Source organism: the organism of the source record quoted next, unplaced genomic scaffold, assembly GCF_019419815.1.
Source record: "Pyrus x bretschneideri cultivar Hongxiangsu unplaced genomic scaffold, Pyrus_bretschneideri_v1 Contig6, whole genome shotgun sequence".
NCBI classification, from domain to species: Eukaryota; Viridiplantae; Streptophyta; class Magnoliopsida; order Rosales; family Rosaceae; genus Pyrus; species Pyrus x bretschneideri.
Window position 1 is genome coordinate 57748 of NW_025999798.1, and position 140931 is coordinate 198678.

Consider the following 140931-nt stretch of genomic DNA (forward strand, 5'->3'; position numbering starts at 1 on the left):
TGTTTGAGAGTAAAATTATGTTTAGCGGAGAAGAATTTACATGTTACGAATGCAATATTAATTTAGTGTTTTTCCATACGTTAATGTATCATCGGCACAATACCTCAAAAACCCATGCCATTGCTTTGTATGTCGTCCGTACATGGTCAGAATGGTGTCATATAATTTAGCATACTTAGGTGACTAATGGGGCCTCGTTTTGTGACACGGACTATCGGGATTTATTGGTGATGACCGTTCTTTAGATTTAATGCTTTTTGTAACATTGGCATTACTCAAACACGAATTCACGATTCTCAAGCCAAGAAAGTGAAAACCCAAAAGCAAAAGAAAAAGAAAATTCAAAAGCTTATTGTCACATCAAACGATCAAAATCCAAATACAAAGAATATATGACAGAAATGCGGCGGCAGGGATATCTGACCCACCTCATCCTAGGATTCACATTATTAGTGGTTAGCTACATCAGTTAAAATGTGTACATCGACTGCTTATAACGATCGCCAACAATGCATCAATAACTAAAAGCTTGCGTTATGTACGTGATTACTAAAAAGTAATTGTGCTATGTACGTTGCAAGTGTTGCATTTTCTTTATCGCCTTCGAGGATAATATTGTGAAGAGATTCTATTTGGTAACGAAAACCCAATCTTGGTTCTCACATCAATCCAATGAGCACGTCTAGTAGGAAACTGAAAATTGTATAGAAAGAATATCATATATACGCGACATATTTCAATGCTGTTGTGAGGTTGGTGTTTGCCTCGCCCAGGACAGTTGCAAAGCCAAGCCAATAAGAGCAACTTCAGCGTTGCAAAGGCCCCCTAGGGCTATTCACTATTGAATCCATCCAGTGAATAGTAACTGTCTTTAATGAACAGTAATTGACTTTTGCATATCCACCCCTACACTGAATAGCCCTAGCAATAGGCAATAAAATATTTGTATTTTTTATTATAAAATAATACAAAATAATTTTATTTGTAATTTCAGATAAGGTAAATCATCGTTGGTAAGAATACACTGATTCCGCACCCATTCACAACCACCTACTCGGAGTCTGCACTGATTCTGGCCAATATTCCGTTGCCGGCGCCATTTTTAATTCCAATCTCCGTTTGTCCTCCATTCTCTCTCCTCGTCCTCCTTTTTTGTCTCTCCTGTTTGTTTCTCCATCTCTCACCAGATCCACCGCACGGGTGGTCGAAATCTTACAGGCCTTTGAATCAGAGTTGGTGTCGTCGATTTCAGTTGGAGAGAGAGCGATTGTTTGAGACAAAATAGAGGAGGATGGAGAAGCAAATGGAGACAAAGAAAGAGGAGATGGAGAGACGCCAACGTCGGTGAGAAGATCGAAAGTGGTGGCGCCAAGGCCAGTGGGTGCCTTAATAGCATGGCTGACGTCACCCTGACGTCAACCTTGCATCATCTCCACCTCGGGCTCTCAGGCCAGCGATTCCTACCGAGCCTCTCCCTCGGGCCCCTTTTCATCCACACGCCTTGCATGGGCTGGAGCTTGTAGCTCTGGCTATTGGGTTGGTGGAATGGCCGGTCCATCGGACTAAAGAGCACGGTAGAGTTGCTCTAAGAAGCAGGTCGATCGGCGACGACGATGATGAACGACAAGACAGTTATATGACTCGTGCTGTGGAAAACTGTGAAAGGTGGTTAGAAATTCTTTGAAATCGTGCCTAAAGTTTTCTAAGATTTAGAACTTGAAATTAAGATATGACTGAGAGAGTCGGTGTTGAAAAGGTGGGATTAAAGCTCAAATAATCAACATCATCATCATTGCCAGTACACTGAAAGCTCTTCCCATTACCCACCATGGTATGAATATTTCCAACTAATTCAACTGCAATTCCTGGACCCCTGAAACCATGACATTGACTGGTTGCTGTTGAAGAATACAACAATTCTGCAAAGTTAAATATAATTTATATTGAGTGTTTTTACTCTTTAAATGATTTATATTTTTTATTTCACTTACGATGACATCGAAAATTTTTGTAATAAATTAAATCATCGTGTGTATGTTATGCAGTTAATGAACGATATCGATATAATTAATAGCGAGCTACTTACCATCTTTCTAATAATTGACACAACGTCGATGCTAAAATGTGGGTAGATATGAACGATTGTGACAGCAAGGAATTGACCCCAGCAACTTTAATCTAAAAAGGCAGAGAATTTAAGCTTGAAGAGATCCTGAAAATAACGACTTTGGCATTTCGACCGGCCTCAGTCTTTATCTTTGATTTGCAATACGTACTATTTTAATATCCTTTTGACTACAAGTTCAAATTAATCATCTGGAATTGGATTATGGCCCCTTTAAGATTCGATGCATTGGGGCTTAATCAATAATCAATCGTAATAGTAGGATTAATTTGAATATTAAGTAGGGTTTCAGTTCATTTTCTTTCGTGCGTGCAGTTTATCAAGCAGCCAATGGGCCGCATGTTACGCGTGGTTCAAGGAATACACGCACGCTTGCGGATGATTCTTAGGTATTGGCCAAATTTTCTGATTTATTATAAAAGTTCATAAATAATCGATTAAATTGAAATTCATAAGAAAATTTCAGCTTTTTAAAAAAAAATTCTTAAATTTTAATTTTAGTTAATTGCTCATGAACTTTTATAATTGGTCCATTTCTCCTTAAACTTTAACTTCCTCCCTAAACCCTAAACCCTAAACGTTAAAATTCAAACAAAAAATTGCACGGAGTTAATAGCAGAAGGGAAGAAGAAAAAAAAACACAATATGTTGTCCATATTAAGAATAAAATTACTTTTTTGCAATTATAAAATTAACAGGGAGAAAATTAATCAATTACAAAAGTTCAAAATAATTGACTAAAATTAGAGTTAAATGCAAATAAAACGAAAATCATGCCACCGATTTAGAACTGTTGACCGTTGAATGCTTTTTCTAGTTGAAAAACTAATTCACCAAATGGATTCATATACTTGTCTTCTTCACGCAAAGTAAAAAGTCTGACACTTAAACTGGAGTTCGTTATCTTTTAAGGACATGGGTCCTCTTCGGATCCATGTATCTTAATTCATCAAATTCATGTATCTGAATCATTAAAATTTGATCTAACAACTAAAGTTATTATAACCTTTAAAATAGACCCCTACTTGTAGCCGTTGAATCAAATTTCAATAGTTCGGATATATGGATTTGGTGAATTATGATACATTGATCCGGAGAGGACCCATGTCCATCTTTTAAACAATTTTCATTGCTTGGATTAACTTTGTAAACTTTCGAGATAATCAATGTTTTGTGTTCACATTCAAGAAAATGATATGCACTAATGTGTCATACTTTCATGTCATAAGTAAAATAGTAAACACTAGTGTGCTTATATTTCTCATCATCTGACACATGAGATATATTTATATACAACGAGTAACTCATAAGAGATTGTACACAGAAAGTAAAGATCAATAGATAGCAGCAAAGGAAGGTAGGTTCAATGGGTGACTATGACCCCAACGAGGTGATTTTCTTCCCACTGAATTTCGGTGCTGACACGAAAGATATGTTCATGCAAAGAAAGGCAAAAAACCTATTCGGATTGTATCTCTTTTGTAAATAATCATTAGATACATTACTAGGACCAACACATATTTGAATTATAGTGCATTTGATATGTAAACATATGTGTTTCGAAGTGTTTTTCAAATGATCATCAAAAGTGCTTTTGATGAAATTAGTCTTAGAATTAATTACTGATAAAAATGCAAGTGAATCCTGAAAGAGCATTTGAAGTACTTCTTGCAAGAAATACATATGCACTTCCGGTGCATGTTCAACTCAAAACACTTTCACCAAAAACGTTTTCAGTCATTTTAAAGTCCCTTTCAAACATGCCTAACAAATATATGTCTCAACTGCCGTTTTTTAATGTGTCAAATGCAGTTTTGGGAGCAGTAAAATATTTAATTATGATTAATATACTTTAATTTTTATTGAGAGAAATGACTTTTAGAGAGAAATGACTTTTAGATATAATGCATATCTTCCAAACGAATCATATGACTTACACCATAACAGATTTTATAGAAAAAAATTACAAATGAAAAGTAACATATTTTTTGGAGCTATTTTGTGCGCTCTCATTGCGATAAATTTCTAGCTCCGTCTTTTTTAGAGATTACTCTTGGGCGGCACAAGTTACAACTTAAAAATGCCAAAGGGTCATTAACTACTAATCACATCCCTTAAATAAGTATACTAAAAAATCCACAAGCAAGATGAAAGAGACATACTAGAAGCTAACGATAAAAACAAAAACTAAAAAACGACACGATTATACTGTTTCTGGTGAACGACACGTTTTTTAATTACACAAACTTGGTTAGAGTATTTTATTTTTCTCCACTTGGCTTAATACGGATTAACACTGCATTTGTTGGTCATCTAGACATGTACAGTGAATGGTCGCCGCACTTATCATGATGAAGTGTTGTGTTTAGTTCTTCTTTTACGAGAAGATTAGATTATTAAATCATTATTTAAACACAAACATAATACAAACAAAGAATTATTGTTAGTTTATGGAGTTTGGAAGATGGGTTTGATTTACTGTTCATATTTAAATATTTGGGGACAACCCAGGTTTCCAGTTGGAGAGCTGTTGAAATGGAAGTCAAATGGAATATGGCTTCTCAATTGTTAAAGAGTGCCACTATTTCTAATCACTAATTAAGATTTATTTGTAATCACATATTACATAATATCATAACAAGAAGAGAGTTCTTCACGACATTTCAAAAAAGTCATTATGTATTTCAAATTTATCCTAAGGCAATTGAAAGTTCATATAAGAAGTCCATGATAATATTTTAGGCTGTTTTGGGAAGTGCCTTTAAATGATTGAAAACGGTTTTATAGAAAGTAATTTTGAAAAATAGTGATTTTTCAAGGTTAACTTACATTTTTATTAAGAATTAGTTTTCAAAATATTTTCTCTAAATGTCCTTTCAACATTTTATAACACTTCTCAAACAAGTCATTTGTGAGTAGCAATAACAATACATTAAAAAGAACTATAGAAAAGAAATACGAGTTTGAAAGGGACAATTGGGCTTTAGTCTTTAAGCCCAATAAGCTGCCTAATGCCCATTCGGTTGGAGTTGAATCCCACGGTGACCCAATTGGGCAGAAAGCCCAAACAACTGTCATATGGACCCAAGGTGAGATGATCTACACAATAGCAATGATGATTTAGGGCTTATTTAGTATCATATTTGAATTTTTTTTATCATTTCTTAAGAATTATTTTTAAAACAATTTTATTTAAAATTCAAAAACTTGTTTAGTATGTGATTTAAAAATTTTAAATCTTATAACTTAGAGAGAGAAAGAGGAGAGAGGCGGAAAGAAAGTAAGAGATGATTGGAGGAAAGAGAAAAAAGTGAGAGGATCGGAGGAGATAGAGAGGAAGAGGAGTGAGAGAAAGAACCGAGAGAATGAAGAGAGAGGATTGGAGGAGACGAAAAAGGGTCAAAAAAAAAAAAAAGGGGGAGAGAGAAAGAAGAAATGAGAGAGATAGATTTGGAGTGAGAGGGGGGGGGGGGAGGAAGAGAAAAGAAAGGAGTGAGTTTAAGTTTAAAAACTCTAAAAACTCACCTTTGGTTGAGTTAGTCTTAAATTCAGTTTTTAAAAATAGTCATACCAAACAAATTTTTTAAGCCTAAAACTTGAAAATTGTTTTTGAGTTTAAAAAGTTGGATTCAAGTAGAATATCAAACATGCTCTTAAATTCTTGTAATCTAGCAACACCCGTAGATTAACAAAGTCAACACCCATAAACTATTGGAGGTAGAGCTCCAATTTCATCTTCTTTTTTCCCTCGTTAAAAGGAAAAATGAATTTATGAGCTAATGAAAATAGATTAATGTTTTCTGTATTTTAATTCAAAGATAAAAGCTTGTATTGAGTTTATCAGATTATGTCTTTTTTAGGGCACCTCTCACAAAAATATGAAACCTCTATATATTTTATATCTCATCCAACTCTATGTAATCCCACTCGATATGAAAATTCCATAGTCAGATAGTCCTATATAATATTTTTTCGATTTTCACCTTGGTCCCTACCCAAGCTCTAGAAAGTCTAGTACAAATTTAGATAATCATGGCATTTTCTCATCAACTCCTTGAAAACGTCATATATTTCTTAGTTTCATGGTGCCTCTCTTCCAAAGAATAAAGTAAAAGTCAACAGCATAGAGTAAAGTGAGTTACGAAGTGCAAAGTTGAAGTAAATTATTTTTTGATAACAGTATTGAGTGAGAAGAATCAATGAACACCATTGATGAACACAGAGAAAGGATTGAAAAGAAATAGAGAAAATGCTAGAGAGAAGTTTAGAGAGAGAACAACAAAACTGAGGGGTTTTTCATTAAAATGCACATAGTGCTAAACCAACAGTACATATAGAACAATCCTAACTAACTTGCCTATGTGGCTTATCCAATACAACCATATCTACTGTTGTTGACACCTGTTATTATTTTTTAAGTTTCAATTGGCAAATTAGAGCAAATATTGAATTTTAGAGCATAAATCGATAATTAAGGCAAGATTATGATCTTCTCGTTTTCTTCGGTACAAGCAAATCAAAGAGCAACGCACTGCCCGTGGTCAACGAGATGGTTCGTGCAAACAAATGCACGAACTTTTGAACATCAAACGTTGAATCCACTCGACTTTCCAAAAGCCAGTTCATCCATAGCCATGATCCTTTCTCCAACTCCGAATTTTCGACCGTGCGGCCCTCCTTCGTTTCGCCGGAAATCTATCTCTCAGATGAAACATCCACAAAAGCAGAAAAGGACTCCGTAGGTCGTTTACAATGTGATTTCTTACAACAACAACATGCGATCAAGAACAGCTGTGGAACTTCTGAAGGCCACGAGTGATATCGAAACGCAGTTGGATAAGGTCAGTTTGCCATTTCTGCAAAGTGCTTTTGCTTTTGTGACATTGCAACACTTTGAAGCTCTATCCAGATGGTTTTCACTGCATTCTTCAAGGGGAGCCCGATGACAGAACTGTCCTTGATGACATTGTAACACGGTTTGATTCCCGGTGCTTAATTTTATTCGTCAGACATGAAGCGTTTATTAATTTTTGATCTCATTGATTGAATTACCATTCAGAAGCTGGATATGCCATGGACTATATATATATATATATATCCGGGTTTTGGTCTTTTAGAAGGATTGCATGTGGTTACATCCCAAGCTTTGATCAATTAGCTGATGATGTTATTGAACAGTATACACCAAGATTAAAGGTGTTACACTGATTAGCATCTTGATCATTAGATACTACAATCCTACATTATTATCTTTTAGCGTAATTAATTGAAAAAGGTCTTGCCTTGCATATTTCGACAGGAAATAAGTATTATCAGGGATCTTAGACTGATTAATTCTTCCTAAAATTATGAATGACATTAAGACCGGAGTTGAAAGGGTTTCCCCGCTTTATACTGGGGCAGTCCTTGCGTGGCGTGGTTACTCTCAAGGTGCACTTAAAGGAATCATATGCATGGGATGGAGTAGTTCTTGTGGCATCAATGTGTAAAGTAAGCCAGTTGTTGCTCCAGTATACACATTAGCCGCACTACAAACTAAGATTCATTCATTTCGATTTCAACTTTCTTTTATCATGAAGTTCTGTCGTACCTTGTAGCTCAATTGAATTTAAAGGCTTCCATGTAGAGAGCAAAAGGTTGAGTCTCGTTGTTAAGAATCATTGTTTTCCTTGTGATGACCTCATTAGGCTTTTATGCGAGACCTCGTTAGGAATTTACATGAATCCTCTGCTGATTTGCAGACATCGCACTGTCTTGACAAATCAAGAAAGCATCCATTCGATTATAGTTTGTGCAGAATTTTCTATAAGTTGATTCCCGAAGTTGCAAAACCAAATTTTACTTTGTCTAGAACATTGTTTTTCATTATGGAAAATTTTCTTACCTTGAGTTGCTGAAAGATTGCAGAGGACGTAACACCTCCAGCGGCCGTGCCGAAGATATTAACTCTCATGTCAAAAGTTATGCCGAAAGCAAAGCTTGTCCCACAGAATGAATTAGCGGAGCTGGCCTTCAGAGACCTTCGAAAAAGGGAAATGGTTCGTCCTTCATTTCGCCTATCCACCGTCCACGTGAATTCACTTGTATGAAAAATGTGATGGATACGGATTGGTGTAATATCAAAACATCCTTACCTGCATGCTTTCAGAGGATTCGAATTTTGGTATCCAATGGAAATAACCGAGTCAATGTTTGCTCATCCCTTATCAGGCAGTCTACAATGTGATATGTTACAACGACAACGTGTGGTTAAAAACTGCTGTGGAACCGCTACAGGCTACTTACGTTATCGAGATGCAACTGGAGAAGGTCAGGTTCAGTTGTATTTTGTGTCGGATGTGCATCCATTCTTACGTTTGCTGCTTCATGAGTTTGTTGTTATGTCACGGACTAACAAAATTGGAGATATCTCAGGTTTCAGCGCCGCTCCTAGTTCTTCATGGAGCTGCAGAATAGGTGACTGATCCCCTGGTGAGCCAGTTTCTCTATGAGAAGACCTCTAGCATGGATAAAACCCTAAAACTCTACCCGGAAGTTTATCATTCCATTCTCGAAGGAGAACCAGACGACAGAATTTTACCGTCCTTAACGATATTATCACTTGACTCGATTCCCGGTGTTTGCCTACCTAGCTGTTCCCGTTGATTCTGTGTAATCTACCATTTGATCCATTGGTTTTGTTTTTCTTTTTACCATCTCTGGTCAAAAACTGCATATATGTTAGTTTATCTATATTTTAAACAATATGGGATTGTAAGTTCATTCGTTGTCTGCAACATGGTGATCACAGATTCGTCATACATGCAAGTTGTCTCAAATCGTTTGAAATAGAACAATGAGCGCTGTTGAATCTTACCATACCAACCTCTCATTATACCCGTCTAACGAACTGTGATCACTAGCCTCATCGCACGACATGCGAGGGGTATTTTTTTTATCACGCGTGCTCAGGTGTGTTCTTGATTTTCCTTTTGAAATTGGTTATTCACTTCATATCCCTTCAGAAATGTAGCTGTTGTTGCTGTAGTACTAAGTGACTTAAATCCATTACTTAGAGGTGTATATAAAAATAATAATGGTCAATGTATTTATTTCAGGGCCACACGCCTATTTTTTACATCTTTATTTTACGGGGGTTATACTAGATTAGTGATAAAAAATTAACAAGAATATATAGAAAATATAAGAGTTTGTGAATAACACCATCTTTATTTTGTTATCTTGATGACATTTTCCTAATCTTATCTTATTATAAACTAGCATTTGTCTACACAATTTTGTGTGTATGAACATATTTTTTTTAGAAAATTAGAAGGAGAGGGGGGGGGAGAGAACGTGGGGGAGTGTGAGGTTTTTATTTTTGTCTTTTTTATTTTTTTTTAAATATTGGAGGTATTTTAACATCACATATAGGTGAGACTTCAATAAAAAACAGTAAAATTTGGACATGTGAAATTGCATTATTACCAATCATTTTTTTTTTGTGTGATAGAAGACTAAGTAGTATTTTCACCCTCTTTTGATTGACAAAGAGGGTTTTATCAATTAATAAAGATTAGATTACGGGTAAAATTTAGAGATGATTGCTACAATTAAGTTTTTTTTTTAAAAGAAAATTAGTTTTCAATAAATAAAATAATTAAATAAAAATCAGCAAAAGAAACTGTACCATATTTTATGTTTTAGTTCGGTAGGGAACCACTGATCCAGAGCTCTGACCCAGAAGTTGAAGACATTGATTCTCTGCGATTATCCCTCAGAGACTCCAAAAATCGCAGTCTTACAGAGTTTATTAAGCGATCGGCATTCCACAAGGGGGCTCGTCGTCTTCGTTAGGCATCCATGTCTCTGTTAAACCAGCTCTTCAACCGAGGCGTTTTCGGCACAAAATGGTTGGTGAATCCCATCCTTTTATGTGTTTGTTTAAATTAGTCATATTAATCATCTGGTTCTCCTTGTTCTTTGCTTATCACGATTTAATTTCGTAACTAATTATCCAGAATTTTTTAGTTCTTTTGGTCAAATTTTAGTTTAATAATTGATCAATATGTCGTCGAAATTCTTGATTTTGTGAGGCACCCAATATTCAACAAAGCATATTACCATCTGGGTTTCTTTGATTATTTCATCAGTATACCTGTGGAAATACTTCGATCGGTTTTTTTTTTTTTTTTTTTTTTTTTTTTTTTTGCATTTCTTGGCTTTTGGCAATAAATGTTCATTGTTTTTAGTAAATTGGTTGTTTGTTAACTCTGCCGGGTGTAAAAATTTGGAGACTTGGAGTCAAATTTATAAACTTTTGCAATGCTGTTGTAATAAGGGGTCTAAATCCTTAACCTTGCCGGGTTTTTTTGTAGCAAAACATGTTTGAATTTGGGTATTTCACGCATCAAATTACTGCAAAACAAGAGAGATGTGCAGCTCAAAAATATGCGCAAGGAGATTGCACAGTTTTTGCAGGCTGGCCAAGAAGCAATAGCTCGAATTCGGGTACAACTTTCAAAATTGTACCGAAAAAATTTCGATGCCTATTTGATTGGAGTTTGTTGCATGTTTGAATTGTTACGGATAATTGTGGTGAACATTTGATAATGGTCAGGTGGAGCATGTTATACGAGAGCAAAACATTTGGGCTGCTTATGAGATATTGGAGCTGTTCTGTGAATTCGTCCTTGCACGGGTTCCCATTATTGAAAGTCAGAGGTAAATTCGTTAATTGCTGATAATAGTTTCGGCTTTAGATAACTTCTGATACTTAGCCTCTCTTGTTATATATGAACATGTAAAGACTTGGTGCATTACTTTAAATGTCTTTGGAGTCTGTCATTGTTGTTGGTTTTAAACAGTAGGACACGAAGACACGAAATACTAATGCAAGTTGGAATACTATGAGCATTGCGGTTTCCTTTAACCAGCAGGCATATTGGATCTGTGTTATTTTTGCGCATATTTATATCAATATATTTATTATCTAATTACAGGGAGTGCCCAACGGAATTACGAGAAGCTATATCGAGCATAATTTTTGCTGCTCCAAGATGCTCAGATGTTCCAGATTTAATGCAGATCACAAATTTGTTTACAGCAAAATATGGGAAGGAATTTGTATCAGCTGTGTCTGAGCTTCGTCCTGATTCCGGTGTCAACAGAACAGTTACGTGGTTTTATTGCATATGTAACTGTGAGTCTTTGAAGAACAGCATCATATTTGTAAAAAGAAACTGATACCACATTTTCAATTCGTTTTATATGATTTTGGCAGATAATTGAAAAGCTTTCAGTTAGTGGTCCCTCCGGAGAGGCAAGGCTTAAGGTATTGAAGGAAATTGCCAAAGAGTACAAGCTGAATTGGGATTCTTCTGACACTGAAGCGGAGTTCAGTAAAAAGCATGAAGATCTGCTGGTACTATTCCAACTTAAGTTCTTTTTCCTTATCCAAAGTGATCGGTTATAGCTTAATCTTCTGATGTTATTTGTGTCATTGAAACCATGATTAGGCACCTTGACATATATAGTTTAGCTTTGTAATCGTCAATGGATACAACTTCTCATGATACGTGAATTCCTTGTTGTGCTGCTTATGCTTTCAGTCACAAACATATTCATGATACAGGAATTTCTTGGTCTTAATTTGTGATCTTAGTTAACAATTACCCTTTTTATTATTCTATATGGGATTTAGTAGTTTGATAGGGAATTGGATTTTCAATTGGATACATTTCAAATAACATTTGAAATTGGACTCATATCATGAAACCATATATTATTAGGAGATATTTATTTTATTTACACTGATTACAAAAATTTTGGCCTTTTTCTCATTATTTGTAGGGTGGACCGAAGCACATAAGTGGTGCTGCTGCACCTTCTCAAGCTCCCGCAAAACAAATCACATTTAGTTCCCCGCCTGCTAATGGGGCACATTCTATTGTGCCTGCAGATATTAAACAAGAACCTCAATACCTTCATGCTCCAAGATCTTTAAGCAAGACACCATCGTTCACTAATGAGATTCAACCATCAGCGAATGATGATAAAGCAAGACCAGTTAGTGAAACCAAAGGGGAGACAAGACCACAATCGTCTGATATCCTCGAGAGAGCTCGAGCTGCCATTGCCTCTGCTGAGCATGCGTCTGCTGCTGCCCGTCAGGCTGCAGAGCTGGTTAAGTCCTTATAATGCTCAAGTGAATCATTTGGATACGTTACTAATTGCAAAGAAAGTGTCGAGGTTTTAACCGTACTCATGAATACGATTTGTATATTTGTATCTTGTGACCTGAAGAACTCAAATGTTTTTCTACATCATTCACCAATTGTTATTGTTGCAATCGCTTTTTCTACAATATATTTTCTATATCATTCCCAAGATTCTTAAGCCCTCAATGAGCCGTGAGCCATTAGTTGTGCTTGTGATTTGCATATTTTCATTCGTCAGATGGGAGTGCAAAGCCATCTGATTACATACCAGAATTAAGTCAGTTGTGTGGATTTTTCTTCTTTTTTTTTCGGAATGTTTGATTATATAGACTAATCACATTCAGATATTGTCCTTGATAATTATAATATAGACCTGGAATGCTGCAATGCACGCATCAAAATTTGGATCGAAAACGGGTGTTTGTAGCCCTCACTGAATGAGTAAACACAGAATTAATGTCTTCCAACAACACCGGATGCTATGTATTCGCTTGTTGTGCCAATAAGGTTCCTCTTTTCTTCTATTCATGTAGCTTTTTTAATAATACATATGCTCGGGCCTTTGCTTAGTTTAGGGTTTTAATAACGGAAAAAGAGATTGATGTGTGGTTGGACCGATGTTCGAAATATTTGTTTCACATGTAAAATATGAGAAATTCTAATCTAGTCAGGACTCAAAACATTATTTATTTTATCATGTAACATTTATATAATCTCTTTAAAGTAAACGTAGATGACTTATTACACTAGTAACTCGCCTGGTAGTTTACTTTATTTTTTCCGAAACTAGAACCGTATATATGTATGAGGAGAACGACGGTAACATGAAATTTGGAAACATTGATTGGTTGCAAAACAACCAGAAAAAAAAAAAAAAAGAAGATGAAAGCCAAACCCTAAACCGTACAAAAGGAAAAAAGGTTTGACATGGATGATCAGAACAAACCAAAACATTCTTGTTTGCTTTCCCAAAGAGTCCGATCCGATCTACAACGACACTGCTATTTATCTATAACAGCTGCTGCCACAGCCTGATGAACCTCGATCTGAGAACCCTAGTGCCCTAGCCTAGAGGCTAGACCTAATTATACAAGGCTGCACTATTGCATATATAATATAAATGTTATATATTTAACCTAGCTAGCAGCTAGGCTAATGATAAAGGTCACAGTACAGTGGTAAGGAGAGACAAAGTTTACATGACCTGATGGTGGGTATAGTTGTACAGGATAGAGATCCAGCCAGATCTTCCCCCACCAAGTCCTAAGAATCCGGACAATTGAATATTTGATCTAACGATTATAAATAGGAAGCCATTTGTAGCCGTTGGATCAAATTTCAAGGATCCGGATCTCCAGATCCTTAAGATTTGGTGGGTAAGATCCGGTTGGGATCTCTGTTTATATATCATACATATATATATATATATATCATAGATAGAGAGTCAAGCTTCTCTCATGCAAGGACTAGAATTCTCTCCCTTCCTCTTTCTATCTCCTTCCCTCTTCTCACATTCTCTATTTTGTCTTTGTCTTTCTATATAAAATTAATATAAGATGTTAATATGGTTTAACCGTGACCGTTCAAATAGAATGAGAGGAAAAAAGAGGAGAAAAAAAAAGGGAGAGAATTCTACTCATGCAAACACAAAACCCACGTCGATTTCTCAAAAGACAACAGTACTCTTTAATTAAGTACTCATGCATGAAACTTCAGCAAACACTTCTGAAGGGCACACATACAACAATTAGCCGTACGTTTATATTCACTGTGTCTCTGTCTGCGTCGTGACAAAGATGTAACATTGTTGGGTTAGCATTTAGCAGCATGCATGAGAGAGAGAGAGAGAGAGACAGAGAGAGAGAGAGAGAGTTATAATTAGACAGCTATATATATGAGGTAATATATATCGGACCAAAAAAAGAACACCTGGTTTGAATCATAACATGCCATAAGAGGTGGTGGTGGTGCTCAACCAAGTGATCTTCAGCAACAACCCACATTGATATTGCGGAACTGAACAGTCGTTTTCGTCTTGAATTTCGTTTTAAAACCCTAATTCTCCATTGGTTGCTTGCTTTAGACCTCCCAGCTGTACCTTCCACTATGAATAATCATTGCATCCCCATGTGGGGATACACATATCCCCTTTAATGTATCTTGATCATATAAAATTAATAATCAAAGCCATTTAATTTATTAATCTTCATTTAAGATCATATGTACAAAAAAATAATTTAAATTGGAGATTTTTCAATCACCTAAATGTATCAAATAAATAAACGGTTCTATATGTTACTTAGTACTTCATTTGAAGGATATGGAAGTTAATAATTGATTTATTACTTAAACGTTGATAGACATGCTCATTTCTATGGATAACACATTATTTAGTTTACAAATTTAGTCCCTCTAGCATTACTCGGAAACTATCCATCTGAAACCTAAAAATCTCTCTTGGATGAGGCTGATTCATTTTCAAATAATTTTCTGCAATTTTAATATTTTTTCAGAAAAAAAATATGTTGGTTTGGCTGATTTATTTTTTTATGTTGATGGGCTGATTCATTATTCATTATATATTCATCTGAAAATGTTGGTGGAGATACAGATTAGAGAGAGAATAGAGACGAACGTGAAGAAAGAGAGCGTGGGGTTGAACAAAAATACATATTTATTTCTGCATTTAACAGATATTGAATAGAAACTTCATTTTTAAGATTTATTAACCGTCTTCATTACGAGAGTTTAAATCATAATTTTTCTACCGTACAGAGTATATTCTGAATACTCTATTACCAGAACCATTAACCAATTTGGCCAACTAAAAACTAAAGATGGTTCTAACTATAGTCCAAAGTGAGCTATAGCTACAACCAAACCAGAACTGCTTTGTTTGGTTACTTCTCAATCATCAAACACCTAGCCCTCGTTAGTCCACACGTACATATAGGCTAGGGGCCAGGATAGTTGTAAGTCGTACTTTTGCATGTGTAGTGTTTATCCATATATTTTAAATTTAGTTAGTTATAATATGAAGATATTTATGTGTATATATTTGTAGAGAAATACTGTATAACAAGATAATTTCATTAATGAAAAAAATTATTGAAATGAATCTACGTTTGTTGAAGATGAAATTTGTAAATAAAGCAAAGATGAGAAACTTTACTATTTGACTATATCCGCATTATATATGGATACTAATATTTCTTCTACATTGACTCGATTTAAGATAGTATCGGATTTAACCATTAATTGGCTTTTTCAATATAAAGTGAAGCGTTTAGATTTGGAAGATGGACATTGCGTTTGGTTCAAAAGACATGGTTTTCAGTATGTCTGGGGGGATGACGAAGGCAAGGCTAGTAACTGGAGTGAAGGGTGGTTAAATTAGGATCCATTCAGTTAATCGGGACTTTATTAACTGAGTAGGGAACTCCCCACTGATCGGTTTGAATTTCTTTTTTTAGGGATGAGCTCATTTTCCCTTGCAAATAACGTATATTAATCGTACAAATTTCAAAATTAGAATCATTTAATTTCTTAATTCTCATTTGAAGATCACCCATTCAAAATCATTTCAATCGGAGATCATTTAATTATTTAAATGTATAGAATAAACATGTTGGTTTAGTTTCCAAATTTAATCTCTCTAGCATTAGTTTGTTTTGATCGGTTGTTCGGAGGGTTCCTTGAGTCAGCTACAACATTTTTCTCACCGCGCTGCTTCTTCATCTTTTCCTACGAAAGATGGGAGTTTGCCATCCATTTTTAGAAAAGAAAAGGAACAATAGTTAGAAGACTATGAAGCTTCCTGCTAAGACTATGAAAGTAGGAGTTAAAAGAAGTAAAATGTTGCATTTTTTTTTTATGACTTCAGGAACTGTAATTCTTCATCCAGATCAGTAAAACAACAATTAAGCAAATAAATAAGAGAACCAATAGAATCCTCTATGCATATATCGAATGTTAATAATCTCCAACTATTTTTTATTTTTTACTGTTAAGATTTCAGAAACGTTCATTGACATTACACATATGAGAGCATGTTTATGTCCATTGCGGCTGACCTATATACAAAAACAATGATGAAATAACTTTTACGTACCCGAGCTTTTTCTACAGCAAATTGTACAAATGGGTCGGGCAGTGGCACCTCCTCTGTGGGTATACTGTTGCAATCCACGATTTATGGAATTGTACTCACAAATTTCCTGCCATACATGAGTACAATTGGATTAACAAAGAATGAACAGGGTCCTCATGAGAAATTAAAAACAAAGAAAATTTAAATTACAGCAGTACCTCTAGTACTATCATCATTTGAAAAGCTTGCATACGCATGTCCTATAGTTTCCTGTAGCTCCCAATTGAACGGGAAGATGTTCACATGTCACTATTTCATGTGATTATCTTAATTTGTAGATAGCTCTAACAAGTCAAATCAATTGCAGCTGTGTTGCCTTTTCTCCAACAAATAATGGAGCAAATGCCAAAAAGTATAAAAAGAGAAGAAAAAAAAAAAACAAGTAGCTAAATTTATCGTGAATAATCCAAGCAAGGCAATCCACCAAGTATTCTAAAATGTTTTTTGTACCGTTAATTAGGGATTTTTAAATGGATGTATATATAAATAAATAGGGAAAACTTGATATAAGTTCAATTTTTTTAACCAGTAGTAGGAACAGTCCAATATATTAAAATAAGTCCAATTCCTTAAATTTAATTATTTAATTATCAATAATTATCTATTCAATGATAAGATTTATTATAAAAATCAAAATTTTTCCTAATTATCTCTTTGATTATTTCTTTTTATTTTTATTTTTTGTTATTTTTGTTCTTCCTCCTGCTTTAAACCCCATTTATAGATTTTATTTTTAATTTTTATAATCAACCTATATCACATGTTAATTTATTTTTATGTATCTATATGACAAATTCTTTTTTATAATCAACGTGTCACAAATTCATATGTCTTGCTTATAGGTATATTATGTTTTTTCCTACCTTTTAGTTAGGTTTCATATCTTGCTTACAGGTATAATATATATTCATATATTTGTTACTTGAGTTAAGGTACAATGTTTTGTAGATAATTTATGTTAGTATATTAGTTTTTTTTTTGTTGTAAGATATTAATTAGATTTTTTGGAGTTGAAAAATGCATAATATTAGAAGATTTTAATTGATTTTTAATATTTAAAAAAAATATGAAATGAGTATAAAAGAAATAAAAACATGTAATTAAATAATTGGACTCACTCCTAAAAATCATCTATGGTTTTGGACCTAGATCTAAAAGCCCCATATAAATATTGATTGGAAATTCGGGTTACATTGATACTAAGTGAGAAAAAAAATCCATATTCTAACCAAATTACTGAATACGAGTTCAACCCAGCTAATCTGACCTATGAAAGGGAAAAAACGGGAAGAATTACATTAATCAACCTTGAAGATTAAACAGATGTTTTTATAATTTGGATGCAAAATTATACTTCTTTTTTCTTAATGTACACAAGACGACCGAATTGATTGAAGATCGAAACAAAAAGCGTAATAAATCAGCATCATGGAGAATGCAATTTGAGGAATGGATCACAGATCAAATGGAAAGGTGTAGATCAAACGGGTCACAGACTCACAAGCCTAACTCACGGCTACCGTAAAATGTGCATTTTTAGATGAATTCTATTGTTTACTATGTTTTATCATCATTCTAAGATTTTAGGACGTTTTCGGTATTTTTGCTATTTGTTTAATTCGTTTACTATTTGAACTCCTAGAAAGTGTAGAGCTTATAGTAAGAGGCATTATATATACCACCTATTAGGTTCTTTTACTTGTGCTTTCTGGATGTCATTCAATTAATACTTGCTTTCTGTCACAGCTGGTAGTATAAGAAAAACTATTTATTGTCCTGGAGATGGAGATTATGTATTGCTAGCTGTTGCTAGGTTTAGAATTGCCAAAAAAGAAAAAACAAGAGAAATTTCCAATGGTCCAATTGGTTTGCCTAGCTAGCTGCTACAGTCGCTTTCTTCTTTGTAAACAGTGATGGAAACCATTAATTCACGCACGTTGAATGGGCCGGGGCAGTGTCGAGTTAAAGTATTTTGGTACTTGAAAGAAAGAGAAAAAACCTTACTAGCTACTTTCTTTCCCTCACAGAGTACCAGAGTACACACAATACTCGCACGCACACACAGAGACGGAGATATCTCAGACCATATCAGATCATATGATCAGGAACTATTAGCAAACCAAATAAGTGAAAGAGATAATAAAGATACAGAAACTGATAGAGTCATGATGGATCAGTTAACTTATTAGCTATACCTATAGTCACAGAGATCAAATAATTCACTGTAAAAGCTGATAAAATTTTCAAAACAGCTTTAAACATTCTCTCAAAATTGTATGTATGTATGTATGTATATATGTATATTGCGTGCATAAGCAAAGCTGGTCTACTCTATCTCCGATTAGCCCGTCTACTATTACTGAGGCTATTTAGTAGTTTATGCATGCACGCACCACCTCTCTCTCATATTTTCAGTTCCAGCCTCTGATCTCTCTCTCGAGTATTAAGTTATACAATATTATTATTAGATTTATCAACTTATAGGAGTGTAGTTTCTTGTTGGAATGACTTTTAGGAGTGTAGTTTCTTGTTGGATACTTTGTCACTTTAGCTTCCGTATAAATTTTACAAAAACATGTGTAAGTTTTTGTTAACATGACGTTGTATATATCATTAACACAATACACCAAGTTAATGATACACCCGAGCCATGTAAAGTGCTTTCCTAATTATTGGCCTTCTCTGGTTATAAAATATCGTGGTAGTCCATGTGAAACATCCAATTATCGGTGATCCATCTCTCTCTCTCTGTGCCCGGATCTTTGTCAACCTATACAGTCTCGTACCTTTCTTCATTAGAGATATTCATCTCTTGGGGTCGCACCAATTTTGAGGAATAGACTCGCTGCATGCATACCACTAGGGGAACCCTAAACTCTGTTCATAGACTGCATTTATATATAGTACAGTTGATTGATCCTTTTTTTTTTTTGTGGGATCATTTGTCGTTTTTTGTTGATATCACTGCTGCTGCATATATAGCAGTTAGTTGTCAGTAAATTATTTAAAACAAATACCATATCCAATGAAAGATACCTACAAATTAGATAATCAAATGTTACTTAACTTTATATCTTTATTGTAACATTTAGGGTAGGGCGCCAGCCTCTACTTATGATCAGTAATTGAATGTGCTAGAACATCCAGTCTGACCTAGCTATAGCTCTGCTCTGGTTTGTGATTTGTTCTGCAAGTGAAGATTTTGAGGTGGTGAAATGTCTTTGAGAGGTTTCAAAAGTAAAGGAGAATACGTGGGGTCTCGTCGGGACAAAGTTCTAGCTTCGTCATGGCACTATCGGTAGTTATTCACTAATTAGCAAGTTAAGTTTCACCATGTTAACGAAGAAGCATATGAGTGTAGTCAAGTTTATTAAAACAATGTGTTCTCCCACCCAAGTTCGAATTAATCTCTATCATTTGTAAACTTTGAAAGAGAAATCCATGCTAAGGAAGATTGATAAATTACAATCAAACTAATTAATTAGGATCCAGAACCTTGCAATAGAAATAATATAACAAAAAGTAAATAACTAGAAGGATCTTCAGTTGTATAAATATGTGCTTGTGGGTCCACCTAGGTTTTAGCTGCTAACCAAATCAGGTTGAACACTAGCTTGCTAGCAGTACCCAGTATGGGCCTCAGATGTAGTTCCGATAGTTAACAATGTGATTTCTTATCTGCAAAAACAACTAGCGGTAGTGTAGATGGTTGCAGTCCAGCTTAACCTTTTACATAAACATAATATATTATATACATCTATTTATGTATATATGTATATAGATACGTCTGTGTGTGTGTGTGTGTGTGCAGGTTTAGTCTGCAACAAACTAGGGTTAGCTATATATATAGCTAGGGCTAGGGCTGCTCTTTTTGGTGTCTTCTATCTTCGACTATCTGTCTCTTATGTAGCTCCTGGTGCCCCACCCTCCTCCCTACCAAATTACCAATCTTCATCAGTCACTTCAAGTTGCACTTTTAAGCACCTGAACCCCTAATCGCCTTCAATCTTCAGCCTCAGCAGTTGGCCGAAAAATAGGTTGCTCTATCCACATATTTAAGCCAGCTGATTCTTCCTCCATACTCACACCATAGCTAGGGTTAGCGCTGCAGTAAAGTGTTCTGTGTTCTTCATGGCCCTGTGGCTTTCATTTAACGAGATTCTCAATCAATCCGGAATTTAAGAGACAATATGCACCCACCATGATTATTTAATTGGTTTCAGGTTCAAATTTTTTCTGAAGTCATCAGTCCATGTCTCAGATTGCACAAGTCTTATTTGTTTTTCTCTTAAAATCAATGTGATAACATTCTATATATTAGGTCAAAATTAAAGAATCCGCATTTTTATTTTATTTCAAAGTCGCTTATCCTACAAACATATAAATTATTGCGGACAAATATATATCTATCTATATATATAATTAGTAAATATTTCAACACAATGGTAGGGTAATGTTTTCACATGGGAAAAGTTATAATTTTCGAGAGAGAGCAGAGTGACTGTGGAAGAAATTTAAGTTTGAGTAGAAAGGTACTGTACTTGCGTTAGGATGCTTTGTATTATTGAATTTGAAAATGTGTGATATTTTCATACAGTAATTTATCCATGTAATGTGGAAAATAAGGTTAGATGGACTTTTATACTTGACAAGAAATGTTACAGTGGAATTTAATTGATCACCGTAAACAAATATAGAGGTGTCAATACATAGCTCCAGTGACCAAAAAATTATTGTGGAGTGGATTTGCACAGACAAACAAGAAGAGTAAATCCCTAAACAGCTTTCACATGAACAAAACTACAAACAACACCAATATAAATCTACTCCACAACACGATAGATGCAACGAATCCAAATTGGTGACAACACCGGTCATCGCTCTAAATAGCGAAGCCACATAAAATTATATCAAAAAGATTGTAATTGGTTATTTGTTTCATGAGAAAATTAAATATCTAGGAATTATACTGAAGTAAAAATATTCCGCCACAAAAGGACTTGGATCAAATCTAACGACTGTCAAAGAAAATTGGGAAGTCTTTGGATTGTGTATCTAAGGACGTAAGTGGTATAGTGTTCAATACTTGCCACGCCCATATTCTTCGCACTTTTTAGGGATTCTTTAGCTGATTCCTTTGTTCCCTTGCCCATAACCTTCCTGGTAGTGATGTTGTTCATTTTATGCATAGTAAGTATTTTCAACTATGACCATTTTTCTTAAGATATGTGTTAACACATGACTAATGTACCCAATATCGGGGAAATACCAATAAACAAGACTAATGTTCTCCGAGTTACATGCAATCAACGGATCATACATGGATATATGCTAACAGTGGGGATCTGGATTATGCTTTGGAGTTTGGAGGGGTATCGTTTAAGAGACAAGAAATGTGATTGTTTCTGGTGAGGGAAGTTGCAGCCAAAAACAAGGTGGAATTGCGAGTTTCTCAACAGGTCATATTGCCCCCTAGATTGCAAGCATGGTGTGACACTGTGACCACATATGACCCAGAAACCAGAAGACCCTAATTTTTGGGGTGGATCAGAGATTACACACTACACCAAGAAATCTAGAGAGAGAAACAGCCACCCTAATTTCCTTTGGTCAAATCGCTGAAACCATATAAATTAAATGCTCTAGGAAAAGGAAATGGAAGGAAGCAAAAGAAAAAGAAAGCTAAAGGAAAAGAAATTGATTGGCATGCAAAACGAACACGAAACGTTAAAAGGGGGTTGGCAACTTTCAGTTCAAATCTAACTTGTTGTCCCACAATCCATTTTTCTAGTTCCCCTTTTCAGACTTTTGGTGTGGAGTATACACACTCAGATTTTCAATGTTGAAATCCTTCAACAAGTTACAACAACATTTTCTTAATTTCCACTCGAAGCCAAAGTTGCTGAGGGTGTCGATGAGCTCAAAAGCTGTCCCAGTCCCCCCCCTGTAGAAAAATACCAAAAAACCTCTCACTCATCTCCTTCCTCTGTCTCATGACCCCATTTGTCAGCTTGTAAAGTCTCTCTCTTTCTCTCTGTCCGTTCTGGGTGGCGTGTCAAGGCAGAGACCCTAATAATAATGCTTCAGACTATCGCTCACTCAACAAAAAAACAAAAACCCAAAAAAAGAAGAGAAAAAAAGAAGTATTTTAATTAATATTAGAAGCCATGTTGAAATCGATTGATCGAAGGAGTCCCTGCGTAGCTCCTGCTCCAATTCAATCCTTCTTCCTGATTCACGTGCAGCGATCCGTCTCTACGACCACCACCACCACCACTACCTCCACCGCCTCCTGGTCCCACAGGCGCCCCAATGCAAGTGTAGTTGGTGGACTCCGCCGGTGCCACTCCGTAGTTTACATTTGGGTTGCCGTATGAAGGAGTGCCAGTAGTGTTGTTGCTAAGAACATGTCCAACGTAATAGTCATTGACTTGATGATGAGGGTAATGGGAAGAAGCAGGGAAGGACATGGGCCGCGACGGAGACGGATATAAGTAGGGTTGAGGAGGTTGTACTTGTACGCCTCCCTGCGGTGCCGGTACCGGTGGTGGCGGTATAAGGGTGTTTGATGAAGAACCAGAAAAAATTCTTGGTGGGAATCTGAGAGGTAAAGTTGGATCAACACCACCATTGTTGTTGCCTGCAGCAGCCGGATGATGATACCCTCCTTGGGGAATCGGATGGCAGCATCTATAATAATATCAAACCCAGCACACAAATCAAATCACACTGAATAAATTTGTATATAACCAACTATTTTATTTACTTTTATACAAAAACATATTTTATACCAAAATAATCTGACGAAGATTCGATCTTTAAGTGCGGAGGGAGAGGACACTGCCTTGCATTACCAACTAATTTGTTAAAAGAAAAAGGAAGAGAAATTAAAGCATAAAATTACATACCCTAGGTGAGGAGGAGGGGTGGCCAGGTTATCGTTATTGAAAACCAACTGACGAGCCCGGTTTAGTTGTTCTGTCTCCCTTTCTGATGACCATTCCAACACACAAATCAAATCACAAATTAATAAATATTATATATATAGCTACGAATCCAGAACCAAAAATAAATAAATAAATAATAAGCAGATGAACCTTAAATGACCAAGCAAGCATATCAGCAAAAGAAAACAAACGATCAAATCAAATCACAAACTTTCTTTTCCTCAAAGATAATGAAATGACCGAAGACACTTCATGGCTGGAATCTTTGATGTCAATATAAAATTTCAAGAAAATTAATGAAAAATACATAAAAATTTTAAGTTTTAACGATAAGGACAAAATAAAAGATAAAATGAATAGTACCAATATTGACTTTTTAATATAAAAATATAATTTTTCTTTAAAATAAATACTACCATAATCTTTGCGTTAAAATTCTCTAAAATTTATGCTTCGCTGAAAAGCTGCTTGTGAATTTCTAGTAAAAATTGAATTTATTAAGAGAAACGAGGAGAGGGTACCTTGACGGTGGCGGTTCATGTGTCCCCCGAGGGCCTGAGATTTGCAGAACTTGAGGGAGCAAAACCTACACTCGTAGACCTTCCCGCTCTCGTCTTTTCCATCTTTTGTACTGCTTTTCTTTTTTCTGTAGGTGCCTGCAACTATGTGAAACCCCCAATCAACAAACAAAACAAAAGCAACTTCGATAAGACACAACCTAATCAGCTCAAACCCTACCTAATTTATTAATTAACCAACAATCACCATGAATAAATTTTAAGCTCATCAATTAATTCAAGCCCATAATCTAGTTTTTTATTGGGGGGGGGGGGGTGCGGGACTTGAAGAGAGAAACAAAACAAGAAAAATGCACCCTTAGACAATAATACAAATTTAAGGGTTATTTGGTTTTGCCTTGGTTTAGTTTGGGGAATGGAAGTAGGATATCAGAAAATTGAATAGTACCGGAGGAGCTGTCGTCGGCAACTTGTTTGCCATCCCTGCCGAAATGATCCTCAGGCAAGTTGTTGAGGTCTAGTGGGTTTCCTTCGTCAGGTCGCCTGCAAATCCATAAATATATAAAAGATTCTTATAAAAAAAACCAATAATAGTACTGCTGTTTAACTTTAAAAATGATATATATACACACACAAAGTAGTAGTATAGAAAAAAGGGCAGGAGGAAAATTAAAGGGAAGGGGAAGAGAAGCAAGCAGCAGGTGAGAAAAGTGTGGGGGAAGACCTACATGGTACCGACAGAGAAAGACAGAAATGAAAATGTGAATGTGAGGCGAAGAAGTATATATATATATATATATCTCTCTCTCGCAGATGGGAAGACGGATAACTAAAGCTTTTAGAAAATTATAAGACTTTCAGTTTGAGACAGCAATATAGAGGCTAGTTGAGTGATGGTGGAAGAAAAAGAGCTTTGAAAGTTCTCTATCAGTTTCTCTGCCAAACCCCTTTGGACTCATCTATATCTTCTCTCTCTCTCTCTCTCTCGTAATAAAATTATAAAAAAAATGAAAGCACAAAGCTAGCTGAGACAGTAGTACTGGGTCTCGTGACTTAAAAAAGGAGGAGGTACTGTGGCGGAATGGAGATAGGAGAGAGGGCATTAGGCTTTAGGGTATCGTCTAAGTATCATTTGGTTAGGTTGAGACTTGAGAAGTGTTAAAGTCCCACGTCGGTGGTGGGAAAAGAAATCAAGGGGTTTAAATATGATTACCCCATTCTAACTAATACTGAGGTTTTTTGTGATAAAATCTCACACCTGATGGATTGGGCAAGTGGTAAAGTTAGGAACAGTATCGGTGTCGTTAGAGTGGGGTGGGCCTGGCAATCCAAAAATGCCAACATGGTATCAAAGCCCACGGTTGCGGGCCCGTGCAAGCCAACGAGCTTGTGAGCAAGCCAATGAGCTTGTCACCACCGGGAAGGAAACAAGTCTGAGCTCTTAATATAGAGACTACCGCTGAGTTACCTCTGAGTTTCAATTACCAATGTGGATCTCCACGTATGAACCACTAAATGAGGTTACAAGTCCGAACTCTTAATATAGAGACTACCGATGAGTTACCACCGTGAAGGAAATAAGTCTAAGCTCTTAATATAGAGACGACCGCTGAGTTTTAATTACCAATGTGGATCTCCACGTGTGAACCACTAAATGAGGTTACACATAAGGGGGAGTGTTAAAGTCCCACATCGATGGTGGGGGCCAAGCTTGTGTGCAAGCCAATGAGCTTGTCACCACCGGGAAGGAAACAAGTCGGAGCTCTTAATATAGAGACGACTGCTGAGTTCCAATTGAAAACAAGTGGGCCCAACGTGAGCCGACCTCTGAGTTTCAATTACCGATGTGGATCTCCACGTGTGAACCACTAAATGAGGTTACACGTAATGGGGAGTGTTAAAGTCCCACATCGGTGGTGGGAAAGGAAACCAAGGGGTTTAAATATGATTACCTCCACTCTAACTAATACTGAGGTCTTTTGTGGTAAAATCCCACACGAGCTTGTGTGCAAGCCAATGAGCTTGTCATCACCGGGAAGGAAACAAGTGGGAACTCTTAATATAGAGACAACAGCTGAGTTACCTCTGAGTTTTAATTACCAATGTGGATCTCCACGTGTGAACCACTAAATGAGGTTACACGTAAGGGGGAGTGTTAAAGTCCCACATCGATGGTGAGGGGCGAGCTTATGTGCAAGCTAATGAGCTTGTCACCACTGGGAAGGAAACAAGTCGGAGCTCTTAATATAGAGACGACCGCTGAGTTCCAATTGAAAACAAGTGGGCCCAACGTGAACCGACCTCTGAATTTCAATTATCGATGTGGATCTCCACGTGTGAACCACTAAATGAGGTTACACGTAATGGGGAGTGTTAAAGTCTCACATCGGTGGTGGGAAAGGAAACCAAGGGGTTTAAATATGATTACCCCCACTCTAACTAATACTGAGGTCTTTTGTGGTAAAACCCCACACGAGCTTGTGTGCAAGCCAATGAGCTTGTCACCACCAGGAAGGAAACAAGTGGGAGCTTTTAACATAGAGACGACCACTGAGTTACCTCTGAGTTTCAATTACAATGTGGATCTCCACGTGTGAACCACTAAATGAGGTTACACAGAAGGGGGAGTGTTAAAGTTCCACATCGATGGTGGGGGCCGAGCTTATGTGCAAGCCGATGAGCTTGTCACCACCGGGAAGGAAATAAGTCGGAGCTCTTAATATAGAGACGATCGCTGAGTTCTAATAACCGATGTGGATCTCCATGTGTGAACCACTAAATGAGGTTACATGTAAGGGAGAGTGTTAAAGTCCCACATCGGTGGTGGGAAAGGAAACCAAGGGGTTTAAACTGAGGTATTTTGTGGTAAAACCCCACACGAGCCTGTGTGCAAGCCAATGAGCTTGTCACCACCGTGAAGGAAACAAGTGGGAGCTCTTAATATAGAGACGACTGCTGAGTTCCAATTAAAAACAAGTGGGCCCAATGTGAGTTGACCTCTGAGTTTCAATTACCGATGTGGATCTCCACATGTGAACCACTAAATGAGGTTATACGTGAGGTGGAGTGTTAAAGTCCCACATCGATGGTGGGAAAGGAAACCAAGGGGTTTAAATATGATTACCCCACTCTAACTAATACCGAGGCATTTTGTGGTAAAATTCCACACCTGACAGATTGGGCAGGTGGTAAAGTTGGGAACAGTATTGGTGTTGTTAGAGTGAGGCCGAGGCATTTTGTGGTAAAATTCCACACCTGACAGATTGGGCAAGTGGTAAAGTTGGGAACAGTATTGGTGTCGTTAGAGTGAGGCTGGCCTGGCAATCCAAAAATTCCAACAAGAAGGACGAGGCTCTTAAGTTTTTCCTTCACTCTTAAATGTGCCCTTCTGCTATTTGTCTCTCCACATATTCCTTTGGTTTGTGTTTACAAACATACCTTAAACCTAATAAAAACATACCTAAACTTTAACACAAACATACTTGGTACTACAGTCTAGTGGTATTTCTTCACTTGTAAATGAAAGGTTATAGGTTTAATTCTCGCCGAAGGCGAATTTGAACCACATTATTGCTAGCTCATTGTGACGCTAAGCCTACCCTCTCCCCATTAGTGTAGATAATATCATGTGTTCAAAAAATAAAAAGAAAATAAATAAACCAACTCAATTGTATAATAGAATTTTATTAAATTAATTAAAAAATTACACCTAGCCTAGCCAAGAGGGTTATAAATCTAAAATATTCACTAATCTATGCTATAATAGGCTTTCTATAGTACACATTTAGGAGAGTCTTTTTGTGTGCTCGGAACATGAAGTAGTTGCCACATATTATCATGATTGGTGGAATTTTTTTTTTCAAGTGTCTTCCCAATTGTATAATTACATGTGGTGTCTCACCCTATGTTCCGTGTACATTGAAAAATCTCTCTTTATTTAGATACAATGGTAGTCGAATTTTTCTACAAATGGTAGACTTCGAGGCCCGTTCAGTTTTCATTTTTAAAACTTGAAAACAATTATCAATACATGTTTTTTTTTTTTTTTTTTTTTTTTTTTTTTTTTGGAAAGCTAAAAAACAGTTATAAAACAAGTTTTCAATTAATAAAAATGTATAATATATACATAAACTAAAAATTAAAAATGAAATCTTTATCAAATGTTCGCTTAATTTATGAGTGTTATGCATATGTCATTTATTTTTCAAAGTTTAAAACTTTTTAATTTCTATTATCTTGTCCTTATATAACGAATGATATTCCTCTAGATCTACAAGACCAAGATCATTTTACTTTATTTACCAACAAAAACATAGAAGACCATTTAACCTAATATAATCATAAATTTGCAATTATTGTTATTTTACCATATACTCACTGCAGATCAAATAGTTAAGCAAGCTAGCCTACAAGTGCACATCTTCTACTTACATAAGTACCTGATCAGCAGAATGTTCGTCATATGTATCAGTTAATTAATTAACATGAAGAGCATCATAGAGATTATATGGTCCACTTGTAGCTAATTAAATCCCTTTCCTGGGGGCATATATATGTATATATCTTTGTACTGCGATGGATCATGGAAGTGTTACTTTCAGTGTCTGATTAATGTCAGTATTTTTATGATCCAAGTAGGGATGGGCACAACTCCACCCAATGTCTTGTTTTATTCTTTAAAAGTATCTAGTTTGGTTGATCATCTTCTTTTTCGAGCAACGTGGAAACACAAAAGAAACTAAAGCTGGTAATGTTCATACAATTTAGACAAATGATCTACTTAAAGCCTAACTAAAACTGAACGAGATCCACTTAGACTTAATTACGTGCATGCAGTCTAACAAACTAAACGATGATCACAAGAAGATGAGCTTAATGACAATGTATAATCTAATTAATCAAGTTTTAACCTTTTTAACGAAAGTAGGATAGTGATTTTAGTACTGATTTTTCGAAACTTCCTCCAGCCCCCGTGCAAGCGAATGCATATAAAAGTAAAAATAATTTGAACTGCCGATAGCTAAAAGAGAAGTATGAAGATCGTTGCCCTTAACCAGTTTATTATCATCTAACGATGAAAGTTTTAGAGAAATGAAATTAAATTGGATCCACTTGCATGCATGCAGTGTAATTATTGAAACGATTACAAAATAATCCGTGATATTCCAAGTGTAGAAAAAATTATAAATTATATGACGGAGAGTGTAGATAGCTAAAGAGAAGTATGAAAACGGCCACCATAATATACCGATTTTAGTGTGTGTGTGTGTGTGTGTGTGTAATGAATTATATGTATGTATATTATGGGTTACATATATACATACATATATACTCAGGTGGGTTCATGGAGCACACTAGGCCGTGTAGGTCTTGACTTGAGGGGGATCGATCATTTGGACTGGTAATACAAATTTGTAAAGTCCGGCCATGCAAGCATGCATCGGCCGTGCATCCAAATACTGCAAAATTATATCCATAATTACATAAGGTGGTCCTGCATGCACTCGCCGCTCTGCCAAACATCAAACATCCTCTTTCATTTTCTAAAAACCTAGGAAAATGGATATTCATCGTGATTTCCAGTCAAACATAGCCAAAGAATAGCAAATGCATCAACAAATTTCAGAAGGGGATATCTGCAACTCCTGCTTATTTGTCATGGCCATTTATTATAATTTTTTATATTCATTTTTGGGGCTGGTGGCCTGAATATAATGAATATTGACCATCAAAAACCAAATTATTAAATTGAAAAAACAAAATTTGGCACAAAAATAAAGGAAAGCAGTTTCTTTTAAAAAGTTAGGGAAACTGTGAAAGTCAACATTGAAAAGTGCTTTTGGGTTTAATTTTTGGGAGTGATATTCACATACTCCATTTTACTGCTCTCACATCATTCTAATTTTCGATCTTCAAATCAAATGAATTAATGAATATCAAATGATAGGAATTAACAAGAGATGTGAAAGAAGTAAAAAGGGATGTATAGATAACACATCTTTAATTTATTCGCTCTGATTTCTGGATGGTATCTCATCACACGGAGGCCCATACTGGCCCGTTGGATACTTCAAGCCCAATAAGTTAACTTTTGGTTATTCATATTAGGCCCAAATGGCCCATGAAACTTGATCTGTAAACAACATTCACACTTTAAACGGTGTTACAATTTGATACCTATATCCATTTGCATCTCCATTTTTTCAATCAAATAGTAACATGTGACGAGAACATTGTTCCCTTTAAAAGGTCATTCTCGTCATTTACTCGATTATAATCTCGATACAATAACTTATCGAGAAAATGAGAAAATTTGAGAGGTATGATATCCACACATCCCTTTTTACTTCTCTCATATCCTTTTGGTTTTCAGTTGTCGGATCGGATGAATTGAAGAAGATCAACGGACAAAAATTAACAACTAATTTTGATCTCTATTAAGGGAAAATTTAACTCAAGGACTGAGCTCCTTGGTTTCATGTTTGTATTAGTTGCGATAAATGATCGGTATTGAGTATTTCTATGGCACGTCTTGAGTTCAATTCTCAACACTGAAGAATTACACAATAGTAGATAGAAAATGCTAAAATACTTTCGTAATTCTTCTTAGCCCGGGAGCGCTCATTGCTAACCCAAATTGCTCCACCATTATTTGTTTAATGGCTGTCACCCCTCTCCATCGCCATTCTAAGGTTGGCAATTATTTTTCCTTTTATCTTTTGTGATTTTGGAAGTTTTGAAACTTTTTGAAATGGGTTTTTGGTTGTGGAGCTATAAAGTTGATTGCTTTGCTTTTGTTATGAGATTTTTGTGCATTTTTTTCGGGTTTGTTTTGAAATCGGGTTTTCTTGAGTTTGTTTCTTTGAGCTACAAAGTTGTTTGCTTTGGAGTTATATTTGGATTTTATATGTGAATTTTTAATTGGGGTTTTGTGAAATTAATCGAGTTACATTGGGTTATGCTTTATGAATCGTTTTCAGGTAAAACGAATGGTGGTTAGCACGTATCAGGCTGCTAGTGGAGCTGGTGCTGCTGCCATGAGAGAGCTTGAGCTGCAAACTAAGGAGGTTTCTTATTTACTTCATCACTCTCATGATTTTGGTTGTCTTTTTTTTTCTTTGTTTTTTTTCGGTTTCCGTTTTAAGTAATGTAATTTAATTTCTATACAAAGGTCCTGGAAGGGAAGCCGCCGACCACTAAGATATTCTCGCGGCAGGTCGGTCTATTTGTTGTGAATTATTCAAGTTTGTTGTGGAAATTAAATTTTTTTTTCCATGATGCATCATTGAACCGTACGCTTGCCTTTGCGTGTTGCAGTATGCGTTTAATTTGTTTTCGCACAACTCGGCAGTTCTTTCAAATGGATACAATGAAGAGAAAATGAAACTAGTCAAGGAGACAAGAAAAATATGGGTTAATTTCTTTACGATTTTCATCAGTCAGAGTAATTTAATTGGAAAGCAGCTTGTAAGTTTGGAGATTCTAATAACATAGGTGTATGTATCATTTATTCGTTGTCCATTTCCTCAGAGTGACAATGATGTCAAGGTAACTGCCACATGTATACGAGTTCCCGTCACGCGGGCACATGCTGAGAGTATAAATCTTCAGTTTGAGAACCAACTTGATGAATTTCTGCTGAATTTTCTGACGGTCTTATGAATTTCTATTTATTTACTTTTTTTTTTTTCACGTTCTCCTTAGAGTTCTAAATCTGTTCACTGTCCAGGACACAGCAAGGGAAATTCTGAAGAGATCGCCTGGACTGGTGGTTATTGATGACCGGACAGCGAATAACTTCCCTACACCATTGGAGGTGTCAAACAAAGACGATGTTGCAGCAAGCAGAATCCGCCGTCTTGTGTCCCAAGAGGGGAACTATGGGTAAGGGTAACGGTACAAAATGCTATCTTTCTAACTGTATATATTTCGACAAGCCACTACTGGCATTTTTCTACGCAGGTTGGATATCTTTGTCTGCGGTGATCAAATACGCGAGGGAGCTGCACTTAATGTTGTTCAGATTGCCGAGATGTTGATATAGTTAAATTTCAAGGGCGACATGTTTCTATATAAATCTATTTGAGAGGTGAGATGAAGTGATTTGAGTTGATTCTGTTTTAGTCTTCAGATGTAGGCAGAAGTTGAAATCGAGCAAATTAAGGCAGTTTCATTGTTTATTTTTGTAGAATAAGATATTAGCAGCCGATCTTACTTAGTGGGATACGACTTTGTTATCGTAGAATAAGATATTAGGCTTATCAATAATTCATTTTCAAGGGGGAATTTTGTTATAATGATCTTGTACTTTTAAGAGAATATTTCACTCTCTTGCTTTTTTTTGGACAAAATTATTTTCTAAACCTCTATAATGTAGAGAAAGAGAGATTTGAACACGGATGCAAGAATCAAGCACACTGCTCAAGCCGACAGGTCCAACCGATGTCCGCGTTCTCTTGCTTTCTTCAGGCACATAGAATTGGTGATGCTCCAAAGTAGGCAATTGACTCCTTTCGGAGCAAGTACCAACTTTCCAAAAAGTACCCTAAAAAAATTCTAATGCTTTTAGAAATCCTCACTCAATCAAGCATACGCTCTCAACCTTGCCCGCCAAGGGTACCCTTCATGGGAGGTATTTGTCCATCTCACATTTGAGATTCTTGAAAGTTATTGGCCAAAACTTCTCCTTGGGGCTGACCTTAGGATTGGTCCAAAACTTCCAGAAGGTTCTTGGCCGTATTGTTCAATTCATCATTAGGAGCTCAATTAAGAGTTAATCACCCTATAACACCAATTTGATTTATGAACTTTTAAGTACAAAACTATAAAATTCAAACTTATAAAAATACGAATTATGTTACATGCAATGGTAATACACTTGAAATTTATTGCATATGATCCAATATCCTAGTAGATACGGTGTTGAATTTCCACCTATATGCTCTAGGTTCGAAACTAATACAGTTAACATTTACTTATGCTGAGTTGTGAATAAAAGAAATAAAATGACAGAAATCAATTATGCCTATACTTTTTGGTGTGAGTGCGATCCCCATCAATTTCTTTAATTCTAATAATTAACTATCTCACTCACTCGCTAATATTGCAATACTATACAAATGACAATAATAAAACCATCCATCATGATCTTGCTACGTGTCACCATGTGTAAGCTTCACAATATGAGGATTTGCTGTCGCTGCGAAGCAGGAGATCATGACACTTGTTATTCTACATATTTGGCGCCTAACAGGAAGACAGAGGGGAAAGCGTACCTAGGATAACTGGGGTAACAAGGTTTCTTCGTTTATTCTGCTACAACTGCAACTACAAGTTAGTTACAGTGCATATGATTGACCTATATATATACACAGGTGAGCTTCATTGGCTTTGCTCCTCACAATACAGCAGCGTTAATTTTGTGGGTAATAATCTCAGTGCTCATACATATTTCAAATTCAAGGTAACACCCTTTTTTTCGTCGATAATTCTATTTAGACATACAAAAACCGAAACTTTTTAGTAGGTTGTGTTAGCAAGTTAGTCATTTTGTGCGTGTAAATATCGTTACTCTTTTCTCCTTTGCAGCATTAGCAATCATTTTATTGTATTTCCAAGTATTTTATGCATAGGGATATTGCAAAGAGTTCACAGTTTTTAATTTCAATTTGTATTTGTGAAACAGCAGTTGCCATCAATAGCATCAACATGGTTAAGACTACAATTCAGTTGTATGGATTTTCCTCTGTCGAATCACCGGAAGCAGTGAAGGCGTTTCTGGAGGAATACACTGGAGAAGGAACTGTCTCTGACGTGAAGGTTCGTCCCCCAAATGATGGAAAATCAAGATCATCCGCCATAGTTGAGTTCACACATGCAGAATCTGCTGAAATAATAATCCCATTAGCTGATGATCGTCGCTTGTGGTACGGGGACTCTTACCTGAAAGCTAGGAAATGGAAGGTTGATAACTTTGAACACAGCATGGGACGTGTAAAGCTGCACTTCGGATGCCTGGTTTCCGAGGAGCAGTTTTCTGTTCTTTGGACAGCACCGGATGTTCAAGTCAAGTTTGGGACAGAATTTAAGAATATCTACTTCTCGTTCTCTTATGATTCTGCTGTATACAAGTTTGAGGTCTTCACGGAAAGTATTAGCCAGATTGAGCTCCATATCGCGCGTGATCAGCTTAGGAAGTATCTTCTAATCCAGGTTTGTCAGTCACATTTTCTCAATTTTCCCTCTCTTTAGTACAATGATATAGCTGAAATTTGTGAACCATTACTTTACAATTTGCTATGAAATGTACGATTGTAACTTCTAATTTTAGTTAGTGATCAAAGTTTATAAGTTGTTTAATACAAAAGTTTAATTCACCCTGCATAAAAGATTCATATTAACTTCTGATCCCACGTTGAATATCATGATACAATCTGTCATCTTTATTATAAATAGCATAATTTACTGTGTAATGTGTGACTCTCAGAGGAAATGACTAACATTTTTTCTCTACCTTTCTTCTTTCTCTTGCTAGTTACTTGGCACCCCTCGGATATTTAAGCAAACATCTGACAATGACTGGGTTCGAGAAGTTGACTTCACTCCATCGTGCTGCATTGGCCAATCTTCTGCTGTATGTTTGGAACTTCCATATGGTTCTGTGCTTCCAAATCTACGTGATAATTTTCTTCATTACCAAGAAACTGAAGGACACTTCGCTTTGGAGATAGGCACCCCTTTCTCCTGTAATTCAGATCTTGTTCCTATTGTCGGTCCACCTGAAGGCATTAACTTGCCGTATAAAATCCTGTTCAAGATCAATTCCTTGGTTCAGCACGGACGTGTTCCAGGGCAAGCACTTGATGTCACTTTTTATAAGCTAGTTGATCCTAGCACAATAAGAATTGACTACATAGAGTGTGCCCTGGACAAATTATTTCGCTTGAAAGCCTGCTGCTATGATCCTGTGAGTTGGCTTTGTGAGCAGTACAGAGATTACAAGTCGTGCACGCGAATTCCTGAAACACCTGCTATCTCTTTAGATGATGGAATGGTGTATGTGCACAGGGTTCAAGTCACACCATCTAAAGTTTATTTTTGTGGTCCGGAGGTAAATCTTTCCAACCGTGTTCTACGAAAATATCCTCAAGATATTGATAATTTTCTTCGTGTTTCTTTCGTGGATGAGGACTTGGGTAAGATACATTCGAAAGATTTATGTTCGCGTCCACGCACAAGTAACACTTCTGCAGAAGAGGAAAGGAGGACGAGAGTTTATGAAAGGATATTTTCTACTCTAAGAAATGGCATTGTCATTGGTGACAAGAAATTTGAGTTTCTTGCCTTTTCATCAAGTCAGTTACGCGAGCATTCAGTGTGGATGTTTGCGTCAAGAAGTGAGCTCAGCGCACAAGACATTAGAAATTGGATGGGGGACTTTAGAGACATCAGAAATGTGGCCAAGTATGGTGCTAGGTTGGGCCAGGCTTTCAGCTCTTCCAGGGAGACTTTTAATGTCGATAGGGATGAAATCGAACTCATTCCTGATGTTAAAATCGAAAGGAGTGGAGTCAAATATTGTTTCTCTGATGGAATTGGGAAGATATCTGCTGAATTTGCTGAAAGGGTGGCAAGAAAGTGCGGGAGAAGTTCTACGCCATCAGCATTTCAAATTCGTAGAGGTGGCTATAAAGGTGTCGTGGCAGTAGATCCGTCATTGGCAAAGAACTTGGCACTGAGGGAGAGCATGTGCAAGTACCAATCCAACAACACAGCACTTGATGTTCTCAAATGGAGCACGTACCAGCCTTGTTTCCTCAATCGTCAACTGATCACCCTTCTGTCCACCCTTGGAGTCCCGGATCATGTCTTTCAGAGGAAGCAAAGGCAGGCTTTGAATCAACTGGAAGGCGTTTTAACTGACCCATCAAGAGCAAAAGAAGCACTCGAAACGATATTTCAAGGGGAGGTCACAGACGTTTTGAAGGAAATGCTTTCGTGTGGTTACAAGCCGGATACAGAACCATTTCTGTCATTGATGCTACAAGCATTCTGCGCATCCAAGCTCATGGAACTGCGGACAAAAACAAGGATATTTGTTTCGAGTGGAAGATCAATGATGGGATGTCTGGATGAAACTGGAACGTTGGAATATGGTCAGGTATTTGTGCAATGCTCTCACCGCGTGATTTCCACTGGCAGTGCTCACAGCAACACTACTTCGAGCGAAGAGAAGTTTGTTGTGGACGGGAATGTTGTAGTTGCTAGAAACCCATGTTTACACCCGGGAGATGTTCGTGTTCTCACAGCTGTGGACGTGCCGGCATTGCACCACATGGTGGATTGTGTAGTTTTCCCGCAAAAAGGAAAGAGGTATGTCAACTTTCTCAAATCTTGTAGCTGATGAAATTTCAAATTCGTTTTGGATTGCATCTGCATATTAGCGTTACTCTGTTTTACAATAATTTGTTGCCTTCAATTGTGTACGTACTCACATTATTTTATTCTCTCTGAATTAGACCGCATCCTGATGAATGCTCAGGAGGAGATTTAGATGGAGATTTTTACTTTGTTAGTTGGGACTCAGATCTAATTCCACCTTGGAAAGTTCGACCGATGAATTATACCCCAGCACCAACTATTGAATTGGATCATGACGTTACAATGGAGGTATTACTTAATTTATTAAGTACAATGTAGCCGCTTATCGTTACCTTTAAACATATTCTACGGTCGTGTTTCTGCCTTATTCATTCAACATTTGGTGTTCTATGCTGTTTGTTGCAGGAAGTTGCAGAGTCGTTTACAAACTACATAGTGAACGACATGTTGGGGATCATTTCAAATGCACATGCTGTCTTTGCAGACACAGAACCACAGAAGGCCATGAGTGCTCAATGTATCGAGCTCGCCAAGCTCTGTTCCTATGCTGTCGACTCTCCAAAAACTGGCGTGGTAGTGGAAGTGCCGCGTGGTCTGCGTGCCAAGGAATATCCGGATTTCATGGAAAAGGTTGAGAAACCTACGTATGAGTCCGGCCGTGTGATTGGGAAGCTTTTCCGACAGGTGAAAAATGTTGAGCTTGGATCGCATTCACATTCAAGCTCAATTAAATCCTTCACCGTGGAAGTGGCTAGGAAGTTCTATGATCCTGACATGGAGGTAGACGGATTCGAGGCTTACATCGATGATGCCATCAACTGCAAAAGGGAGTATGACTACAAGCTGGGAAACTTGATGGATTACTACGGCATCAAAACTGAAGCAGATATACTAGCTGGGAACATCACCAGTGTGTCGAAATTTTTCAATAAGAGAAGGGACTTGGAGACCATTATTTACGCTGTAAGGTCACTTAAAAAGGAAGCTAGGACCTGGTTTCATGCGAATCAGTCAGATTCCAGCACCGATGTCGATGATGTATCCGCAACAAAAGCGTCAGCTTGGTACTACGTTACATATCATCCTCGTTACTGGGGTCGCTGCAACAAGGGAATGGAAAGGGATCATTTCCTCAGCTTTCCGTGGTGTGTTTTTGACAAGCTCATCCAGATCAAGAGGGAGAAAACAAGTCTGAGGAATTCTTTTCATATGTCCGATCAAAGCGGCGTCATGCTTGACAAATTCCGAAGCATGTGTTTTCCGCTGTGATTATGATTTGTAATTTGTTATGTTTGTTTAAGCTGTTAAAGTTCATGTAAGTACGGCTATCAAGGGTGCTACTTCCCTTGTCATTTGCCTCGGTTTATTTTAGTTACTTTCTGACTGATTGTAAAATTACATTGTCATTAGCATTTCTAAATTTTCATCTACATTTGTTATTCACAATCGTGTAAACGTTGCAAGCTTCCTTTTTGCTGAGTCGAATTCATTCAACTCTCGAAATTTTTCAAGCGCTCAACTCCTGCAGATCTTTTTTCGGTTTCCGGTTGATGTAAGTTTGCAGATGTTAATATGGATCATTTAATCGCTGTCCATTTCCTCAGAGTAACAATGATGTCAAGTTAACTGACACATGTATACGAGTTCCTATCATGCGGACACATGTTGAGAGTATAAATCTTCAGTTAAGTGTTGCATGCTCTTGCGATTTTAGTCTATTCGTATTTCCGTAGATTGGAGCTAAATTTTGACGTCAAATACATGTGAAGATTCAGCCGAGGATTGGCCCATTTGGTTCAAAATGGAATTTGGCTCGTTTGTGTTGTGACAGAGATTCTGTTTTTAAACCCAAGTCTGATCACCATCTCTATTGATTAAGCTAGTTTAGAATACCACTTTACTTACAAAATATACATGTCTTGCGCTTATATACTTCAACAATGCATCTATAGTTTCAGCTAGCACTATTGTATAACAGTATTTTTCGCCATGTGTAACACAGCCATGATACCTAATTATTATTATTGTATTAGAACGCATCAATAATGCTCGTCTAGTGGGGAGCTGCACACAGAATTGCTCCTTGGAAGTCCTTGCCGGGGAAGTTCAGCATGTCGTCTGTTTTTTGAGGTCACCTCACAGAGTCAATCTATCACTTCAACGTAGGCCAAAAAGAAAAAGTATCCACCGCCCCCTACTCCCTGTGGTTCCCCAAGACCAAATGTTAGTCAAAAATACATAATTTAAAGGGTAAAAGAAAAGTAGAGTTGATTCTACGTGATATCCACATACCTCATTTTACTTTTCACAAATCATTTTAATTTTCGACCATCGGATCGAATGAATTGAGGAAGATCAACGAATATAAATTATCAAGGGGTGTGTGAAAAGTAAAATGAGGTGTGTGGATAGCACACCCCAAATTTTTATTTACCATTAAGAGCAGTTCCACCTTGGGTTATTGCCCAGTGGACTGGCGTTGGAACAGGGCTAGATAGCCCGAGGGACTTGGCCCAACGTGTGCTGGCGATGGAGCTCGAGCGAGCCCAAGGCAAAGGCCTGGCATGAGTTGCCAACCCAAGAGCTCGAAGGCAACGTGACATGGGCTGACGTCACGACGACGTAAACCAACATATAAAATTAATAAAAATATAAAATATTAATAAAAAAAAGTAAAATTAAAAAAATTAAAAAAATTGTAAAACCAAGCAGGTTTCGAACTCAACGGTTCTCGTCGGAATTCGTCGCCGAGGCTGATGAACACCCACAGGCAAATGGCAGAGATCCAATCCCTCCTCCGTCGCAGCTGCCGCCGCACCCCACACCGCCTTCGCCCCCACGCATTCGCGAACCCCCTCCTTCCACTGGCACGCCCAGATCGCACGATTTGAGATTTGTTTTTGGGGGGGAGAAAGAGAGAGTTTGGTTAGGGAGCGAGGAAGATCGGGACCATTGATGGAGGCTGAGGTGGGTGGGATGGTGAAGATGGAGGAAGAGAGGCGAGGAGGGTTTGGGTGCGTTGGGGGGGGGGAGACACGGGTTGAAAATCTGGGTGTGGGTGTTTATTTTGGTTTTTTGTTTTTTTTAATATTTAATTAATTAATTTTTTAATAGAAAGTGATACAACGAGACCGATTAAAAATCTTATCCGAAATTATAAATAAAATTAGTTTGTATTATTTAAAAAAATTAATATTTTATTGTTTATTGTTAGGGCTATGTAATGCAAGGATGGAGATGTAAAAGGCAGATAGTTACTGTTCACTAGGTGGATAGCATAGTGGATAGCCCTATGGGGCCTTAGACACTGTGGAATTGCTCTAAAGAGGAAAAATTCAGGTTCTGCATTTAAATAAGTAATTTGGAGGAGCGAGTGAGCGATAGAGCTTTTTACAATAAATTAATTCAGGCAAGGAGGGTGGTAGACATGCACATTCCTTGGGACAAAGAAACTGAACGACCTAAAGGTTACGCATTTGCTGAATACGAGTCAAAGGAGATTGCTGAGTACGTTTTTAGGCTCTTCGTTGATCTTGTCACTCTTTAAAATCGAACACTCAAGTTTTCCCATCTCAGGCCAACACAAGCAGCCCTCGCATAACAATATCAATAATACTACTTCTATGGTGACGACACCCACATCCAGTTTTCCTCACAAACACAACGGAGGTTCTCTCCCCCTGGTAATCGCTCTAGGTCACGCAGTTGCAATACGAGCACCCTAATTAATACTTAGGAGTTATTCTTGTTAATTTTTTACCATTAATATTTTTCAATTCATTCAATTCGACGATCAAAAATTAGAAAAATTTGTGAGAAAATAAAAACGAGTGTGCGGCTAGCACTACCCAATAGGATACGATTGTGTTATAGTTCATGCTTGCTGAGGAAGTTCATTTTCTGTCATCTTCATGGAGTCAATCCACCACTCCAAAACATAGAAAAAGGTATGCACAAGACGACAAGAATCATCACGTTGAGATCGGTCCCTTGTGAACTACATTATTCACCGAAAAAGCAAAATTAAACACTAAAAAGTGAAATTGATTCTTATTTGATAAGCGTTTTCACGCCACCATTAGATAAAATCGACGGATATTAACCTTTGGATTTTTCTGAACGGTGGATATTAAGACGCTTGCATGGTATTACACCTATAAAAAATGCAGAGGATCCTGGTCCTGCAGGTTCCTTCGTGGCAATGGCCAATGGCATAGGTAACTCCAACGTTAGTTGCCCACGTTATCATCATAATATTTTTTAAAGATATTAAAAATTGTTATTAACACTCCAAAAATCTTCCAAATTTATATTAGATGGGAAGTCTCCCTCTCTTCTGCTTTCGCTTCCGCTTGGATATACTTGTTATGTTGTTACATGTTTTGCTTTTGGGTGGCTTTTGTAAGGATGATAAGGGTCAAGATACTGCCATGTGTCAATAGATTAGGCAGTATAGATTAGGCGGTATAGATTAGGCAGTATAAAAGAAGATAATATGATTGTATTAAAGTTGTTAAGAAATATATCAGAAATTCTCTCACTCTATATCCCTTTCTCTCTCTGTCTCTTCGTCTTCCTTAAATACTTAGTCACCATTGATGACCTTGAAGCTCTGTTCTTGATATTTCTACAGCTTTGGGTTATGAGGTTCATATTTGTTCTTAGCTTAACTTTTCTTGGATTCATCCAGATTTTCTGGTTTTTATGGCTCGTTTGGACCTACTTTTAAGATAGCTGGAAGCGTTTTTTGCGAAAAAATGTTTCTAGGACCAATCTTTAGTAAAAATGCAAGTAAATCACGGAAGTACACTTAAACTTATTGTAAGAAGCAGTTTAAGTGCTTTTGAAAGTCAAAAATATTTTTTTCAAATACGCTTTTAGTCATTTTAAAAACAATTCTAAATGAGCCCATAATTTCAGTAGTGAATATAACCTTACTGGTACATTTTACTAATATGGGATTGTTTGGCAGCATAATGCAGTGAATAAATTCACATGACAAGAGATGAGTAGGACGATAAGGTTGTATGGATTCCCTTCCGGTGTGACTGCAGAAGCAGTTGTGCGATTGCTGGAGAACGAAACAGGAGGCGGATCTGTCTATGCTGTGAGGTTAAGAAAAGCCAAAGATGGGAGAAGATATTATGCTATTGTTCAATTTGACACAACCACAAATGCTGAACTTATTCACTACATGGCCAAAGCTGAAAACTTGTACTATGGCGCTTCCTATCTGAAATCTTGGGAGGTGGCTCATGATATTGTGCCAAACCCAAGAGTCTCTTTGCATACCTTTGAAATCATAAAGCTGGATTTTGGCTGCAAGATCGCAACAAATAAGCTATTTAGTTTCTGGAATATGAACAGTGTTTCAGTGGATTTTGGGATTGGATTGCAGAAACTAGTTTGTCGTCTGAAATATGAAGCTCTGGAGTATATGCTCGAACTTTCCTATGAAAACATCTGGCAGATTGAGTTGCACCGTCCACGCGGTCGTGCTGCTAAGCATCTTCTGATTCAGGTTCCTCACCTATTTTTAATCAGCAGTTAAAATTCAAATGATTTTCTTCTCCTAATCCTTGTTCTGTTTACGATTGAATAATTTTATATCATCTACATGGTGCATTTGCTTCTAAATATATGTGACCTTTTTCGGTTTTCCTATTTCTAGCAAATTGGTAAGCGTCAAATCACCAGTCTAGAGAATTGAGGTTTGTTCACTGTAAGGGTTAACATGGTAATCCTTGTCTGGACTTGAGCGAAAATCAATTTTCTTCGTTTGATGGAATTTAAAAATTTGTAGTTTCTACAATTTGAGGTGTTGAGGGAAGTGGACAAAATTCGGCATATTTGAGAATATATATATGAATGAAATATTTTTATTAACATCGTACAAGGTTGTTGTGATATAAATTGAAAATAACCCCTTTATCACTTAAAGGATGACATTACAGATTCGTTTCACTGTTGTCAAAGCATGTTTTGGTCCTCATTGCCATGTATTTGAATCATTTCATGCTCGCTACTGCGGTTGGCGAAAAATTATACGTTCTCTTTTATGAATTAGTAATCTTGAAAAGTTTGATGAATTTGTCTCCAATGATCAGATGTACGGAGCACCTCGGATTTCTAAGAAGGTCATACGCTCTTCAGGACAAGCATATGAAGATCGTAGTCTGAACTATTTCATGGACTCTGATGACCAGTGGGTCCGGACAACTGATTTCACTCCATCACGTGCTATTGGGCAGTCTTTTGCATTAAGCTTGGAGCTTCCTCGTGGTCTCAAACTTCCAGATTTTCGAGAGAACTTTCCTGGGTATGAAGAGATTGAAGGTAACCTTGTCTTGGAGATTGGTCCCCCTTATTCTTGCAACCCGAGTCTGGGTCCCATGGTTGTTCCTCCTCGAGGTGTCAATGTGCCATATGATATCTTGTTTAAAGTACATTCTCTGCTTCAGCTTGGGTGTCTTCCAGGGCCAAGACTTGATGTTAAATTTTATAAGATGGTTGATCCGCGCAGAATTGATCGTGCATGTATAGAGTATGCCCTAGATAAATTATATAATTTGAAAGAGACCTGCTATAAACCTTCAGAGTGGCTTAATGAGCAGTACATGAAGTACCTCACGTCAAAGAGACGTCCACAGCCATCTGTCATATCCTTAGATTCTGGGTTGGTATATGTACGCAGGGTCCAAATTACACCATGTCGTGTATTTTCTTTTGGTCCTGAGGTCAATGTCTCAAATCGTGTACTACGCAATTATCCAGATGATATTGATAACTTCATTCGTGTTTCCTTTGTTGATGAGGAGATGGATCGAGTTTATTCTGCGGATTTGCTTCCACGTACTTCTGCTGCCTATGAGGATGGGAAAACTGACATCTACAAGCGGATTCTTTTTATTCTCAGAAACGGCATGGTAATTGGTGCAAAGAAATTCGAGTTTCTCGCATTCTCATCAAGTCAATTGCGAGAGAATTCTATGTGGATGTTTGCTTCGAGACAGGGACTTACTGCAGCTGATATAAGAGAGTGGATGGGGGATTTTCGTTGTATAAAAAATGTGGCAAAATATGCTGCCAGATTGGGTCAATCCTTTGGTTCGTCCACTGAAACTTTAAATGTTAGAAAACATGAAATGGAAGTTATTCCCGATGTAAAAAACAATAAATACGTCTTCTCCGATGGGATTGGGAAAATATCTGCCAGTTTTGCTAAGAAGGTGGCCTCAAAATGTGGCTTTAATGGGACTCCATCTGCCTTTCAGATTCGATATGGTGGGTACAAAGGTGTCGTGGCCGTTGATCCAACTTCATCAATGAAATTATCATTGAGGAGGAGCATGTCCAAGTATAAATCAGAAAACACAAAGTTAGATGTTTTAGCATGTAGCAAGATTCAACCTTGTTTTCTGAACCGCCAGTTGATAACTCTTTTCTCTACCCTTGGGGTTCCAGATCATGTTTTCATGAAAAAACAAAGGGCAGCTGTAAAACAATTGAATGCTATATTGACTGACCCACTAAAAGCACAAGAGGCTCTGGATTTGATGTCTCCAGGGGAGACTACCAACTGCTTGAAGGAATTGCTTAAATGTGGTTATAAACCTGATGTTGAACCATTCATTTCAATGATGCTGCAAACATTTCGGGCATCAAAGTTGCTAGAGTTGCGGACGAAAACAAGGATCTTTATTCCAGATGGACGAGCAATGATGGGATGTCTAGATGAAACCAGAACATTGGAATATGGTGAGATGTTTGTGCAATTCTCTGGTAACAGGCATACTGTAAGTGCATCAAACCAGCGATTCTTTATTGAGGGGGAGGTAGTTGTTGCGAAGAACCCTTGTTTGCACCCTGGCGATGTACGTGTTTTAAAGGCTGTGGATGTGCCAGAGTTGTACCATATGGTTGATTGTGTTGTTTTTCCACAAAAAAGGACCAAGGTAAGAATGTGTAATGCATCATGAGGTCGTGAATTTAGTCCAAAATGTCCATTCTGTGTCTATGTGTTTGCAGTAGATTATATAATGTAAAAATCAAGAACACTGATTTCGATTGAAAAAATAAATATCATCACATCTTCCAGTTAACATGCATATAACCGTTAAGTACTTGAGTCCATGGAATGCAATTTCTGCGGATAGCTTTTCTGCTGGAGATAAACCAGTACGGCTTTGCATTTTATTTGTACGAACATTTTTTTCAAAATTTGGACTTGGTTTCCTCTGTAGATGCTATTTCTTAGAAATTCTTAAGTTACTTACAAAGTTCTACTTTTCCTTGGTTTTTCTGCATAATCGAGTACAGAAACTTTCTGATAAACATTACTTAATGATTGAAATATTGTTTATATTGTTAGGCCTCATCCAAATGAATGTTCAGGAAGTGATCTTGATGGAGATATCTACTATGTTTGTTGGGACAAAGAACTAATTCCTCGGAAGCAAATCAAACCCATGGATTATACCCCAGCACCAACTATAGAATTGGATCATGATGTCACAATTGAGGTATTACTCTTCAATAAGCAACCTACTAAGCAGCATCGCCGGGGGGGGGGCTACCTGCCTTTGCTAACTTGTAGTGGTGTTTTTCGAGTATTGAATTTGATCGTTTCTCTTGACCCACAAAAGGAAAAAATGTTTTGATGATAGCTTTGATGTTCTTTTGTTTTGTTTGACTTTGATGTTTGCTTGAAAGGGAAACTTAATTTTAATTTATTTTGATGTATTTGCACTTGAGTGATTCTAACGCTTCGATTCACTTTCCTTTTCTTTTGTCTCATGCCATACAAGGCAGTTTTCGTAAGAAACAAAACCCAGCATACTTGATCTTCATTTTCTTTTGGTGCAGGAAGTTGAAGAATATTTTGTGAACTACATGGTCAATGATAGCATGGGCATAATTGCCAATGCCCACACTGTGTTTGCAGACAAAGATCCCTTAAAAGCAATGAGCGAAGAATGTATAGAGCTTGCAAAGCTATTTTCAATTGCCGTTGACTTTCCAAAAACTGGTGTGCCGGCTGTAATACCTCCACAGTTATATGCCAAGGAATATCCAGATTTCATGGAAAAGCTTGACAAACCCACCTATCAGTCGTCCAATGTAATTGGAGCTCTTTTTCGTGAGGTGAAGGACATTGCGCCTCATGAAGGCTCTATCACATCCTTCACTCGTCGAGTGGCGAAGCGGTCATGTGACCCTGACATGGAAGTTGATGGCTTCGAGGATTACATTGAAGATGCTATCTATTACAAGGGCAATTATGATTACAAGTTGGGAAATCTGATGGAGTATTATGGGATCAAGACAGAGGCTGAAATACTTAGTGGGAGTGTTATGAGCATGTCAAAATCTTTCACTAAGAGGCGGGATGCAGATTCTGTAAGGGCGGCTGTGAGATCGTTGAGGAAGGAAGCTAGGGCGTGGTTCAATGAGAAGGGAACTGGTTTAGATTCCGGAGCTGATGATGTGTATGCCAATGCTTCAGCCTGGTACCATGTCACATATCATCCTGATTATTTTGGTACATACAACGAGGGGCTGAATCGTGACCATTTCATCAGCTTTCCATGGTGCGTTTATGACAAGCTCGTCCTCATCAAAAAGGATAAAGCAAGTATACACATGTCATCTCTAGGACGCCAATTCTGGGATGGGTTGCATTTGAGTTGAGAAAGTTGGAAGTTTTTTATGTTTGTTTCTTGGTGATGGGGTAAGCTCGTAAATTGCTTGTGCTGAAGGTAAAAATTGAGTGCATTTTGCTTATTGTATAATATAATAGTGGATTGATCTTTGGTTTCTTGTTTCTGACACTCGAAAGTTGGTTTGAAAGCTCGCTGTACTTTTCTGGATAGAATGTTTATTGAGATGCAAGTATGCGATAGCATAAGATATCATCTGTAAGGATAAATGCTTGTAATTATTTGAGTTTCAAGTTTCTTGCAATGTATGAATTGCTTTGTAAATTGATATTTTATGGAAAGTCTCCTGCAATTTCTGAAATGCTTTGTAAATTGATGCTTTATGAAGTAATTTATAAAATATCCCGTCCCAAAGCATTTCAACGGCAAAATCATAAATTTTCCTCTATGGCTTTTCCAATTCTTCAACCCCCGTGGGTATCCCTTTTCATGGCCCTTAGTTGCTTCATTTTTCAGCCATGTTTTCTGTTGAGTTCTGGTGTTGTATGCGGCTCGGGTGTCTCCCACACCACCACGTTCTCCTTGTTGTCTGCCGTTTCTGGTGGTGTTGCTCAGGAATATCCCAGCGCTTCTTTTCGATGGTTGGCTTCTCTCTCACCGACCGTCTCTTGTTAATGGTTGTGTGCAGGTGGCGACCGTGGAAGGGATGATCTGCAATGGATGGAGGATCGGGTGGCTGGCTGATTCCCGGATCGGCGGTGGTGACCACAGTGGATGGTTCTCGGTTGTTCATCTTTGTTTGGGCTTCATGGTTGTTGGGCTCATTTTATGTGTCTTCTTTGTTTGTTTATAAAAATAAATTGGGCATTTGTTTGGTTTGTAAGTGTTTTTGTTTTAATAAAAGTTCCTCGTTGGCGATCCTTTTGGATCCTACTTTTCAAAAAAAAAAAAAAAAAAAAGAATGTTTAGGAAGTGATCTTGATGGAGATATCGACTCTGTCTGTTGAACCAAGAATTGATTCCTCAGAGACAAATCCAACATATGGATTACACCCCCAGCACCAACTACAGAATTAGATCAGGATGTCACAATGGAGCTATTACTCTTGATCATGTGGCTATGCTCAATTTAAAAAAAAAATTCCCTAAAGAGTTGATTTGAATTTTAGTGACGATTAAAAAATAGAAAATTCTATAATGACAGTTAGTTTGAAATTCTTGGATCATGTTGTTGTACAGAATTTAATGGAATAAGGATTTGTTGTTGTAATGATGGTTTCTGTAGACCGGCAAAAAGAAAATAAATAAACAAAAGTATCTTGATGATAATTGAGACAATGCTTTATCAAGTACACACTAGCACTTACGTTTGGTGATGAATTCCAATCTCTCTCCTTTTGCTCCCTTTTATTTTCTTGAATAAGATGATGACTTTTCTCGTCGCGTCGTGAGTTTACGAGGTCGGAAATGTCTAGAAGTTTATCGGTCACTCTTCCGAACATTTCATCGATGACCTCACTTCAAAAGTGTCTGGCAAACATCCCCTCCACAGCAGCCCTTACATGTGTCATCAAAGTTGGTATGTCAACTGGACGACCTTTCAGCCATGCTGCTGGGTTTGACGACTCCATTCTCTCTAACGAGGCTGCATAATATGGCAAGTTGAAGGAATCCACTTCACCTTATGCAATTGTTCTTTTCTGGTCATCTCTGTTTTAACTGTATATAATTATGTTATTCTTTTTAATTATTATGTTTGTGGGTCAACAATTATTTTATTTTCTAAAACACCTCTTTGAGAAAAAAATTAGAGAAGGAAAATCTATGGTTCGGCTTCAAATATTAAAAATAAAAACTTTTTTTTTATTAGAGAACACTAAATAAACAATAAACGGACATTTCAATTAGTGAATTTTTTCTTTACTTAAAGATTTGTAAAAAGTTATATCAACGTATATTTTCCAGTAAAAACACTTACTGGCCTCTCCACTTTTTAGAGGCCCAGCATGTGAAATTCTACTTTCATTGTTTTTGTCTATTTGTGATATCCTCTAGCACACAACAAAGTTATTTTAATATTTTCAATGTAAATTATAGGAGCTTATAAATAAGAGAATTTTAATGAAAAACTCTCGGTATTGTTTATTTTAACGAAAAATCATATTTTTATATTAAAAAGTGGTACTATTCATTTTACTCTTTATTTTGTCTTTATCGTTAAAACTAAAAAATTTTAAATATTTTCATTAGTTTTCCTTATAAATAATAAGCTATCCCTTGGGGGACTAGGATTCTCTCTCCTCTTTTTTTCCTTCCCCTTTCCTCCCCTTCTATTTGAACAGTTAAGATACGTCAACATTTTATATTAATTTTTTATAACAAAAGAAGAGAATGTAAGAGTAGAAGATAAAAGAGGATAGAAAAATAAGGGAAGAGAATCCTAATCCTCCCTTTGGGGATTGCAGACAAGATCATTACCATCATTCCTCCAGGCACAAGCTCTTTGGCCCTAACATTCAAAAAGTTCGTCATGTCCTCGGCAAACTACGACGCATAAGCAACAAAGAGCTTGTGACATGATGGGTATTGAGTATTTCTTGCGATACGTCTTGAGTTTAATTTTTAATTCAGAAGAATTACACAATGATAGATAGAAAATGCTAAAATACTTTTGTGAGTCTTCTGGACCCTAAGAGAGTGAAATACGTATTTAAAAATGGCCTTTATGAAATTTGAGTATAGAAACGCATCATGAAGTTTGAGGATTAATTGCAGATAAAATTAGTTCACGCCGTAATTGCACAAAACTTTAAAACTCCAGTGGCATTTGTGCAATTTTACCAATAAAAAGAAGGAAGAAGATGCAGAAGAAACTTATCCTATCCGTTACTGCCACACGCTGCTAGTCTGCTGGCTCCCGCTCTGTGTCATCCATGGCAACCTCCCTGCTCTTTCTTCCTCCGGCTCCACCTCTCAGCTTTCCTTCTTCCTCTTTCAAGGCACTCTCTTTCTCTCGAGCTTTCTCTGTCTAATATTTGATATGATTTGCTAAATAGCTGCTAATAGTTTCACTCTTTACAGGGAAATGCGAGAAACTTGGGGCAAAAACTGTGTAGCGTTCCCTCCGTCAAGGTGACCGGAGCAACGGAAAGAGGACCACTGGTGATTTTGAATAAGGCGGCGGCGTCCACAGTCGGGGCTCCGGTCGGCAATGTGCGGTTCAGGCTGGACAATTTGGGCCCGCAGCCCGGGTCCAGAAAGAAGGGCAAGAGAAAGGGAAGAGGTATAGCAGCCGGGCAAGGGAACAGCTGCGGGTTCGGTATGCGGGGACAGAAGTCTCGGTCCGGACCCGGCGTCCGCCCTGGATTTGAAGGCGGTCAGATGCCGCTTTACCGTCGACTTCCCAAACTTAAGGGAATTGCTGGAGGTAGTTACATTATCTCATCTTTTATTTATTGCGAATGCACGCCATGTGTTCGTGAAAATGTTTCAGTGACATTTGTTCGTGCATTGCTCAAAGCTTGTTTTGTTTTCTTGACAAGGTATGAGTGCGGGGCTACCGAAGTATGTCCCTGTTAACTTGAAAGACATAGAAGCCGCAGGGTTTCAAGAAGGCGAAGAAGTGTCATTGCAAACTTTGAAGAACAAGGGTTTGATCAACCCATCCGGAAGAGAACGGAAACTCCCTTTGAAGGTATATACTTTAAATTGTCTGCTCTACACAATGTAAAATGTTCGAATGCTCAAATATGATATGCTGCTTTAAACTTTAAAGTATGGATGGATAAATCAAACCTTGAGTCTTACACCTAGTGTTAGTATTTAGTCATCTTTTCCGTTTGTTAACGTACTAATGTTGCCTGTTTATCATGCCTAAACCCTGTAAATCTGGCCTCTATACCTCTGTTGGGCCGCTGCACCTTGCTAAATGAGACAACGAGCGTTGGGAAATTCAAAACAGTGATACTCTTAACTGAAAATTCCTTCTTCAGATTGTTGTTTCTTTTGTTTTTAATGATAGTGTAACTGGCAGAGAATCATAGTATAGAACTTGCAGCCTGGATGAATTTCTTTTGTTTTTATTTAATGAGTCCCCTACTGCGATGATATTTTGAATCAGTTTTTTATTAGTCGGTTTCTAATTACTAGAATTCGTGTTTTGGTTAAAGCATCCCAACTGCGATGCATTCTGGGCAAAGCTTGGCAAATCCACATGTATGATCCAGCACTTATGCAATTGATAGTATATTAGGTTTTCTTTGTAATTTTGTAAAAATGGAGTATAAGTAGGCTTATTTACCTTATTCAGCAGCTGTAATACGTCCCTTACGATTAAGGTATCTGGATGATACATTGAGATTTTAATGGAAAAACTATAGAATAATAGAAATGTGGTACAAGCATTAGGGCCACTGCAAGCTTCATGTGGCACGATAATTCCTAAGCTTGACAGGAACGTTACAAAACCTAGGTATTTATCACTGTGCACTGCTCGTTAAGCATCTTTACATAGCAAAAGAATAAAGTTGCCTGCTCTCTTTTCTTCTAGATTCTTGGTGATGGGGAGCTAAGTGTGAAGCTGGATATAAAGGCACGTGCCTTCTCAGCAGCGGCGAAGGAGAAACTAGAGGCTGCTGGCTGCAACCTCACTGTATTGCCGGGTAGGAAGAAGTGGGTAAAGCCATCGGTTGCCAAGAACCTTGCACGTGCTGATGAATACTTTGCCAAGAAACGAGCTGCTGCTGCTGCTGCAACCGATTCTGTGTCTGCATAGACGACTTCATAATCAGCCTGTACGAGACTCTAGGTGAAGTAGTACACGGTAACATTTTTTTAGGCATGTTAATCTTCTTTCCTGTTACCATCATTGTACCTGTTGTGGGATTACAGATTAACTTTGGCAATTGTTTCATATAACGTGAGAAGTAATATTTATCAACCCTTGAATTGGCCGTAACGTAGTGATCTATAGGTCTTTTGCACCTCAATTTAGAAAAGTTCAAATCGTTGGCATCCCTAACTAGGAAATTACCTATGTGAGTCGTCGATAAAATTGATCAGTGTCACCCTTGATTTGCCTGTTTTTGGTGAATGATATACGTCATGCCCGGTTTTGGTGAATGATAAGAAATGGGCATGACGCAAGTAATTTTCCGTTAATTTGTCAAAAGATTTTGATTTTTTATCTCCAAAAGGCAAGGGCAGGGAGGGACCTAAGGGAAAATGATGGTGATTACTTTTCGGAGTGATCAAGCCGGCTTTTAGGCTGTTGCCCGGTGATTAAGTAACCACTCTGTCGCAGCCATATCTGGAAATGGAAGATAAGAAATGGACCGCCAAACCCTAAACCCAAAATGTTGTCTCAAAAAGGGTTGTACTAAACTATTTTATTGCATTAACTTGTAAATAATGTAAACCCAATTCTTTAAGACATACCAAAATTTATGAAAAGTCAAGTTTGGTGAACCTCGTATCTAAAATCGTACAATTCTCTGCCTATATTTTTTTCATTAGTGAGTTTGTTTGAAGTAATTTTATAAAAACACATTAAAATTTCTGTTACAAAACAAGTGTTATTTTTGAGAGATCTAGCAAGTGTTTTTCAATTAAGTGCTTTCTCGTGAAACAATTTTAATTTTTTTCCAAATGGCACGAGGACAATAAAGTGGTGGAGAATTCTCTCTCTAATTTATGGAGCTGAAAGATTTTTCAGTGTGATCGGCACATAGATGGTACATCACGTGTCATTATACAAATGTTGAGATGTGTGTATTAAAAAGTTAATAACTTAAAAAATAAAATTTCCCACCACTTACATAAAAACACGTGATGCATCATCCGTGTTTCCGTCATAATGAAAAATTTTGACATCGAAATCCAAGGAAATTGATAGCGGGTCCAAATGCTATTACATAATATGATTAGGTAGCTGTCAAATTGCTCCACCTCCCAGACTCTCACAATTCCAACTTTCTCAGAAAGTAACGTTAAGGCAATGCCCCTAACTACTAAATTATCGATCTGCGTTCATGTTTCGCGTTAGAAACGTGCCCAAATGCGTCATTTCAGTCACAAAAACTGCATATGGCTGCAAATATTTATGAGTTTTGGTTTAATTTGGTTAAAAGTTGGTGATGACCTAACCCAACATCTTATGCAACTACTTATGTGGACTGGTAAAGTGGAAATGTAAAAGCCCAATCAAGCTACAACTGCCTCCAACCTAAAATAAATGAAAGCCATGAATAAGCTTGACAATTTCTTATACAACCGATTAACGAGTCAAGTCGTTACTGGATAACCTGGAAGAAATCAATAAGATATCATTTATCATATCTAGACATTGGACGTGACAATTTTTTGCATGACTCATTAACTCGACACGATCCATAATGAATCAAGTCACTTGTTAAAAACTCATTAAGATAACGAGTTTGACACAACATTACTCGTTAAAATAATGAATATGACACAAAAACGACACAAACACGATGAACACGACTCGTTTGCCAGGTCTAGCCACGAGTCGAACAAATTTTTGGGTGCATATGAAAAAAATGACGTAGTTGTTGGATTATCAGCATAAAACGCTCCATCTTCTTGTATTTTAGTCTCTTCCATCTTTTAGTCGGACCTCATTTGCCTGGGTGCTCTACACAAACATACGAACACAAGAATCTCTTCATTTGTAGCGTAAAGACATAAGCTTCACTTCATATCCACCATTACTTGGTTTCTCCTACTAAATACTTTTCATGTCCATTCATTATCTACGTTGGGCACGTACTAATCAAATTTAGTTGCGCAATTGTCGACATAGTGTTCGTGCCTTGTAGCATCGAAAGGAAACACATCACATGCTTACCACGAATCATACCTACTAGTACAGGACGACACTTCCTACTTGCCAGGTTTTAGTCCCACCAGCAAGTCCAACCATGCAAAAACCAATTTCTACACGCACATCGCGGATCATGATCCGTGACAACATCAGAATATGCCACGATTCAAGCTGCAACAGTTTCCTTGGTATTTCGTCAACGCACTCAAAATATTGTTATGTTTGTTCGAGTGGCATCTGTCTCGCTTTAGGCCGTTTTATTTTGTTTCAACGCCGGTGACGATACCAACTGTGTAGGGGATGCTAGATATGCGGCTATTTTGCCGCCCATTTTCAAAGTCAAAGAGAAAAGGTGGCCAAATCGTGGCCGTCACCACTTTTGTCTTAAACAAGAATTTTTTGGTCCATAGTCTTTAAAACAAGATTGGAAGTGAGAAATGTCACCTTATCATGTTCGTTAGAAAAAAGGACTTTTGTTTTTATTGGTAAGCACTTCAAAATTCTCGTTATGTATTTTGCGTACTTTGTTTTCTAAATATTAAAAGGTAGGGAACAAAAGAATGTAAAATCGTATCGGTTTATGTTTTGGTATATTTAATCGTATGATTCTTAATTTATGACGTGATAGATGTAGGCATGTTTGTAACAATGTAAAAGTCACACACTTTAATTATTAAATCCCAATCGGGCGATTTGTTGCCATTTTCACATACGAAACATAAATTAAAGAAAAGTCGAAGCCATATAACTAATTTTAGTCTATGAGATGCAAGTGTGGCTTTCAAGTCAAGCAAAAAGTGAGTCCCCTACTTACCTTATCATCAATTTAATTATGCATTAAGTAGTCAAACAACTAAACAACAAATGTTTAAAATTGAAATTTCATGAACCGTACTTGTATTCCATCAATGGACTTAATTTGGCTCTTCAATGAATAAGGAAAAGTTCCTCCTCCAGAAACATTGTTATTATTTCACAAAATTTTGTATTTATGATCAGAATTATTCATATTATAAAATAATTTATATATAAAGTAATAAAATACGAGATAATTTAATTATAAAACTGTATAAAAATAAATAATTAAATACATTAAACGTACTTGGACCTATCTATCTATTAGGTATGATTGATTGTGTAACCGATACTTTGAGGAGAAATTTCTCTTTTAGCTTTCCACTTTGTCGAGGGGTGAAAGAGAATATAATTTTGCGATTGAAGCATCGATATATACAAAAATAAACTTAGATGCTGGATGCACGTGACACGTGGGGGTTGCAGGTACAGTAAAGTTAAAAAACCGGCAACGGTTAGGTCTTCCAATGGGTTGGGTGCCGAAATCGATGTGAGTTCTTGCGGGAGGCACCGCCTGCGTGAAACAAATAAAATATTATGCCACCATTTCCTAACAACTTGACATCCCAAAGAAATATATTTTAATTTTTATTAAAATATTAAATTAACAAAATATCAGTATTTAATCAGAGAGGAAAGATAAGGAAGAGCCTCCGGCGGTCTTCTCTCTCCTCCTCTTTCTTTCTCTCTCTAGCTTTGTCATCTGTTGCCCAATCCCTACCGGGAGGAACTTTCCGAATCTTTTTTGTGAGGATCTTCATATCATTTCCGTTTACTGTATATTATATGGTTAGTTTTTTTCAGGTACTATTTATATTTAATTTAAAATAAAAATATTTAAACTGATTTCTGATCACACGATATACCATGAACGAACACGATTTAAGAATTTTCAGAATCCTCGCAAAAGCGTTCAGAGAGGATTCTCATTCTATTAAACCTAATTTCCATCCGTCTCCGATTTAATTCGAATTTAATATTTCTATTTAATATTATTTTTTTTTCTTTATAATCTGATGGACGGCCCCTTCTGTTAACCTAGTTTCCTTCCCCGTCCGTCTTCTACCTCTCGCCTAATTTTTGCTTCCTTTTTCCCTCTCTGTTGTGATGTCTCTTTAGCAATTAGGGTTTCCTTACACAGGCAAGCCAAGCAGCTCAACTCTTCACCCCAACTTCAGGTATTTACATCTATTTTTTGCTGATTTTTTTTTTTTTTTTGTTTTGTTTCAATTTTGTTCGTCGATCTGGTGCTTCTGATCGTAGAGAAATGATTTGATACCAGGTTATGAATTTTGATCTTTGTCTGCTCAATTGACTGGAAAATTTCAGATTAGATCAGATCTGTTCAGTTCGCATCTAATTAAGCTTGTTTTAGATCGATTAATTTTGATTAACGATTTGTTTGATTAGGTTGTACGACGTCGTTTGTAAGCGAGGAAGAAATGAATCACTGTGCGATTCAGCAAGGAAACGCCCTCTCAGCTTGCGACGACATGAGGACTTGTTCCAGAGACTCGGTCGTTTGTCCCAAACCTCGCCGTTTTGGCCTCCTTAACGTTAACCAGAACGATCCCGTCAGATCTCTCCGATGGCATCTCGGGTAATTTCCCAATTTTTCATTTTTTATTATATATTTGTCTGTTTTTTTTTTCCTCCAAAAGATACCATTCGTCTAGGGTTTCAAATTATGCAATTTTTTTATTGTTTTAAATATCGGTTTTAATTCTTTGTTTGAATGAATTTCAGCCACCAAGCGGAGCTCTATGATTCGAAAGCAGGGTCAGAAATTTTGGACAACATTCTCTCAAGGGTATATAAAAAATTTCCGGATCTGCAGTTTTTATTACAAAAAAATTAAGAATTAAGCTCTTAGATGGGTTAATAATTAGCATCTGGTTGGTAATTATTTTGTTCATGTTGGATTTTCTGCAGGGATCTTTCGGTGTTGAACAATTATTGTGTACAGAAATAGCCTCGCCGCACCCATTTTTCAGCGGGTCACCGCCGAGCAGAGTAGCTAACCCATTAATTCAGGATGCTAGATTTGGGGATGAGAAACTCACCCCATTGTCACCACTGTCGCCAACCGCTCCCCCAATGGGCCTTTCATCGTCTCCTTCATCATCTGCTAGGAAAGGAGGCTATGCTCGGGCTAGTTTCGGGAGCAAACCAGCAGTGAGGATCGAGGGGTTCGATTGCCTGGACAGGGATCGACGTAATTGCAGTATCCCTACCCTGGCATGAGATCACAATTCAATTGATGAAGGTACATAGGAAAAGACTGAGCTTAAAGTTTGATATAGCCAACCACATTACTTTGATAGCACTGTGAGGAAATTTTGAAATTTTCATCAGGAGAAGAGAACTACGACGATCCTTCTACCTTATGTATATACGTACGAGGGGTTTGTGTAAATGAAATGTGTCTCTGTCATGTAAGTAATTGAGATGTTAACCAAATAATAAACGGGTTCATAGATCGTGTCTAGGAGTGGTTACGAGGGGGCGGTGTAACACACCGCCCCCCCTTGTATTGTAAAAAGTAAAAGATTATTGTGGGAAAATTTTCGTTGTGTTTCCATTTAGGTGTTTCGGAGTTTCATAGAGCGGCTTGTGAAGCGAATCTGTATAAATTGAAGCTGCTGTTGAGTCGATCTAAACATTCGTTTAGTGTGTAAATAAAGCATTTGTGTTTTAGTTCGTCTTCTGCTGTGTACGACATACATTTAATTGCTTTGCACTTCCCTTTCTTGATCTGGTTATAGTTTTGTGTTCTGTAACCCGCGTCGCTTGAGCATGACGCCGAATTCCGGGATGCCGGATTTGTAGTCCGTCTGATGAGTTTCGTTTTCGTTAGTGAAATATTCGGTTCGTATCACTGGAACCCACGGACATGCTTTTTGAAAGCCGAGGATGTATGGTCTCTGATCTTCATTCCTTGGGAACTTTTATTCGAAATGGCAAGCATCTATGATCTATGTACTTTTGGTTTCTCCTTTATGCGGGCGATCTACGTTGTTCAAAACTTGAAAAATAAATCCTAGGAGGATAACAAACAGCCGCGAAATATTTTGAATACACATTGTTTCATCATCTCCCGCCGTATTTGTTTTATGGTAATGTAATCTTTTCGTCAATTCACCTTAGATTTATCTAATTGTTATAAAAACCAAGATTAAGTTTTTAAAGAGACTTATGGTATGTTCCTACTTTAGAATAGATAATCTTCATGCTAATAGTGTTATAAAAATGGGATTTGGATTTCATCCGGATCCAAATTGTGGGATCTTAGGGATTCACACATCTTAGCTATTCATTATGTATCGTGCGATCATAAATCATTTAATTTTTTAAAATTAAACACAAATACGATGAACGGTTAAAATGTGAAAATCTTTAGGATCCCCAAAAAGTGGATCCGGAGATATCCTCTTCCATACTGTTGAACTTTGTTCTATGCACGTCTAGCAACCACTGACAAAGGCGATGAAGGACCAATGAAGACATGAATCCGGATCTTCTATGTGAGGATCTCAAGGATCCGTCACATCTCAAGGATCCGTAAATCATGTTTATTTATCATACATCATGCGGTCAGTTTTCATCATATAATGTTTGTGTTCAATTTTAAATAATAAAATTTAAAATAATTTCTGACTGCACAATATACGATAAACAGACACGATACATGAATCTCCTAAATCCTCACAATTCCTAAGAGGATCCTTGTTATGAAGGCACATGACACTTCTTTTAAACAATGAAAATGCTATTCGTAACAATATATATTTAAAGGAAGTCTTTAAGAAAGAGATTTTCATTTCTTTATAAAAATGAGGATTAGTTCGGGTCCATAACATAACTTTAACGATCCGAACTGTTCAATTTTCAAGTTGCACTTTATAGATTATCTTTGCAAAATATTAATCAAATCGAAAATATTTGACGCATTTAATTGGGTTTAAAGAAATTAACGAACATTTTGTTATTTAAAAAACATTAAAATTTTATTGTGATAATTAAATGGGCAAATAATTTCATTTTGAATTTAATGTTTGTAAGGATGATTTATGAATCAAGACTTATAAAACAGACAATTCAGATCGTTGAAGTTCAATATGAACTGAGTCCTACAACTAATCTCATTTTTAATAAAAATTGGAGATCCTTTCTCTTGAAGGGCCAACATCATTTGCAACTAATGTATTTTTACGACAAAAATTTCATAATCGAATGTGTAGATTTTCAACATAAAATACCACGTCAATTATATCATATCTGTATCATGTAAGTTACGTACTCCAGTTCCCAAGTTCCCACACATCTCACGTTCCTCACTTGACTTCTCTCTCTATCTCCCCGTTGCCCTCGCCCATTCCCAAAGTCTCTTCTCTCTCCTCAAATTTTTTATTAATTAATCGCACAATTCTATGTTCGCTCTCGTTTTCTGTTAAGCCATTGGCTCTATAAATTCGATGGAGACTCTCCTTTGTCAACCTTCTTTCCTTTCCCATTTCCTTCCTCTCCAACCAAACACCTTCCCTTTCCCCCCTAATTTTCCATTCCATTTTTCCCACCTGCAACTAAGCAGCTGCTGACTTCTTCACTCAAACTTAAAAGGTAAACTCACATGGTCTTTTTTTCTTTTCAAATTATGATTTTTCTTGTTTCCATCAAAATCTTCGGTAATTCCAATCTCTGTCTTCGGATCTGGCGTTTTTGAAAACAATCCGACTTCTCCAGATCTCCTTCCTCAATTTTTACGCTCAAGTTAAAATCCATTTTCTGTTACAATTTATCCAGATCAGATCTGTTAACTTGTCGTTTAATTGATTTGCTTGACCAGGTTTTACGTCGTCGTTTTAAACCGAGCGGAAAATGAATCACTGTGGGATACAGCAAGGCAATGCGCTCTCTGCTTGCGAAGACATGAGGTCTTGCTCCAGGGACTCCGTCGTCTGCCCCAAACCTCGCCGCCTCGGCCTCCTCAACGATCCCGTCAGATCTTTCCGATGGCATTTCGGGTAATTCGAATTTTTGAATTTCTTTCTGTTTTGGAATTTTTATTTGTGCTTTCCTTAGGGTTTCAAAATTCAAATTGTGAAATTTTGTTAGTTTGGTTTTGATTTTTAACTATTTGAATTTCAGCCACCAGGCGGAGTTCTGTGATTCAAATGCCGGGTCTGATATTTTAGACAACATTCTCACTAAGGTACTTCTCGATCTGCAATTAACTGAATGCTAATTAGGCAATTATGGTGGTAATCGAGTCAGTAATTCAATGTGTGTGATGTTTAATTTAATTTTTGATGTTTGATTTGTGTAGGGATCCTTTGGTGTTGAACAATTTTCGTGTACAGAAATGGCCTCGCAGCACCCATTTTATTGCGGGTCGCCACCGAGCAGAGTAGCTAACCCATTAATTCAGGACGCTCGATTTGGGGATGAGGAGCTCATCTCGTCCTCATCACTGTCGCCAATACCTGCCCTGTCCGGTCAATCATCATCTCCTTCCTCGTCCACGAGGAAAGGAGGCTGTGTAAGGACCAATTTTGGGAGCAAACCGGCAGTGAGGGTCGAGGGGTTTGATTGCCTGGACACGGATCGAAGGAACTGCAGCATCTCTACCCTGGCATAAAGAGCCCGATTTTTATCAACGAAGGTACATAGGAGAACATTAAGCTAAAGTTTTCTACACTTGATAGCATTGAGAGGAAATTTTGAAATTCTCGGAGAGTGAAGGAAGTCGATCTTTCTGTCTAATGTAAATATGTTCAGGGGATTTGTGTTAATAAAATGTGTCGTGTAAGTAAAGTGAGATGTTAACCAAATAATGAGCGAAGTTCGTTCTTCTTGTTTAGGAGAAGTCCCTGAGGGGTTGTGGCATTTAGTAGAGAACAGATTGATTGTGTTTTCTACCACACCGCCCTTTCATTGTGTTTGAGTTCGGCTTATGAAGCAAATCTGTACAAATTGAAGCTGTTGTTGAGTCGATCAAAATAGTCATTTACAGTGTATATATACCATTCGTGTTTTCGTTATCTTCTGCTGTCCACGGCTTGGTTCGTGTTTTTACTTTTCGATTGAGTTTTATGTGATTCTCTCCGAATTGTGCTTTTGCCGAATCCTTGTGCTTTTTATCCCTGATCATATAATTCAACAGCTATGTGATGGTTTTTTGTGTTCATTCGTACAACTCTGTTTGAATCATCGGAAATCGATCATCGATGCTATTTTTAAAGAAAGAAGAAAAACAGCTTCGAAGAATCGTTCAGCTTATGATCCACACAACTTTATTCGAAGGGATGAGCATCTATATCTTGATGCGAACCTTTTTGTGTGGTTGAAGCTTGCAGAGTGGACATGTTTTGTGTGGCTGAAGCTTGCAGAGTGGACGTGTTTTGCGTGGTTGAAGCCAGTTGGGGGTTTTGATTGAAGAGATTCTCTCGTTACAATTAAGACGTAGTCTTGGTATCTTCCTTTCCTTCGTCCAATAGATGATTATCGTGTATTCAAACGAATTCTCCTTTCTTGTTGCATAAGAAACTTTGGGGGCGTTTGTTGCGCCGGACTATCTCGGACTAGATTAGCTTTAAGGACTAAGCTGGACTGGCTTAGACTAGACTAAACTGGACTAACTTAGTGAAGCGTTTGGTGCAGTATTGGACTAAGAAGCTGGATAATAACAAATTCTAATATTATATTATTTAATATATAAATTATTAATATTTTATTATGATCTTATCTTTTTCTTCATCTTTTCCTACCATTTCCGTCCCACTCTTTTCCTCTTCTCTCATCGTCCCACCCCCTCCCTCTTTTTTTCCTCTTAGACCTCTCAATTCATGTCTCTTTCTTATTCCTGGTCAAACTCCTTATTGATTTCAGTCTCTATTTCTCTATCCTCCCTCCCTCTCTAGCTATGCGTTGTTCGAATGGAACCTCACGGCTCCAATTTTCCCGACGAGTTGCAGGTTTCCCGATGTGTTTTCCGACCAACCCTTGTTAAATTGGATGAAGTTAGCACCGCTAAAAAATTCATCACCATCCCTAGACCGAGATCTTAGCTTTGAATGCTCGAATCTGTCATGGATTTGAAGAAGCCCAAACATGCCGGACTTCCAGGCCATTTTCCGGACACATTCGACCACATTTTGGCCTCGATTCAGGTAAAATCGTAATCTTGTCACTCCCAGCTTCAATTTGGTATATTTTATATGAAAGTTGGTTGTGAAATGGATCTGAAAGAGAGTCGGAAAGTTAATGATTGATCTAGGTGACCGAAGATGACAAGGAGTTTGTCGGGAGTGGTCGTTGAGCATGACGAGGATGAGAAAGAGAGGATAGTCTTAGCTAGTCCCATGGTTATTGGGGGGTCTCGCTAAGACCTCTTAGTGAAGGGTTTTGTCCATGCTAGTCCCCTTTAGTCTCATTAATGTTAGTCCCAGCATGGAACAAACACAGTATTGGACTAATAGCTAGTCCAGTCCAGTCCAACCTAATGAGGACAAACAAACGCCCCCTTTGAGTTTAAAATCATTTAGCGGTGAGATAATGATATCCATTTTATTAATTTCACCCTGTTTAAATCCTCCATTAAGACATTGATCATGATAATTTAACACAAAAATTGAACTAGTCTCATCAAAACACAATCAACAAAAAGATCTTATTAAACGAGTAGAAAGACTTGGCGTCTGCTTGAATTCGTCACAAGAAGGGGACCCACTTCCAGAGACAGGATTTTATTCCAAATATTATATTAAAAATTAAAATACTCCCATCTGTAAATCGAAAGGGTAGGTTAGTTGGAATCCGGATTGCCGACGAAATTTTTTTGTGAGGATCCTAGATTCGTGAATTATATATGTTAATTGTGTATTGTGCAATTAGAAATTATTTTAAATATTTTTGTTTAAAATTAAATACAAATAGTATCTAACAAAAACTGATCGCACGATGTACGATAAACGAACACAACTTACGGATTCTCACCAAAAGGATTCAGAGAGGATCCTATTGGGGTTAGTTGCATGGGACCTGACACTGGGAGTGGTCCACACTGGGTCCCAACGAGTTTCGGGATGTCAAGTTATTATTAAGCAAATTATCGGTTACACTATTTATTCTTAAATCTGTTACCATGTTAAATTATCAAATAGACAGGTCAAAAGCAACTTATGACAAAATCGGTACTATTTTCAATTTATTACTTACCACTTGCACAAATTGGAAACGATATCAGTTTTGTTGTAAGTAACCTTTGGCCTGTCTCATTGAGCACTTAACATTGTCATTGTAAGATATTTTAACACTGAACTCTTGATGCAAGTGTTTAGGTAAAAAGACCTAACTGGCTGGTTCATAGTTATTCATCTTTAATTTTTAATATTAGAAAGGCAGAAGGAATGTTTGGTGTCTCAAGACGTCACCAAAAAATTTTGAACAAAAAAGCCCCCCAAACAAAAAAAAAAAAATCAAACCTGACCGAAAATAATAAAAACAAATTCGCAAGGGTAATTTTGTCATAAAATTATAAAAAACTGAAATTATAAAAAAAAAAAAAGGATTAAAGCCATGTGGGTTAAGCTGTAAAGAGAAGAAGTTTTGCAGAAAAGAGATACAACTGCTAAACGTGGGATTCAAAATCAAAAAATTAACCCTCCACGTTCTACAAATTTTTCCGTCGATTGGGGTTCTTTTCCAACTCAATTTATTAGGAGCGAATGATACCCCATAACTGCCTCTCCCAATCATGGTCCACACTATAAGATCCTACATCGTCGGAGGAGGGGAGGTGATATGCCTTATACTTATATGTCCACCTCTTTATAGTAAGACGCGTTTTGGGTGGAAGCCCAAGAATAAATCTGTGAGAATGTGGCTCAAAACAGACAATACTGTGGCTCAAAACAGACAATACTATGCCGCGATGTGACACACACAACAATCCAAGAACAGGATAGAGGAATAAAGAACACATGCATGGAGTACTGGCATTGTTTAATTTGATTTTGGGGTTTTTTTTTTTTTTTTTAATTTTTATATTTTTTATATTTTTGTTCGCTGCAGAAACGTAGAGCAAGTAAAGGCAGAAAGAGTAGATTTGTTTACAGGATTTTTCTGGGCTTTTGAAACTGTAATTAGCAGTTGCAATTGGTTATATTCCTTTTCCGCAAAAACTAAATCGTCTTCACTCTCAGGTATGTTACTTTGATAGTTTGATGTTTGATTTATTTTTAATTTTCCTTTTTATGATTAACTCCATATTTGATCAAATATATAGGCTGATTGGTCAATCCCCAGTGATCGATGTGTTTTCAACATATGAGTTGGTGGTCTCATTCTTTCGGGGAACTTCGTTTAATTATTTTTTTCCTCCTGTCCATGAATTTATTTTAATTAATTTAGTACAAATGTTCATTTTTGGTTTCTGGGAAATTAAAAGTTTGAACTTTTTTTATTTGGAAACTTTAACGAAAAGTTCCTAACACTATTCACTTTAACAAAAAATCACATTTTTACATTAAAAAATCAATCATGATACTATTCATCTTACCCTTTATTTTGTCCTTATCGTTAAAACTCAAAGTTTTTAAACCTTTTTTTATTAGTTTTTCTTTTTTATCTGTGTAATCAGTTTTGAAGATTGTTTCACACGGAAAATATGGAAGAAGGAACAGAAATAATTAACCATACAATGCAAGCCACTCAAACTAAAATCTAAAGACAAGAGTCAATCGATAGACTATTTTGTATTGTTAAAAGAGATTAGCCATCTACAGAGCTAGGGAAAATCCCCATATCCGATTTGATTTTTCACTCTTCAATTTCTTTGTTCCTTGCAGATTTCTAAAATTCGAGATGTTTCGCCAGTGATTCAAGTGTGTATTGACGTCTTCATTTTCCATTTTACCCATCACCAATTCAATTCAAAACCAATGCCATGCTTAACTAATAATTGAAAAATTGCAGGAGATTATAAAGCTAGAATTGAACCAGTGTGTTGTGAAGCAAAACGTTTCCTACAAATAGCTGCTGTCAGCATCCCTTCCGCAAGTGCATGAGTCAGCTCACTTCCACCTCCTGCATCATCAAATAGCTGCTGTCCTCTACGTGTACCGGCAAAGCCATACTCTGAAAAGATACCATACCATGGAAAAAGATCATTTTTGGATCTCTTCCTTCTAATTCACTAAGTTCGGAGATTTGAATTATTGAAATTTGATTCAACGGCTACAACTAGGGACCAACTTTAAAAATTATATTAACTTTAGCCGTTGAATCAAATTCAACAGTTTGAATCTTCGAATTTGATAGATTAAGAGGAAGGGATCCGTAGAGGATCCTTTCCCCATACCATAACATATAATATGAATAATATTTGAGTATTCAAAGAATAGATAAAATTTTACACTCAAAACGATATGTTGTCAATTTATAGAACTCTTTTATGATTAGAACCGTTCACTTATGTAAAAAATTAATTAAAAATAAGGTCCTTTATTCCTTGGTCTTTATGAAAACAGATAAACAAAATTGGTACAAGTATTACAAAGAGTTTATGTATTTATTAAAATAGATTGACTAAACGATTATAATTTTTAATTTATTTTTTGCGTAGATGATCTTACAAAGTAATACATAATATGAACGATTCTAATCATAAAAACAAAATTATGTAATTCAAACACTAGTAATTTTGAATAAAAATTTCTACTCATTTTTAAATAACAATATCTCCCGTATACATATATATAACATGGATGTGACCCTTCTTCCTCTTTCTGTCTTTCCTTAGATATTTTTTCCCTCCAAACTAAGCAACCAACTTTCAAATATCAGCTGCACTCTCCAACAAAAAGTAGGTTGTTCGATAAAATACCTACCAATCTTAGATTACGTGCAACGGTGTCAAATAAAGCTAAAAAAATCAATTGGCTAAAAGAAGAAAGATGGATCCAATTGTCCAAGTTCAAACCGTTCTCAAGTCTCAACGACTCAACCCCTCCATCCTCTCCAACTTGGTAAGCATTAAGTCGACGCCAGTGGCATCGGGGATGTGATATGTAATGCAAGCCACTACGACGACGAGATGTTTTCACTGTCACGAACAGAAAGACAGAGACCATTTTAACCCAAAGTGTGCGTGTTATTTCAGTCGTTTGACACCCAACTTGCAGTTTTAGGTTAGGCCAAGGGACTAGTCGGTCAGCCAGACAGCAACCACTCTCCGACAAAGGCCCTTCCAAAGCTGTCAATTCAGAAGACCACGTGGAACACTTTGTTCCTTCCCTCCTTTTTTTTTTTTTGCCAACAACTAACACTATCACAAGCCACACTTTTTATTCCAGTGACATCATATGCATCTTAACCTAATTCTTTGAACCGTCAAATATGACAGCGCATCGTGCCTTTGCCCTAACTTAAAAGATATTTTGAAATCCGTCTTATTTTCCACAAGCGAAATACATCCGTAGATTATTTGATCACGTCATTTGCCGTATATTTTTCTTAAGTGTGGGCAAACAGGTTGACACTAGTCAATCACAAACCAATTAGTCTTACTCACTTTACGATAATTTTGTTCGATACGAAAACCGTTTTAATTAGACAATCGAAAACAAGAATCTCCTCCCCAAACTTTTAGTCGGCAGCTCGTGTTTCACCAAAATATATACTAGTTTTTTAATTGGATTTGCATTCTTGTCAATCAACTTGTCCAGTTGCCCTTTGGGGGAGTCCAGAAGTAGAAAAATAAAAAAAGTACAATCACAACTTGCCCTTTTGGGTGCTCGGAAGAGGGCAACTCATCGACAAAGACAAGGTAAAGTCACGTGAACACATAAATTCACAGCTGCAGGGCCTGCAGTGCGGCCACTGACAGATGCACTGACCCCTCTAATATTACTTCTTGGATCCGTCACTGTCTACAGCCACGAAACTATTACGAGCACTCCAACTTCCAAACCTACTATCTCTGCCTATATAAACACAACCCACCATCAATATCTTTTTCAAGTCTCATTCACCAGTTCCTAATTTGCTTTTCCTTTTTATTGGGGTTTAGATCGCTGCTTTGCTTATATATAACAAACCCAGTGTTCTGTTTTTTTTTTTTGGAGAGATCAAATTCACCGGGAGAAATGAAGAGGCGGAGACGTAGTGGCGGAGGCGGCGCCGGCGTTGATCAAGCTCCGAGTTTTGAAGTTACAACAACAAAAACAGCGGCGGCTGCGAGCAAGAAGGGTAAGAAAACTATCGACAAGAGCGTGAAAGAAGAGGCGAGGATCGACGGCGGCGATGATCAGCAATTGGGTTTGGTGGCGGCTGATCAGAATCTTATGGCTGGGGATGAGAATTACTGGGGGAATTTGGGTGGTGGTGTTGCGGTGGATGAGCAAATGTCCTGGGGGTCCGTTTGGTTGCCACTTTGGGATGTTGAGTTTATGGAAGAGTCGCATTACCGATTGTTTTGTGATGTGATTTGGGACGATGACATTTGGGGATTAAGAACCACAAAAGAGATCCCAAATCCGTGAAAAAAGACGGAGAGAAGATTTGTGTTTACATTGTTCAGTTTATGTATAAGATTCTGTAGCAACAACAAAATAGTCATTTTCTGCAATTATTTTTTCCGCTATCATTGCCGTTGTCAGGATGCGCGAAAATCACTTCCCGTATGGAATTTCAGAAGTTAACTAACATGCTTATGCAAAGTTGACTAACACAAACTCTGTTTAGATATAGAATTCAAATATCACAGAATAAACGGAGAATTACGAGGAGAGAAATTACAGAAAGAAAATAAAATTTGGAGCCACAAAACGAATGGTACAAACAGAAACTACCAACATGTCAATTTGAAATTAAAATTGTTGAAGGGAAGTAACATAGCCTGTTGGCCGCCGTTTGCCGCGGCGTAGCTTTTTTTAAGAACTTCGAAGCCTGGGGGCTTGTAAGCGATGAAACTGACGCACTGTGTTTGGCGGATGTTGTCGAATCCGATGATCCGGATGAAGGATTCGGGGTAGGTGGTCTTGGCCTCCTCGAGCTCCTTGAGAACTTGGGAAGAATCAGTGCATCCGAAGAGGGGAAGCTTCCACATTGTCCAGTAGCGTCCGTCATAGTACCCTGGGGAGTTGCCGTTCTCACTGTAGACGAATGGTTTCTGCATTTATTCATCCAAATGTATTAAACACATGTCAGCTCAACATTGAGACAATAAGTATCACTCGAAGAAGAAATAATATATTACAAATTAATCGAGTTTAGCGGTGAAATGATACATGTTTACTTACCCCTAAATCTTTTTATGGCTTGCTTAATACGAAATTCCCATTTTATCAAAAATTAAATAAGATTAGATTTTAATTATGGGTTTTTGGGATCACTAACGGTAGGTCGAGAAAAACTATGTTTTAAGTAAAAAGAATAACGATTTTCACACCTTCCATTTTTATCGTATGAATTTTAAATTGAACATTTTATAATTTTTTTGTCGCATTTACACGAACTAAAGAGTGATTTGTGAATGTTAATTACCTCCAACTCGAATTCCAAGGTGGGAACCCAGTTGTTGCGGAGAAGGTAGTCTACTTCCCTTGCCAATGACTCGGCAGACAAGGGAGGAAGGTAAGAGAGTCTCAAACTTCTTCAGTCCAATTGGTGGCCACACCTGCATTTTTTACATCAAAGCCATATGCAGATTAATTTACTTTCTTTCTATGGTAACTTTAATTTAAATTTAGTAATGAAAATAACCCTAAAGTAAGATGGACAAGTAAATCAATTCGCTAGGGTTACCGGTTACCTGCATGCACTGGACTCTTCCACGGTTCCACCGTTGCTGGCAATGGAGGTAATATCGTTGGCCTTGCGGGTCACGGGGAAGGCTGAGGAGGACTTAAGCCCGTTGAAGGGTGCCAGCATGCTCGCCTGAGCTGGGGAGCTGGTGCGGTGGACGGAGGTAACAGCGGCTGACGAAACCATAGAGGAAGCCATAGTTCCTCTCTTTCTTCGTTAAAGTATCACAACTAAGTAGATGTGATCAGCTTAAGGGGACTTGACAGTGTCGCTTCATCCTTCATGTATGTATATATAGAAAATAACTTCGCTGCTAAATTTAGCCTGTGTTACCATAACCTAAAAATCTAGCGGTGTAAACCTGATATTTCTGAAAAAAACTTGGCCTTATCGTTATGCACTCCATAGGTCACAGGTGGCAAACACCCATATCTTATCGGAATCACTACTTGAATTATTTGTATGATGATGTGTAACTTTATTTCTCAGCCCTTGATTTTTTCCTCCTCTCGTCTGTGAGTCTTTAGATTTTTTACTCCTAATCTTCGCGTCTTTCAAAACCTGGACTGTGACAGAAATGACCGTAACTCCTTCCTACAGTTTAATTTTGGAGAGTTTTAACGAAAATATCACGGTATTGTTTACTTTAACAAAAAATCATATTTTTACATTAAAAAGGTAATCCTTGTACTATTTACTTTACCCTTTATTGTGTACTTATCATTAAAACTCAAAGTTTTCAAGCAATTTTTATTAGTTTTTCTTTAATTTTATGCCATATTTATAACCTAATTCATTTGTCTGTTAGATCATGTTGGACCACCTGAGACCTTCAACTATTGGGCTGCTTTGGGTCATTTGGATTGGTAATGGGCTAATATTATGTGGGATTCAATGCAAACAGTCAACAATCTATAGGGAAAGATGTCCATATGTTACACAACTCTACCCGTTTGGGCTACTTGCCATGGAAAAAGCAGGACTGATGTGTGACGAACAATGTATAAAATATCGATACTGACGGAAATATCGATACGTAAATTTATGAAAATATCGACATACAAATGTATAGAAATATTAATGGATATAATGATATCAATTGTCTTCGACGGAAATTATGATTTTTCACAATGAAGTGAATATATCAACTTATTTAGATTTTAGTCGAAATTAGAAAAAGATTTAGGGCGTAGATAAAATTGTAGCATTTGTAGAATTTTCTAGAGAAACAGATTCCCGATTAATAGAAGTGGGAACGGTCCCTCCTCTCCCCAAAAAGCATCTCGAAGCTCTTTAAACAGGAACCCGCCTCCTCGTATTCCATGATAATCGCATGACCTGCGACTCTCTCCCACCGTGAAATACACTTCCCTAGAGGCCATACAGCCAATGATAGTTTGACTCTTTGCCCGGGACGTGTCGCTGACGCTTTTAGATAATCGCGTGGGTCTAAGAGGGGTTTCTTTTGGTAAAAACAGCTTCCACTGCTTTACAACACGCACTGCGTCCAAAGAAAGTTGTCACTTTTTGTTCAGTCTCACTCTTTTTTGTACTCAACTTTCCTACACAGACAGAGAGAGAGGGAGAGGGGAGACCGGAGAGGAAGGAAGCCATGGGAGAAGGAAAGGGTTCGACTTTGGTGCACCTGCTGGTGGTGGTTCTGAGCTTAGTGGCCTTCGGGTTTGCCATTGCTGCCGAGAGACAAAGAAGTGTGGTGAGCCGTCTTTACTTTTCCTTTCCCGTTTGTCTTCTTTCTAATTTAACAGTTCGAGATGTAGTTAAATTTGGTTTTTGAATGTGTTATTTTCCACATGTCTTTGTTTTGTATCTTGATCTGTTTTTTGTGTTTAATTTTCATGATTCTGTGTTCTGTACTTTGGTGGTTTGTTCTGTACTGTTTGTGCTCTGTAGAAGACAAGGGTTTTTAAGGATGTCGTGGAATTGGTAATCGGCGCATTGGAAAAGTGGGTTTGTTCACATTTTTTGGGTTAGATTTATTGATGGTGAGACTGTTTTTTCGGTTTCGGGTTTTTCTTTCACTCAATTACCAAAACAGTGCCAAAAAGAGTACGAAATTCTGATGGTTATTTATCTTAATTACCCCCTTTTTGAAATTCTCTAAGATTCTGAGGGTGGCATTTCCATATGCGATTGAGTTCATTTACTTTATGATTTAATTTTCATAATTTTTCGCGGAATCGTTACCACAAGCCTATGGTTGGAGTCGATTCCTCTCCATTTCGTGGTTAAGTTGTTGCCATTGCCAATCTATGATCTTGGCGAAAAGAGATTATCTTATGAAACCTTTACAATAAGAATGAGCATTTCCGAGCTCATTAGTAACGTGGGTCTATATTTGAAGTTGTGTAAAAGTTGCTGGAAGTAAATGGGTATTTAGTTGCATGATCCTTACAGTAGTAAAATTACAAATGAATAGGTGATCTATCATCCTGAATCGCACAATAACGAGGTTCAGGGTTGCCCGCAAGAATTTTGATTTTCTCACTGTTTTAGAATAGTAATTATCCTTTGAACATTCTCTTTTGTGAAGTTAATGTACCATGCCTTCTTGGTCTTTGGATTTTGTTTCTCCTATTGTACCAATCACTGCGTTCTTTATTTTAAGGGGATGAAATTGTTTATGAAGAATTATGCATTATCATGTGGGCGTATAAGAAGAGGCAATTCATGCGTCAGTTGGATTAGAGTTTATTAGTCTGTATATTCGTGTGTCATGATGAATTTTCAAACATTTAAAAAGTGCTAAATAGAGAAAATTTAAAAGTTTGTAACCCTTGGCATTGCAAGGGTGGATTTTTGTTTTAAGTAGGGATGTACACCAATTGCATAAGGCTTCATTCGTGAAGTGTAATATATCTTCATCTTATAGCAATGTTAGAAGCCTTGCAAATTTAAAAGCACGTGTGGATCCAGGCTACTGTTTCCTTGGTCCACTTGGTTAGTCAGTTCTCTTCTCTGATTGGTGATGTTTCATAGTTCGGTTGATCAAACCATTCTGATTACTTCCATTTCTATCATTTGAATGCCTGCTTACTTTTGGAGTAACCGATTGGCTTGTTGGAATCTTGGGTTAATTTTTGTGCAGATGGTCCATATTTTGTAACAGCAATTTATAAAGAAACTTCATTTCCTGGCAGGGCGAAATACGTACAGATGTTCAAACGAATGAAACATACTGTGTGTATAATTCAGATGTTGCAACTGGTTATGGAGTAGGCGGTTTCTTGTTTCTTCTCTCAGGCGAATCACTCCTCATGGGTGTCACGAAATGCATGTGTTTTGGCAGACCCTTGGCCCCTGGTGGAAATCGAGCTTGGTCCATTATATATTTTATTTCATCATGGTGAGCAGTCCTATGTTTCTTAAGGAACCCCATCTTGAACAAGGCAACATTATAAAATCGACCCCCCGATTGCTTTAACCTGCCCATCATATTTTGCTCCCTTTTCTTTTGTTTTCTTTAAAAAGTTTGCCAAACACTTCTGTATTGCCAACCTGTTGCAAATCGTAGTATGCCTGCACCTGGTATAAACGATTTATCATATGAAATCATAGCGTGTGATAGGGTATCCGCTTAGTCTCTTTCAATTTGGCCTTAGGACGAGTTGATTGAATATATTATTCTTCAGTCAACTCATGTAATTCAGATTCCACCTTTATAATTTGCTGCATTTTTTGTATCCACAGGACAACTTTCCTGGTTGCGGAAGCTTGTCTCATTGCCGGTGCTACAAAAAATGCGTATCACACCAAGTACCGGGAAATGATATATGCTCAGAACTTCTCCTGTGAAGCATTGCGAAAAGGCGTTTTCATTTCTGGAGCAGTATTTGTGGTTGCGACTATGATTCTCAACGTGTATTACTACATGTACTTCACCAAGGCAACTGCTGCTCAGGCAGCTCACAAAGCAAATCGTTCGAGCTCAACTGTCGGGATGACTGGGTATGCATAGAATCAATTCGTAGTGCTAGTTAGCTTTCAAGTTTGCATATTGATGTTATGGTATGGGATGCCTCTGTGATAGCATACTTTTCAGTGTATTTATTACATTGGTTTTATCTAGTGAATATATAAGTGCCTGTATGAATGCTTGCAAATGCAAGTTGCAGAATTATTAAGTTTTGGTGGCTGACAGACTCAGTACTGGTTTGGTGCTGAGGTGCTTTTATAAAAAGTGGGTATAAAAAAAGCTGAGCTCAAAAATGTGTTTGATAAATACTTAAAAATAGCTTATTTTCACAGTTTTGGGTGAAAAAAAGCTGAAAATGTGAAGCAGCAAAATTGAGCTTATTCTCACAGCACAGTAGAAATAGTTTTTTTTCAAAACACAGCAATATCAAACCAGCTTTTCACTTTCCAAATTAATTTTAAATCTGCTGTACTTTTAATTTTAGAACAGACTATTTTAGGGGAAATTCCCTTTTACAATTTCCCCCCCAAAAAAAAAAGATTTGAACTAGTGAACTAGATCGAAATGAACCGGTTGCAAATTGTTCAGCTCTTGGCTTTGCCACTTATATCCATTCTTTTTCTCTTCGCTCTCCATCCGCAACTCTCTTTTCTTCTTTCCCCTTTTCCTCTCTCGCTATATTTTTTAAACAAAACCAACCGCGCCGAACTTGAATCATTGTAGGGTGGTGCTATCGACACATTTTTTACTTTCTACACACTATTACTTCATCTTATTTGATTCAACGGTTAAAATTTGAAAAAAGTATGTGAAAGTAAAAAAAAATTTATAGATAGCACGCTCTTTGTATTGTTTGGTTTGGTTTATGTTTTCGAGGGTGAAGCGAACCGAACAGAATCTGCCCACCCCTATTGAGAAGCAAAGAAAATCGGGTGGAATTTGAATGTTTGTCTTAGAGAGAGAGAGGAAATAGGGGAAATAAATAGTAGTAGGTGGTTGCGGGTTGATGCCAAGAAGAAAATGGCAAATGCAATAAAAGAGGGGATAAGAAAACAGCAAAAATGAATAGCAGAGGATTGACAAAAGTCCAAACCACAAGCTCAAACTTGTCAACTTTATTGCATGCAGATGAAGGGGTGGCGGGGTGGGGCCACGGTGGCCCGGTGGGGGACGGGGAGAGGGACGAGGAGATCAGATCAGATAGGCTTTTCCTAAGACTATGAGTTACCTCATTGTCTCTCCTTTCAGCCACAAAACAAAACCTACTTTTCTTAACCTCCTCTCTTTCTAGGACCAACCCAAAATAACACAACCACCTCCAGTAATTTTGGGCTTGTTCGAAATTATTTTTAAAATGATCGAAAGTGCTTTTGGTGTAATTTATTTTGGGTTTCAAAAGCATTTCAAGTGTTTTTCGGTGCTTATTGCAAGAATCACTTAAAGTGTTTTTTTAGAATCCACTTGAATTTTTACAAAAAATTAGTTTCAAAAACATTTTCATCAAAAACATTTTTGATCATTTTAAAAACACTTCCAAACGAACTCTGAACTTTCCATGTTAAAAGCGTGTTTCTCACGCGCTCTACAACTTTGGACTACAGTACAGAATTTTTTTATCATGTTTAAGTGTTGGTCCTGCATTGAAAAATAGAGGGTCAAACGTTCGGTTTTAACCGTACTGTGTGATTGAATTCACCTAAAGTAAAGTAAAAATAATTCAGTTTTAAGTTTTAACCGTACCAAGTCCCATTGAAACGTTTAAATGCCATCGCTATCTCCTCAAGAGTCAAAGTAACATGCATGGAAGTGACCATTCCTGAATGCCAGGCGTAACTTTCCCATCGATACACCAAGAATATTGATTTCCATATTTTATCCATCGGTACACCAAGAACATTGATTTCCATATTTTATCTTTCTTTTCTCCGCTTTTTCATTAGAAACTCTTATTAGCTTTTTAAAAATTTCATTCTGCATTCCTTATAAATGTATTTTTTCCTTCTAATTATATAAAGTTTGGAGCGCCAAATAAGATTTTTGGAGTGTTAATAACAATTCTCTTTTTATTTCTAAGAAAAAAGAACACGATGGATTTGTATTACCAAGAACTGGAATTTTCTTATGAGAAAATCCGATATGATAATCGCAAATTCTTTTAATTTTGTTCCTTGTTTTCATTTTTCTTGAATGCCAAATTTCGTGCTTGCTTCATCATCACCAATTGATGAGTTAATAATGTCATGATCTAATACGGGTTTCATTCTCCTAGATCTTATTCTCAAATAAAATTGTGTTCCCTCATCGTTCGATCTTAATGCAACGATTGATGAGAAAGTATAACAACAAAAATTAAATGATCACGTACTATTGAATTAAGACCAAATTGTGTATGACCATAATTTTCTTAAAATCATAGAATCTAAGATGATTGATCTAATATTGTGATCGGCATGCATCATAAAATTGCTATTGTTTAGAATGATTAATAACATGCAAGCTGGCCATTTATTTGAGTAGGTTCGAGGTCCACTTCTTTACTTGATTAACATGATTAAGACAACTCTTACACAAATAAAACAAAAAAAATCACATACATGTATGAGAATGTGTTAATCAACAACGTGGTTCGAAGTAGGGCTGGTCAAACAAGTCTTGGACCCGTGGGGCGGGGTGGGTATGAACTGTTTTCGCTGTCCAAATTATTTGATATTCAATTTATTATATCCTTGATTTTATCTCAGCGTGTCTATCTCTCTCTCACTCAATCTCTCCCTTTTGACTTGTCTCTCTCTCATTCAATCTCTTCCACTCGACCAAATTGTATAGACATTATTGTTCTCCGTCGCTGCAGTAAAGCGTCATCTGCCAGCTAATGACAACTTTGAATCGTGACAAAATAAATATAAAACATCGTACCCAAAAATCTGACCAAATACAGCAAGGAAAAACTTACATTATTAATCACATGTCCCAAGTGATTTATGAGGACAATTGTGTCTTCAAGGAGCTCACTAGATTGCATCAAAGTTGACACCTAATTCTAGTAATTTAGAATAGTAATTAACAATTAATTAGGTCGAACGTACGAGAGAGAACTATTACTTCTGCATACACGTTTCCATGTTTACGTACGACTCTTGACTCTTAAGACTTTTAACCTACTACACCCAAATATTGGTCACCAACACCGCCGCGGGATTCCCGGCCGTTCTCCTCCTCCTCCGCAATCCCATGCATTTCTTTCTTTTTTAAATCGAAACTCCATCTCTTTACTATTTACCATTTACAGTACGCGTAATTGGAGAGTGGAATTCACCGTTCACCTCCCCGCGTGGTTAAATAACTTGAATTCTCAAAATTTGCCTATCGCTCTCATGCTCCAGTGTGGCTCTCATGCATTCTAACGTAATGCATCGGTAATCGTAGTTGCACCGATATTTGCAGCAACTGCAGCAGCAGTGTAACAGTGATTCACCACAACGATTGCCAAATTAGTGATGAAAAAAAAAACCATCTTTCCATAACTTTATTAGCTTAGGGGGGGAGTAATAGTCTATTAATTAAAAATTTATGATTATTGATCCCTTAGCTTATCAAAACATACAATTATGATAACTTAGGGGAAAAAATTGTAACAATTGTCTCTCAACTTTAATCCAATTATAGCAATGGTTATTCTAACATGACTCATGTTGACAAAGTTGACGAAAATGACCATAGTTGCACATTTTGATGAGTTAAGAGACCAATGGTCATGAATTTTTAGTTGAGAAACCATTACTCCAATTGGGTTAGAATTGAAGGACCAGTGCTGCAATTTTGTTGTCGAATAATATCGTATTGTGAGTATTTTTCATCAAAAATTGGTAAAATAAAATACAATATATATCTAGTAATTTTACTACTAATAGAATCAAATGTTTAATTGAATCTCACATCTATTGGACTTAAGCCCCATGTCACTAAATTGAGAACTATATGTGTGCTGATTAGTAGTTAATCATTCAAACGGAGAACCCGACAAACTAAAATACTACATTCATATAACATTTTGTAACGAAAGTGTATACATGTTAACGGTGTAAGTAATTAAGTTAAAGACATATGGTACTGACATTGATTAATAGTGAAGTAACTGTTGAAATTTATTTTATTTTAAAAGAAGAAAATAAAAACCGGAGTTAAAAAATAAAATACAGAGAGCAGAGACATAGACTGCTGTTATTTTCTCTTCACGTGGACCAGTGTGGGGGAATACTAGGCTCCATTATAATTTATACATATAATAGCCGTCAATCCGTTGCTCATAAGTCATAGCCTCGAGAGAGAGAGAGAGAGAGAGAGAGAGAGAGAGAGAGAGAGACGAAGAGAAAGGGGAGAGGGAGAGAGGGCTTTGGTGATTTATGTAGCTGGATATATATATTCCGGCAATGTCGTTCGCCGGCGGCTGGAGGCTTCTGCATTCTTCCCTGGTGGTGATTCTGGTCGTTTCGGCGTTACAGATTTGGGTCTGCTGCGACTGCAAGGCAGGGGCAATACGGGTATTCCCGGGAAATACAGGTAATGTAATATCAAAGGTACAGGTGGAAGCAGAGAGGAACATGATGCAGAAGAAGAGCAAGACAAGCACAGAAGCCCTATTCCGTAAGTACATCGGCGGAAGCACTTCCAGTTCCAACTTCAACAAAACAGAAAAAGGCTATGAAGAATCCAAAAGAAGAGTGCCCAGTTGCCCAGATCAACTCCACAACTAGTAAAACTGTTCAAATTTCTTCCTTTTTTCTTGGGAAATAATTTCTGGAATTAAAACCAAAACACCCACGTTTTTCTCATATCGTTTGGCAAGTTTTAATGGTTTCTTTTTGTAATTCATCAAGTGAGAAAACCGGGGGTATTTTGGTTGATTAATCTGTTTTAATTAATTTCTTAAGATTAATGGATCACAAATCATGATGTATAAAGAGAAAAGTTTAGGAATTTGTACTCGTATTTCTTTCCTAGCTACCAGCGGAATCTCCGTACGTATGTACTAGTTTTCCAAGATCCTATACATCTTTTGATCTTTTAGCTTTGCTTTTTGAGATATTCAGAATATCGAATATATATCATAATCAGAGAAAGAGTGTTGGCAGCAGAAAAATATTTTTGCAAAATTACAAACACAGAGATTCTTTGCTTTCCAACAGCAACAATACAAACACGCATTTTCTACTTCTTTTTTTTTTTAATTAGATCTTGGTTATACTAATTTTGATCAACAATCTAACGGCTTCCTATCAAGTCCCTGAAATAAAGTGAATGGTCCATTCTGGTGAAAGCTTTTAGCTCTTCTGATCTCGATCGATCGATCAAATACTATTATTCTGGGATTATTAAATGAGTCTGTGATTTTGTTTGCCTTTTCCGATGAAAAATCATAAATATATGTTATAGTCTCTCGGATTGGCGTATCCGGTAGGGTTTTCCTCTGCTTACCTGTATAGGGTTTCGTTCCTGTCTTATTTCTTCAATTGGTAAAGAAAAAAGTTTGAATCTTCAATCTTTCAGAAAGCTTAAAGCTGCTTAAACAGCAATAAATTTTAAATTTTACAACACCACCCCATATTATAATATGGACAATTGTTGTGTTCATCGCGTAGTTGCACCTACTTGTCCATATGTTTTTATTATGGTATTTAATTGTTGATACTATAATTGGAATCATTTTATTTTTTTTAATCGTTAAATATCTATCTCTGCAAATATAGTGATTAAACTGAAATCATCGATTTGCATAACACACGGACCTATACAACTATATAATCAATGGTGGAGCTAGAAAATTTTTTATGGATGGACTAGCTAAAAAAGTTACCCTAAAATCAAATAATTTTTTTTGCTACATACATATCGTATGCAAAAATTTAAGTTTAACTTCTGTATTTGTATACATAAAAAATTTACTTGGCATAAACTCAACAAGCTTCGCATTTGCAAATTGCAAAAATTACAGCATCAAATTTACATATATCTAGATGTAAACACAGGAAGAAGATAAAAAACATGACATCTCAATTACAATCACACTACTAGCACAAATCAAAACAATGAAAGTAGATGTAAAAGCAATCTTAAAAAAATTGATTGAAACTAATATAAAGCCTGCTAAATCAAAGCAGAATAATCTTGAACGAAACGGCATCACAATTTTCATGATAAGTTTTATATTTCTAGTTGTGCTAAATACTCGCCGGGCTAGTTTCATTAAAAAATAATTCTTCTTGCAATTTTTTTTTTTTTTTTGTCTATTATATTAGAGTATGCACTAAAATATACATACATATGCCACAAACTCTCCTTAAGCTACAGCCCACCGTAGCCCTTGGTGTGGCTACGCCATTGTATATAATCTTTAATTTGATTGAATTCTTACAAATAATTTTTAAATAATGAATAAAAAAATGAACAGTTATGATTATTATATGATGATACTATGTTAACTTCGATTCTTTGTATCTGTAAAATAAACGCAAGAATTGTCCTTTCAAACTGGATATAATATATGATTTGAAGCCCTTTCAAGTCATCTCGTGTAAGTTGTAACATTGGTCGCAATTTCTAATCTTGGAGTCTGAATAGATGCTGTACCTGGCTACATATTTTAAGGCCATGAGGGCCTGAGCCGTTGACTCTCTTGTAGTAGTCTTTTAACAATTAAACAGTTCAAACTTCAGGATTAATTTAGACTACAAACCCCAACAAGCCTGGCTTTTCTACATCACATTTCGCCATCGCTTTTTAGCTTTTTCAGAAAGCGGTTTTCCGGAGTTGAAAACCATGCATGGAAAAGTGCTTTTGATCAAAGGAAAAAAAGTATAATATTAAGATTAATTAATTAGGGTTTGAGTGGGATTTGCAAACGTGGAAAAAGCGTAGTAATGTTGGATGGACTTTAGCGTTTGTAAAGTAGCGTAACACAGAAAGTTTGTGATATTCAACTTTGTGATTTTCTTGAAAAGCACTTTTGTCTGGTTGCAAAAGAAGTGCATGGAGACAGATTTCGCTGACTAATAATTTTTATGATATTGATTCTTCGATTTTATAGTGCATGTTGTTTGGTTATGGATATGGTCAAGTTAACAAGCAAAACAAAAGGGTTCTCGTTTTCTGGTATTTTGGGTGTTTTAGGGGAGGAGGAGGGTGGAGGAGGAGAAGACTGAAACTCAGAGAGAGAGAGAGAGAGAGAGAGAGAGAGAGAGAGAGAGAGAGAGGAAGGGCAGCAGAGAAGCCGATGTGAGAAACGCCACGTCTTCTGCGGCGAAGGATGGTAAAACTTCAGACTCGTTTGTCTGCTAGCTTTTGGATGTGGAATACAACTAATTTATAATACATTTTGACCCTCCAATCCACCATCCTATGCAATATTCACTGCCACTCCTATTTATATTTTACTCTTCCTTTGTCCTTTGCCTAGTTTTTGTTTGAGTAATGTCAAGGATACTAAATTTAAAAAATTCAAGGACATAAAAGTTAATGATTGGTTAATTACTTAAACATTGATAAATATGCATAATTCTATAGTTAACGTATCATTTAGTTTGCAAATTTTGCCTTCAAATTTGATGTCCCTACCATTACCCTTTTTATTTAATTGGGACCAAAATCAATATCATAAATGGGTCAAACTCAACTATCATGCGGTTTGAAGGACAATTTATATGAAACGTGTTTCATCGCTGCGTGGTGTTTAATTTAGTAATGCAATATATTATGGAAAAGAACAAGAATTGGGTCGATCTATTCTACAGCGAAGCATCCGAAGCATATGGAGAAAAATAGTTAATTGTTAAGGGGAAGGGAATCGAACCTGCACCAATGTGCATAGAGATAATTGTTTTCTACCATTGCAATAAAATGTCATATGCACCTCATAGTTAAATCACAAACACTATGCATCAAGAAATTATTGATTTATGAGAAATGCTAAGGAGATTCTCTCTAAGTGGGATTCTCTGTCATCTCATGCTTTTGGCACAATTTCTATGCTAATATTATAAAATATTGTACAAAAAACAAGAGGTGACGTGGTCTCCATAACATTTAGTCCAGAAACTTAATGTAGCAATCCAACCAAAGATGGAAAGTAATCAGTGACACATTAATGTAATTAATGAAATTAGTTAAAATGGGGTGGGTCATCAGGATTTGCAAAACCACTGGCCCAAAATAATGGGCCACTCACAATGTCCAGTCCAGGAATTAAGCCCAGGCAATCCGTACATCAAACTTGGTTTCGGGCCCTGCCAATCCGGAGTGTACAACCGTGAGACCGTCCAGAGCTCGTGCGTGTCACGTGCCAGGTAATCATTTTGCCCTTCTTCCTTGTCCTAATTTCATTGGTTGTCTTCTTCTTTGCTTTCACACATTCTGCCCCTGTATTGCATCTAAAATTACATTTCTGCGTATAAATGGGAATACAATTTTATGGATTTTCCTTTAGAAAGTAAAATGATGCTCAATAGTAAAGCAAAATTAGAAAGGGACCAAAATTTGCTAATAAAGTTTAACAATATATTCAAAATGAACACAAGATACAAATCTTAATATAACTGCAGAAGTATTAAATAAATACAGTTAAAACTAAAGCGGACAAAATCTGCACAAATAACAAAAGAAACAACCAAAATCACACTTTTTAATATAATGGCAAAATAATTAATGAAAATATAGCTAAACTAAAACGGACATAATCCACACAAATAACAAAAAAGAAATCCATCGAAATCTAGCATAATCCATGTGCAGCCTAAAACAACCAAAATGCTAAAAAGGTAGTACACAAGACTACGGGCTGGTTTGGTATTGTTGTGCTTTGAAAAAAAATTGCTTTTACTGTGTTGTGAGAATAAGCAGCTGTGAAATAAAGCAGTAGAGTGTTTGGTAAACTTTTTTGTAAAAGTGTTTTTGAAAAAAAAAAACAGTATTATAGTGTTTGATAAACTTTTATGCAAAACAGATGTGAAAAAAAGCTGATTTTTCAAAGCTGGGTTTTGCAGCTTTGTGTTTTTGGCTTTTTTTCATCCAAAACTGTGAAAAAAAAATGAAGTTGAATGTTTACCAAACATAAAAAAGCTCCCAGCTTTTTTTTATAGCCACTTTTTTCAGAATCACCTCAGTACCAAACTAGGGCTACATTATCTACAAATTCACAAGGTAGTATACCATATGTCATAATAGAAGTGGAGAGACATTGAAAACTATATTCAAAAGTGGAACATATCAACACTCTTATCTGCATATGTTGTACCACGTGGTGTACCAGCTTTTATTATAAGTACACAAAACACAGCCTAGGTCTTTGTAATTATAGTTTATCCTTTTTTTTAGAACTAGTTATTAAGTCTAATATTTTGACTTAATTTGTTATCAAAAGTGTTAGTTACCTAAAAATATGGGCTATGCATCTAGCACATCATCACGTAACGGTCAATTTAAAATTAGACAAAAATCTGAAGGTATAAAATGTAATTTACCCCACATATAAAATTAGGGATAACTTGATATTGATCCAATTTTGTGAGTCATTAGTAGAATTAGTCCACTTCATTGAAATAGGTCCAATAATTGAGACTCCACGTATGCTTATTTGTGGGTTGTACCATATTTACCCCTCAGGCTTGCGAATTGTTGTAAATACACAAAATTTCTTAATTATGGGATTATTTGTCGTTTAACTAATCCCTTAATTGTAGGATTAGTTGTAGCCATATAATCACCTTAACCCCCAGTCCGTTTCATCCCTCATTTTTTCCTTCTTCCAAACAATTCCCTCTATCAATCCTCCTCTTTTTTGTCTTTTCTTTTCATGGGTGATATTTTTGTGTTCTTCCCTCCAAATTCGTTCCTTTAATGGAGGTATATTATATCATATTTATATTTCTATGTTCCGCCATGTAGGTTCCCAGCATTTTTCTTCCAATACAATAGGTAGTTTATTTTGTTTTGTAGGTAGATTATATCTGCTTTGTAGGTATAAACATTTTTCTTACTATACAATAGGTAGGTAGTTACTAAATTATATCGGTTTTGTTTTCTTCATAAATAGTAGGTAGTTATTAGATAATATTTTAGTTTGAGTATTTAAATATTCAAAATTTAAAAACTGAATAAATGATAAAAAAAAATTAAAGAATTTAAATATTTTTATCTGAAGGGGCAAAATTGATATAAAAATATGTAATTGGATAACTGGACTCAGTCCGAAAAAACTACCTATGTTTTTGGACCTAGATCCAAAAGCCCCATAAAATTATATTAGTTTTATATTCTATTACCACGGTCGGTTGGTAATATAAGATTGCACGCATGGTTAGAGTAAAAGGGGAAAGCACAAAAACAGTGGGCTAATTTTCCACTTTTCCCTGCATGCCTTTTAAACTAACCCGGAAAGTGGCAACACAAAACTGCTGATTTTCGCCTCTGACTTAACTCACATTATTGCTTGTTAAAAAAAAAAAAAATTACTATGTACATGTGAGTTAAGTTAGTTGGCTAGAAACATCACAACCATGAATCAATATTTGTGGATTAGATCTCCCTTCCAAAAATGATTTGAAGTGGTTTTTCACACATTTTTCTCGCGTCAAGCCATCCTGTTTATTTCTAAATTTGAGTTGAATAAATTGAAAGACAAAATTAAATAGAAATGTGTTGAGTGTGCAACATGAAAAGAAAAAAAAAATGTTGGAAAATCATTTCTAGAAAAATAAATATCGCCCATTCAATTAATTTGTACTATTTTTCTTCTAGAAATACAACTTCGAATTTTCTAAAACTCGAGTTTGATTTTTTATAGCTATTTTCAAGTCGTTATTATACGTGGCTTGTAGATGAATCGTGAACCCAACGTACGGCCCGGTGGGCTTGATGTGGTCTGGGAGCTCGGACCAATGCCAGACAGCCGTTGATGCAGTTCTTGAAGGATCGCCCATCACAGGAATTGATGCGGATGCGCTGCAGCAGAACACGAATCCGAACCTAGATCCTCCTCACAAATACGGGGACATACGCCACGTGTCTACGGACACAAAACTCGGGCGGTTCGTCTCATAACAAGGCAAGAACCCGGAACAAGTTGAAAAGGTCCATGAACCGGCCCAAAATCCAACCAGATTTTGCAATCGGGTCAAACATCAATAATTTGGCACCAATCTGCAATGTTCCCGACCCGGATGACTTGTACCCGAGTCCGCAAGGAAACGGGTCTAGCGGAAATCAGCAAGCTGCTGATGATCGAGATGGAGCGGTAGGGTTGGAGCTGGAGTAACTCTTGGTCTTGGGTTACCTCTTCCAACCAATGTTAATTAATTAATTTATTATCAAGATGTGGATGGTTGTGGGAATGACAACTGGATTAGCAAATGTTTTTTTCTTTTTATTTTGATTAAAATCGATATAACATTACAATCTTGAAAACGATTAGGAAATGTTTGAAGAACGAGAGAATAATGGTAGAATTTGAGTATGATGGGAGTTAGAATCGGTCAGTGTGTTTTAAATTGATATGGAAATGTTAGAATTGGTTAGTGTATTTTAAATTGGTATGGAAATGTCTTATTAAAGAGTTTAGGGTGAATTATCAATTTAGCTCCTGAATTATCATCTGAGTAAAAATTAGTACCTAAATTATTTTTCAGAAAAATCAGTCATTGAATTATAAAAAATCTGCCAATTACATCCCCAATATTAGATTCAAAACTACTATATTCAATTTTTCGTCAATTTAAGTCACGTTACTTGCATGTGATACACATTAGAGGGTAGATTGATAATTTTTTCATAAAGAAATAGTGTACGGAGTTAACTTTGGAGGGTGAATTGGACGTTAGATTCGCAACCTATATGAAATGTTAAGGGCTTATAGGTGAGGAAATGATAGTATTACACTCTAAAGTATGTGAAGTGACTTAAGTTAAAAAAAAATTAGATAAAATAGCTTTGAATATAATAGTAGAGAAGAAATTAGCAATTTTTAATGAATTTAGGGACTTATTTTACCAAAATAAAATAAAATCCGAGACCTAATTTTCACTGAGATGATAGTTCAAGGATTAAATTGGCACTTCACCCAAGAGTTTAAAATTGTCCTAATCAGTTTGGGATTAAAACTTTAAATGAATCCTGATACTTTGCACTCATAGTTGAATTGGAATTGTGTGTCAATTTTCTACATGGATTTATATAGAAGAATTAGAATGATTGTTTCAATATAAATAGTGATCAGTGCTCTTACAAAAAAAAAAAAAAAAAAAGAGCTCATTATTGGATTTAGACCTTGTAAGTCAGCATATTATTTCTGTTAAAGAAGAGAAACTTACTATTGAAGTTGAGTATGAGTTCATATTTTTCGTTTGTTAAAAGTCAGATTATTTCTTACAGATTAGGCAAGCTGAAGTGCTGAACTTATACATGCAAAACTTATGCAGAACCAAAGTTCTATCAAAGCCTAGCTACCTTTCCCTCGATTTCAAGAATTGGAGAGAGCCAACCCCCGATATAACACCCCCTCTCCTTCGTAGACCCAACTTAATTAGCCAAAATAGAAGAAACATGCATTGCAATCATCAAATATATAAACCCCTATAGGCTATAAGAGCAGTTCCAGCGTTGGAACCCTCCCCCCAGGCAATACACTATACTATCCACCCAGTGAACAGTAACTGCCCTTAATGAACAGTAACCGTCTTTTGCATCTCCACAGTTGCACTTCAATAGCCCTGACAATAGACAATAAAATATTAATATTTTTTTTATATTTATAATTAATATTATATTATTTAATTTATATAAATTAATATTACATTATTAATTTATCTTTTCTAAGCTCTTCGCGAAACTTCTACCATTTTTGTTTTCTTCTTCCTTCCCACTCTCTCACTCCCCTCTTCCTCATTGTTTTCCCTTTCCGAGAGCTCTCACCCACTTTCCTCTTTGAAAATTAAACAAATCAAACTCCTAAACCATGAAACCTTAATCTCTGGGACTAAAGGATCCTAGCTATACCGTTGCATGCATCATCGGACCATCATGGTGTAAACCACCATTGAAGCCGAGTTGGAAGCAAGTGAGTCGCCGGGAAGGAGTGAAGGAAGCGAAGGAAAAGCCCAGGCGAGAAGCTCAGGCGAACCTCAGCGTGGATAGCGAGGGTCTGATTGAAGACGCCATGAAAATTATCCGCACCATCTCTCTCTCTCTCCCCTATGTGAACTTGAAGACATTGTATTGTTTTGGGAAGAAAAGGAGACAGAATAAAGAAATGGGAAGGCCTGGGGGTATGGTGGAGTCATTGGCGTCGGCGAGAAGCTCGCCCTCCGTCTCCGGGATATCGACATCAAGATTGACCTCCACGAAGAGCTGTCCAGGCCCGTCCACCACGTGGCTGATGTCGCCTAGACGTCAGCTTTGTGTCACATGCCCTTCGGGCTCTCGGGTTGGCAACTCCTGCTGGGCCTTTCCCTCGGGCCTGCTCAGGCTCTATCGCCAACACACGCTAGACCAAGTTGCTCGGGCTTTCTCGCCCTGCTTGAGAGCCAGTCCACCGGGCTATTGCCCACGGTGGAACTGCTCTAAGGCTACCACGGAGTGAATTCGCATCCAAATTATTGGATGCAAATAATTGTTTTGTTTTTTTGGGTATGAAAATTGTTACAGTTACTAACAACGAAACAAGCAGAGCCTACATCCGTAAAATTGCCTCTTCGGATCCTCTTTATGAGGATCCTCTCCGGATCCTCAAATAGTATCCGTTTGTCGTATATCGTGAGGTCAGTTTTCGTCCGATACTATTCATATTTAATTTTTGATAAAAATATTTAAAATGATTTATGACCGCACGATTTACAATAAATGAACACGATTTGAGGATCTCTAGGATCCTCACAAAGAGAATTATGAGAGGATCCTCATTCCATAAAATTTAGACCCATGAGCTATATATATATATATATATATATTCAACTGAGTCAAAAAGATTTATTTAAATAATAATTGATGTACATGCTTGTGCATGTATACACAAACTCAAGTTTACTATGAGGTAAACTTATGGACTCAACCACCGGGCCGGAGGGACGTTCATTTGGCAAGCACGGGAAAAGCAGATCCTGCAAAGGATGCTCTCTTGACAAACCTCCCTTTCATTCTTGGCCTCTTCTCGGCATTCAGTTTCCGAACTTCGTACCTTATTTTCTTCGAGAACAGCCGTGTCCTCCTCTTTTCTCTATATCTCGACACCCTCGCCTCCCTCCCTCCGTCCACCATTGCCGGGTGAACTCCAAGCCCGTTCATTTCCCCATAAGGATAATGAAGTTCAGCTCCACATGCACCCTGCAAGGTTCACAAACATATGAGTTAATTAAACAGATATTAATTGTTCTATTTATTGTATCCCTCCACATACATAATCAATTATCGAAATTTTATTTTTTGAACAAACGATCAATTATCGAATTTGAACATAAAATTTCTTTCACTTACATATGAGATTTGAACTGAAATTGAACCTCATATCCATATGACTTTTACTTTATACGAAAGGAAAAGTATTGAAGATTTAGGGCGGTAAGTACAAACCATGTAGTCAGGCAAGCATTCGGAGTCGAAATCCGGGCGGTCACCGGAGGTCCACGGGGAGCCATCCCAGGCTGTAATCACCGCCTCGTAATCCAGCCTCAAAATCATCTTCCTCTTCTTGCTGTTATCTCTTGCATCGTCGTCCGCATCCTCACGTTCATGATCTTCTGTACTACACTTACTATAGGATCCCACTCTCAGTTTATCATCCTGCTCGCCGCACGATGCAGGCGAGTCATCGTAATCTTCAAAATTCAAAGCAAACGGCTCCCTCATCATGTCAATCTCACTCTCCCCTAATTGGCACCCCATAAAATCAACGTCGTCTGTTCCCTCTTGATCATCATCCTCCTCAAGCTTCACTCTACCATTCGATTCCTTTTTTTTACAATCCATAAACCCTAACCTTTCCATCCCAAAACACTCATCATCATCAACGCCTCTCCCCAGCAAACTATCCACGTCAGCCGCGAACTCCGCAAGATCCATGTCGCTCGGAAGCGGAAATCCATCGTGGCAATTAAAATTCGGCAACGACGAAACTGCTTTTGATTCGATTCCGACATGATCAGAAACAGTACTAAGATTGTTAGCTTCATAATTAGCAACTGCATCTTCGTTAGAATTACCAGAGTTATTGCACAGCTCCGCAACAAACGGATCGAATATCGGAACCCTATAAAGCAGCTGTTGGTCCTCTTTATTTTCTTCATCGTACGAGTTAATATCATCTCCCCCAACTTCCGGAACCTGCGGAAACAGGTTCCGAACGCCTTCCTCGGATTTTCCATGATGTGTCATGGACTTACCGCCCCGCGGTGTCCGTGCCTTCCGCGTGAACCCCCGGTGCCAAGACGGTGCCGCTGAGGTCTCCGAAACAGCGCTCGCTCGATCATCTTTGTTGCTAGGTTTGAGCGACGACGCCGTCTTCAAGAGAACCCTTTTGTGCCGATGGGCCAACTGGTTGGCGGAGTGCACGGCGGAGTCGCAGGCTTGGCATAAGAAACCGTCGTCGGCAGCGCAGTACCAACGAGCTCTCTTTTTTATGCAGCTGTCACACGCCCGGGCAGTTTTTCCGCCGACGGCGTGTGCCACTTTCTTGCTAGAATTCATCAAAGAAAACAAAATTCGACACAAAATTTGAAATCCCAAAAGCTTTTTCTGAGAGAGTACAGTTAAATAGTGCGAATTCGAGAGTAGCAACTGTCTGATAAAATGCACTTTTATATAAGTGAAGAGCGCAAGAAATAATTAGGGCTCGAGTGCCTGCCCCACAACCGGCGCTTTTACAGAGCATAAAACAGCGAAGGCCAGCTCTTGGATCTGCACTTTTGGGGAGGAGAGAGAGAGGAATGTACTTTCGGGCCCGCAGAGAGGCTTATCTGTTTCCCAATTGGTCGAGTTTACAAATTCGATCCGAATCCCGAGCTTCCCATTGGCTAGTTCTCCTCATCGACAGATTTCTTGTTTCGTAGTAGATACGGGTCCCATCTCTCACTTTCTTCTTATCCGAATTGTAAAAAGACCGTTTTGTTAGTTTTTCATCCCTGCCCCATACAGTCCATCAGTACTAGTTTAAATTTCAGAGTTTTGCATTCCCTCCAGCATTGTGGTCCTCCCATGATCCACATGTCCTCTAAAAACGGCTTGGCTTCTATCCATCGTAAAGAATGTAGATCCTCTTTGTGAGGATTTTGGGATTCTCAACACGTGTTTGTTCATCGTACATCGTGCAGTCAGTTTTCGTCAGATATTATTCATATTTAATTTTAAATCAAAGTATTTAAAATGATTTCTGATAGCACAATGTACGATGAACGAATATAATTTGAGAATTCCTAAGATCCTCACAAAAAGGATTCGGAGAGGATACTCATTCCATCGTAAATCCTCTTTGGAGCGTGATAGGAGCAATCATCTAATAATTAATATCAGTCCTCGTGCATAAAAATCTTTTTTTTTCACCCTAGAAAGGTAGTACTCATTAAAACAAAAACACAGGATAATGTTAAAAAGACTAAATTTGTAGATAAAATTTGCAAATCAAAAGTTGTTCATAAATAAGAATGAACACGTTTTTCGATGCTTAAAGTCATATCCAATCACCAATTTTCATGTCATTTAGTTTACAAAACTTTGTCTGTAAATTTAGTTTCTCTAGTATTACCTAAAACATAGATCTAACTCTAACAGTGAATTGTGGTATTGCTGCGTATATAACTCTCAAATTCTATGCCGCTTTTATCATTTAGATTACAAGTTAAGTTTGTGTAGGAAGTGATTTATCGAACTTTTATTTTCTTTTTCAAGTTGATGGATAAAAAGTCACTCTAGACTAGTAGTAGAAATAGATGGGTTGGATTAAGAAAATGAACACAGCCAATTGAGGCACGACCTTGACATACAAAAAATGTTTGAAAAGAGAGGTCGTTGATGATTAGTGGTTTGAATTCACACATCGCCTAGCCAGGGACGAATCCAGAGATTTGTATGAGCGAGGACATCCTCAAACAACAAAGTCACAATTAAAAATCTCAAGAATTTATTGAACAAAACACTAATATATTAATTTATAAAGTTTTTCATACAACATATTACATTATTCCTCGAATCGTTTTCATGTTTTGAAAGCGTTGCATAACAATATCATTACCAATACCATTAAATATCTCTTTATATAAAAATAATCATGTTATCATTCATCCATTGATCTCTAAATCTAAAGTCTAAATTGAAATGCCAAAAACAAATTAATGAAGTAAAGTCGTATAAAATACCTTGTGGAGTAAAATTCTTGTGTTGAATTTTGATAATTGATTACTAAAACTCCAACTGTCTATAACACTCCAAATTCATTTGAGTTTTGGTTGAATAAAAGGGGAGGAAAAATCTGGAGAAGTTGAGGACTGGAATTGCTTTGCTGTACGTGGTGGGATGAGTTTTGTGTAGATTAACGACCTAGGGTTAGAAAAAAGGGAAGGCACAGTTAAATTAATTTTTAATTAAATTGTCATCAGGGAGGGCATTTGGGATCCAAAACGGTAGACTAGTTTAGTTGCCTACCAATTTTTTTAATTGTAGTTTAATTAGGGCTGGTTATTGAGAATTGGAATGCAATCATACATTTTTTTAAAATGAGTTGGGGCATCCGTCCCCTAGGCCTACACTAGCTCCGTCCTTGCTCCTAGCTAGTTAATTAGATAAAAGGATAAGTAATAACTATGTATGAATAAAAGGTGATGTGGAGATCGCATAAATTGCAGAAGATTACCGCAAGGGCCAAAAGGTCGTTGAGAATTGAGACTTTTCTCCGAGAAAAATATGTCGACATAGTATTATTATTCCTTGTTTTTGTTATGTTGAAGGGGACTTGTGTGTAGCTATCCCTGTGTGTAGGACCTAAACAGTAATAGCCCATCCCTCTCCATCTCTGTCTAAAATAATTTTAGAATCTCACTCACTTGTGTATGTTTGTCTACAACTGTACAACATGTCAACATGTATGTATGGGATAAGGTTTGGTAACATATTTTGTAATATTAGGTATTGGTATGCGTATGGGAGAAAATGATGAATGAAGGATTAAGGGAGGAGTAGGAGAAACGGAAGATAATATGTCAGAACAAAAATCTGAAAGTGAAAACAACTTAAAATTATTATCGGTGTTTAGTTTTTAAATTTTATATTGTGTGTCATTGCACTTACATTTCTTTATCTACCTTCCTTTACGTACTTCATTTCTGCTCTCTACCACATAACGAAAAACAATGACAAATGTATTGACTTCTATTGGATTTTCCAAAAAATATTTCCCACCACATGAATTTAAGAAGGGATATTGCTAACCCATTTTTACATTCCACACACTCTTGTTATTTTTTGGACATTGATCATTTTCTTCAATCAGACAGCCGAAATTTGAGAGTGTGTGGATAACACTACCCTTTGAGAAGTAATATAGGACTCATCAACTAGTGAGTTAGAGAACTTCAATTGTGAAAGAAATGAAAAACCAAACGATGTACATAACTAATCAAATAGATAATATCAACAATTCAAAGTATCTTTTCTATACAACTATATATTTACATTAGGAGTGCGGATGTGGTATCACACTGAGAGAGGAGAATTTGGGTTGTCAGGCAATGAACCCATCACAATAGATTATATTGAACTCGTCATTCATGATATTCAAACTTAAGACATTGATAGGTGAAAAAGAATGCTACTAGACTACAGTAATAAGTGCATAATTTAAAATATAATGTTGGGCTATTGTTGAAGTCCACCTTTACGTCAATCACTGGGCCTAAGGCCCATATTGATTTGTGACATTTTAAGGTCAGCCAAGAAGGCCCATTAACCATAGAACCTAAGAACGTTAAGCTGGAACTTTGAAGGGGCAACAAGGGCAATTTCGTCATTGAGAAATCCAATCGCCTTGTTGGGTGTAGGGTTGGTTGGCAATCTGCTGAGCTGCTGAGGCAAACCAGTGTTCCCGTCCAAGATCAGAGGCTCGCGCTCGGTCTAAAGGCTCAACCTTTGTAAGTTTTTGCTTGAAACGGTGTCGTTATTTGTCAATTTACAGCTAGCTTTGCAACTTTCTTCGCACTCTGTAATTTTGCTCACCTGCATATATGGATAGATGTTATCTTCGCCATTAATTTTTTTCGCATGAAATTATGGATACAGCTTTAATTTTACTTAATCAAACTTTAACGTTGGAATTTGTATTGACTCTAATTTTCCTTCATTAATTATATCTGATTATGGAACTCCCAAGTGCAATTATGCAAAAGCATGTTTCCAGCTTTAAGAATTATACTTCTAAGTGAAAGTTTTGGACGTTTTAGAGATTGGAATGCAGAGTTGTAGTTGATGTAATCGAAAACACAGAAACCATTGATGCAGTTCAAAGAGGAATTCGAGGGTAGTAAGTTATTATGCAGAGTGAATTATGCACTTGGAGGATGTCAAAGACCTTCCGTAACAGTTTTTGAACGAAAGAGGGAATTCGGGTTCACATTTTGTCACCGAAGATGGTTCCATAGGTTTGCCGATAAAGAGGAATTCGAGGATATATAGTCCTTTTTTCTACTAGGATGGGATTCTATATATATGTATTAGAGTTAGTTCGTTGCAAGTAGTGAACTGATCGCACTTAAGATGGACGTTCATGATTTAATATTTTGTAGGTGTTGTTTGCGATTCGCAAGATCAATTCAGATTATTGATTACGCTCCTAAGTTAGAAAAAATAAGGATGATTAAGCAATATTCTCTACATCGATGCGTATTTAAGTGCTTAGTGTTGAATTACTTTGAGGAGCTAATTTGACACCGATATATGAGGTTTTTATTTCTCTTTGAAAGAAAGAGATAGGAGTTCATCATTTGAGGTTATTTAATTATCATGTTTAGCCGACGTGTTTGAGACTTGTTACCTTTTAAAGTATTGATCCGTGATCTGATGGAAATGGAATCCATTGTAGTACTCCATACATCTTAAATGGCGTCATTAAAACAATCGAGGAAGCATGGAATCAATGAAGAGCAAGGATTTTACGTATATTTCCATTCAATTCTTTTGTTTCAGCAGCTCTGTTCCTTGAACAGCTGGATCAAGGATGATGTTTCATCTTCTGTCCTAATTTATGTCTCCCTTGATCATACTGAACTAGTGTGATGATGGCATCAATTCTGCAGGATCTCCTGATGTCAGGGAGAAACCGTGTGTCTTGCCATTCTAACGGTTATCGAGGTTATCGTGATGATCCACGACCTGTTATGAACAGAGGGCTGGGACCCTTGTCTATTCACCTTGCAGCTTTGGAAGAACAACTTGCTGTGCAGCATAGAGAAATGCAGCGAATTATTGCTGAGAACCGGCTTGTAATTGAAGATAATACCCTTCTTCAAAGGCAATTGGCAGATGCGAAAGATGAAATTCATAGATTGGGGCAGGCCATACCTAAAATCCGGGCTGAGAAAGAGGCGCAGTCTCAGGAGTTGATTGAGAGAGGATTGAAGCTAGAAGCCGATCTCCGTGCTACAGATCCTTTAAAGGCAGAAGTTGTGCAGTTAAGAGCTGAAGTTCATAAATTAAATAATTTACGGCAGGAACTGTCTTCCCAAGTCCAAGGTCTGACACAGGACGTTACTCGGTTGCAAGCAGAGAATCGGCAACTAATTGCCATGAGGGCTGATATTGATGGGATGCGAAACGAGCTTTTCGAGACCAGGTTTTAACAAAGCATTTTTAATTAGTTTAATAGCCAAAATAGTATCTTGCTCTTCTTTTCCTTTTTAGGAGATGGGTGCACACATTAGGAAAACGCTTAATGCATTTCCAATTACGATAGCTGCTGCTCTTTTGTCTGCATATTTGGATTGACTATGCAACTTTTTTAGGAGAGCTTATGAATTTGAGAGGAAAGCCAATGAAGAACTAGTTGAACAAAAGCAAGCAATGGAAAAGAACCTCGTTTCCATGGCTCGTGAAATAGAGAAGCTAAGAGCAGAGCAGCTGAATGCAGACAGGAGGGCACGAGGACTAGGTGAATCTTCCTCTTTCTCACTCTTTCTCACCCATGTGCGCACACACACTAACACAGAGAACTCTAGCGCTCATGGACCTCTTACTCCGGCAGGCAAGTTGTTTTGACTGCTCTCATGTTTATGTATAGGTGGTGGGGGTTATGGAATGATGAATGGAAGTCCCGAGATGAGATATTCAGGTCGTCCATATCACAATGGCCATAGTACTGGTTGGGGACCCTATGATAAGCGTGGATCACGGCATTAAGTTGTCCTAAGAATATCAAATGCTCTGGAATTGGTAAAAGAAAAGAGATCTTGGCCATGTATTTATTTTTTTTACTTACGACAAGATGAGATGTAGTAACTAGGAAGTGAGTAGTAGGCAAGATAAATGTGTGAAGGGGAAAGCGGGGTTGTGTCTTAGGGTCCGTATTGGAAGTAAATATGGATAAATTAGTATCATTTTAAGGGGGTTTTTAGATTGCTTCTGGAATGATTACTGATTTATGACAATCAAAACCCCTTTAAACTAGTTGGATAGTAGAATTTGTAAGTGTTGGCTCATAGAAGTTCCAGGGAAACTGAAAAGATCAGCAGCAGCAGCTGAAAAGACCAATAGGCCCAACATACTAGTGGTCTAGGAATAGAACTTTGCTGCTGAAAAGATCAGCAGCAGCTGCTGATCACCAATCACGGTTAGACAAGTGGTCAAATTTGATTAAAAAATCAAATACTTGGACGTGTCCAACCGTGATTGGTGATTAACAGCAGCTAAGTCCAGTTCTTGGTCTAGATTGGATGCCATGTCCCAATATGTGCAGTGGAAATTTGGAATTAATTATTTGCCATGGGCCGAGTAGGGCCGGCAACATTGCTGCTGGATCCATATATCTGCCATGAATCACTACTTAGTCTCCATCGTGGACGGTACTAACATGCTCTGTTTTAAATTAAAAGAAAAAAAGATAAGGAAAATATCAATAAAATCTAGGCCAAAAGTTATTTTTGTGACCATTTATGTTAGAGAAAAGAAGAAAGAAAAAGTTGAAAGGGAAATGTTAGAGGTAATGTGGATGATATTTTTGCATGCAAGTATGCAGACACCCAAATTAACTGTTTTACAGTTTACTAGCCAAGTCTTTCTTATACGACAGTTAATTGGGGACGACAGTTCATGGCATGCATACCATCATGGTTCCACAGTCTCGTCGTTGGCAATGGCCAGTGCTGGCTCGCCACTGTATAATTGTTGTAATATTAATGGCATGTGCAGCTCTGCGTATTTATTTAATAACTTCTACACCCTTGCATCCACAACCATGAAGTCATTCACCAGTATACACAGGCATACACTCAGCGTTTCAATTGGCCAGATAACGAAATTAAAGAGAGACGACCAATATGGCAGCAATGAAATCCCCACTATATATATTATATATAAAAAAATTAGAAATTTGTAGCTGAAGCCTGAACCAATGGACAGATGAACGCGCACACATACATATATGTAGGGTTTTTTTTTTTTTTTTTCACAGATGGTCTTTGAAATTGAAAATCAATCAATGTAGCTCTTGAAAATAGGTGTGGCAAATCAATGTAGTCATTCTGTCACAATTTTGTTAAAAATTCAATTAAGTGCTGATGTGGCACATAAATGGGCCTTACAAGATTTACGGGTTTTTATCATAAATGGTCATTGAAATTGACCCGCACCATCAAGATGGTTCTTGAAATTGAGCCACGCTATCAAGATGGTCCCTGAAATTGAAAATCGATCAATATAGTCCTTGAAAATAGATGTCACAAATCAATATGATCATTCCGCCATAATTTTATAAAAAAATTGTTATGTGCTAATGTGGGTTTAATAATTAATTAAAATAGTTGTCTAAATACCTTTTTACACAAGGAATTTTTTTTTCCTTATATTAGGGCCTACTCTGAAGAGAGATCCCTTTCATAAATTCTCAAAGGTAAGAGGGGGTGTGGAAATAGTTTTCAACCAACAATAGACGCATATCGGGTATAACCTCATTATCTCAAGGCAGACCTCGATGTTCTTTGCATCACCAGACTACCATAGAAGCGCCGAACAAGCTCTTCAAGATTAAGGTTGTGAGGATGTTGATCGCCTAAATGTTAACGGTGATGTTCTAATTAGACTTGTATGACTCATTTATGTGTCACATCAACACATACAAAATTTTTGACAAAATTGTGACGGAATGACTACATTGATTTGAGACACTTGCGGAACTACATTGATCAATTTTCAATTTCAGTGATCATTAATTTTGATGTTGTGGGTCAATTTCAGGGACCATTTTGATGTCCCGAGTCAATTTCAATGACCATTTGTAAGAAAAAATTATTTATGAGGTCCATTTATGTGTCAAATCAGTACTTAACATAATTTTTAACATAATTGTGACACCTAGGACCAAATTGATTTGCAACACCTATTTTCAGGAACTACATTGATTGATTTTTAATTTTAGGGACCATCTTGATTGTGAAGATCAATCTTCAGGACCATTTGTGATAAAAACCCATATATATTAATACAAATTTATATATGTCTTAATCGATCATCTGTCACCAGTCTGCTGGTCCCATGCATTGCCAATAATCAATCCAATATATATATATATATATATGTTTGCATAAATTAACTGGGAACACACTCATAAAGTTATAATCCTTGATTTTCAGCGCTTCACATTCGGGAAGAACAGCCCTAATTTTCAATGATTCAGTTAATTACTGAAAATAATCATCTGTTGGCAATAAGTAAGGGCACAATATATGTTAACTAAGTTTCTACAGCATTTCAAGAGTATTAAATACCAAATTTTTAGAAATTTACAGCTTTAATTGGACAAGAAAGATTAATTAACCATGCATCCATATTAACCTCGTTTGTAGATGATGAAAATTTCGAGGGCTAGCCGCTTCCATGGATCTGCTTATTAATCCAGTCACGAGATATGGATCATTCTCTCCGTGTGTGTGTGCATGTATATATACACTCACATATCTAACTTTAATTTATTAATGTGCATTTGTTTACCAGAAAGTTCAGGCTTCAAATGCTTTCACGCACTTAGTTTACATGTAGCTAGGGTTAGCTAACCCAGAAATTAGCTTTTCCCTCCTATGAAAGATTTCCTTTCATATTTTGGACCAGTAGACCCGCAGAATACACGTATAACCCGCCAGGCGCCACCAACTCTAGCTACTACGCATGCACGGGGCCAGAAGCTTCATAGCCTTAAATCCAGGACCTCTTATTTTATCCTTTCCAATTTGGTGGTCCTCAAAGTCCTTGTTTATTACTTAATTGGCCGGCATGTTAACTTGTGGAATAAACGGAACAAAAAGATACAGGAACATTATCAGTACTAATATCCATCAAGAATCACATAAAGTGACATATCACTGATCAATCTCCTTTTTTTTTTTTTTTTCGTTTGTTTCCCTTCAAAACGTTAGACGGGTAATATTAAATACAAATAGAAACATTTACGTCAGATGTCAAAGTAATAGACAACTAAATCGTATCCAGCACACTTCAATTCAAACATGCTTATTCTCTACCTCTATTGATACAAATGTGAACAGAAAAAACTTTTCCATGAATGAAAGGTGTATAATTAACCTTATTCTCTATCATCATCGTCGTCATAGTGGTCATCTGCCTCAAGGTTCATTTATGATCGAGACAAGTTTTCACTTCGAGGAGGATAAAAATGATTTCGACAGATGTAATATTTATTCCAGTCAAACGGTACCTTGAACAACTGTGTTAGTTTTGCATCAATATCAGCGGCGGAGTTGGTTGCCCTCCATTTATTTTCAGAAAACAACCAATGCGTGGTATCTGCAAATCCAGCCTAGCTAGCTATCACTTCATCTTTGACGATCATCCTATCCCGTTTCTTGTTACGTCATATCTTTACAATTTAAAACCAAATCAAATGTTGCTTAATTTGGTTCGGGTTCTAGACCGCTCTCGGGTAGACACGGCAGACACGTATTAGGTCATCGATGGCGCCAATTCATTAATGTATGATACCAAATTAAAATAAAATGGCAGCACGTACTGGTCAAGTGTGACAATCACGTATAGATGAAAGTTTGGAATGTTGAGTTAATGTTGTGTATCGTCATCAGTCGATGGTCTATTGAGTTTATAGCTACAGTATGTATATATGCAAAGTAAAGCCTAACAAAGACGAACCAAAATCAATGCATCACATGCTGGAAACCTAAATTTAAAGCCGTGGCAATCAATCAAAACAATCCCGCTGTACTTACAGATCGATGAATCCTATATATTTAGAGTTCACATCTTCTGCACTTATTTTGTCTGTGGCTTTTCTGTGACCTTTATTAGTGATTGCCGGTTTCTCTGTGACTTTTATTAGTGATTGACATGTGTTACTAAAATTAAGCTTCCTTAACTCTATTGTCATAAACTTAACATGTCAATCAACGGTGAAGACCGCAATGCTGAGGATTTGATCTCGTACATTTACAGAAGAAGAAAAAATCATTAATAATTGAGGATACGATACCACTTCCTTCCTAACATTTCTTTCGGTGTATAATCAATCAAATCAAAACCATCTCATGTTAATTTTGTATATAAAAGTTATCCTAAAATTTAGCGATCTTGACTGAGTTGAGATCTGTAATTTGTTAATAATTTAAAAATCCGGTAACAATAAGTTGTATTGTGTTTTCCTTACATGAAAGACAGTATTACATCGATCAAAACCATACTCGAGCCAAGGTTACAAATTCATATAGAAAGAAGATATGCCAATAAAGATAAAGAAAAGAAAATAGGGTTTTGCTATGACACATATTTAAACAGCTTGAAATGATTTTTGCACTTATACAGTATTTCTCCTTTCTTTTCTTGGGTTTTGCAAATCTTTCAAATGATGTGGCTGTGGTATAAAAACATGATATGAGTAGCATTACTCAATTAGTTATAGTTTTTAACTGGATCAAAGAAAAGGCACCACCAAAAAAAAAAGCAACCACCAATCCCATTCACCATTTCATTCTGAGCTTTGTTTGTTTGTTGTTTGCTTTGACTTTAGAGCTTGACCACCTCAGGAATATGAACCGGGTACTTATCGATGCAATCAGCCCAGGGCCCATCCGACGTTGTTGTGATGGTCCGATTGCACTTCCAGACAGCGCTGTTGCACTTAAACCCGCTCCCGAACGCAATCTGCCAAACCCTATCACCTTTTTTCATCCTACCCTTCGCCTCGATGTACCCCAACTCGTACCACAGCGACGACGACGACGTATTGCCGAACCTGTGCAGTGTCATCCTCGACGCCTCGCAGTGCTCCGCCGACAGCTGTAAATTCTTCTGCAGCTCGTCGATCACCGCCCTTCCGCCAGCGTGGATACAGAAGTGCTCGAACGCCTCTCGGAAATCAGGAATGTACGGCTTCCATTTCGGGTTCAAGATTTTCCGGCCGATGAGCCTGAAGAGAAACAGCAACTGCTCCGACGCCGGCAGCACCAGCGGGCCGATCGTCGTGATGTTCGATTTCAACGCTTCCCCCGCAATCGCCATCAGATCTTTAGAGAGTGAAATTCCAACTTTGCCTTCCTTGTCTTCTTCCTCGAACACGCACCTATACGCCTTGTCATCGGCTCCCTTGTGTGTCCTTACAACGTGGACCAATCGGTATTTTGCGCGGCGGTGCTCGGACTTCCTGTTTGATAAAAGCAAGGCGGCGCCGCCCATCCGGAAGAGACAGTTGGGGAGGAGCATCGCCCTCTCTTTGCCTTGGTAATAGTTCGGGGTGATGATCTCGGTGCTGACGACCACCGCGTTAGAGTTGGGATGCACCTGGAGGAGGTCGCGCGCCAAATCGATCGAAATGAGGCCGGCGCTGCAGCCCATGCCGGAGAGGTTGAAGCTCTTGATGTTGCTTCGGAGCTTGTACTTGTTGATCACCATCGCCGAGAGCGACGGCGTCGGCGAGAAGAGGCTACAGTTAACAATGAGAATATCGATGTCTTTGGGCTTGAGCCCAGTCTTCTCGAACAGAGAGTCCATGGCGGAGAAGATGACGAGCTCCGCCTCGCCCCTAGCGGTCTCCATGGTGGGGTTGGGCGGAATGTAGTGAATCGCCGGAGGGAGGCAGGTCTCCTCCCCGAGGCCCGAGCGCTCGAGGATCCTCATCTGGAACTCGACGCTCTTGGGGTTGTTGCTGAGGTTGAGGCGGGAGTGCTCCATGAAGGTGGAGAAGGGGACGCGGCAGGTGACCGGAGGCTTGAAACAGGCGTAGTCGACGAGGTAGACGGATCGGGGTTTGGACATAAAGTAGACGGTGGCGATGAAAATGATGAGGAATGAGGAGCAGAGGATTTGGACGAGGTCGAAGTGGAGTGAGTCCCAGAGCTTGAGAAGCTCGTCGGGGCCGAGGCGGAGGACCTCCAGTAGGATTCCGGCCATGATGGGGATGAGAGTGAGGGTAAGAATGTGGTTGACGAGGTACTGGTAGCCGAGCTTGACATACTTGAGCTTGACGGAGTTGGAGAAGTCCGGCAAGATTGGAGGCATGGTTGGATGCTAGGTTTTCGGCAGAGAAGGAGAGAGTTGAGAAGAGATGACGAGCAGTAATGGTGGTGAGAGTTGAGGGGGCGTGGTATTAGGTGGGAAGGGGGGCGTGGGGATTTAAAGGCAACGGGACCGGGGCAATGCAGGTGGCAGATGGCGATTAAATGGGGAACTTCACGTCACTCAACGCTCACTTTACTTTGGTATTAATTATATTTTTCGCATACATTTCTTTTCCACGTGTAACTAAACCCATGCCCTAACATATATAGCTATAGCTACTACCAGTTTTGGGCTTTAAAACTTTACATGCACATCTTTCTTTTTTGGTTCCACTAATCATGAGCTTCACCACCTGTAATTTGTCAAACATTAACAAGTCGGATAATGTTACAGAGATAAATATATAATTATATTTTGTGAATCCCCTCTTTAAGAAAAAATAAATAAAAAAGAAGAGGTCTCTGTCCATGTTATTGTACGACTCGTTTCATAATAGCTTGAGATCCTTTGTGTTTTAGTTATAATCGGCCTCAAGCTATTTTCACTTATTGTGAGAATTGTTCTAAATGCATTACCAAATATATTTTATTTGAAACTAAATAATTAGTTTCATATGTGTGATCTTTATAATCTAATTTATTGATACGATCATACAAAACGAAAAGAGAAATTTTTGGTTGTGTCATATTAAGGGGTGGTTTAGGTATACAAACTAAACAGAAATTAATTTGATGTGTATTCTCAACTACATGACGATGATGTTATGAATTTGACTTCAAACCATATGCCTAAAAGTATATATAAAATTCGGAACAAAAAAAAAAAAAATTGAAAAGGAAGTCAACTTGAGTCAGCCATTATAGTTACGGAAATTAATTTCCGGTTCCTAATTAATGTGGTTGTTAGTTGTTATTTATTTGAATTGAAAAACAATTTTAGAAGAAATAAAAGACTTGCAAGAAATGCTAAGGAAACTCTCAAAAGTGAGATTCTTTATAAATCATATGTCATCTCATGTTTTTAGCGGAATGTTTTATAATGTTGGTAGAGAGTCCATGAAGATTACTGTGACATCTCACATCGTCCAGGGGAGTGATCCTTATATGTATATTCTCATCTCTACCTAGCACGAAGCCTTTTGGGAGCTCACTGGCTTCGGGTTCTATGGGAACTCTGAAATTAAGCGAATAGCGCGCGAGAGCACTCCCAGGATGGGTGACCCATCGGGAAGTTCTCGTGTGAGTTCCCAAAAACAAAACCGTGAGGGCGTGGTCGGGGCCCAAAGTGGACAATATCGTGCTATGGTAGTAGAGTGGGCCCGGGAAGTGGTCCCCCCGGGTGGGGATGTGACAATTTGGTATTAGAGCCTAACCCTGGTCGTGGTGTGCCGACGAGGACGTCGGGCCCCTAAGGGGGTGGATTGTGACATCCCACATCGTCCAGAGGAGTGATCCTTATATGTATATTCCCATCTCTACCTAGCACGAGCCCTTTTGGGAGCTCACTGACTTCAAGTTCCATGGAAACTCCGAAGTTAAGTGAGTAGCGCGAGAGCACACATCGTCCAGGGGAGTGATCCTTATATGTATATTCCCATCTCTACCTACCACGAGCCCTTTTGGGAGCTCACTGGCTTCAGGTTCCATGGAAACTCCGAAGTTAAGCGAGTAGCGCGCGAGAGCACTCCCAAGATAGGTGACCCATTAGGAAGTTCTCGTGTAAGTTCCCAGAAACACAACTGTGAGGGCGTGGTCGGGGCCCAAAGCAGACAATATCGTGCTACGGTGGTGAAACGGACCTGAAAAATGGTCTCCCCGGGTTGAGATGTGACAATTACCACCTTGAGAGAACCTTCTTAATACTTCTCAAGACCTTATATTATAATATATTTTTTTCAACCAATCGGATAAAAGTATCTTATATTTGTTTCTCCTCCATTTTCCCTCTTTGGAAGGGTACATTAAACCTTTCTTGAAATTTGCCATGGTGATAATCTATAATTTTGTTATATATATTTGTCTTATGTATATAATTTTTTAGAATTACCAGAGTTATTGCACAGCTCGATCATCCTTGTTGCTAGGTTTGAGCGACGACGCCGTCTTCAAGAGAACCCTTTTGTGCCGATGGGCCAACTGGTTGGCGGAGTGCACAGCGGAGTCGCAGGCTTGGCATAAGAAAGCGTCGTCGGCAGCGCAGTACCAACGAGCTCTCTTTTTAATGCAGCTGTCACACACCCGGGCAGTTTTACCGCCGACGGCGTGTGCCACTCTCTTGCTAGAATTCATCGAAGAAAACAAAATTCGAAACAAAATCTGAAATCCCCAAAGCTTTTTCTGAGAAAGTAAAGTTAAATAGTGCGAATTCGAGACTAGCAACTGTCTGATAAAAATGCACTTTTATATGAGCGCAAGAAATAATTGGGGCGTGAGTGCGTGCCCCACAACCGGCGCTTTTACAAAGCATCAAAACAGGGAAGGCAGCTCTTGGATCTGCACTTTTGGGGAGGAGAGAGAGAGGAGGCTTATCTGTTTCCTAATTGGTCGAGTTTACAAATTCGATCCGAATCCCCGGCTTCCCATTGGCTACTTCTCCCCATCGACATGAGAAATTTTTAGTTATAACGGAAATATAAGTGGTATTATCATGTGTTTTAATATGAATGGTGATAAATTTTATTTTTTAAGTTATTAATTTTTTAGCACACATATCTCATAATTTACATAATGACACGTGGTGTAACACCTCGTGTACCAATCATACTGAAAAATCTCTCCCTGGATAGATTTCTTGTTTCGTAGTAGATAAGGGTCCCATCTTGCACTTTCTTCTTACCCGAATTGTAAAATGACCGTTTTGTTAGTTTTCGTTAAAATTCTCTTAACTTTCGTTGTGTTGCATTCCCTCCAGCACTGTGGTCCTCTCATGATCCACGTGTCCTCTAAAAAGGACTTGGCTTCTATCCATCATAAATCCTCTTCAAATCAGCTAATAATATCAGTTCTCGTGCATAAAGATCATTTTTTCTCATCCTGGAAAGGTAGTACTCATTAAAATAAAAATACAGAGATAATGTTAAAGAGATTTAATTGATTGATAAATTTATAAATCATATGGTATTCACTAATAAGAACAAACACATTTTTCAATACTTAAGTTATAATCTAATTACCAACTTTCGTATCAGTTAGTTTACAAAACTTTGTATGTAAATTAAGGTTCCCTAGCATTACCTAAAACACAGCCTAATTCTAACAGTCAATTGTGGTATTGCTGGGTAACTCAAATTCTATGCCGCTTTTGTCATTTAGATTACAAGTCAAGTTTGTTTAAAGGAAGTGATTTATAGAACTTTCATTTTCTTTTTCAAGTTGATGGATACAAAGTCACTCTTGACTAGTAGTAGAAATAGATGGGTTGGATTAAGAATATGAACACAGCCAATTGACGCACGACCTTGACGTAGAAAAAAATGTTGTAAAAGAGAGGTCGTTGATTATTAGTGGTTTGAATTCACACATCTCCTAGCTAGTTAATAAGATAAAAGGATAAGTAATAACGGTGTATGAATAAAAGGTGATGTGGAGATCGTATAAATTGGAGAAGATTACCGCAAGAGCCAAAAGGTCGCTGAGAATTAAGACTTCTCTCTGAGAAAAATATGTGGACATAGTATTATTATTCTTTTGTTTTGGTTACGTTATAAAGGATTTGTGTGTAGCTATCTCTGTGTGTAGGACCTAAACAGTAATAGCCCAACCCTCTCCACTCACTTGTGTAGTTTGTCTACAACTGTACAACATGTCAACTGTACAACTTCTATTGGATTTTCCAGAAAATATTTCCTACCACATGAATTTAAGAAGGGATATTGCTAACCCATTTTCACATTCCACGTACTCTTGTTAATTTTTGGACATTGATCATTTTCTTCGATCAGGCAGTCGAAATTTGAGGATGCGTGGATAGCACTAGCCTTTAAGAAGTAATATAGGACTCATTAACTAGTGAGTTAGAGAACTTCAATTATGAAAGAAATAAAAAACCAAACGATGTACGTAACTAGTCAAATAGATAATATCAACAATTCAAAGTATCTTTCCTATACAACTATACATTTACACTAGGAGTGCGGATGTGGTATCACATTGAGAGAGGAGAATTTGGGTTGCCAGGCAATGAACCCGTTGCAATAGATTATATTGAACTCATCATTCACGATATTCAAAATTAAGACACTGATATGTGAAAAAGAATACCACTAAACTACAGTACTAAGTGCATAATTTAAAATATAATGTTGGGCTATTGTTGAAGTCCACCTTTACGTCAATCACTGGGCATAAGGCCCATGTTGATTTGTAACATTTTAAGTTCGGCCGAGAAGGCCCATTAACGATAGAAACCTTAGAACGTTAAGCTTTGAACTTTGAAGGGGGCAACAAGGGCAATTTCGTCACCGAGAAATCCAATCGCCTCGTTGGGTGTAGGGTTGGTTGGTAATCTGCCGAGCTGCTGAGGCAAACCAGTGTTCCCGTCCAAGATCAGAGGCTCGCGCTCGGTCGAAAGGCTCAACCTTTGTAAGTTTTTGCTTGAAACGGTGTCGTTATTTGTCAATTTACAGCAAGCTCTGCAACTTTCTTCGCACTCTGTAATTTTGCTCACCTGCATATATATATATATATATAGATGTTATCTTCGCCATTAATTTTTTTCGCATGAAATTATGGATACAGCTTTAATTTTACTTAATCAAACTTTAACATTGGAATTTGTATTGATTCTAATTTTCGTTCATTAATTATATCTGATTATGGAACTCCCAAGTGCAATTATGCAAAAGCATGTTTCCAGCTTTAAGAATTATACTTCTAAGTGAAAGTTTTGGACGTTTTAGAGATTGGAATGCAGAGTTGTAGTTGATGAAATCGAAAACACCGAAACCATTGATGCAGTTCAAAGAGGAATTCGAGGGTAGTAAGTTATTATGCAGAGTGAATTATGCACTTGGAGGATGTCAAAGACCTTCCGTTACAGTTTTTGAACGAAAGAGGGAATTCAGGTTCACATTTTGTCACCGAAGATGGTTCCATAGGTTTGCCGATAAAGAGGAATTCGAGGATATTTAGTCCTTTTTTTCTACTAGGATGGGATTCTATATATATGTATTAGAGTTAGTTCGTTGCAAGTAGTGAACTGATCGCACTTAAGATGGACGTTCATGATTTAATATTTTGTAGGTGTTGTTTGCGATTCGCAAGATCAATTCAGATTATTGATTACGCTCCTAAGTTAGAAAAAATAAGGATGATTAAGCAATATTCTCTACATCGATGCGTATTTAAGTGCTTAGTGTTGAATTACTTTGAGGAGCTAATTTGACACCGATATATGAGGTTTTTATTTCTCTTTGAAAGAAAGAGATAGGAGTTCATCATTTGAGGTTATTTAATTATCATGTTTAGCCAACGTGTTTGAGACTTGTTACCTTTTAAAGTATTGATCCGTGATCCGATGGAAATGGAATCCATTGTAGTACTCCATACATCTTAAATGGCGTCATTAAAACAATCAAGGAAGCATGGAATCAATGAAGAGCAAGGATTTTACGTATATTTCCATTCAATTCTTTTGTTTCAGCAGCTCTGTTCCTTGAACAGCTGGATCAAGGATAATGTTTCATCTTCTGTCCTAATTTATGTCTCCCTTGATCATACTGAACTAGTGTGATGATGGCATCAATTCTGCAGGATCTCCTGATGTCAGGGAGAAACCGTGTGTCTTGCCATTCTAACGGTTATCGAGGTTATCGTGATGATCCACGACCTGTTATGAACAGAGGGCTGGGACCCTTGTCTATTCACCTTGCAGCTTTGGAAGAACAACTTGCTGTGCAGCATAGAGAAATGCAGTGAATTATTGCTGAGAACCGGCTTGTAATTGAAGATAATACCCTTCTTCAAAGGCAATTGGGAGATGCGAAAGATGAAATTCATTGATTGGGGCAGGCCATACCTAAAATCCGGGCTGAGAAAGAGGCACAGTCTCAGGAGTTGATTGAGAGAGGATTGAAGCTAGAAGCCGATCTCCGTGCTACAGATCCTTTAAAGGCAGAAGTTGTGCAGTTAAGAGCTGAAGTTCATAAATTAAATAATTTACGGCAGGAACTGTCTTCCCAAATCCAAGGTCTGACACAGGACGTTACTCAGTTGCAAGCAGAGAATCGGCAACTAATTGCCATGAGGGCTGATATTGATGGGATGCGAAACGAGCTTGTCGAGACCAGGTTTTAACAAAGCATTTTTAATTAGTTTAATAGCCAAAATAGTATCTTGCCCTTCTTTTCCTTTTTAGGAGAGGGGTGCACGCATTAGGAAAACGCTTAATGCGTTTCCAATCACGATAGCTGCTGCTCTTTTGTCTGCATAGTTGGATTGACTATGCAACTTTTTTAGGAGAGCTTATGAATTTGAGAGGAAAGCCAATGAAGAACAAGTTGAACAAAAGCAAGCAATGGAAAAGAACCTTGTTTCCATGGCTCGTGAAATAGAGAAGCTAAGAGCAGAGCAGCTGAATGCAGACAGGAGGGCACGAGGACCAGGTGAATCTCCCTCTCTCTCTCTCTCTCTCTCTCGCTCTTTCTCACCCATGCGCGCGCACACACAAACACAGAGAACTCTAGCGCTCATGGACCTCTTACTCCGGCAGGCAAGTTGTTTTGACTGCTCTCATGTTTATGTAAAGGTGGTGGGGGTTATGGAATGATGAATGGAAGTCCCGAGATGAGATATTCAGGTCGTCCGTATCGCAGTGGCCATAGCACTGGTTGGGGACCCTATGATAAGCGTGGATCACGGCATTAAAAGAAAAGAGATATTGGCCATGTATTTATTTTTTTACTTACGACAAGATGAGATGTAGGAAGTGAGTGGTAGGCAAGACAAATGTATGAAGGGGAAAGCGGGGTTGTGTCTTGGGGTCCGTTTTGGAAGTAAATATGAATAAATTAATATCATTTTAAGGGGGTTTTTAGATTGCTTCTAGAATGATTACTGATTTATGACAATCAAAAACCCTTTAAACTAGTTGGATAGTATAATTTGTAAGTGTTGGCTCATAGAAGCACTTCAGGGAGAAGCACATTGTCACATGTCTTCTTAAGGAAAAACTTCTAGATACTTTGTCAAGAATACTTGGGTTTTCAATAGAAATTCCAATGTGCACATATTCCAGGGACACTGAATTTTTTTTTATTTCTAAATGTGGGTAGTAGCTTATCATGGGTACATCGCTACCGCGAAATCTTTTGCCTGTGCCTCGTAAGAATCACTTACACATGTTGGATTATTGACATAAGGCATCACAAAAACCACATATCCGTACTGTATAACTCATTATCCTAAAGGATTATATCAAAAAGAAAAAAAAATCATACAAGGATATATGTAAAGTAAAGATGAATATCACAAATGTTTTAAGTACAAATAATGAAATAAAAAGCTTGTTATTTAAGATGTTGGGTTTGACTATGTAGGGCCGGCAACATTGCAGCTGGATCCATATATCTGCCATGACTCACTACCGTATTCATCGTGGACGGTACTAACATGCTCTGTTTTAAATTAAAAGAAAAAAGATAAGGAAAATATCAATAAATTCTAGCCCGAAAGTTATTTTTCTGACCATTTATGTGCACATTGGAATTTCAATAAAGTAAACAAAGATAAGGAAAATATCAATAAAGTAAACAAATCACGCACATCTCCATGGGGCAAGGATTGTCTGTCTTGCCGTGTCCTTTTATTTTATGTGGTCACGATTAAGCCACGTTAACATTTGATATTGTTTTCTTATAGAGATAATAAGACAAAAATGAATAGTAATGTAAAATGTTGACGTGATTTAACCGTGATCACACAAACAAAAAAAGCACGAAAAGGCACCGAAACTGGAAGGACAAACAATCCTTGTCCATCTCCATGACCTCACCTCTCCCTCGCACCTACCCACACCCTTCTATCTAGATCAGGAAGAATTTACTAGAATATGGAAATGGGTAGAGCGAGGTGATAAAAATCAAGTCAGACATTTGGAATTGGTGACATACACAAACATTTCCTAACGTTACTTTTTTGGTTTAGATAGGGAGACACCTGTCGGGTTGGAGGTAATGCGGATGATATTTTTGCATGCAAGTATGCAAACATCCAAATTTACTATTTTACGGTTTACTAGCTTTCTTATACGACAGTTAATTGGGGACGACAGTTCATGGCATGCATGCCATCATGGTTCCAGTCTCGTCGTCTGCAATGGCTAGTGCTGGCTCGCCACTGTATAATTGTTGTAATATTAATGGCATGTGCAGCTCTGCGTATTTATTTAATAACTTCTTCACCCTTGCATCCACAACCATGAAGTCATTCACCAGTATACATAGGCATACACTGCTTAGCGTTTCAATTGGCCAAATAACGAAATTAAAGAGAGACGACCAATATGGCAGCAATGAAATCACCACTATGTATATTATATATAAAAAATTAGAAATTTGTAGCTGAACACACACACACACACACACACACACACACACACACATATATATGTAGGGGTTTTTTTTTTCTTTTCATAAATAGTTGCTGAAATTGAAAATCAATTAATGTAGTCTCTGAAAATAGGTGTGGCAAATCAATATGGTCATTCCGTCACAATTCTGTTAAAAATTCAGTCAAGTGTTGATGTGGTACATAAATGGGTCCTACAAGATTTACGGGTTTTTATCGCAAATGGTCTCTGAAATTGACCCACACCATCAAGATGGTTCTTGAAATTGAGCTACACTATCAAGATGGTCCATGAAATTGAAAATCGATCAATATAGTCATTGAAAATAGATGTCGCAAATCAATATGATTCTTCCACCACAATTCTATAAAAAAATTTGTTATGTGCTAATGTGGGTTTAATAATTAATTAAAATAGTTGTCTAAATACCTTTTTGCACAATGGAATTTTTTTTTCTTATATTAGGGCCTACTCCGAAGAGAGATCCCTTCCATAAATTCTCAAAGGTAAGAGATGGTGTGGAAATAGTTTTCAACCAACAATAGATGCACATCGGGTATAACCTCATTATCTCAAGGTAGACCTCGATGTTCTTTGCATCACCAGACCACCATAGAAGCGCCGAACAAGCTCTCCAAGATTAAGGTTGTGAGGATGTTGATCGCCTAAATGTTAATGGTGATGTCCTAAAAGTCGTTGCCAATCGGCCAACCCGTCACCAAAGGTGATCTAGATTCAGGTTTAATTCGGTAAAAGGTGTTGAAGTGTGTAAAGATGGGTATATTGAGATTTTTTTTTAAAGGATAGAGAGCGAATGAGGTAGAGAAATGTTGATTCGGATCAGAGGTGATTGCAAGACTGGGTTTTTGAGTTGATAACTTTTTTATTAACTACTAAATTATTAAGCGTATTTGTAATTTTTTTTAAATTTAATTAGACTTGTATGACTCATTTATGTGTCACATCAACACATACAAAATTTTTGACAAAATTATGACGGAATAACTACATTGATTTGAGACACTTGCGGGACTACATTGATCATTTTTCAATTTCAGGGATCATTAATTTTGATGTTGTGAGTCAATTTCAAGGACCATTTTGATGTTCCGAGTCAATTTCAAGGACCATTTGTAAGAAAAAATTACGACAGTTTCATACCTCATCTTTTAAAATTGACAATGTCATACCCTATCTTACGAATTTGTGACAATGTTATACCTCCGTCAATTTTTCTGTTAAGTGCTGACGTGTCTTGATTCGGGTCCACTTTCTATTAAAAAATTATTAAAAACTAAAAAAAAAAAAATTATTTAAAAATTAAAATAATAATAAAAAGTAATTGAAAAAAAAAAAAAAAACACCATCAGTTCGTCCCTCCCCTCCTCTCTCTTCTCCCCATCTTCATTTTCTTCCCCCTACCTGCAAACCCAAAAAAAAAATTTGAAAACCCAACAACCCCCCTGCAGAAGAACAAGAAGGAGAAGGAGAAGGAGAAGGAGGAGGAAGAAGAAGAAGAGGAAAAAAAGGAGGAGAGGAAAAAAAAATTCCCCCCTCCCCCGTCAACCCCCCCCCCCCCCCCCGTGTCGGCACGGAAGAAGAAGAAGGGAGAAGGAGAAGGAGGAAGAAGAAGAGGAAGAAAATGAGGAGGAAGAAGAAGAAGGGGAAGAAAAAAAAAATTTGAAAACCCTTCAACAACCCCCAGCAGAAGAAGAAGGAGGAAGAAGAAGAAGAAGAAGAGGAAAAAAAGGTTTTGAAAACCATCAACTCCCCTATGAAAGAAGAAGAAGAAGGAGGAAGAAGAAGAAGAGGGAAAAAAAAAAAATTTTTGAAAACCCATCAAACCCCAAATCCACCACTCTCATCCATTCTCCACATCCTCTTCCGCACCCATCCTTCATTTTCTCTACGCACCCAAGATCCTGCCGACGGGATCTGGGTTTTTTTTTTTTTTTTTTTTTTTTTTTTTTTTTTTTCTGGGTTGCAGGAGGCAGAAGAGTGTGGGTGTGGGGGAAGACAAATTGGATTTTTTTTTTTTTTTTTTTGTTGGGATTTGCAGGTAAGGGAAGAAGATGAAGATGGGGAGAGGGAGAGAGGAGGGAGGAGGGGGAGGGGACGGACGAAATGAGGTTTTTTTTTTTTTTTTTTTTTTTCCTACTTTTTATTATTATTTTAATATTTAAAAAATATTAAATAATTGTTTTTTATTTTTTAATAATTTTTTAATAGAAAATAGGTCCCGAATCAAGCTATGTCAACACTTAACAGAAAAACTAACAGAAAAATTGACGGAGGTATGACATTGTCACAAATTCATAAGATGGGGTATAACATTGTCAATTTTAAAAGATGAGGTATGAAACTGTCGTGACCCCAATAGTTGAGGTAGTTTTTTGTACTTTACCCAAATTAGTTATAGGGCTCATTTATGTGTTATATTAGCACTTAACATAATTTTTAACAGAATTGTGACAGAAGGACCAAATTGATTTGCCACACCTATTTTCAGGGACTACATTGATTAATTTTCAATTTTAGGGACCATCTTGATGGTGAAGATCAATTTTTAGGATCATTTGTGATAAAAACTCATATATATATATATATATTAATACAAATTTATATATGTCTTAATCAATCATCTGTCACCAGTCTGCTAGTCCCTTGCATCAATAATCAATCCAATATATATATATATATATATATATATATATATATATATATATATTAATGTTTGCATAAATTAACTGGGAACACATTGATAAAGTTATAATCCTTGATTTTCAGTGCTTCACATTCGGGAAGAACAACCCTAATTTTTAATGATCCAGTTAATTACTGAAAATAATCATCTGTTGGCAATAAGTAAGGGCACAATATATGTTAACTAAGTTTCTACACCATTTCAAGAGTATTAAATACCAAATTTTTAGAAATTTATAGCTTTAATTGGACAAGAAAGATTAATTAACCATGCGTCCACATTAATCTCGTTTGTAGATGATGAAAATTTCGAGGGCTAGGCGCTTCCATGGATTTGCTTATTAATCCAGTCACGAGATATGGATCTTTCTCTCCGTGTGTGTGTGCGTGCATGCACGCATGCGCATGTATATATACACACTCACATATCTAACTTTAATTTATTAATGTGCATTTGTTTACCAGAAAGTTCAGGCTTCAAATGCTTTCACGCACTTAGTTTACATGTAGCTAGGGTTAGCTAACCCAGAAATTAGCTTTTCCCTCCTATGAAAGATTTCCTTTCATATTTTGGACCTGTAGACCCGTAGAATACACGTATAACCCGCCAGGCGCCACGAACTCTAGCTACTACGCATGCACGGGGCCAGAAGCTTCATAGCCTTAAATCCAGGACCTCTTATTTTACCTGCATTTTGGATGGCGGTGGAACAAAATTTATGAGGCTATATCCTTTCCAATTTGGTGGTCCTCAAAGTCCTTGTTTATTACTTAATTGGCCGGCATATTAACTTGTGTAATAAACTGAACAAAAAAGATACAGGAACATTTGTCTTGAGGGCAATTTTGTAAGTTAACACTACGTGTTGAACAAAAATTGCATCTAACATCACATAAGCAGGTACATATATTTTCTTAAGATTAACTATCGTCGAGTTTAACTATTATATTTTGTATATGTTTGTTTCAGTTAATTAAAAGCTTCCCGTTATAGTTAGTATCACTATCAGTACTAATATCCATCAACAATCACATAAAGTGACATATCACTAATCAATCTCTACTTCTATTTTTTGTTTCGCTCCAAAACATTAGGTATGTAATATTAAATACAAATAGAAACATTTACGTCAGATGTCAAAGTCATAGACAACTAAATTAGCATATCTAGCACACTTCAATTCAAACACGCTTATTCTCTACCTCTATTTTTACAAATGTGAACAGAAAAAACTTTTCCATGAATGAAAGGTATATAATTAACCTTATTCTCTGTCATCATCGTCGTCATCTGCCTCAAGGTTCATTTATGGTCGGGACAAGTTTTCACTTCGAGGAAGATAAAAATGATTTCGACAGATGTAATGTTTATTCTGTAAGTTAGTTTTAAGAGATACCAAGAACAAGATCAATCCCTTCCCATGAATCAAAAGAACCAAGTGATCAAACCACAACATCAGCAAAGATATAAAACTAAGTATCAACAGTCCATGAAAATATGCTAACCTGCAGACAGATTGCTCGATAAAGAAGCCATTGCAGTACCAACACAAACCTTCTCCTCTCTTCAAATCTCAATGCTCTACCAAGAATAGGTTATTGGTGCAAAACGAGAGCCTTAATTTGCGAGAGCAGTGGCTTATGTATTTATACTAAGCACATAGATTGCCCTATTACAATATACCAGAAAACGGATTAACTCTAGTCAACATGAATTAGACTTCTTTATAATATTAGTTATCCCAAAACTTGTAAGAATCATACTCATATTCTTACATATTCCAGTCAAACGGGACCTTGAACAACTGTGTTAGTTTTGCACCAATATCAGCGGTGGAGTTGGTTGTCCTCCATTTATTTTCAGAAAACAACTAATGCGTGGTATCTGCAAATCCAGCCTAGCTAGCTATCACTTCATCAGATTTGACGATCATCCTATCCCGTTTCTTGTTACGTCATATCTTTACAATTTAAAACCGAATCAAATGTCGCTTAATTTGATTCGGTTTCTAGACCGCTCTCGGGTACACACGGCAGACTCGTATTAGGTCATCGATGGCGCCAATTCATTAATGCATGATACCAAATTAAAATAATCTTGAAGTTTTGGTTTCAACTTGTTGTGGTTTTCTTATTGAACTGCTGCAATTGCAGCCAGATTTATACACATTTTACATACACGCATGCAATAAACAAACCCAATACAGGGTGTTAGCTTGCTGTCCATGATGCAGCAACTAGAGAAAGGTAAGCAGCACCATGTGGTGTCTAGCTGTCAAGGGATATACAACATTCCTTTTCACGTGCAATATTCTCTTCCATACTACCTGTCTTTCCATACTACCTGTCTCCATACTGTCAATACTCCCCCTCAAGCTGGATCAAGGGGGTTGATTGATCCAAGCTTGAACAATAACCGTTGAAACTGTGTAAAATCGAGAGCTTTCGTGAAAAGATCCGCAAGTTGATCATGACTTCTAGTGTACACAGTTTCGATGACGTTGGTTTGAACTTGAGTGCGGATGAAGTGGCAGTCAACTTCAATGTGTTTAGTCCGTTCATGGAAGACAGGATTGGATGCAATATGCATTGCAGCCTGGTTGTCACAGAATAAGGACATGGGTTCCTTACTGGTGAAGCCAAGATCAAGAAGGAGACTCTTCAACCAGATGAGTTCAGAAGCTGTTGCTGCCATGGCTCGATATTCAGCTTCAGCACTGGACCGTGCAACCACTGTTTGTTTTTTACTTTTCCAGGTGACAAGGTTTCCACCTACAAAGGTACAGAAACCTGTGGTGGATTTTCGATCAAGTGAATTACCAGCCCAGTCAGCATCGGTATAGGCCAGAATGTTTTTAGACTCATTTTTCTGCATGAGTATGCCTCTGCCGATCGAACCCTTGAGATATCGGAGTATTCTCTTGACAATTTCCCAATGAACCAATGTAGGAGAATGCATAAACTGACTGATAAGGCTAACGGAGTAAGCAATATCAGGCCTTGTGATAGTGAGGTAAATGAGTTTCCCAACCATGCGTTGATACACATTAGGATTTGATAGGGGTTTACCTGGAGCATCCAATTGAAGTTTGCTAGCAAGTGGGGTGCGAGCAGGTTTGCAGTTGACCATATGTGCTTCTTTAAGAAGTTCAAGAACATACCTCCTTTGATTCAAGAATAACCCCTTGGAAGAGGTAGCCATCTCAATTCCCAGAAAATATTTCAAGGTTCCCAAGTCTTTAATGGCAAACTGTTGGTGAAGCGACCTTTTAAGAGCCTCGAGTTCATCCATGTTGTCCCCCGTGATGATAAGGTCGTCAACATATATAAGAACTATGAGCTTCCCTTGGACACCACTGCGAACAAAGAGAGAGGAGTCAGCATGACTCCTTTTGAACCCTGCCACTTCAAGAACGGAGCTCAGTTTGGCGTACCAAGCTCGAGGAGACTGTTTAAGTCCATATATAGCTTTATGAAGCTTGCAGACTTTGGTAGGTTCTTGTTCTTGAGGGTGTCCTGGAGGTAGCTTCATGTACACCTCTTCTTGAAGCTCACCGTGAAGAAATGCATTTTTAACATCCATTTGAAACAAGGGCCAGTCGTGGTTGACTGCTACTGATAACAACACCCTTACTGTGTTCATTTTGGCGACGGGAGCAAAAGTCTCCTTGTAATCAATACCGTAGGTTTGAGTGAACCCCCGTGCAACCAATCGTGCCTTGTGTCTTTCAATGGTACCATTGGAATTGAATTTGGTCTTGTAAATCCATCTACTCCCTACGGCTTTCTTCCCTTTGGGAAGGTCTACCACACTCCAGGTTTGATTTTCGTTCAGTGCTTTGAGCTCATTATGCATGGCTTCTCTCCACACGGGCATACATACTGCTTCTTGAAAGTTTTTAGGCTCAACATTATTTGTCACCTGACTTAGGAAGGATGCATGAGATGCTGACAGTTTGTGATAAGTAAGAGCTTCAGAAATGGGATGCCTTGCACTGTAAGTGATGTACTCTTGTAGCCGTAGAGGAGGATTGCGATCGCGAGTTGGGTTCCTTTTTGGTGCTGCTACAATTGGTTGTGTGGCAACAACTGGTGCTGGGGCACGAGGTATATCTTCACTGACCATCTCATCAACTGGGGAATCACTTATAGGGTGGTATGGAGGAGTGTCTGTATGGATTTCAGCAAGAGTTGGTAGTGGAAAAATATCCATTAGACTCTCCCCCTGAGAACTATTCGGGGAGTGATTGTTGAAGAAAGGAACGAGTTCATCAAACCGTACATCCCTAGAGACAACCAGCTTCCCAGTGTGTGGGTTATAACATTTGTATCCCTTTTGAGAACTCGAGTACCCCATAAACACACACTTGATAGCTCGAGGTTCGAGTTTATCACGATGATTTGCTTGAACGTGAACATAACAAGTGCATCCAAAAATCCTGAAATGAGTTAAATCAGCAGTTCTTCCCTTCATAACTTCAAAAGGTGATTTGGAATTCAGGACACGAGTGGGAAGTCTGTTAATGATATAGGCTGCAGTGAGGAGTGCTTGGGACCAGAATCTCTTGGGAACTTGCATCTGAAACATAAGAGACCTAGTTTTCTCCAATAAATCCCTATTCTTGCGTTCGGCAACACCATTTTGTTGTGGTGTACCCACACAACTAGTTTGATGCAAGATACCATGACTGCTCAAGTAGTTTGACAGATTATTAGATGTATACTCGGTGCCGTTATCTGACCGTAAGGTATATATTTTTGAGGAGAATTGGTTGGTTATTAGCTTATGAAAGTCTTGAAAAGCTGTAAAAAATTCACTTTTAGACTTTAAGAGATATAACCAGGTAACCCTAGAGTAGTCATCTATGAATGTAACAAAATACTTGTACCCATCAAATGACTCAACACGGGAAGGTCCCCAAATATCTGAGTGTACAACTTCAAAGAGTTTACTGGTTCTAGATTTAGAGGGTACAAAAGGTAGCCTAGTGGCTTTTGACATTTGACAGATCTCACACTCATGTGTGTTGGTACAATAATTTGGAAATAATTTAGACATTACTGGTTCGGAGGGATGAGCGAGGCGTTGGTGCCAAAGTTGATGCTTCTGGACATGGCTTAGGGTGGCAATGGGTTCCTTAATTTGATTGAACTCCTTTGAGATGTAGTACAGACCATTTAAGAAAAAACCCTCACCAATCTTCTTCTGAGTGACTCGATCCTGAAACACAACTGTGTGAGGAGAAAAAATAGCAAGACAGTTCAAAGTATGTGTGATGTTTCCTATGGACAGAAGCTGAAATGGAAATGAGGGTACATATAGTGCCGTAGACTTTACATCACTCCCCATCAATTTAATTTTTCCTTTTCCTAGGACTGGTTCCCCTTTCCCATTCGCTACAGACACATGAGTAGGATTAGGTAATTTTTGAAACTCATGTAGACAAGCTTGGTTGTTGGTTATATGGTCAGTGGCACCTGAGTCTACAATCCAAAAATCGTGTGTGAGATTGAGAGCCGTGGAAAGTGCACAAATGATACCTGGGATATTGCCGGATGTAGTGGTGTTTGAATTTGCCAAAAAACCAGCAAATTTTCCAAGCATTTCTGTGGATTTTTCCGTGGTGACATTGTTCCCCTCAGCGATATCACTCTTCTTTTGGAGAAAGGCGGCAAACTCATTGATCAGGGAGATAGGGCTTGAGGTGAAGTTTGACATCTCTTTAGATGGACAGCTCAAAGATTGAAAGGCTTTAGGCGCAAACCCTTTCCCATCCCTGATCATTTTTCCTTCCTTGTTAAACTTAGGTTTCAACTCAGGGTGTAAAATCCAGCATTTTTCCCGTACGTGCCCCTTGGTGTTGCAGTATGAGCATTTCCAGTCAGCTTTCTTTCCATTAAAGAGCCTTTCACTAGTGAAGTTGTGGTTACTGGTGAAAGCTCTAGCTTCTGGGCTAGACCGGGGCTCAACATGCATTACTTTCCTTCGAGTTTCCTCTCTTTGGACTGCATGACACACGTTGACGAACGATGGTAACTCAGGAGTCATTAGTAAGTGGCTACGCAAGTCTTCATACTCAACTCCCAAGCTTGCCAATAGTTGGAACACTTTATCTTCATCAGCCCTTTTCAAGAGTGCAGCGGATTCAGTGGTGTGTGGACGGTATAGATCAAGTTCATTCCACATAGATTTCATGCTTCCAAGATGCTGAATGAAAGTTTGATTACCTTGCTTAAGTCCAGCGAGGCTTTTCTTCAGTTCAAACACACGGGCAGCGTTGTGTTGACTGCCGTACATTTCCTTGATCGATTCCCATAAGATGTGTGAGGAATCTGAGTAGCTGAAGATCTCAGACAACTTGGGCTCCATCGAGTTAAGTATCCAGGACATAACAAGCTGGTCATTTGAGTGCCATGCATCAAAGGTAGCTGAGGAAGAATCTGGAGGCTTGGTGGTTCCATTTACGTACCCTAGTTTCGATCTTCCTCCTAGAGCAAGAGATATAGCTCGTGACCATGGCAAGTAGTTGAACTCATTCAACAACACGGAGCACAGTCGTGGGTTGCTCTCCCCGAGTTGCACGGTCCTGACTGGTGTTAGGGTTGAGGAACTTGTAGCCTCAGAACTAAATGAGATATCTTCTGCCATCACAACAAATGATGAACAGAGGAAGAAGAATAAGCTAGAAGGATAAACAACAGAGGCAGGACCCTATGGTTCCTGCTCTGATACCATCTTGAAGTTTTGGTTTCAACTTGTTGTTGTTTTCTTATTGAACTGCTGCAATTGCAGCCAGATTTATACACATTTTACATACACGCATGCAATAAACAAACCCAATACAGGGTGTTAGCTTGCTGTCCATGATGCAGCAACTAGAGAAAGGTAAGCAGCACCATGTGGTGTCTAGCTGTCAAGGGATATACAACATTCCTTTTCACGTGCAATATTCTCTTCCATACTACCTGTCTTTCCATACTACCTGTCTCCATACTGTCAATAAATAAAATGGCAGTACTGGTCGAGTGTGACAATCACATATAGATGAAGGTTTGGACCGTTGAGTTAATGTTGTGTTTCGTCATCCGTAGATGGTCTAATGAGTTGATAGCTACAATATGTATATATGCAGAGTAAAGCCTAACAAAGACGAACCAAAATCAATGCATCACATGCTGGAAACCTAAATTTAAAGCCATCGCGATCAATCAAAACAATCCCGCTGTACTTACAGATCGATGAATCCTATATATTTAGAGTTCATATATCTTCTGCATCCATTTTGTGTGTGACTTTTTGTGACCTCTATTAATGATTGACATGTGTTAGTAAAATTGCTTCCTTAACTCTGTTGTCATAAACTTAACATGTCAATCAACCGTGAAGACCGCAATGCTGAAGATTTGATCTCGTACATTTACAGAAGAAGAAAAAATCATTAATAATTGAGGATACGATACCACTTCCCTTCTAACATTTCTTTCGGTGTACATATAATCAATCAAATCAAAACCATCTCATGTTAATTTTGTATATAAAAATTACCCTAAAATTTAGCGATCTTGACAGAGTTGAGATCTGTAATCTGTTAAAAATTCAAAAATCCGGTAACAATAAGTTGTATTGTGTTTTCCTTACATGAAAGACAGTATTACATCAATTAAAACCATACTCGAGCCAAGGTTACAAATTCATATAGAAAGAAGATATGCGAAAAAAATTAAAGAAAAGGAAATAGAGTTTTGCTATGACACATATTTAAACGGCGTGAAATGATTTTTACACTTATAATTGAAGGAACAAAAGAAAATCGAAGCACAAAAACAAAGCGAAAATTGTAGAAAGAGAATACCAGATATTATAATAAACACATGAAAAACCATATTATATATATTTGAATTGAACAAATATTTAGTTAGTTATAGTTTTATAACTGGATCAAAGAAAAGGCACCACCGAAAAAAAAAAGAAGCAACCACCAATTATTGAGGCAAATGCCTTAGTATCCAAAACTGTTAGTTTGTTATATCAATAAAGTGTTAGTTGAGATGAGTAGTGGTACAATATGTAATTAGTCATAGTTAGTTAAGGGTATTGTTGTACAAAGCCAAGAACTACACACACATACACATACTCTAGTGTAATTACATTATCAATTAATGAGAAACATTTTATCCCAATCCAATCTCTCTCTACTTTTCTCTTTCACTCACTCTCTCTGATTTGTTTTTCTTAGTTAGGAAGATATTGGTTTCCATATGTTATCACGCCGCTCTGCCTCACAATGATCGATCCTCTTCCGCTGTTCAAATCAATGAATGTTCATTGATTTCTCTACTGATTTGTCCATTCTCTCTATAATTTGTGTTCTGATTTGATCTCTCTCAGCCATGGCATCACCTTCAGATTCATCTTCTCCAATTGAACCGACATTGCCAAACCCTAATTCCTCTAGAATTTCTTCTGCTTTGAATTCATATACCTTTTTGACAATTCGGAATATTAGTAGTATGGTCCCGATCAAACTGAAGCAATCAAACTATCTTCCATGACGTGCCTTGTTTATGTCGATTCTCCGCAGGTACAAGCTCGTTGGCATCATTGATGGCACTGAATCATGTCTGTCGCCGCTCTTGCCTGATCGTTCTCTCAACCCTGCCTTCGAACTGGGTATGAAAAGGATCAAAACCTTTTCATTTGGTTGAACTTTACGTTGTTTGAGGAAATTATTCCATTCACTGTTGGTGTTTCATCATCAAGTGATCTCTGGATAAAACTTGAGCAGCGATTTGGGGGAGTTTCTGATGCTCACATTCATCAATTACGCTATCTTCTTCAAACTATCCAAAAAGGCTCTCAATCGATCTCAGAATATCAGCAACAAATTAAGGAAATTTCTGATTCACTTGTAGCTGCTGGAGCTGCAATTCTTGATCGAGATTTAATTGCAACGATTCTTCATGGTTTACCTGAGGAATTTGAGTCCTTCATTGACTCAATTATGCTTCGAACCTCATCTACTTCCCTGGATAAACTTCATGGTCTGTTACTTATAAATAAGCTCTCTATGACTCGCCGAAAGCAAGCTATGTCATCCATCACCACTGAGCCATTTCAGGCCTTTTCTATGCAATCTCAGGCACCTCTTATCCCCATTCTTCCACATGCATTTTCTGTTCAACAGTAGCCTTTGCAAAATTCATTCATGCATAATTTCAATCGAGGTCGCAATAATAATCGTAATTATAACAACAACAGAGGGTTCAATCGAGGGAATTTTTCTCGTAATACCTATTCAGGCAACAATCGCAGCAATTTTTCTCATGGCAACTATTAGGGTTCTCGTGGCAATTTTTAGCACTCGTCATCTCCCATCGGTTCTAAAGTTTCTTGTCAGATTTGTGGTTCCACCAGCCATGAGGCCATTGATTGCTTCGATCGAATGAACCCTGAGATCTTTGGCAAAGTACCACCTGCAAAATTGGCTGCTTTATGTGCTCATTACTCTTCTAAATCAAATCCTTCTTAGCTAATTGACTATGGCGCCACATCTCACATAACAAATGACATTGCAAATATCTCAGCTCTTTCTCCCTATACTGGTGAAGATAAGGTTTATATTGGCAATGGTAAAGGTTTGTCCATCTCTCATGTTAGTCATTCATCTTTGAATACTCCTCATGCTTCCTTTAAACTGAGCAATGTCTTACATGTTCCTCACATGAATCATAACTTGTTGTTTGCTTACCAATTCTTAAAAGACAATAATTGTGCATTAACTCTTGACCCTGATGAATCCACTGTAAATGATCGTATTTCGGGGAAGATGCTTTTGCATGGTCCAGTTAAAGATGGATTCTATCTCATTCAAGCATCTAGCTCCACACCTACATTTCCTTCAGTTTTCTTAAGTGTCAAAGCTCATATCTAAGTTTGGCGCCAACGACTGGGACATCCTTCTTCATCAATTTTTTGAAGAATCTTGTCTAGTAATAAAGTAGCATCGTGAGGAAAATATGTTGTTGATTTCTTTTGTAATGATTGTGCTCTTACTAAGAATCACAAACTTCCCTTTTGTGTTTCTAGTTCTTCATCCACTCATTGCTTAGAGTTGCTTCATTGTGACTTGTGGGGTCCTGCCTCCAGTGTTTCACCTAGTGGTTTTTCGGTATTATATGTTACTTGTAGATGATTACAGCGAGTATAGCTGGTTCTTTCCCTTAAAAGCTAAGTCTAAAGCTTTTCATGCATTTGTTGTATTCAAGTCCTATGAAGAGAACTCTCTTGGTAATAAAATAAAGACTTTACGTACGGATTCAGGGGGTGAGTTTACTTCTCATGTTTTTAACTCATTTCTCCAAACTTATGGCATTCTTCACCAGTTAAGTTGTCCCTATATGCCTGAACAAAATGGATGTGCAGAGAGAAAACACAGACATCTTGTTGAAATTGCAAGAACTCTGCTTGTTGCTTCCAAGGTTCCTTATCTTTATTGGGTGGAAGCTTTCTCCACATCTTTATATTTGATTAACAGCCTGCCAATTTCTGGTTTTTCAAAGTCTCCATGGGAATTATTCTTTCATGGGCCTCTTGACTATTCAAGGCTTAAAGTTTTTGGTTGCAACTGTTATCCCTAGCTCAAACCTTATGTTCAATCAAAATTGGATCCCAAAAGTGAAGCTTATGTATTTCTTGGCTATAGTTTGCAACATAAGGGCTACATATGTCTCAATCCAATTACTGGCAGGATGTATATATCTCGACATGTTCTCTTTGATGAAGGCACCTATCCATTTCACAAGTCTACCCAACTATCATCAGTTCACACTACTTCCATTAGCTCACCATCGGTTGATTTGCAATTTTCTATGCCTATCTCTACAACTCCAGATGACCATGCACTTAATCTACCATCTAGCTCTCACATTGGATCTCTGAGTGCCTCTTCTACATCTACCTCTACTAACCATCATGTTCGAAGTGATTCCACTACAAATTCTTTTGTTTTTGCTCCAAGTATTAATGCTATCAACACTCATCATATGGTCACAAGATTGAAAGCTGGTATATACAAGCCTAAGGTATACTCAGCAGCCAAACATCCACTTCTTATTGATCTTGAATATGTTCATACTACATACTTGCAGGCATCCAACTATGCTCATTGGAGATCTGCAATGTAAGAAGAATTCAATGCATTGCAATCTACTGGTACCTGTTTTTTAGTCCTTGCCTCAAATTCCTTGAACATTGTTGGATGTAAATGGGTTTTTAGAATTAAAAAGAAACCAGATGGCACTATAGACAGATATAAAGCTCCCCTTGTGGCAAATGGCTTTCATTAACAGGCTAGTATTAACTATCAAGATACCTTTAGTCTTATAGCCAAATCGGTTACAATTCTTTTATCACTTGCAGTACAATTTAATTGGTTCTTAAATCAATTGGATATAAGCAATGTCTTCCTTCATGGCGATTTAAAAGAAAATGTGTAAATGGAGCAACATGCATGTTTTATTGATCCCTTAAAACCTCAGTATGTTTGCAAATTGAGAAAGTCTCTTTATGGTCTAAAACAAGCACCAAAGGCATGTTTTCACAAATTATTTCAGGTCCTACATACTTTTGGTTTTGTCCAATCTTCTTCAGATGCATCTTTATTTGTTCTCAAATGACCTACCTTTGTAATAGTGCTGGTATATGTAGATGATAAACTTGTTACAAGTCCTAACCTTATATTCTGTCAATCTTTTATTCAGAAATTAAGTGCTATTTTTCTAGTCAAAGATTTGGGGCCTTTGCACTACTTTATGGGACTGGAAGTTCAAAGAATACCTGAAGGTATCTTTCTTCACTAAAGCAATTGTCTTATTGATCTCCTTCAAAAGACAAATATGGAAGGTTCTAAACCTTGCTGCACTCCTCTAAGCTCTACCAAATTTGATCACAGTGGTTCTCTTCTGTCTAATTCCACTGATTATAGGTTTATTGTTGGTGGTCTCCAATATTTGACTTGGACAAGACCAGATCTCTCCTTTGCAGTGAATCAACTTTGCCAATTCATGCATGCTCCGAGAGAACATCATATGTAGGTTGCTAAATGAGTTCTTCGATACTTGAAATGAGCAATTTCTTAAGGCATTTGGTTTAAGAAAAGCTATCTTCATCTCACTGCATACTCAGATGTTGATTGGGTAGGTTGTCTGTTTGATCATAGACCCACTAGTGGTTATAGTGTTTTTCATAGTTCAAACCTAATTAGCTGGAGTGCAAAGAAACAAGCTAATGTAGCTCGATCATCCACCGAAGCTGAGTATCGGTCCTTGGCACACACAGTTGCTGAGCTTACATGGATATGCAAAATATTTCGTGATATTGGCTTCCCTCTCAGTTCTGTCCCTACTATATTCTGTGATAACATCTCGGCTGTCTCTCTTGCTTCAAATCCTGTTTTTCATGCAAGAACTAACATGTCGAAATAGATTATCACTATATTCGAGAGTTGGTTCTTGCACATCTTATCAAAGTTCAGTTTGTTTGTAGTGAAGATTAGTTAGCCGATATCTACACTAAGTCTCTGTCCAAAAACAGGTTTTGTTACTTAAAATCCAAGCTTTCCATTGGCACTCTTGCTGAGTCCAATATTAGCTTGAGGGGGTGTATTGAGACAAATGCCTCAGTATGCAAAACTATTAGTTTGTTATAACAGTAAAGCGTTAGTTGAGATGAGTAGTGGTACAATATGTAATTAGTCATAGCTAGCTAAGGGTATTGTTGTACAAAATCAAGGGCTATACACACACACACGCACACACACTCTCTCTCTAGTGTCATAACATTATCAATTAATGAGAAACATTTTATCCCAATCCAATCTCTCTCTACTTTTCTCTCTCCCTCTTTGACCTGTTTTCTTAGTCAGGAAGATATTGGTTTCTACACCAATCCCATTCACCATTTCATTCTGAATTTTGTTTGTTTGTTGTTTGCTTTGACTTTAGAGCTTGACCACCTCAGGAATATGAACCGGGTACTTATCGATGCAATCAGCCCAGGGCCCATCCGACGTTGTTGTGATGGTCCGATTGCACTTCCAGACCGCGCTGTTGCACTTAAACCCGCTCCCGAACGCAATCTGCCAAACCCTATCACCTTTTTTCATCCTACCCTTCGCCTCGATGTACCCCAACTCGTACCACAGCGACGACGACGACGTATTGCCGAACCTGTGCAGTGTCATCCTCGACGCCTCGCAGTGCTCCGCCGACAGCTGTAAATTCTTCTGCAGCTCGTCGATCACCGCCCTTCCGCCCGCGTGGATGCAGAAGTGCTCGAACGCCTCTCGGAAATCAGGAATGTACGGCTTCCATTTCGGGTTCAAGATTTTCCGGCCGATGAGCGTGAATAGAAACAGCAACTGCTCCGACGCCGGCAGCACCAGCGGGCCGATCGTCGTGATGTTCGATTTCAACGCTTCCCCGGCAATCGCCATCAGATCTTTAGAGAGTGAAATTCCAACTTTGCCTTCCTTGTCTTCTTCCTCGAACACGCACCTATACGCCTTGTCATCGGCTCCCTTGTGTGTCCTTACTACGTGGACCAATCGGTATTTTGCGCGGTGGTGCTCGGACCTCCGGTTTGATAAAAGTAAGGCGGCGCCGCCCATCCGGAAGAGGCAGTTGGGGAGGAGCATCGCCCTCTCGTTGCCTTGGTAATAGTTCGGGGTGATGATCTCGGTGCTGACGACCACCGCGTTGGAGTTGGGATGCACCTGGAGGAGGTCGCGCGCCAAATCGATCGAAATGAGGCCGGCACTGCAGCCCATGCCGGAGAGGTTAAAGCTCTTGATGTTTCTTCGGAGCTTGTACTTGTTGATCACCATCGCCGAGAGCGACGGCGTCGGCGAGAAGAGGCTACAGTTAACAATGAGAATATCGATGTCTTTGGGCTTGAGCCCAGTCTTCTCCAACAGAGAGTCCATGGCGGAGAAGATGACAAGCTCCGCCTCGCCCCTAGCGGCCTCCATGGTGGGGTTGGGCGGAATGTAGTGAATCGCCGGAGGGAGGCAGGTCTCCTCCCCGAGGCCCGAGCGCTCGAGGATCCTCATCTGGAACTCGACGCTCTTGGGGTTGTTGCTGAGGTTGAGGCGGGAGTGCTCCATGAAGGTGGAGAAGGGGACGCGGCAGGTGACCGGAGGCTTGAAACAGGCGTAGTCGACGAGGTAGACGGATCGGGGTTTGGACATAAAGTAGACGGTGGCGATGAAGACGATGAGGAATGAGGAGCAGAGGATTTGGACGAGGTCGAAGTGGAGTGAGTCCCAGAGCTTGAGAAGCTCGTCGGGGCCGAGGCGGAGGACCTCCAGTAGGATTCCGGCCATGATAGGGATGAGAGTGAGGGTAAGAATGTGGTTGACGAGGAACTGGTAGCCGAGCTTGACATACTTGAGCCTGACGGAGTTGGAGAAGTCCGGCAAGATTGGAGGCATGGTTGGATGCTAGGTTTTCGGCAGAAAAGGAGAGAGTTGAGAAGAGATGACGACCACTGGTGGTGGTGAGAGTTCCACTTACATAAAAACACGTATTATACCACCTGTGTTTCTGTCACAACTAAAAATTTCTCGTCGTATTAGGTGGGAAAGGAAGGGGGACGGGGGGGATTTAAAGGCAACGGGACCGGGGCAATGAAGGTGGCAGATGAGGCGATTAAATGGGGAACTTCACGTCACTCAACGCTCCCTTAACTTTGGTATTAATTTTATTTTTCGCATACATTTCTTTTCCACGTGTAACTAAACCCATGCCCTAACATATATAGCTATGGCTACAACCAGTTTTGGGCTTTAAAACTTTACATGTAGGTCTTTCTTTTTTGGTTCCACTAATCATGAGCTTCCCCTCCTGTAATTTGTCAAACATTAACAAGTCAGATAATGTTCGAGAGACCAATATATAATTTTATTTTGTAAATTCTCTTTTTAAGAAAAAAAATGATCAAAGGTGTCCGGCCATGTTATTGTTAGACTCATTTCATAATAGCTTGACACCCTTTGTGTTTTAGTTACAATCGGCCTCATGCTATTTTCACTTATTGTGAGAATTGTTCTAAATGCATTACCAAATATATTTTATTTGAAACTAAATAATTAGTTTTATATGTGCGATCTTTATAACCTAATTTATGGATACAATCATACAAAACGAAAAGAGAGAAAATTTTGATTGTGTCATATTAAGGGGTGGTTTAGGTATACACACTAAACAGAATTTAATTTGATGTGTATTCTCAACTACATGACGATGATGTTATGAATTTGACTTCAAACCATATGCCTAAAAGTATATATAAAATTCGGAAAAAAACATTGAAAATGAAGTCAATTTGAGTCAGCCATTATGTTAGGGAAATTAATTTCCAGTTCCTAATTAATGTGGTTGTTAGTTGTTATTTACTTGAATTGAAAAACAATTTTAGAAGGAATAAAAGGCCTACAGGAAATGTGAAGGAGATTCTCAAAAATGAAATTTTTTATAGATTCTCTATCACCTCATGTTTTTTGCAGAATGTTTTATAATGTTGACAGAGGGTCCATAAAGAGTCTCACTTTAAGAGAGTTTTCCTAATAGTTCTCAAGACCTTCTATTATAATATTTTTTTTTTCAACCAATCGGATAAAAGTATCTTATATTTCTTTTCCCTCCATTTTCCCTCTTTGGAAGGGTACATTAAACTTTTCTTGAAATTTGCCATGGTGATAATCTATAATTTTGTTATATATATTTGCCTTATGTGTGTGTGTATATATATTATTTTTATGTATCTTTTTTTATAGGTAGATAGTGCTAGCTCGATATCTGCAATTGTTTTATATCTCTTTTGTACGTAGATGAAAATGTTAAATATTTTTTCATAAATAGAGCTTATTATATTTTATTCCAACAAAAATAAATGTTATAGGCATCATATTATAAGTAAATCACATGATGGTCAGGAATGGTGGACTGCCTAGGCGAAGCCACCAACTGGTTCATTTAAAAAAATATAGATAATGTTTAGTTATATATCTTTATCTACAAGTAAGCTCATGAATGTTAGAACATCAATTGATAATTAAGAACCTTCAAAACAAAGATATATAGTTCGTATATGCTTTTTCCTATAATTTGTAAATTAATTGTAACAAAAATATAAATGTCAAAATACAAAAGTGAAACCAGGATACACGTACTAACGTAGATGCTTGGCCAAACATATGAATAAGCAATTATGCATGCATGAAAAGTTGATTAGAACCAATAATGGCAATGTTGAATTTCTGATGGTGACGATGGAGATGGGAGATCGATATACAACTAGATAACAGTGACAGTGGTCGATACTGAACCATGCATTATACGTGTTAATATATTAGTGATGATGGGATGTCAAACCCTAATATTGTTGCGGTGTCTCCATGAACGCAAATTAAATTTATATTTGCTTATAGAGTTAAATGTATTGAGATGATCTTTAACGACTTTGCTGATAAATTAATATCTCTCACTATTATTTAAAAAATGCTAACAAGACTCTCTTAAAGTGTAATTCTCTATGGACACTATTATGTCACATTTTAACGTTAATTTTTGTGTCAACGTTATAAAGCATTATGCCAAAAACATAAAGTCGTAGAGAGTCCATGAGAAGTTCCACACTTAAGGGAGTTTTCTCTTATTATTTTTTTGTTCATTTTTCATATTTGTTCTCCTTCCAGTTCATCAACGAAATTATGTATTGTTTTGTTTATGAAATGAATTGGTTACTTGTCGGCAAAATGAAATGAATTTGTTACTCGTCGGCAAAACGCACTAGATAAATTGATTTATTTTGTAAATAATGCATTTCATGCTGCAAAAACAAATTGGACGTATAAATGTTCACATCTGATGAGTACGTTGGAGCTCATAAGGTATTTAGTTAACCCTAAAGAACAAGAACAAGAAGTGGTATCCCGTCATCATAAGTCGTGACCTCTCATGTCAATAGTTCAACGTAAGTTTTCTTTTACAAGTTATATCATAGATGCTAAATATCATAATAGTGTTACATGTGACATATAAGTTGCTTTTTTTAATAGCTTTGAAACATTATGTTTCCAAATTAACCCTACAAAATTTGGAGTTTTTATTTATTTATTTATTATTTTCTGGGATTATGAGAGACGAAGAAGAAGAAGAAGAAGAATCACGAGTAGGTTGACTGAATGGAGTATGCCATGTTTGACATTTGATCTTTGACAGATAAATAAGAGAGAGAGAGAGAGAGAGAGAGAGAGAGAGAGAGAGAGAGAGAGTATTTACGTGGGCAATGACCAAGTCCAATAGGAGCAGTGTGGAAGGAAGTGATGGAGGCAACGTGCGTAACCGTAGGCTGGAGAAATTGGGTAGGTTGGTCATAAAATGTTGAGATAAATTTAGGAAAGTGTTATTGGCATTTCAAATATCTCATCTCATACCTTTTACAAATGTATTTTTTTTCTTTTCAAATATAGAAAATTTAAACTGTACAATAAAATTTTTGAAATACCAATAACAATTCTTTAAATTTAATGATCGCTTCAATGGGGTATTGCATCTCCAGTCTGCATGATGTGAGCTTGTAGGACGACGGTGCGGCCCATTCTGTAAGCATCCCTTGGCCCATTTAAAGCTTTTGGATATCTATTTTTCCCAACATCTAAATCCACAACCACAAACAAATTAAACAATAACATAAACGCTTTCAATAGATCACTCATAGTTAGGCTTGGTAATTTCTTACCCAATTCATAACCCAACTTAAAATAATACGAAAATAACGAGTTTTGAGTCTACTTGTTAATGAGTTGGGTCGTTATCGGATAATCTGTTAAGAACTCGTTAATGTGTTGGGTCGTCATCGGGTAACCTGTTAAGAACTCGAAAATATATCGTTTTTCAGATTTAGACATTAGGTATAATAATTTCTTACATTGCTCGTTAACCCGACACGAAACCACCCGACTGATTAACAAATCAGGCCATTATTGAGTCACCTTTTAAGAACCTGTTAAAATAACGGCTTTGACTAAACATGACGGGTTAAAATAATGAGCATGATACGAAAAAGACACAAACATGACAAACATGAATAGTCATGGCAATAGGTAATAAAATATTAGTATTTTTTATTTTATAAAATAATAAAAAATAATTTTAAATTTTGAATAGGATTTTTAACCAATCTCATCACACCAGTGCCATTATCCGAAAGTAAAATTTTTGTAGATAGATTACGATAAGATTTTTAACCAATTATGTCACTCGACATGTTCTTAGTTGTTTAGAATCGTTAAAAATATTGAAATGCGGTGTAAAGTGGGAGAAAATGATAAGGTATTTAATTTTTGAAATTTTTTTTTTTTTGAAATTTTTTGAATCTTTAATATTTTTTTTTTAAATTTTATTAACTTAATTAATCTGGACCATTGGATTACAAAAAAAAAATTGAAATCCAACAGTCCAAAATGTGACACGTGGCCCACCATAACATTTTTGGTTTTTTTTTCTTTTTCTTTTTAATTTTTAAAGCTTGAAAACATGGACCGTTGATCTGGAAATCAACGGTCCAGACTTCAAATTCAAAGGTAACTAAGTGGGGCTGACATGCAGGTCCCAATATTTAAAAATATGTTGGTAGCGCACCCCCACGTGTGCGTGTGGTGCACGCGTCTAACGCAAATTTTTTTATAACGTGGCTACGTATGCCTTGCATCACAAAGTCTTTAGGTACTCGAGCCTTGAACTCCCACCTGCCCTCTCCCACAAGCTCCCCCTTAACCTAATTGCCCGAATAGCTGGAGCTAGTTGGGAAGGCAATTGGCTTGGATTTGCTCCCTGTCCACCGGGTCGTTCACCACGCTGAATCTGCTCTTATAGGTTATGAAAGTAGGCCGGTGAAGGAAGTCATGCCTATAATATCCAATTCATGTAATATTTGGACAACATGCATACACACACAAAGATACCATTTTGATGAGTAATTATGAGGGCTAGCTTATTCCTGTCCCACATTTGTACGTCCTAAAAGTCTTTCAGTTTACAAATCTGCAAGACCAGGAGGCAGATTGTCTGCCCTCCTGTTTAGGTGTCTTTTACATCTTTTTTTTTTTTTTACAGTCACGGTTAAGTTACGTTAATATTTTATATTCTTATTATTTTTGTCTTATTATCTCTAAAAAAAAAACAATATAAAATGTTAACGTGGCTTAATCGTGACCGCACAAAATAGGAGGGGATGGAAATGACACCCAAACAAGAGGGCAGACAATCTACCTCACCACGACCTCCCTACGTCTGTTGTAAATGAAGCTCCTTTTTGCATTTTTTATATGTAAAAAGTTTAACTTTATTAATTTCAATGTACTCGCACGCCAATAAAAATTGATGTAAATTGTAAAGGGACAAGAGGGCTCGAAATTTTTTCACAAGGCCAAAAAAAATTTCATAGTTTTTGTGGTGACACGGTACTTCAGTGTGATCCTTATGATGAAAATTTTATTAAATAAACCTTTATGGTGAACTCTAATGGTAATTGTGGTTCAAATCCAAACTCACGTTAAATAAACACACACGACTATGAAGTGGAAATGTTAAATCAAGTTAAGAAGGCCAGGACATCTGTCGCAAGTTATAGTAGACTTAGGGTTCAACTAAAGTTGAATTTGACGGAAAAGAGGAGTCTTGAACGACATCGAAGACCTTTGATGGAAAATCCTGTTGTTTTTTTTATAAACCATTGTTGTCTGCATTGTCTACCACGATTAATTATGGTTCCCTCAATTGACAGGATCTTATTGTCTCATTGCAACACCACCAAAGCCTCAAGAGGCAGAAACAAAAGGCAGGAGCTCCCAAATGGGCACCAAATTGAATATATAGGCACATGCATACGCTTAATGTATATATATACACAGAGAGAGACAAGCAACACCAAAACGCTATAACGGCAACTAAAAGCAAGGGAAGTCCATCTCTTGCCGATACCAATACCAAAAAGGGAGCGGGTTGTGACACCCAACGGATTAGTCTCACTCTCGTGTTTGCTAACGATTCAACCACTGGAGTTGCTCGATTTTTCTTGCCGTCGGATCCATTGCCAGGTGATGGAGGAGAAAGAGGTCGTTATTCATATTTCCACGGGATCCATCACCAAATCAAACAACAGATATCTGACCTTAATCTGGATTGAAATGACAAATTTAATCTCTCAATGTGACAGTCACGTTGTTTATTCAACAAAAGTTTAGGTTTAAACCTCAATTGCTAAGGGTTCACCACATGACCAAATTAATAGCTTTTTTACCACAAAAATCACATTGAAAATGTCATTTCACCACAAAAACCACGTAAAAAATTTGGGCATATGAAATCTCATGTGTCGTGTGGGAAAACAGATAAGCATTTATTAGCATCATGGACCATTACTCGCCAATCCTCACGGATCACCGTGCGGATAAAAATGTAGCAGGACAGTAGGAGTTCAGTAGGCGGGCCAGTAGCACGCATGCCAAGGATAGCTGTCCAAGGGTTGAAAGCCAGTAGTAAACCAGTCAGCTAGCTGAAGTTAGAAAGTTCAGAAGTAGCTGCAATTGCTATTTCATTCCCTTTGTTCTAATTGTAAACGCTCTTCTTCCAATAGGAGCGATTCTTTGCCTTGACGCTGTGAGAGCTTCCGGTCCTTGAGTATGAGTACTCCTATCCGCTCTTGGGTTCATAACCGGTCCTATTGAATCAGTTGCACATGAATACGGTCTTCTCGGCTTTCCCTTTCCTCCTTGGCTTTGACTCTTTCGATCTCTGGTCTGCCTGTCTGTAACCAATGCCTAGATGACTGTCTTGGCTTTCTGTCTCGACTTTCTTCCTTCCTGCTGTCTTGGTGAAGACTGTGGTAGTAGTATCGGTTTTTTGCTTGGTTGATTGAATATCTCTTTCCTTGCCTACCGAGAGTAGCCTTAGTCTTAATCCGCCTTTAGGGAGTGAAGTGAATCGGGGGTGATATAATAAGTTGTGAAAGAATCGGTTTAGAACGTATCCGCTGTTTTAGCCATATCCGCAGCGCTCGTCCTTTCTTCCTAGATGCTTTGAATATCCCTGTACCGCCGATTGCCTTTATTACCGGATTACTAGAAAGTAAATTTGAGTGAGATATTGACACATCTCGTCACATATTGTTGTACCACATGACTTCTTGTGGCAGATGAGTATTTCACGTGGGTACTACTCTTCCAACAAGTTTGATTGCTGGTGTAGAACGAAATAGAAGTAACATATGCCATTATATCGTAATTAATATATAGAGTTAATTTAAGAAATGAAGCAACCAGGCCAACCACATTTTACCCTCTTAGGCAATCTTGAACAACTCTATGTTCTTCTAGTTTGATATGATTCGACATTTTAAGCATATCAATTTAGATTTAGCACCAAACATGAAAGAACATTTTATTCTACTTTTGAAAAATTGAAAGAAAACAATATATAATTTCATGCTTGTCTATATTATAAGAATAGGAAAAGGGACAAATCACTTTACCATCTTTTCCCATTGTTGCTATACAAGAAAATGCCTTGTCAAACTTTATGTCTATCTAATTTAAGGGATATATTAGCTTTGTTGAATATAAATACGGGTGTAAGTCCATGCTCAAGAGTGCGACTTTAGTTAAGGTGGATGTAATCCTCGTTATTCACTTGACTTCAAATGTAATTTTGCTGTACTAAGATTAATTTAAAATAAAATATCATTTCTATAAAAAAATAAAAATAAATGACAGATGACCCTCTGTACAATAAGCTATTATAACTTGCCCCTTCCGTCTTCCTCTCCCTCAATCCTGTCTCCATGAATATGGGTTTTGGGTCTACTGCTCGCCCCCTCCACCTCTGCTCCAGTAGCTTCTGGGTTTTGGGTATGGGTTTACGGTGACTTTGAAGTGGCCGATGTCATGCTGAAGTCAACATGATGTCAGATGACACTCATGCGCAAGGTCAAGCAATCGTTGCCCAATTGAGCAGTCCGACAGTGTGGGGCCCAGTAATTGCCCGACTGTTTCGTATGGGCTGGGGCAAGGTTTTTGGTTTTCTGGGCAATAATCTGCCCAATTGCCAGACAATTGGGTGTGGGGTGGAACTGCTCTTAGCCCACTGCACATTGCCGAGCAGCAAATAAAACTCTAACCGGTTGAGATTCAATGTTCAATCTGATCCAATAAAAAATGAAAGTTCAGACTGGGAAGCTTCACTGGGCTTGTGGGGGAGACACCGTGAGCTTAGATGGTTCAGCACATAGTAATTGCTACCCAACTTGAGTCAGCTCTCGGCTGAGCCTCTTCTTTTTCTTTTTCCTGTAAACAATAACGATACACATGCACACACACAGCTCGTGCCGTTAAAGAATGGCAATAATGAGTCAGCCCACCTGGTGGGTGGAATGAGTTATCTACCAACTTTAAAATTAAAGATGCTACGTGAAAACTAGTCGTCAAATGAAAAATGCAGACCACATGACCTTTGACCTGATTTTTCACAGTTTTGGATGAAAAAAAGTCAAAAACAAGAAGCTGCAAAACCCAGCTTTAAAAAATCGACTTTTTTCACATCTGTTTTACATAAAAGTTTACCAAACACTCTAATACTGTTTTTTTTTTTTTTTTTCAAAAGCACTTTTACAAAAAAGTTTACCAAACACTCTGCTGCTTTATTTCACAGCTGCTTATTCTCACAGCAGAATCAACTTTTTTTCAAAGCACAACAATACCAAACCAGCCCTTTATTGTTTGTTTTCTCTTTTTGTCCGAACTTCACTTTCTAACACCACCCGATGCATAAAAACGTACTTTGACAAGTAAACCTACACAAACGAGTCCGGATCATTTTCGGATTCTCTGTGAATTGGTTCGTTCATCGTATATCATGCGATCAATTTTCATCAGATACTGTTTGTATTCAAATTTAAAATAATTTCTAACCGTACGATGTACAATAAACAAAGATAATACACGAATCTTCGAAATTCTCACAAAGAAGATCCGGAGAGGATCCTTATTCTACACAAACATCCACCAAACCTGGCAGGTGGAATGAGTTATCCACCAACTTTAAAGATGCCACGTGAAAACTAATACTCAAATGAAAAATGCAAACCACCTGACCCTTTCTAACACCCCTTGATACATAATAAAAACATACTTTTACAAGTAAACCCACACAAATATCCACAAAACCAGACGGAGAAGATGCCAGAATACTGTGTAACTGGAGGAACAGGCTTCCTAGCTGCTTACTTAGTGAAGGCCTTGCTAGACAAGGGCCATGTTGTCCGCACCACGGTTCGAAACCCAGGTATCTACATTTGCAGTTATCAGCTACTTCCATCAATTTCATAGTTTTTTCCTATATCCAAACGATATTCTACTTTAAATGAATTTAAAGTTGAAGAAAAGGGGATTCGAACTAGGGCGCAATACACTCTAGCTAATATGACTATGCTCGAGTCTTCTCATAATTTATAATTTTATGTTGTCCCTGTTAGCATACAATTCACAAACACCAAGACCAAAACATGAACTACAACCTAGAGAGAATCAACCGATTATGTGTATAAGAAACTAGGAAGGAAAACATACTTGCAGCAGCACCAGAACTCGAAGCCATAGCAGCAAGCTTTCAGTGATCCTTCTCTTCTCTTGCAGATTACTCGACTCACAGATAGGTTTTTGGTCCAATATGAGCATGTATTGTGAGAAGAGAGCCCACTATATATATACATATAGACTTTACCAAAACAGACTAGGATTCCCTATCAAAATCCACATACGAAACAAATACTTGTTTCCGTGTTCTGCAAAACTGACCTCAATGCTATACAAAATTCTTCTTTGCCAAGGATCAGCATTCCTTTCATCAACAAGACTTTCTATCAAATTGAATACCTATAACCGGTTCTAAAACTTCTCTATTTCATACTCATATTTTTACAATCCCGTGATTCCATCTATGTATTTAGATATGATCAATGGTAGAGCTAGAAATCGAAGCTAGCAGGGGCCTCTAAACCGTATGAAAGAAATTGGACAAAAAATAATATAACTAATGCGAGAAAAGTTCATTTTTATAGTAGAACAGAAAATTTTAATCAAAAGAGAGGAATGAAGTCGTGAAAATAAAAATAAGATTGAGAAAATTATATCATAAGCACTGAACTTCTTTATAAGTTCCTACTAAGAAATTGAACAAAAATTACTGCACCGAATTGATAAAAAATTCTTCTTATATGCCATATATGCGTGGTTCCAGTGTTCAACAAATCATGCAAAAGGGTGACTAACAAAGAAAGACTAGTTGATATAAGGATTTGGTTTCATAACAATACTACTGTAAAACACATTTTTTTTTGTCAATTAGAGAAATATAATAAAGCTAGCTTGAAGGAAAAGAACATAAATCAAAGAATACAAACCATCCAATAAAAAAACACAAACAGAAACAAAAAGTGAAGACTTTAGGATAGGCCGGGCCTCTCCTAGTCCTCAAGCAGCTCCGCCACTGGAAATGATTGCAGTTCATGTAGCTAGCATTTACAATTGTTAGTGTTTTATCCTCTTGGTGACAGAGGATGTGGGGAAGGTGGGTTATTTGTGGGAGTTTAATGGAGCCAGGGAAAGGCTCAAGATGTTGAAAGCTGATTTGATGGTGGAAGGAAGCTTTGATGAGGCTGTACGAGGCGTCGATGGAGTCTTCCACACCGCATCACCCGTTCTTGTTCCATACGACGACAATGTTCAGGCAAATTAAATTCTTCGTTTGATCTTTTTGTTCTCCTTTCCCGTTGTTAAACTTCGTTTTATGTAATTCAATCATATTTTTTAATCGATGGGAGAAAACTTGAAAGCTTTCAAAACTGCAGAGTGCAGAGTGCTAAAATGTGGTACGTTCTTGAAAATATTCAAGCTAAAACGAAACTTTCATTGATTGATTGATTGTAGGCAAATTTGATTGATCCATGTATAAGGGGCACACTGAATGTTCTGAATTCATGCTCAAAAGCACGTGTGAAACGGGTTGTGCTCACCTCTTCTTGCTCTTCAATAAGATATCGTTACGATGCCCAGCAGGCCTCTCCTCTCAACGAATCACATTGGAGTGATGCTGAGTACTGCAAACACTACAATGTAACCACGTACAAAACCCTTCCAGTCCATGTTTAGCTCCAGAATCCAGATGCATTATAAACAATAACACGTACATGTTGAATTGACGTTGACATGCAATATTCATGTGTAAATTATTGTTTGTGTACAGCTCTGGTATGCTTATGCAAAAACTACAGCAGAGAAGGAAGCCTGGAGAATTGCTGGGGAAAGCGGAATGGATCTCGTTGTGGTGAATCCGTCGTTCGTGGTTGGTCCTCTGCTAGCACCACAACCAACCAGCACTCTATATATGATACTGGCTATACTGAAAGGTTGTACCGCGTGATGATGTTCTAGTACCGAACAATTATTTATCCAATTTGAGAATAAGTAATTGAATTTGCAATTTCTGCGATAGGTTCAAGTGGGGAGTACCCGAACACGACAGTAGGATTTGTGCACATAGATGATGTGGTAGCTGCGCACATTTTAGCAATGGAGGAAAGCAAGGCGTCGGGAAGGCTGATATGTTCGAGCTCGGTTGCGCACTGGTCGGAGATCATTGAGATGCTGAGGGCCAAATATCCATCCTATCCATATGAAAACAAGTGAGTATATATAAAAGGCGATCTCAAGCCAACAAGGCTTCACGCTTTCCAAGGGTCGGGGTGGAACGTTAATCGTATATATAGTTTCCTAAATTTCCGTTGGTTTAATGTGGAAAATTATAAATGGAATTATCTTTGTATTTTTCAGGTGTAGCAGCGTGGAAGGAGACAGTAATCCACATAGCATGGATAACGGTAAAATTGCTCAACTGGGATTTCCACCTTTCAAAACGCTTGAAACAATGTTCGATGACTGCATCACTAGTTTCCAACAGAAGGGATTTCTATGAAAGAATTGCACAAGGCTTTGCTTTTGAGTGCATTCCAAGTTCCGTTTTTAGATATAGTTTGAGCTTTTATCCTTGCACCCGAAGCCTAAGTTCGATTTTTCCCTCCTTCAGTATCACTATAAATAATAGGTGCGGAATGAGCAAGGGTGATAAAGCAAGATCTCCATCCTTATTTGTGTTTTGTTATGTTCTTTTCCTTTGATTTCAATTAATCAAAAAGAAAGAGACATTCCTCGCTTTGATTTCAATCCAAAGAGAACCGTTAATCACGGTTTCTTTTTGTTTAGCCACAATTTTTTTATTTACATAGATTACCATCTAAAATTCTAAAGTACAAAATCTCATCAACTATCTTTTCAATAATTACCAGGAAACTTTTTCCCCAGTAGCCAAGATGAATACAGTACGTGTTCTTATCTCATTAGCTGAAAATTTGAATTGGCCACTGAAACAATTTGACGTAAAAAATGTTTTTCTTCATGGGCATTCGGAAGAAGAAGTATATATGGATTTTCCTCCCGAATATAATGTCGGAGGGAAAACCGGAGTGTTTAGGTTGCAAAAGTCACTTTATGGGCTTAAGCAATTTAGGCAGATATCAGAAATTGGTAGGGAAACTAATTTATTTGTCTCACACTCCTCCGGATATTGCCTATGCAGTGAGTGTGGTGAGTCAGTTTATGCACTCACCGAGTGTGGATCATATGGCTGCAGTTATGCAAATTTTGGCGTATTTAAAGTTTGCTTCGGGGTAGGGTTTTGTATGAACAACATGGACGTATGAGGATTGAGGGATTTACTTATGCCGATTGGGTAAGTGATGTGACTGATAGGTGTTCTACGTCTAGGTATTTTACATTCGTTGGAGGTAATTTGGTTACTTGGTGAAGTAAGAAACAGAAGGTGGTGTCATGGTCTTTCGCGGAAGCCGAATACAGAGGCATGTCTCATGGAGTGTGTGAGATCCTTTGGTTACGAAAGTTGCTTTGGGGTCTCAATTTCAAGCAGAAAGAGGCGATGAAATTGTATTGTGACAATAAGTCGGCAAGAGAAATAGCAGAGAATCCAGTATAGCATGATAGGACTAAGCATGCTGAGGTTCATTGACATTTTATTAAAGAGAAGCTTGAGAAGAAAATTGTGTCAATACAATTCATGAACTTGAAAGAGCGACTTGTAGATGTTCTTACTCATGCCGTGTGTAGTATCACTTATCAAGTTAGGCATGTGTGATATCTATGCACCAACTTGAAAGGGAGTATTGGCGTGGGTCAATATTTAGGAGAAATGGAAAGTAAATATTATGTAAAGATTAGAGTCATGTTTTAGGAAGGATATATTTGTGTCCTTTATTGTTTCTTTATGTAACAAAGATTGTATGTACTTATATTCAGAATTATGGAATACATGAAAATTAAGCATAAAATTCTATTAATGACTCATAACGCATTCGTTGAGGATAGCGACTGAATCCAAACATATAACTTTATGGCGGCTTCTAATGTGCCAATAATTGTCTATCTCTCTTGACTTGTCAAAGGTAAAGTTCAGTTGTGCATGTGAATCACACATGGGTGGATGGAGAGTGACCGAAATGTCTATGTGGTTCTTTCTGACTACCAAAAGTGTGAACTGTCATAACAAATACACTAATTGATTCTTTAAAGTGTGTGTGTATATATATAAATATATGTAGTGATGACATATTTACTTACCTGGAACAAGTCTTAGTAAAAGATCATCTCTTGACATATATGTTTCTATGAGTCTTTTCAACCTTCAAAAGTATAACCTGTCAAACAAATCCACTAATTGATTCTTTTAAAATATATGTAGTGATGACATATTTACTTATTTGGAACGAGTCTCAGTAAAACATTATCCCTCGAATTTTGAAATAATTGGTAGAAAAAGCAATGGCACGTGATGTTAAAGGATCTTCATTATGGCACGTGCCAAGTAAGCAGATGCATTGAAGCTGTGTCATGAGGACTCGACATTTTTTCACAAGGCTAAAAAAATTTCGTAGTCTCTGTGGTGACACGGTACTTCAATGTGATCCTCATGATGAAATTTTATTAAATAAACCTCCATGGTGAACCCCGGTAGTAGTTGAGGTTCAAATCCAAACTTCCGTTAAATAAACACACGTGACTATGAAGTGGAAAGGTTAAAGCAAGTCAAGAAGGCCAGGACATCTGTCGCAAGTTATTGTAGACTTAGGGTTCAACTAAAGTTGAATTTGACGGAAAAGAGGAGGCTTGAACGACATCGAAGACCTTTGATGGGAAATCCTGATGTTTTTTATAAACCATTGCCGTCTGCACTGCCTACTATGATTGATTCATGGTTTCCCTCAATTGACAGGATCTTATTGTCTCATTGCAACACCACCAAAGCCTCAAGGGGCAGAAACAAGAAGGCAGGAGCTCCCAGAGAGAGAAACAAGCAACACCAAAACGCTATAACGGTAACTAAAAGCAAGGGAAGTCCATCTCTTGCCAATACCAAAACCAAAAAGTGAGCGGGTGGTGACACCCAACGAATTAGTCTCACTCTAGTGTTTGCTAACGATGCAACCAGTAGAGTTGCTCGATTTTTCTTGCCGTGAACACATCTCGTCATATATTGTTGTACCACGTGACTTCTTGTGGCAGATGAGTATCTCACATAGGTACTACTGTTCCGACAAGTTTGGGTTGCCGGCGTAGAATGAAATAAAAGTGAGACATGTCATTATATCGTAATTAAGATATCGAGTTAATTTGAGAGATGAAGCAACCTGGCCAACCACATTTACCCTCTCAGGCAATCTTTAACAACTCCATGTTCTTCTAGTTTGATATGATTCGACTTTTTAAGCATAGCAATTTAGATTTAGCACCAAACATGAAAGAACATTTTATTCTGCTTTTGAAAAATTGAAAGAAAACAATATATAATTGAATGCTTGTCTATATTATAAGAATAGGAAAAGGGACAAATCACTTTACTATCTTTTCCATTGTTGCTAAACAAGAAAATGCCTCCTCAAACTTTATGTCTATCTAATTTAAGGGATATATTAGCTTTGTTGAATATAAATACGGGTGTAAGTCCAGACTCTCAATGTAATCCTCGTTATACACTTGACTTCAAATGTACTTTTACTCTACTAAGATTAATTTAAAATAAAATATCGTTTCTCTTAAAAAAAAAAAGAAAAATTTGACAGATGATCGTTTGCACAATCAGCTATTACAACTTGCCCGCCGCCCCCCAAAAAACACACTCCCTCTCTTTTGTTTCCCTCTCTCTCAACCCTGCCTCCACGAATATGGGTTTTGGGTCTACAACTTGCCCCCGCCGCCGCTGCTTCATATGCACCGATAGCTTTTGGGTTTTGGGGCTAGGTTTACGTGACTTTGAAGTGGCTGATGTCATGTTGAAGTCAGCATGACATCAGATGACACTCATGTGCAAGGTCAGGTAATCCAATAGTGCGGGGTCTAGTGATTGCTCGACCGTTCCGTATGAAGAAATTTTTCATTGCGACTAGAACACAGTTGGTACACCACATGTTTTTATGTAAATGGTCGAAAAAATTATTTTTTAAGCTATTAACTATTTTAACACACATGTCCCACCGTTTGAATTGTGACACATGGTGTACCACCTTATATGCCGGTCACGCTGAAAAATCTCTCCTCCGTATGGGCCGGAGCAAGGTTTTTGGTTTTCTGGGCAATAAATTGCCCAATTGGGGCGGAACCGCTCTTAGCCCACTCCACATTGCTGAGCAGCAGATAAAACCCAAACCAGTTGAGATTCAATGTTCAAACCGGGAATCCAACAAAAGAAAAGAGTTCAAACAGGGTAGCTTCCTTGGGCTTGTGGGGGAGACACCATGAGTTTAGATGCTTCAGCCCATATACGAGTCTATTGCTACCCAGCTTGACTCAGTTGACCCTCTTCTTTTTCTTTTTCCTGTAAACAATAACGATGCACATGCATACACGAAGCTCGTGCCATTAAAGAATGGAAAAAATGAGTCAGCCCACCTCGTAGTTTGAATGAGTTATCTACCAACGTCAAAGATGCTACGTGTGAACGAATAATAAAATAAAAATTTCAGAGGACATGACTCTCTCTTGTTTGTTTTTTCTTTCTCTCTGAAACCATCACTTCCTAACGCCACTTGGTATATAAAAACATACCTTGACAAGTAAACCTACACAAACTTCCACAAAACCAGACGGAGAAGATGCCTGAATACTGTGTAACTGGAGGAACAGGCTTCATAGCTGCTTACTTAGTGAAAGCCTTGCTAGACAAGGGCCATGTTGTCCGCACCACGGTTCGAAACCCAGGTATCCATATTTGCAGTTGTCAGCTACTTCCATCAATTTCACAATTTTTTCATGCATACAAACG

At 37.6% G+C, this 140931-nt stretch overlaps 16 protein-coding genes and 4 pseudogenes across 20 annotated transcripts in view; 15 read left to right on the plus strand and 5 right to left on the minus strand.

Annotated features, from left to right (window-relative positions):
• The first annotated feature begins 6900 nt into the window (after positions 1–6900).
• On the plus strand, positions 6901–8817 carry LOC103947183 (annotated as a pseudogene).
• Positions 8818–9799: 982 nt separating this feature from the next.
• Positions 9800–12455, plus strand: LOC103947127 (IST1 homolog). The gene is made up of 6 exons (XM_009357983.3): positions 9800–10017; positions 10483–10615; positions 10725–10828; positions 11107–11278; positions 11388–11528; positions 11957–12455. Exons 1-6 carry the CDS (start codon positions 9968–9970, stop codon positions 12302–12304), a joined length of 948 nt encoding a protein of 315 aa, XP_009356258.1. The 5' UTR covers positions 9800–9967; the 3' UTR covers positions 12305–12455.
• Positions 12456–22201: 9746 nt separating this feature from the next.
• Positions 22202–24917, minus strand: LOC103947184 (zinc finger protein JAGGED). Of its 2 annotated transcripts, none has more exons than XM_048572189.1 (5): positions 24668–24917; positions 24388–24482; positions 23943–24083; positions 23383–23464; positions 22202–23164 (listed from the first exon to the last, which is right to left on the minus strand). In XM_048572189.1, coding segments are annotated over exons 1-5 (852 nt in total). In that variant the 5' UTR covers positions 24670–24917; the 3' UTR covers positions 22202–22632. The 2 variants fall into 2 exon arrangements, with proteins under 2 accessions (XP_048428146.1, XP_048428147.1); XM_048572190.1 differs by having other exon boundaries at positions 23943–24077; positions 24668–24915.
• A 5638-nt stretch (positions 24918–30555) lies between these two features.
• Positions 30556–32233, plus strand: LOC103947185 (aspartate-semialdehyde dehydrogenase-like). 2 transcript variants are annotated; one of them, XM_048572308.1, is made up of 6 exons: positions 30556–30631; positions 30920–31006; positions 31111–31155; positions 31257–31352; positions 31669–31823; positions 31902–32233. In XM_048572308.1, the coding sequence occupies exons 1-6, from the start codon at positions 30599–30601 to the stop codon at positions 31981–31983; spliced, it is 498 nt and encodes a 165-aa protein (XP_048428265.1). In that variant the 5' UTR covers positions 30556–30598; the 3' UTR covers positions 31984–32233. The 2 variants fall into 2 exon arrangements, with proteins under 2 accessions (XP_048428265.1, XP_048428267.1); XM_048572310.1 differs by lacking the exon at positions 31902–32233 and adding an exon at positions 31470–31536 and having other exon boundaries at positions 31669–31795.
• Positions 32234–33327: 1094 nt separating this feature from the next.
• Positions 33328–37805, plus strand: LOC103947128 (probable RNA-dependent RNA polymerase 1). Its single transcript, XM_009357985.2, has 5 exons — positions 33328–33402; positions 33628–34151; positions 34474–36311; positions 36458–36608; positions 36726–37805. Exons 2-5 carry the CDS (start codon positions 33648–33650, stop codon positions 37587–37589), a joined length of 3357 nt encoding a protein of 1118 aa, XP_009356260.1. The 5' UTR covers positions 33328–33402; positions 33628–33647; the 3' UTR covers positions 37590–37805.
• Positions 37806–40825: 3020 nt separating this feature from the next.
• Positions 40826–46338, plus strand: LOC103947129 (probable RNA-dependent RNA polymerase 1). The gene is given in 6 exon segments (XM_009357986.3): positions 40826–40967; positions 41293–41841; positions 42428–44263; positions 44265–44275; positions 44692–44842; positions 45186–46338. Coding segments are annotated over 5 exon segments (3339 nt in total). The 5' UTR covers positions 40826–40967; positions 41293–41325; the 3' UTR covers positions 46011–46338.
• A 2461-nt stretch (positions 46339–48799) lies between these two features.
• LOC103947130 (50S ribosomal protein L15, chloroplastic-like) lies at positions 48800–50918 on the plus strand. The gene is made up of 4 exons (XM_009357988.3): positions 48800–48978; positions 49061–49406; positions 49522–49673; positions 50529–50918. The coding sequence occupies exons 1-4, from the start codon at positions 48913–48915 to the stop codon at positions 50751–50753; spliced, it is 789 nt and encodes a 262-aa protein (XP_009356263.1). The 5' UTR covers positions 48800–48912; the 3' UTR covers positions 50754–50918.
• Positions 50919–54379: 3461 nt separating this feature from the next.
• Positions 54380–56376, plus strand: LOC103947131. Its single transcript, XM_009357989.3, has 4 exons — positions 54380–54853; positions 55086–55275; positions 55422–55485; positions 55608–56376. The coding sequence occupies exons 2-4, from the start codon at positions 55118–55120 to the stop codon at positions 55917–55919; spliced, it is 534 nt and encodes a 177-aa protein (XP_009356264.1). The 5' UTR covers positions 54380–54853; positions 55086–55117; the 3' UTR covers positions 55920–56376.
• A 1618-nt stretch (positions 56377–57994) lies between these two features.
• On the plus strand, positions 57995–59376 carry LOC103947132. Its single transcript, XM_009357990.3, has 4 exons — positions 57995–58295; positions 58522–58699; positions 58824–58887; positions 59002–59376. Exons 2-4 carry the CDS (start codon positions 58554–58556, stop codon positions 59311–59313), a joined length of 522 nt encoding a protein of 173 aa, XP_009356265.1. The 5' UTR covers positions 57995–58295; positions 58522–58553; the 3' UTR covers positions 59314–59376.
• Positions 59377–65582: 6206 nt separating this feature from the next.
• LOC103947187 lies at positions 65583–66321 on the plus strand. Its single transcript, XM_009358039.3, has one exon. It carries the CDS (start codon positions 65822–65824, stop codon positions 66215–66217), a length of 396 nt encoding a protein of 131 aa, XP_009356314.1. The 5' UTR covers positions 65583–65821; the 3' UTR covers positions 66218–66321.
• Positions 66322–66400: 79 nt separating this feature from the next.
• Positions 66401–67845, minus strand: LOC103947135 (annotated as a pseudogene).
• A 942-nt stretch (positions 67846–68787) lies between these two features.
• LOC103947134 lies at positions 68788–71588 on the plus strand. The gene is made up of 3 exons (XM_009357992.3): positions 68788–69195; positions 70640–70845; positions 71190–71588. The coding sequence occupies exons 1-3, from the start codon at positions 69094–69096 to the stop codon at positions 71455–71457; spliced, it is 576 nt and encodes a 191-aa protein (XP_009356267.1). The 5' UTR covers positions 68788–69093; the 3' UTR covers positions 71458–71588.
• A 4257-nt stretch (positions 71589–75845) lies between these two features.
• Positions 75846–82761, plus strand: LOC103947188 (annotated as a pseudogene).
• Positions 82762–85411: 2650 nt separating this feature from the next.
• LOC103947142 (zinc finger protein CONSTANS-LIKE 6-like) lies at positions 85412–87320 on the minus strand. Its single transcript, XM_009357996.3, has 2 exons — positions 86026–87320; positions 85412–85779 (listed from the first exon to the last, which is right to left on the minus strand). Exons 1-2 carry the CDS (start codon positions 87136–87138, stop codon positions 85528–85530), a joined length of 1365 nt encoding a protein of 454 aa, XP_009356271.2. The 5' UTR covers positions 87139–87320; the 3' UTR covers positions 85412–85527.
• Positions 87321–90416: 3096 nt separating this feature from the next.
• Positions 90417–93096, plus strand: LOC103947141 (protein FLX-like 3). 2 transcript variants are annotated; one of them, XM_048572232.1, is made up of 4 exons: positions 90417–90569; positions 91731–92266; positions 92436–92581; positions 92711–93096. In XM_048572232.1, exons 2-4 carry the CDS (start codon positions 91740–91742, stop codon positions 92827–92829), a joined length of 792 nt encoding a protein of 263 aa, XP_048428189.1. In that variant the 5' UTR covers positions 90417–90569; positions 91731–91739; the 3' UTR covers positions 92830–93096. The 2 variants fall into 2 exon arrangements, with proteins under 2 accessions (XP_048428189.1, XP_048428188.1); XM_048572231.1 differs by having other exon boundaries at positions 90447–90569; positions 91706–92266.
• A 4184-nt stretch (positions 93097–97280) lies between these two features.
• LOC103947140 (3-ketoacyl-CoA synthase 6) lies at positions 97281–99261 on the minus strand. Its single transcript, XM_009357994.3, has one exon. The coding sequence runs from the start codon at positions 99160–99162 to the stop codon at positions 97672–97674; it is 1491 nt and encodes a 496-aa protein (XP_009356269.2). The 5' UTR covers positions 99163–99261; the 3' UTR covers positions 97281–97671.
• A 4312-nt stretch (positions 99262–103573) lies between these two features.
• On the plus strand, positions 103574–106398 carry LOC103947138 (annotated as a pseudogene).
• A 16711-nt stretch (positions 106399–123109) lies between these two features.
• LOC103947136 (3-ketoacyl-CoA synthase 6) lies at positions 123110–125064 on the minus strand. The gene has a single exon (XM_048572034.1). The coding sequence runs from the start codon at positions 124917–124919 to the stop codon at positions 123429–123431; it is 1491 nt and encodes a 496-aa protein (XP_048427991.1). The 5' UTR covers positions 124920–125064; the 3' UTR covers positions 123110–123428.
• Positions 125065–133691: 8627 nt separating this feature from the next.
• LOC103947145 (tetraketide alpha-pyrone reductase 2) lies at positions 133692–136766 on the plus strand. 2 transcript variants are annotated; one of them, XM_009358001.3, is made up of 6 exons: positions 133692–133830; positions 135101–135273; positions 135474–135659; positions 135790–135952; positions 136039–136228; positions 136377–136766. In XM_009358001.3, the coding sequence occupies exons 1-6, from the start codon at positions 133725–133727 to the stop codon at positions 136516–136518; spliced, it is 960 nt and encodes a 319-aa protein (XP_009356276.1). In that variant the 5' UTR covers positions 133692–133724; the 3' UTR covers positions 136519–136766. The 2 variants fall into 2 exon arrangements, with proteins under 2 accessions (XP_009356276.1, XP_048427992.1); XM_048572035.1 differs by having other exon boundaries at positions 135188–135273.
• A 3518-nt stretch (positions 136767–140284) lies between these two features.
• Positions 140285–140931, plus strand: part of LOC103947144 (tetraketide alpha-pyrone reductase 2-like) — a 2569-nt gene continuing 1922 nt past the window's right edge. The window contains exon 1 of the mRNA XM_009358000.3: positions 140285–140867. Coding sequence (XP_009356275.2) covers positions 140762–140867 — 106 coding nt within the window. The 5' untranslated portion in view covers positions 140285–140761. The remainder of the gene's footprint in view (positions 140868–140931) is intronic.

Excerpts from the sequence above, each read along its gene's own strand:
- LOC103947145 (XM_009358001.3), top strand. The coding sequence starts at position 133,725 with ATGCCAGAATACTGTGTAACTGGAGGAACAGGCTTCCTAGCTGCTTAC. Across the intron at positions 133,831-135,100 it reads CACCACGGTTCGAAACCCAG|AGGATGTGGGGAAGGTGGGT; the intron begins GTATCTACATTT and ends TCTTGGTGACAG. Across the intron at positions 136,229-136,376 it reads TCCTATCCATATGAAAACAA|GTGTAGCAGCGTGGAAGGAG; the intron begins GTGAGTATATAT and ends TGTATTTTTCAG.
- LOC103947187 (XM_009358039.3), top strand. The coding sequence starts at position 65,822 with ATGAAGAGGCGGAGACGTAGTGGCGGAGGCGGCGCCGGCGTTGATCAA.
- LOC103947130 (XM_009357988.3), top strand. The coding sequence starts at position 48,913 with ATGGCAACCTCCCTGCTCTTTCTTCCTCCGGCTCCACCTCTCAGCTTT. Across the intron at positions 49,407-49,521 it reads ACTTAAGGGAATTGCTGGAG|GTATGAGTGCGGGGCTACCG; the intron begins GTAGTTACATTA and ends TTTCTTGACAAG. Across the intron at positions 49,674-50,528 it reads AACGGAAACTCCCTTTGAAG|ATTCTTGGTGATGGGGAGCT; the intron begins GTATATACTTTA and ends CTTTTCTTCTAG.
- LOC103947185 (XM_048572308.1), top strand. The coding sequence starts at position 30,599 with ATGGCTGTCACCCCTCTCCATCGCCATTCTAAG. Across the intron at positions 30,632-30,919 it reads CTCTCCATCGCCATTCTAAG|GTAAAACGAATGGTGGTTAG; the intron begins GTTGGCAATTAT and ends AATCGTTTTCAG. Across the intron at positions 31,824-31,901 it reads TCCCAAGAGGGGAACTATGG|GTTGGATATCTTTGTCTGCG; the intron begins GTAAGGGTAACG and ends TTTTCTACGCAG.
- LOC103947184 (XM_048572189.1), bottom strand. Across the intron at positions 23,465-23,942 it reads CATGAACCGCCACCGTCAAG|AAAGGGAGACAGAACAACTA; the intron begins GTACCCTCTCCT and ends AATGGTCATCAG. Across the intron at positions 23,165-23,382 it reads ACCCCTCCTCCTCACCTAGG|ATGCTGCCATCCGATTCCCC; the intron begins GTATGTAATTTT and ends ATATTATTATAG.
- LOC103947141 (XM_048572231.1), top strand. The coding sequence starts at position 91,710 with ATGATGGCATCAATTCTGCAGGATCTCCTGATGTCAGGGAGAAACCGT. Across the intron at positions 92,267-92,435 it reads AACGAGCTTTTCGAGACCAG|GAGAGCTTATGAATTTGAGA; the intron begins GTTTTAACAAAG and ends CAACTTTTTTAG. Across the intron at positions 92,582-92,710 it reads CAGGAGGGCACGAGGACTAG|GTGGTGGGGGTTATGGAATG; the intron begins GTGAATCTTCCT and ends GTTTATGTATAG.
- LOC103947128 (XM_009357985.2), top strand. The coding sequence starts at position 33,648 with ATGGTTAAGACTACAATTCAGTTGTATGGATTTTCCTCTGTCGAATCA. Across the intron at positions 34,152-34,473 it reads GGAAGTATCTTCTAATCCAG|TTACTTGGCACCCCTCGGAT; the intron begins GTTTGTCAGTCA and ends TTCTCTTGCTAG. Across the intron at positions 36,312-36,457 it reads TTCCCGCAAAAAGGAAAGAG|ACCGCATCCTGATGAATGCT; the intron begins GTATGTCAACTT and ends TCTCTGAATTAG.
- LOC103947132 (XM_009357990.3), top strand. The coding sequence starts at position 58,554 with ATGAATCACTGTGGGATACAGCAAGGCAATGCGCTCTCTGCTTGCGAA. Across the intron at positions 58,700-58,823 it reads TCTTTCCGATGGCATTTCGG|CCACCAGGCGGAGTTCTGTG; the intron begins GTAATTCGAATT and ends TTTGAATTTCAG. Across the intron at positions 58,888-59,001 it reads TAGACAACATTCTCACTAAG|GGATCCTTTGGTGTTGAACA; the intron begins GTACTTCTCGAT and ends TGATTTGTGTAG.
- LOC103947142 (XM_009357996.3), bottom strand. The coding sequence starts at position 87,138 with ATGAATTCTAGCAAGAAAGTGGCACACGCCGTCGGCGGAAAAACTGCC. Across the intron at positions 85,780-86,025 it reads AATGCTTGCCTGACTACATG|GGTGCATGTGGAGCTGAACT; the intron begins GTTTGTACTTAC and ends TGAACCTTGCAG.
- LOC103947136 (XM_048572034.1), bottom strand. The coding sequence starts at position 124,919 with ATGCCTCCAATCTTGCCGGACTTCTCCAACTCCGTCAGGCTCAAGTAT.
- LOC103947134 (XM_009357992.3), top strand. The coding sequence starts at position 69,094 with ATGGGAGAAGGAAAGGGTTCGACTTTGGTGCACCTGCTGGTGGTGGTT. Across the intron at positions 69,196-70,639 it reads CCGAGAGACAAAGAAGTGTG|GGCGAAATACGTACAGATGT; the intron begins GTGAGCCGTCTT and ends ATTTCCTGGCAG. Across the intron at positions 70,846-71,189 it reads ATATATTTTATTTCATCATG|GACAACTTTCCTGGTTGCGG; the intron begins GTGAGCAGTCCT and ends TTGTATCCACAG.
- LOC103947131 (XM_009357989.3), top strand. The coding sequence starts at position 55,118 with ATGAATCACTGTGCGATTCAGCAAGGAAACGCCCTCTCAGCTTGCGAC. Across the intron at positions 55,276-55,421 it reads TCTCTCCGATGGCATCTCGG|CCACCAAGCGGAGCTCTATG; the intron begins GTAATTTCCCAA and ends AATGAATTTCAG. Across the intron at positions 55,486-55,607 it reads TGGACAACATTCTCTCAAGG|GGATCTTTCGGTGTTGAACA; the intron begins GTATATAAAAAA and ends GATTTTCTGCAG.
- LOC103947127 (XM_009357983.3), top strand. The coding sequence starts at position 9,968 with ATGTCTCTGTTAAACCAGCTCTTCAACCGAGGCGTTTTCGGCACAAAA. Across the intron at positions 10,616-10,724 it reads AAGCAATAGCTCGAATTCGG|GTGGAGCATGTTATACGAGA; the intron begins GTACAACTTTCA and ends GATAATGGTCAG. Across the intron at positions 11,529-11,956 it reads AAAAGCATGAAGATCTGCTG|GGTGGACCGAAGCACATAAG; the intron begins GTACTATTCCAA and ends CATTATTTGTAG.
- LOC103947140 (XM_009357994.3), bottom strand. The coding sequence starts at position 99,162 with ATGCCTCCAATCTTGCCGGACTTCTCCAACTCCGTCAAGCTCAAGTAT.